Source organism: Megalobrama amblycephala, linkage group LG10 (assembly GCF_018812025.1).
Source record: "Megalobrama amblycephala isolate DHTTF-2021 linkage group LG10, ASM1881202v1, whole genome shotgun sequence".
Taxonomy (NCBI): domain Eukaryota; kingdom Metazoa; phylum Chordata; class Actinopteri; order Cypriniformes; family Xenocyprididae; genus Megalobrama; species Megalobrama amblycephala.
In genome coordinates this window covers 3,703,918-3,848,096 of record NC_063053.1, presented here as the reverse complement: position 1 = coordinate 3,848,096, position 144,179 = coordinate 3,703,918, and the positions used below count along the sequence as shown (strand labels likewise).

Below are 144,179 nucleotides of genomic sequence, written 5' to 3'. Positions count from 1 at the left end.
ACAGGACAGCGGCCAGATACCATCCCACTTCACTTCTCTCGGGACGTTATCTCACTGTGCCACGCTGACGAGGACTTAGTACTTGAGCTGCACGATATCTGAAAAAAACTGACGATATTTTGTTGTTCTGTGATATTGAGATATTAAAACATGCAGGTATAATGACTTGAATGGCTCTATTATCAAAGAATGCAGCATTTTGGGGTGATTTTGTTGGAGTTCATTTGCATAGAAAATTAAAATAAAAAAAAATACTAATAAAATAAAATAAGTTTTTACTTTGAAGACATTTTTTAATGGCAAAATCCTTTTAGGGCTGAGCGTCACTGTAAAAAAAAATCCTCGAAGTTGAAAATAAAACAGATTATTGGTGTACATTTTACAAGAAAATACTATTTTATGTGTTACTTGCTGTTGAGAAATTTACTTGCATTTACCATTTTACTTAAAAAATGTACTACTCACTTTTTTTTTTTTTTTGCACCAGTGCATTATGTATTAAACTACCTAAACTTTGAGTTCTGAATATTACAGTGTTTCATAATTTCATAATTTCATAAAGGAAATTTAATTTCTCATCACAAATGTTGCAAGACAAATTGCTTTACCGGGTTTAATTCTAGGGTTAGTCATAGTTTAATACCTAAAGCACTTAAAAAAAAGAGTAAATTTAACAAAAAAAAACAGTACATTGAAATGTGAAATTTTGAAGTAGAAAACTGAAATAGAAATTTTCATGGGAAATGTACTCCATGTTAAGCACAGGAAATCTAAATAGTGTTTTTTCCTTAAATGTTTTTTACTTATTGTGGTTCTGAAAGCTTCGTTCTGTCCAGCGCTGTTTAAATCCGAGCTTCTCACATCTCTTGTATTTCACCGTGGACAGCGGTTTGCTAATAAATTGTGTTTAAATGCTGATTGTTTTTGCTCTGAATAATCAGTTCTGACTAAACTGCTTACCATTCATTTGATCCATTGCCTATTTTCCGCCAACCATCGCTGTAGTCAGCAGATTGATCGTGTTCGAGCACCTTTCTCCTGACAAAACGTGGATACGTATGTTCGTCTTCTACCAATTACATTACTTCAACCTTTTGTCATTCGAATAAATGATGCATCCCTGCTGAGAATCTCACATATTAACGCGCTAGTCGGTTTAATGTCTGCTTGACTTGTTTGTTAAACGTGTGAGAGACTGAAAGAAGGGAGTTTGTTTCTAATGATTGGGTTTTTAGGTATTTGTTGTGGATTTTGCTGAACCTTCAAACTGATGTTTGTGATGCTTTCAGTCTTCAGATACATTCTGCTGTGTCACTTTTAATGTTTAGGATCACTTTGAGTGTCATTGACCACTTTATTTAATTTCTGATGTTTTATTGTTTATTTTATATTAGTAATTTTTTTGTATTTTATTTTATGATACTTTGACGCATCAGTTTAATGTTTAGGTACACGTTACGTTTCATTGACTACCTATTTCTATTTTGTATTCTTTTATTTTATTTGTATTTATTTTGATGTTAGTGTATATAATAATTTTTGGTTTGACTGTATATTTAGTGTATATATATATATATATATATATATATATAATCTTTATTTTATATTAATTTATATTTATATTAAGAGTCCTTTTATTTATTTATTTCTATTTTTTATTCTTTTATTTTATTTTTATTTATTTTGATGTTAGTGTATATAATAATTTTTGGTATGACTGTATATTTAGTATATATATATATATATATATATATATATATATATCTTTATTTTATATTAGGTTTTTTTTGTATTTTATTTTATTTTCAGATACTTTGACAGTCAGTTTAATATTTAGTATCAAGTTGTTAGGAGTTTGACGACCTAAAGAGTCCTTTATTTTATTATGTTTTATTTTATTTAGCATTTAAATATGGATCGCTTTTTCATTGACTACCTAAAGATTACTTTTTCTCTATTTTATTTCCACATACTTTCCGGTATGTCAGATTAACATTTAGGGTCACTTTGAGTAAGTCGTTGGTGGTTTGACTACCTAAAGAGTCATTTGTTACAAAATAAACTCATTGAGGGTGAAATAAGACCCCTCTACACCCTCTCAGGGTTTATTTTGCACTAATGACCGACAGTCAAACTGAATTAATCACCAATGACAGTAAGGAAGTCATTTTAGGCAGATGTCGCTATATATCATTGAAATAGCCCTCTCACTGCTCTGATGGGATGGGAAATGTTTTTCTGCTCAGTGTGAACCACAGTGGTTTTGACCTATTGACCTCTGAGCTGCTGACCTTTTGACCCTATTTTGTTAAATTTCCTCCGACTCGGTCACAACCGGTTCTAGGGTTCATAGATATTCAGGTTTTAGCACAGACATTATTTTGTAGTTCGTAGCATGCTGTACACTCAATGTCTTTGACATGCCGGGTGTTTAATTTTGCTTTGAAATCATCATGCCATCACAATATGTGCTTGTGCTTCAGTTTGCAATGACCTTGTTACATCAATTTTATTTGTGTAGCATTTTTCACAATACATATTGTTTCAAACAGTTTAACATGTTAATGTTTATAATACCTTAATGTGAGTTTAGAGCTGGGCGATAATATAGTTTACATTTGGCAGCAATATAAAATATTTGCTCTGTAGTAAATATTGATTTGTGAGTCTACTGCATGCATTTATTTATATGTACTTTATTTTATTCCATTTATCTTTATTTTTATACAATATAATATTATTTTATTTACATTTTAAATATTATTTTTACATATTTAAACATGTTTAGACATTTTTAAAAAATAATGTAAAGTGTTGTTATTATTATTATTATTAATATTATTATTATATTTTATCTGCATTTTTATATCATTTTATATTTTTTATTTACATATTTGTTTTTATATATATATATTTTTTTTAACATATTTTTAAAAAACACATGTAAAGCATTATTATATTTTATTTCATCTATATTTTTATTTACATATACAATTTTATATAATTTAACATTTTTTCTAAAAAACAGTGTAAAGCATTTATTGTTGTTGTTGTCCACACACAGCTTTGGCTAATTTCTTTAGTTTTCTGCACAACAGAGTTTAATTAAGCTTTCACACTCTTGCTGAATAAAACACATTATACATCAGACTTGATGCCAATAGTCCAATATCTTGCTTGTTAGAGAGACTAGAATAGTCTGTACAGAGCAGAAACACAGTTTAAAGTAATTAAATTTCATTATAGTGACTCAAATTACCAGGCACATGGAAAAGACCAGCTGATGAAAAACTCATGGCCTCAGTGTTTGTGTACTCGTGTGTATCTGAGAGGCTTTTCTTATGGACTGTTGCATAATTAGGAGCCGTAAAACTGATGGATTGTTGCTCTTTGTATTCTCTTATGGTTGATAAGGATTCTGGGTAAATGACTACTGTGTAATTTTGTTACAAAACAAAAAGCAGCACCCAGAGTCCTTCTTTTTTGGGTGTTTCATTTGCATCATGCCATTTTTCTTCTTGGTAAAGCAAGTGTTGGTTCATTTGTGAAGCCGATAATGTTGGGAGTTTGGAGGCCAGTCCCTTCTCTATGAGCCGGTCTCAGGATGAAGGGTTTGGGATCATTAAAAGACACTCTGCAGGCGGGTCGTTTAAGGGCAAATTTCACAAAAACCTGTCTCGGTTGTTGATTTTGTGGTAGCAGCCTATTTGTGGCAAAGCCTTTAATTTATGCTGTTTTAAAGAAGAAAAACAGTAATGAGAATCTAATGAGAATCATCATTGAGAATAATTAAAAGAAGGGTGTTTTCACACCTGTAGATCGATAGCATTGTTCTGAAACAGGGACTTAATTTGTTACAATGTTGCATTTTCTTGGTTCGGTTTGCTTTCACAAGGCAATATTTCAAAGCGTACCAAAATGTGTTTATGCAAGTCATATGCGTGTACAACTGACCTCTTATTGGTCAGAGTTTCCTCTGCATCATCCATTAAAATGATTGACAAGTTCGCTTCATGAGCTGAGCATATTGTGGCTTGTTTAGTACCTACTGTCGAGACACATGCAAACACTATACGAATGTAGCCGTCATTCCCACTGTTAAATTATGTAATCTCTCTGTATCTCCCAAAGCTGTATAATAGATTTGTCAAGACACATGCAAACACTATATGAATGTTATAATGCAGCTAGAGCGGGAATAAAGGCTTCGTCGGGACAGCGTTCTTGCATGGAGAAGCGCAATTACACATATTAAGATGAAGAGGCGCTCTTGGTTTTTAACTGCAGTAACTAATGTGCTCACTCACAGAATCAAACACTGCTGCATTTCATATAACACATTTCCGTTAAAAAAATTGATATTGTTTGGTCTGTTGGGTTGGATTGCTTTCACACCATAAGCGAACTGCCCCAGAGTTTGTTTGCAGTCGGGCCCGAGACCACCTGGTTCAGGCGATCTCGGAGCGATTGTTTTGGTGCAGGTCTGAGCACGATTGCCGTGTTCACATATACCTAAACGAACCGAGCCAAAGGAGAAAACGCACCAGGTTCCGAAACAAATGCTCTAACACCCTAAGGGGGGGAAATCTCAAATACAGTGAAAAAGAAAAGTAAAAAAAAAAAAAGGTGATCATTTGATAATTTTTGACCGAAAATATTACGTTTTGGTTTTTTAGATTTTTTTTTTTTTTTACTTCATCGGAATGGTACAAATCTTGGTAAAGGTTTTGGCACTTGCTATGCGTACACAAATATAATCATGGACATGATTCGAAAAGGTTAAATGGTCCTGAATTGTGCTCCTCGCAGTCAAAAAAGGAGTGCATTGGAAACTAATGGGAGATGAATCTCATCTAGTGGATGGCTCTGATTTTCTCATAGTTTTAGAGTAAAACAGGTTTTTGTGTGTTACAGTAGTATAGAAGGATTGTGTGTGTTAGTAGTATAGCACTACTGTGTGTTACAGTAGTATAGCAGGACTATTTGTGTTACTGTAGTATAGCAGGTCTGTGTGTGTTACAGTAGTATAGCATGTCTGTGTGTGTTACAGGAGTATAGCAGGACTGTGTGTGTTACTGTAGTATAGCAGCAATAATCACCAAACTTCAGTCTGTTGCTCCAAAGCATTCAAAATTTACCACAGTTTACGTTGGAAATTTCATTTTCAGCTTTAAAGTGATTAACAGGTAATAAATGGATCATAACTATTACATAAATATAATTTAGTATGTAAAATCCCCTAAAAATACAAAATATTAAATAAAAAACATGGTCAAACTAAAATATAGTATATTCATTTCAATGAAATAGAAAAATTTGGCCATTTTGGCTACCATATGAGCAGCACCATAAGGTTAAAATAGGCTTTACATTTTTATATATTTATAACATTTTATTTAATTTTTTTTTAAAACATTTTATTTCTTTGTCATTTCTTCACTCTGTGTGTGTGTTACAGTAGTGTGGTAGGTCTGTGTGCGTTACAGTAGTATAGCAGATCTGTGTGTGTTACAGTAGTATATCAGGTCTGTGTGTGTTACAGTAGTATAGCAGGTCTGTGTGTGTTACAGTAGTATAGCAGGACTGTTTGTGTTACTGTAGTATAGCAGGTCTGTGTGTGTTACAGTACTGTGGCATATCTGTGTGTGTAACAGTAGTATATCAGGTCTGTGTGTGTTACAGTTGTATAGAAGGACTGTGTGTGTTACAGTACTGTGGCAGGTCTGTGTGTGTTACAGTAGTATAGCAGGACTGTGTGTGTTACAGTAGTATAGCAGGACTGTGTGTGTTACAGTAATGTGGCAGGTCTGTGTGTGTTACAGTAGTATAGCAGGACTGTGTGTGTTACAGTATGGCAGGTCTGTGTGTGTGTTACAGTACTGTGGCCGGTCTGTGTGTGTTACAGTAGTATAGCAGGACTGTGTGTGTTACAGTTGTATAGAAGGACTGTGTGTGTTACAGTACTGTGGCAGGTCTGTGTGTGTTACAGTAGTATAGCAGGACTGTGTGTGTTACAGTAGTATAGCAGGACTGTGTGTGTTACAGTATGGCAGGTCTGTGTGTGTTACAGTAATGTGGCAGGTCTGTGTGTGTTACAGTAGTATATCAGGTCTGTATGTGTTACAGTTGTATAGAAGGACTGTGTGTTACAGTACTGTGGCAGGTCTGTGTGTGTTACAGTAGTATAGCAGGACTGTGTGTGTTACAGTAGTATAGCAGGACTGTGTGTGTTACAGTATGGCAGGTCTGTGTGTGTTACATTAATGTGGCAGGTCTGTGTGTGTTGCAGTAGTATAGCAGGACTGTGTGTGTTACAGTATGGCAGGTCTGTGTGTGTGTGTTACAGTACTATGGCCGGTCTGTGTGTGTTACAGTAGTATAGCAGGACTGCGTGTGTTACAGTATGGCAGGTCTGTGTGTGTTACAGTAATGTGGCAGGTCTGTGTGTTTCTTTGTTTGTGTGTTACAGTATGGCATGTCTGTGTGTGTTACAGTACTGTGTCAGGTCTGTGTGTGTTACAGTAGTATAGCAGGACTGTGTGTGTTACAGTATGGCAGGTCTGTGTGTGTTACAGTACTGTGGCAGGTCTGTTTGTTTGTTTCTTTGTTTGTGTGTTACAGTATGGCAGGTCTCTGTGTGTTACAGTACTGTGGCAGGTCTGTGTGTGTTACAGTAGTATAGCAGGACTGTGTGTGTTACAGTACTGTGGCAGGTCTATGTGTTTCTTTGTGTGTGTGTTACAGTAGTATAGCAGATCTGTGTGTTACAGTAGTATGGCAGGTCTGTGTGTGTTACAGTAGTATAGCAGGTCTGTGTGTGTTACAGTACTGTGGCAGGTCTGTGTGTTTCTTTGTGTGTGTGTGTGTTACAGTAGTATAGCAGGACTGTGTGTTACAGTACTGTTGTAGGTCTGTGTGTGTTACAGTAGTATAGCAGGACTGTGTGTGTTACAGTAGTATAGCAGATCTGTGTGTGTTACAGTAGTATAGCAGATCTGTGTGTTACAGTAGTATGGCAGGTCTGTGTGTGTTACAGTAGTATAGCAGATCTGTGTGTTACAGTACTGTATCAGGTCTGTGTGTTTCTTTGTTTGTGTGTTACAGTATGACATGTATGTGTGTGTTACAGTACTGTTGTAGGTCTGTGTGTGTTACAATAGTATAGCAGGACTGTGTGTGTTACAGTATGACAGGTCTGTGTGTTACAGAACTGTGGCAGGTCTGTGTGTTTCTTTGTTTGTGTGTTACAGTATGGCAGGTCTGTGTGTGTTACACTACTGTGGCAGGTCTGTGTGTGTTACAGTAGTATATCAGGTCTGTGTGTGTTACAGTACTGTGGCAGGTCTGTGTGTGTTACAGTAGTATAGCAGGTCTGTGTGTGTTACAGTAGTATAGCAGGTCTGTGTGTGTTACAGTACTGTGGCAGGTCTGTTTGTTTCTTTGCGTGTGTGTTACAGTATGGCAGGTCTGTGTGTGTGTTACAGTAGTGTGACAGGTCTGTGTGTTTCTTTGTGTGTGTGTGTGTGTGTGTGTGTGTGTGTGTGTGTGTGTGTGTGTGTGTGTGTGTGTGTGTGTGTGTGTTACAGTAGTGTGACAGGTTTGCAGTTGGGCAGTTTGAGAGAAGAGAGGCATTGTGGCAGGAGGTGTCTTGGTCACACAGTCACTTCAGTCTTCAAACAGCACAAAGCAGCTGCTGTGACATGTATTACTGGAGATCAGAGCTGCTGAACACACTTGTGTTTGTCTCAACACCATCAGGGTTTTCAGATGCAGGCTCTCTGCAGAATATTCATTAGGCCTCAAAGAATAGTTCACCCAAAAATGACCACTTTCTCATAATTTCAGTATTCAGTTTTTATTTAGTCAATTAAAAAAATACATTTATTTAATCAGTATATAAATTATTTTTTATACTGATTTAAATCTGATTAAATTTACTTTTAAATATTTATTTATTTATTTTTATTTTGAACATTTTAAATTATTGTGCATATTTTTTAATTTTTTATTTAGTTATTTTTTCAAATGATTTCAAAATAATTCCACCTAAACATCTCATTTTGTGGTCAGAGTTGTAGGTGAATTACTATTTGAAGGAAGAATTACCTCCTGCTCTTTATAATACTTTGTTTGTACGCACAGATTGATGTCCGTTAGTGACTCATCATGTGCATGTGTGTCGATCTGTTGCGTCGTCGAGTTTCAACACCCACATCGGTCTGATGGTAACACCCGCGGGGCAGATGAGCGATGCGCCGGACTATCAAAGCTGAAATCTAATCTGTGTGCTGAGATTAGCCCGTGACACAGCAGCACCAGGCCACACAAACGTCCTAATGAGCGGCCCACATGTAAATGGCTTTGGGACGGGCTGAGACGCCACTTACGGCCAGATAGAAGAGCTGTCAGTGTGTGAGATTGGACCGTCATGCACGACATAATCAAAGAGCGGAGAGAGACTGCGCAGAGATGGAAGAGTAGAAAGCGGCTTACATAAGACCATGCTCAAATGATGATGGATTCTGGTGCGCAGAATCGTGTCTTTATAAATGTTTTTGTTTTTTGCTACACACACAGCCGGGAAGGGGAAATGTGCTTACTTAATGTCATGATGTGAAAAATCTAATGTTTTTTCCTTTAGTAATCTCTTGAAAATATGTCCAGGTCACATTTCAACCAAAAATAAAAAGCAAAAAAAAAATAAATAAAAAATTGTTGAGGGGTAAAATGAAGACTAAATCTTTTTTCCACATTGTGACATTATTTTCATGATAATTAAACACATTATCCACTCCAATTGTCATGACTTTAATGCCTGTCTATGTTTTAATTTTTAGTTTTTCTCATTTTCATCAAATAATAAAAAATAATAAAATGACTGTGATACAATTAATTTGTATGCTGATTAAATCAGGCAAGACAATAAATACTACCATTTTTTTAGTTATATATTAATTTATTTGCATTGTAGTGATGATAATTTGAAGGGAGAATGTGCTTAATTGTCAATAAAAATAATGTCACATTGTGAAAAACCTTGTTCCTAATTGTCTGTTTTTTCCCCTAAGTTTTAATGAATTTATTTTCAGGACAATTATGCACATTTTCCACCCCTGTTGTCATTACTGTAATGCATCTTTACTGTAATGCAACTGCAGTCTGTGCATGTTCTCAATGAAATTACAGAATGGATAGTAGTTGGTCCAGGATGTCGATTGGTCAGTCCAGTGTTTCAGCGCTTCAGTAACAGCTCTTTCACTGTTGCGCACTAAAAAGAGCCGGTTTGATAAATATTAATTTGCACATCAGCCTCCCTGGAAATGTCCCTGTCTCAAAGCCTCAGACATATTAATATCGGCACACTGGCGCTCGGATGCACAGCGGTGTGTTTTCAGTATTCTCAGAAGCTGCCGCTGCTTTACTTTGGCAAATGGAGTGTTTGTGCCGAAGAGACGTGGAAACACTGCGGCTTCTCAATGGACGCATCCACCGTATGTGATTTCCACTCTCTGTGCCTGCTGTAAAGCCTCTCAAAGGGTAAAGATAGACAGATTCAGAAAAGATAGAATAATCTCATGAAAACATGTCATTTCAGCCCAAAATTAAGATATTTTGAAGATAAAATAGAGGTTAGATTAAGATATCCTTAACCTAACCACAGGCTCTACTGTTCACCACGATGGTAATCCTACAAAATCCCAATATAACACAACATTAAACACTAACTTATGTCTTCCTATGTAAATCTTGTGCAAAAACACAAAATAACACTAAATTTCAACATTTATTTTCCTTATGCAGTCTGACAAAAAGCATGCTGGGAATGAGAAATCTGCTGCAACTCAATCATATTAAGTTCACACAACGTTGTTCTTTTAAGTACAATAAACTTTTATTATTATTTGTGTGTAACAAACTCATTTCATTAATTTCACTGTTCGGTTTTGCATTGTGTAATACAGTGCATTTTTAGGCTGATTAAATTATGCAGGACACTAAATACTACTTTTATTTATTTATTTACATTTTAGCATTTTGTTTTAGTGTTGGAAATATTTTAAAATATTTTGCTTTGAAGATGATGCCTATTTTAAGGCTATTAAGTTTTTGTTTATGAATTTATTTTCATGGCAATTAAGCACATTTTCCACCCCAATTCTCATTGCTGTAATGCATCTGTATAGTTTAATTATTAGGTTTTATTAATACAGTACATGATAAAATGACTAATACAAGGCATGTTTATGCTGATTAAAAAAATCGAATCATATCACTTTATGGATTTTATTGCCTTTAAATCAGCTTAAAGGCAAATACAACAAACACTACTATATAAAAAAAACATTATTCCATATATAAAGTTAAATATTTAAATAATCAGTATATGCATTTATGCATTTAATTAATAAGTATATAAATGTATTATATACTGAACAGCAAATACTGCCATGATTTATGAATAATTTATGTATGTTTCGATTTTAATGTAAAACGTGTTCTTAAAGGGGTCATGAACTGTGTTGTTTTATTGTTTTATATTGTTTCCTGGGGTGTACTTCTAATGTTAGGATGCTTTTTACATGAAAAATTGTCATAATTTAGAAATAAATTTCCTACCCTGATTTTATCCCTCTGATTTGAACGCTCTGTTTTAATGGGCGTGTCTGGTGTGAGACTTAAGTGTAAACCCCCACTGCTGTGATTGGGTAACATCTTTGTGATATGAAATAGCTAAGTATTACTCTCTCGAAAACTTTTAGCACATTCTTACAGCTCTTGAGGTTAACTAATCATGAAAAATGTTGCATTACATTTAGATCCATGCCATTATATTTCGATCGTGGCATGAAAGGTTGCAGTGATGAACATTGTAGTCGATCACAGACGTGTTGTTGAGTGCATGAAAGCAGCGATCTCGTCATTGTAACTCAATTTCTGCACACAAACTTATGCTTTCATCATAACTAACTGTGCAAACTCAATGAAACTAAGAGATTCATTGAATTCAGTCATAAACTCACACTGTTTGATTGACAGCTCCAGTGATTGGAAACGGAGCGTTCTTTGATCATTTTTTATATATAATTTAATCACCATTTAAATAACAGATTATTTTCAGCCTACAAAGAGAAACAACGTGAAGTTGAGTGTTTAGTCACTGGTTTGATTTACTGACACACAGACAAAGATCATCTGACTGTACATGAATCATTAATATCAGATCAGGCATTAGAATGAACACAGTTACTGACATGTTGTTGCATTACTGTCGAGTCCACATCGTAAAAGCCTGAGCCAAAATGCGATTGATTTACCAAAGAATCCACAGTGAAATGTACCGAATACAAATTATTTTCACATTGTTGAAAATAAATAACCATATTCCTAGCATTAGGATCCTTTGAAAGATAATGTTATTTTAGTCCTGTATCGCTGCTCTTTCCTCCTCATCTCACTAACGAACCAGTGGGCGGGGCTAACGTTGCAATGATGAAGTAGGCATTGATTTCTTCTGTAGAGGCGGAGTTTCACCTATCTATGATAGGCACATTCTGGAACGAGTCTTTAGCTGTTCCTGGTGTCAATAAAAGCTTTTATCGGATTAACAAGGAAGTTTTCCTTTCTGAAATGTACAGGATATTCTTATAGTGCGATGACTTATATATCAAAAGCTCAAGGAAAAGTTGATTTCTCAATTCATGACCCCTTTAAGAGGTTTTGTGAGATTCCCCCGGCCAGTCTTATACCGTAAAGGTGTTTCTTAACAGCAGCAGTTGTGAGGAATGTCTGGTGTTTATGGCTGATAATGTCTCATAATTGCACTGCTAAAATATATTCTTCTGGCAGCTGCACAGCTGATGTTCATTCTGATCGGCTGACAGATGCTCATCATGGCGTTCGTTCACTCGTCTGTGCTGTTGTTACTCTGAACCCGGACGCACCTGTGCATGCAGCTGCCGGGACGTTTGCTCCTGTCACCAGAGGATATTTGTGTGCATTTGAGAAAACAAAACTACAGTAGTAGGCCAATTAAAGAATTAGTTTAAAGTGTTTAAGACTCACAGCTGTATCTAAGCAGAAGATGACTCAGACTTGAGGATCCAGGACTCTTTTGGCACACAAAACACCCTAAAACCATTTGACGTCCTTTAATCTCTCAACAGCATCACATGCATCTTGACAGTGCTTTTCTGAAAGCAGCTTGATAATTTCAGTGTTTGTTACCCACAGTTCCTCTTGGTGGGGATGATTGAGGGAGAGCATCATCCTGGCCAGCGACGTTCAATTGAAATGCACATGAAAGCAGTCAGCAGGTGATCATCAAGGTCTCGTAAGGCTCTGATCTGTCTGTATTAATGGCATCTTGCTTGTGTAAATGATTAAAGTTAATCAGCTGCCTGGAGATGTTTATATCGGATCCCTTTCCCGTTTCCATCAGAGACGCGCTTTCATTATGCGCAAACAAATAGAGCAGCTTTACTGTGTGTTCAGCTAATGTATTTCAAAACATGCCTTCTGCTCTGATCAAACCCTCAAATTAATCAGATGTAGAGGTGAATCTCACATTTGTCGCATTTCAACCCTCAATGAATAAATACAAAATTCGTGAAGAAAAATGTGCCTGTTTTTAGGACAATTATCATAATGTTTTGCATTGTGATATTAATTTCTTATTAAAATAAAGCACATTTTCCCCAAAATTTTCTTGACCATAATTTAGACATTATGTATTATTATTACTGGTGAGTCACATTAAATTCTCATTACTGTAATAGTGTCTGTACTGTTTATTATGCTTCTTAATATATATATATATATATATATATATATATATATATATATATATATATATATATATATATATTAAGTAACACATATTTTGTAACACATATTTTGATTAGATAATCAATTTTTCTAAAATAGAGCCAAATAATGTGTGAAAGTATACATATAATAGACCCATGCTATGCCTTTGTGTGTAAAGATGGTAATTTTTAAGCATGACTGTTTGGATTTATATGAAATAGTAACATTTTACAATAAGAGTACATTTGTAACATTAAATAAGGTTAATAAAAGTATTGTTCATTGTTAATTTCGACATTTACATTTTAACATTTTAAAGTTGTCTCTTACATTAGTTATAGTGCACTATGAATTAACATGAACGATCAATGTATAATTAATATATTAGTATTTTTTATGTATAAAAATTACAATAAACATTTAGCCATTTTTTTAATTTAAAGAAACAATGTAAGAGAGTTAAAACTGAACACAATCTTGCTGCTCAAACTGTGTACAGAACAATTTTTAATAATATTTTTTGCTCCTTTTGTATTTTACATTTACTTGTACTTTTACTTTCAATACTTAAGTACATTTAATATAAAAAAAATACTTATTGTACTTAAGAAGAAAAAATATCACATGGTAAGATATCTATACTTTTACTCAAGTATGGTTTTCGAGTACTTTATACACCATTGATGCACATACAATGAGCGCATTCAGCTAAGGGTGCTCTGATCAAGATTTTTGGGGCCGTAATGGTCGAAACGATCATCGATACCGATGACCAAAATAAATAATACTACTTATTTTAAGTATAAAAAAAAATAAGATATGAAAAATTATCATGAATTGACAACTCTTTATTTATTGGCAAGCAATATGTGCAACATATTCAGTTTCCTTTCTTTTAGGTGATTAGGAATAACTTAGAGCTTAACAAATATAGCATTTCTGTGAAATAAAAAAAAAAAAAAACAGAACAGTCTTTATCAACAGAAAGTAATGAAATGTAAAACACTGTATAAATTACAGATGAATCCTGCTAAATTTACTAAAGAGCAGTGAGTGATTTTCTTTTTGTCTTTTCTTGTTTGATTAACATTAATGACACAGACGGCAGCAGGTTTATTAGGCTGCTGTCACTTTAAGACCGAATCCCAATATTCTGTTACACATGCAACTTATGTTTAAGTGAATACTCACCAAACCGGGCATTTTGACATATTTCGGTGTGTATTTGACCGTTTAGGCGCGGACTTTGCTTGTCCGTGTTCCACTCTGTCTCGGAGCGCACAGAAAGCCGCTTGGAGAACAGTATCGCTTTCGTGGCTTAATGCAGTTTTATTAAATCTTTTTATTATTGAACACGCCCTGAAGATTAGCAACTGTATTTTACGACAATTGTTGATCTAGTTGGTTTGGATGTTAAGATTGGGCTTTTAAGGAGGAAAGAAAGCGCACACTGTGAAGGAAAGAAATGCATTAAAATATCACAGCCCTCGTTTCTTGCTGTCATTGCTGTCGTTGTGATATCTCCGCTCTCCTTTTCAGAACTGTTGAAAATACAAAAATTGTCTTGCTAGCTTTGCGTCATCTGATCGGCCTTTATAGAGACCACCGATCAAACTATAAAAAAACGATTATCGGCTGATAACGATCAATCAGAGCACCCCTACATTTTGGATGCTTGGTAAGTTTGTTGTTTGGATGTTTGTTTGTTTTGTTTTGTATCTTTAGGTGTATCATTTCTCCAAAAGAAACAAGAGAACCGAACACAACCCCAATACAGTATCTATTTCTCTCTGTTTTTCATTACAGTCATGAGAAAAAGAGATGCAGATATGCTTATATTGTCATGAAAATTAGTGTGGGCGAAAAACCAATGGTCCTAAAAAAAGGCTTTATTTTCTTTCTGGAAATTCCAAATCATTATTTATTCTTCAGAGGTTTTGTGAGCTTCGCCCGTGGGCTGTTTTCTGTCTTCAGCGTGTTCTACAGACAATCTAAGATTTCTCGTTGTCACGCTTAAGCAATGCTGGAACATTAAAAAGATTCTTAAAGGACTTTCTCCCCTGTTAAATACAGCAGCACCTCCTTCACCCTCTTCATGCCACCATTTGGTTAATAGCTTCTGAAGGACACGCGTGTAGTAAAACGCACGTGAAGGACGGGGACGTGTTAGTGCTGAATGTTAATGTGGAGGTGGGCGTTCACGCGCTCCTCACACCTCCTCTCATCCGCTCCGCAGTCACTCCCCTGCCTCCCTTTGTAACGCTCATTGTTGCGTAACCTCGCCAGTAATTTGTTCAAGTGTGAATTGGACGAGTGTTGAAACCATACTCTTATGCAACCGAGCTGCTGTTAATCGTCTTCAATATTATTTGAGGTCAATGCTACATGTTTTTCAGACGAATCGAATCACTGTTTCTCGTTGTAACGTGAGTGTTGTTGTGGTGGGAATCAACCGAGTCTCTTGCAAACTGAAATCTGATCGTCTCAGATTAATGCCTGATGGTATAATGTGCCACGGTAGAGATTGTGATACAGTGTTTATGTGCCGTGATAGATGATGTCTCATGCAGTACACTCGCGCTTTCAATGCAGACATCTGTTGGATCTCTTACACAGACTCTCCCGCTGCTCACTGTGTCCTGTCTCTCCCTCTATATGCACTTACATAAGAATAAACCATCTGAAATGCTTTGAATCATCATACTATTAAACACAATATGTTGATTTAAATGATGTCTGTGCTTTCACTTTGAGGAGAGCAACTCTAGTGTGCTTCGGATTTCTAAAGCATGTCAAAATGACTATTCCCAAACGTCTTCATTTACTCACCCTCACATGTCCATTTTAAAGTCCAGTATGTGCATTGATCATTGAATCTGATCATCATATAAAGCTAGCATGTCTCTTCAGAAGACTTGGGTTAAACCGCTTATTTTTACGATGCATTTATGACCTTTTTTAGGATCTTGTAAGTTTTTTGGGAATGAACTTTAAATGGAGGGACAGAAATCTCTCAATATGTTCATTTGTGTTTGGAAGATGAAAGAAATTTTTATAGACCCCTTAATCGCCTACGTCATTGTGACATCACCGCTCTAGCTGGAGGCAAAACATAAGGAAGAACTCATAGCAGGCGCGCTAAAAGTTTGAGATTTTTACTTTAAAATGTCGTCATCTTGTGTTTTTGGCTGCCAGAATAGAAGGAACAGCACTTTTGGTTCAAAACTAAAGTTTTACCAGATCCCGGCAGACATTCCTTCACAGAAATCAAGAAGACAATTGTGGTTGAAAGCAATACGGCGTACAGACTGGACGGAGGCGATCATAAATAATGCTTGTGTTTGCAGTGCACACTTCATATCAGGTAAAATAATCGATGCATATGTAATGGTGTGTTGGTTTTATCTAGTACAAATCAGCAAGTTTCTGTTTTATAGGTGAAAAGTCGCCAACTTTCAGCGCACTAGCTAGCTTAAATGTTAAACAAACATACAGCGATAGATGTGTGTGCCATCCTTTGAATGGGCTCTTAAAATAATCCACATTGCTAGCCATAATCATAGTTAGCCCAGCGTTAGGTTATAAGCCTTGACAAAATTCCCCGAACCACCCAAAAGTAATTCATATTTTGTCTAGGAAATATCCAAAACTTAAGTTAATTTACAAAAATAGCTGTCACGGTCCCGCAGAGTCAGTGACTGTACATATTCGGACAGTTCTGAACCTTCTTCTGCATCCATGTTTAATAAATCCCTCCTAAAACATGCTAGCTTATGCTTGTCAACATTGCGTCCAGCGTCTCTTTTTGCCTCCAGCTAAGCCCCGCCCACCAGGAAACGTTGCAATGTTTACAAACTTTTAAGGGGTCTATAGGCTTGAAACGACATGAGGGTGAGTGTATGACTGAATTTTAATTTTTGTGTGAACTATACCTTATAAATACAGTAAGCTGAGTCTCGGATAAAACTAACTCTATATCACGATTCATCACCAATACATATTGTCACATTTTTATATCTCAATATAATAAAATACAAATGTACAAATGTACAAAAGTACAAATTTAGGGTACATTTGCACGACAATGAAAGATTTTTCAAGTACAGACAACAATGTTGTCAAAATGATCCCCATTCACACAGATCTGCGAAAACGACTAAAAATTATTCATGCTAGGCCAGTAGATGGTGATGTCACTGTAAAAATTATGTGTTTTTGTAGTTTACATGTACAGGTGCTGGTCATATAATTAGAATATCGTGAAAAAGTTCATTTTTTTATTGTAAATTATTTTTAACAATAAAACTTTCATATATTCTAGATTCCCTACATGTAAAGTAAAACATTTCAAAAGTTTTTTAAATTTTTTTAATTTTGATGATTAGAGCGTACAGCTCATGAAAGCCCAAAATCCAGGATCTCAAAATATTAGAATATTTCCTAAGATCAATCAAAAAATGGATTTTCAAAACAGAAAAGTTCAAGTTCTTTAAAGTATGTTCATTTGTGCACTCAATACTTGGTCGGCAGCACATATTACAGCAAATGACTTGCTCCTAGCACAAATTACAGCATCAGTGAAGTGTGGCATGGAAGTGATCAGCCTGTGGCACTGCTGAGGCACTATTGAGCCTTCAGATCATCTGTATGTTGTTGGATCGACTGTTTCTCATCTTTCTCTTGAAAATATCCCATAGATTCAGGGGTCAGCCATGTTGGCTGGCCAATAAAGCACAGTAATATCATGGTCAGCAAACCACTTGGAAGTGGTTTTTGCACTGTGGGCAGGTGCTAAAGTCCTGCTGGAAAAGGAAATCAGCATCTCCATAAAGCTTGTCAGCAGATGGAAGCATAAAGTGCTCCAAAATCTCCTGGAAGATGGCTGCATTGACTTTGCACTTGATAAAACACAATGGACCAACACCAGCAGATGTCACAGCCCCCCAAATCATTACTAACTTCAGAAACTTCACACTAGACTTCAAGCAGCTTGGATTCTGTGCCTCTCCAGTCTTCCTTCAGATTCTGGGACCATGATTTCAACATGAAATGCAAAATTGACTTTTATCTGAAAAGAGGACTTTCGACCACTGTTCACTGTCCAGTTCTTTTTCTCCTTAGCCCAGGTAAGATGCTTCTGACGTTGTTTCTGTTTCAGAAGTGGCTTGGTAGTCCTTTTCCTGAAGATGTCTGAGTGTGGTGACTCTTGATGCGCTGACTCCGGCTTCATTCGACTCATTGTGAAGCTCTCCCAAGTGTTTGAATCGGCTTTACTTGACAGTATTCTCAAGCTTGCGGTCATCCACCTTTGCCTACCCAATTTCTTCCTTCTAGTCAACTTTGCATTTAATATGCTTTGATACATCACTCTGTAAACAGCCACCCCATTCAGTAATGACCATCTGTGACTTACTCTCTTTGTGGAGGGTGTCAATGATTGTCTCCTGGACCATTGCCAAGTCAGCAGTCTTCCCCATTAGTGTGGTTTCAAAGAACAAGAGATACCCGGAATTTATACTGTAGGGATGGTCATTTAACGAAACTCAAATGTAAATATTCTAATATTTTGAGATACTGGATTTTGGACTTTCATTTGCTGTATGCTCTAATCAACAAATAAAAAAAAAAAAAAAAAAAAATTGAAATGTTTTACTTTACATGTAGGGAATCTAGTATAAATGAAAGTTTCATTTTTTTAAATAATTTACAATAAAAAAATGAACTTTTTCACGATATTCTAATTATATGACCAGCACCTGTATACAATAACAGTATAGTTTTCAAAAACTTGCACACTGAATCCCGTTTTCAAAAGTTTGCATTTTTTAGGCCCCTAAAATGCAGTTGTTGTGTAAATGAATGGCCAAAACACATAAAAAGTTTTCCATTTTTAGTTGAAAATGGTGTCGTGTAAACGGCCCTGTTAATTTACTAGTTACTTGACAAAAGTAATCTGATTACGTAACTCGTGTTACTTGTAATGCGTTACCCCCAACCCTGATTGTCACACCCCTGTAGTGTTTTAATGATGGTACTAGTAAAATTGCAGAGGGAACATGTTCTTGTAAATCCTGCTATTTCCAGCATTGCTGGGATATATACAGCCGACTTCTGACCTGCTGACAATTCAGATCTCCTCAATATCCTTCATGTGTGATATAAATATGTCAGTGAACATGCAGTGGGTTATTTCAGGTCAGATGTGCTGTGTAATCCTCTAGTTATCCTGGTCGTTTTACAGTCATATCTTCCTATGTAGATAGTTGAACTTTCTGAACTGTTGTTAAATGAATTGCAGCCCTTGGGATGTTGTGAGATCAGTTGTGCCATTTTCTGCTATATGAATACGCCTACTGTATCATATTTGATACTCATATTTCTAAGGCCTCTAAATGATCAAACTTTGCTGAAGAACTGTTGGGCACATTCTACATCCATTCTGTCGTCTGATTGATAGTTTAGACTGTTTTATCTAGTAAAAATCTTTTAGTGTAATTGTACAAACGTCCTCCTTCAGCTCGTGTCTTTCTGCTGTGAAATCTGCACTGATTTTTATCAAGTAAACTTCAGAATAACTTTGATATTGTTAGTAATATTTCAACTGGGCTAAAGCATCTTCGGTTTACTTGATTATCCAGACGTCATTTATTAGAAAAATCATGAGTATCAAATATGATCATCAGGCTTTTGAGGAAGGTTTATTTGTTTATCTCTCAATCATCATTGTATTGCATTATATGTTTTAAAACTACAGAGCTTTGATCAATAAAACTAAGCATTTAAATATCATCTTACTAAAACATTATTGGCAGATATTGACATTTATATGCATTTTGTGCTGTTAAAGATTTCATTGATGTACATTACAAGCATCAGAATTTCATCATATAAATATCAGCATCTGCACTAAATTGCATATTTTTGCTCAGTTTGTCTCTGAATAAAACTCATCTGTTTTTTCCTCCATATTCTCACTGTGTCATTTATGAGCCATAAAAGCCTGATGTATCAAATATGATACTCAACAAAAAGTTTTTTTAGTATTATTTTATGTCAGGTTTCCATTATTAAAAGATAATCTCACTTTCAATTGTGAATGAGTAAAAATTCAGGGTATTTTTAATGTTTTTATGCACAAATTATATATTTGAGGCAGTGCCAGATTGTAGTGTGTAATTATTCAATCATTTGTCCTGTTTTAACAGCAGAACATCATGATTTCCATGTCTGTCCTGATAGAAACAGATTGAATGTTTACTGGAAATGTTTCATTTATCAGTTATCTGTATTAAACCACACACCAGTTGAACTTACTATCTTTATATCAGATCAGTGTCCTCCAGAGAATAAGATTTTAGTCATTTTATTACAATTTTTTATTTTATTTATTTTATTTTTTTGCAATGCATTATGCAAACAACAAACGTTACATGATTCATTTAGAATAATAACATTAATTTATATAATATTCACAGTACTGATCAAAATTACTTGTAATGAAGGTCTGTTGTCTTTGATATTAAGTTCCTCATTTGATCTGATGAGGTTAATAATCTCAGTATTGATGTGTTATCAGTGCTGCCGTGTCGTTTTCTTGTGCTGGTCTGATCTCAGTTTTAGTTTAGATGCTTTTTCTAAGTTTTCATAGCAGCCTGTTTCATAAGAGGATCAAGCCTGTGAATGTTCAGACCGCCAGCCAGATGATTTGTGTGTGTGTGTATTAATCCCTCGCCTAGTTTATGGAGATGAATATTTACAAGTCTTAGTACTCGTGTATTTCTCGCACTCAGCCTTAATAAGCAATGCGTACATCGTCTCTTTCTCTCCTGAATTTTTTTTTACTTTTGCCATTGCTGGTTGATTCCAGATCCAGACGGGTGCAGGTCAAAGGTCAGAAGATATTCAGGTCTCAGCACAGACATCAATGAATGTCCTTTGATGAAATATTGGAAAATGATTCACTTTAAAATAAAGATTGAAATGGTATACCCTTCTTTAATCTTAATATTGCTGGAAATAAACCCAAAAGGCCGCCTGAGTGGTGTGATATAGTTAATGATGAAGCTGATGTGAATATATCGAGTTAGTGTTTTAGTCTCGCGTGAGCAACTAACAGTGCAAACGTGATGCAACTAAGAGATTCGTTGAATAAAATGTGAGTCAAGAGTCCAGAGCTCAGTCACTGAATAACTCGTACTGTTTGATTGACAGCTCCAGGGATTGTAAAGGGAGCGTTCTTTGATCTCTTTCAATATATAATTTAATCACCATTTAAATAACAGATTATTTTCATCCTACTAAGTAGGGGTGCGCGATATATTGCGATTAAACCACACGCGATTTGCCAAAGGCTGTGATTATTTTATGCGCAGCTTGTCAGAGCTGTACGGCTCTGTGATCAATAGTAAATGCTTCTCCATCTGAAAGCCAGAGGGCGCTCCTGCACAGAAACAAATATGCCCTGCAGTAGAAGTAGATAACAAATGTACATTATAAGCGACTTGCAGTGCGTTCAGATGGATTAGCATTTGGAGCCATAGTTTGTTGACAAGCTGTGCATAAAAAAAAGATCGCAGCCTTTGCGATTTCATAATTGCACCAATTATCGTGTTTAAGCGATAATCGCTTTTAAGTTCAATGTTAAAGTTCAATCGTGCAATAAGTAGTGCAGCCCTGCTACTAAGAGAAACAATGTGAAGTTGAGTGTTTAGTCACTGGTTTGATTTACTGACACATAGACAAAGATCATCTGACTGTACATGAATCATTAATATCAGATCAGGCATTAGAATGAACAGAGTTACTGACATGTTGGATGTGAGCCAAAATGAGATTGATTCACCAAAGAATCCACAATAAATAAAATAAAGCTTAATTGAGACATTCACATTGTTGAAAATAATAACCATATTCCTGCATTAGGATCCTTTGAAAGGTAATGTTATTTTAGTCCTGTGTCGCTCTTCTCTCCTCCTCATCTCACTAACACACCAGTGGGCGGGGCTAACGTTGCAATGATGAAGTAGGCGTTGATTTCTTCTGTGGAGGCGGAGTTTCACCTATAGATAGGCACATTCCAGGATCAGTTGTTCATTGGGCCTGGTGTCAATAAAAACTTTTATTGGACTAACAAGGAAGTTTTCAGTTCTGAAACTTCCAGGATATTCTTATAGTACGATGACCTCTTATATATCAAAAGCACAAGTTGATTTCTCAATTCATGACCCCTTTAAGGATTGCTGGTCTGGGCTTGGTCTCAGATTAGGTGGTCTTGATTACAACACTAGTAGGCAGTCAAGTACCCTGACCTTTTCTTCGGACTCATTGTTTCTTCCTGCATCTTTTATTGGTCGTGTCTCAGTTTGTCCTTGTGCACGAGTGCTTATAACCAAAGACTATAGAATAACACAAGACGTGTCACTCGTATTGTTTTGAATGGGAGAAAGTGTAACGCACAATATGACGGAACAAGTCCCGCCTTCTAAATAAGAGCCAATCGCCGACTGGTAAAGTCATCGCGTCACTTCAGCGGCCGTTAGAATCACCGGTTTCTATAGAAACAGTCAGATCTCCGAAGAGACGCGCATTTAGGTCTGCGCATGCGCATTAGCTTGATCCAGCCTGAAAAATCGTTTTTTTTTTTTTTCGTCATGATTCGAGCGTTTAGAAAAATTCATGAGCCGATTGTTGTTAGATTTCATTGGTGATTTCAAATATGAAATTTAATCGTAAGGTTGGCAAACGGTTTTGGAGAATTTGATGTTTGCATGATGCCCAGGATGCCCGAGAGGCGTTTCAAAGATGGCCGCCGAGTGAAATGACTTGTCTTAAAGGGACTTTGTTATAACCTTCACATGTGTCGCGCTTTCTCGCTGTCTGTCATTCATCTGACTTCCTCTCTTTCTGTATCTGCTCCTTCACTAAACTCGGGGTCAAGGAGGACACAATTAAATGCTGCAGTCTGTGAAAAGCCTTGTACCGCTGCCGGCCCTTGAGTCCTTTAAAACACCCACACACACACACACGCACTATTACTGTATTACTGCTTCAGCAGAGTCTTTATGCGTTTGTATGTGACCTCTGGTGTGGTTGTGATGGTTATTGTCTAGTAAACAGGTCACAGCATCTTTACACACTCACTGGCACGTTCCACAAATAGGCCTGTTTAGTCATTATTTTATGGAAAGTTTGCTATTTTTGAAACCAAAATTTGGGGCATTATTTCTATATACTATGTGCTATGTATAGGTATACAAATAAATCCTAAAAACATTTAACCCTATATAAATATATATTTCTCAATATCACCACATAACGAATGAATAACTCCAACCTACAACTACTAAATATCTAACCTTTTCAGCATACATACGGTACGCTCACATAAAGTGATATATAATATATAGCAAATCTAAACTGCTTGATTGTTTATAACTGCTAAATGTAACTGTAAACTATATAATCACCCAGCTCTATAAAGTTGTATATATAAGTATAACCAGCTTTATCTGTATACATACAGATGTATATGTATATACATATACATAGTGTATGAAATGATGTAATTTCCTGGATGTTACAATTATGGAATTTTCTCTTCTTTTAAATGGGAAAGATCATGCATTGACAGGATGTTAAATGTATCCATGTTCATTTTACTTTCACTTAAATCTTATTATGAAAACTATTTGATATTTATTCCTTTAAGGCTTTAAACAAGGAATAAGACACTGATTGTGTGGAAAGTGCTCACTTTTCTGAGTCATGAGTCTGTGTTGTCATGGTAACGCAGCATCTGTGTATCTGATGCTCCTGCCGGAAACTGATTCTCTCTCTCTCTTTCTGTCTGTCTGTCTGTCTGTCTCTCAGGATCTGAAGAAGGTGCTGTCGTTCCCTCCATACCCGGGAGAGTTCCTGCACCCGGTGGTTTACGCCTGCACGGCTGTCATGCTCCTCTGTCTGTTTGCCTCCATCATCACCTACATAGTGCACCACAGGTAGGGCATTTAATTGCTCCTATTATGATATTTTTAAGGTTCCTAATTTTGTTCCTAAGTTCTCCTATAATAGGATTACATGCATTCAATATCGAAAAATTTTTATTATTTTAGATATTATTTTCTCATAATATCTATTGAAGCATCAGCTCTTTTCTCACAGTGTCTGCAACAGTTCAATTAAGGATTCAGTCTCTCTAAACCCCGCCTTTCTGAGAGCCTGCTCTGCTCTGATTGGTCAGATGGCCCAGTCTGTTGTGATTCGTCAGAAACCCAAACGCTCATTAGCATATCTGAATTTCAGCTCTTCCTCGGCACTTGATGCACAGTGAAACGAACAGTAACTATGGCGACGGTTTTACCGAATCAATCTCATCAAAGTGGATTTGCTTTGGCAGCAGAAAACAGCGTCTTCTCGACATGAACAGCACAAACTAAACTCTTCCAGATATGATCACAATAAATGGCTCACGACAACGATAATATCGCGAGTCAGCGATTCTGCGATAATCGATATATCGCTAGACAATCCTATAATGATACATCACGATATCGGTCTTAATATGAAAACAAAATGAACGTGAAAAGGTTAAGTGCAGGATAACGGATCTCATTACTTTTAATCAAGATAATTGTGTGTTACGCGTCTGCGACTTACTTTCACTTTCATATGAGGCAGTTTGCGCATCAGCTTGCTGAAGAGATCTGCGGTGATGCGTGATGCAGTAGCGCTGTCATATCTGACTCTCACATGTTTCAGTTTTAGTATTTTAGGGAGAAGTAAAATTTACATATGTAGTTTCAACAACCAGATGCATTTAGACTGATGCATAGACTGTTTTGACTGGAATGTGTCCCAGACCATCTCCTGAAGTGGTTTGAGCGATCGGATTTAAATCCATCTCAAATGCGTTTCGGAGGGCATTTAGACCTGGTCTTTTCACGATCGGATAGCTATCCGATCAGAGAAAATGCATGAAGTGACCAGGTGCAAACAGACCCTTTGACGTTCTTCACCGAGCGCTTACACAGATATACACAGGCGTTCGAAAGCAGGCATCTATCAGCGGATCCCTAATATATGCTTCCAAACACTCCCGTGTATATCTAAGCGCTCGGTGAAGAACGTCAAAGATGTCTAGTTAGTCACATCAGTGGTATAAAAGTGCGTCAAGATATAATAACCTCTTTCTCTTAGGCTAGTTAACGTATGTACGTAATGAGGGAATGTTCACGTTTCCCTCATTCATGTGTTGAGCGGCGCCTTGAAGGAGTAACGCTTTGAGCAGAGAAATCTATTTATAGCGCTTTTTTTATTATTATTAAAATATCGATATTTGGTGCAGCGATACGATTCTCGTATCACACAGAATAGGACGACGATATATCGCCATATCGATATTTTGTCCCACCTCTAGTCATGACTGTTTACGTTGCTTTTTTCATTTATACAGTACAGTCCAAAAGTTTGGAACCACTAAGATTTTTAATGTTTTTAAGAGAAGTTTCGTCTGCTCACCAAGGCTACATTTATTTAATTAAAAATACAGTAAAAAACAGTAATATTGTGAAATATTATTACAATTTAAAATAACTGTTTTCTATTTGAATATATTTCACAAAGTAATTTATTCCTGTGATGCAAAGCTGAATTTTCAGCATCGTTACTCCAGTCTTCAGTGTCACATGATCCTTCAGAAATCATTCTAATATGCTGATCTGCTGCTCAAGAAACATTTAATGTGTACAATTGTACAAAATATTTGTGTACAATATTTTTTTTCAGGATTATTTGATGAATAGAAAGTTCAAAAGAACAGTGTTTATCTGAAATCTAATCTTTTGTAACATTATAAATGTCTTTACTGCCACTTTTGATTGATTTAATGCATCCTTGCTGAATAAAAGTATTCATTTCTTTAATTTCTTTTCAAAAAAATAAAAATACAAATTCTTACTGACCCCAAACTTTTGAACGGTAGTGTATAATGCTACAGAAGCTTTGTATTTCAGATAAATGCTGTTCTTTTGAACTTTCTATTCATCAAGGAATCCTGAAAAAAAAAGTACACAACTGTTTTCAACATTGAACATAATCATAAATGTTTATTGAGCAGCAGATCAGCATATTAGAATGATTTCTGAAGGATCATGTGACACTGAAGACTGGAGTAATGATGCTGAAAATTCAGCTTTGCATCACAGGAATAAATTACTTTGTCAAATATATTTAAATAGTACACAGTTATTTTAAATTGTAATAATATTTCACAATATTTTTACTGTATTTTTAATTAAATAAATGTAGCCTTGGTGAGCAGACGAAACTTCTTTTAAAAACATTAAAAATCTTAGTGGTTCCAAACTTTTGGACTGTACTGTATATTTATTTTTTACTAGCTTGATTTATGGTCATTGAATGGCTTTTCTGAGATAAATGTGACGTTGCGTGGTATTGTTTTCAAGCTGATTTATTGACGTCCTTCTACAGTTGAAACAGTGATTGATCGATTACATGAGACGTGATTCATTTCAGTAAGTCGTATTGTATCTTTCAACATTCCTCCTGATGTTCATTCATGTTTATTTGGTGCTGTAACTAAAGAAGAAGAGATCACTTCACGAAGTGGCTTTTTTCCATCTTCATCTGTCTTTAGTGTGTAATGTTGCTGTTTGAGCATGAAAAATGTTTCCAAAGTCCCTCCAGCAGGAGTTATTCTCTATATCAGTGTCACTGTTTCTGAACTCCCTGAAACGCCTCCATTGTAGTCTTGAGTTTTCTTCCGGGAATGAACACGTCACAATATTCCTCATTTAAATAATTCATATTTAGAATAAAGGGGCGGGGCCTGGTTGAGTTAGTTAGTAGTGTGTTGAAACTGGCGGTTATAGTAAGAGGCGGGACATTTCCCAAACACGCTCAAAGCGCTTAATCAATCACAACACACTGTTCCAGCCGACCAATCAGAGCACATTGTGCTTTTCAGAAGGAGGGGCTTCATAGAAACAGGAACTAAAAAGAGTGTTACTGACAGACTGGGAAGAGAGGGGGAAAAAAAGGGGAAAAAATTGTTTTGTTTTTTTTTACATGAAAACCTATTGTAGTAGAGCCCAGAACAAAATTCAGACTTTGAAAAAGGGCATAATAGGTCCTCTTTCAGTTTGTTGTAGATGTGCTGGTGAAGGTTGCAGCTGTGACTTACACTTCAATAGTTCAGCTTTATTGATCTTCCATCATGAAGACACTCATGAGTCAGAAGTGGACGGCTTTAAACGCTCCGTCTGTCAGATTTCACATACTGTCACACTTCTGCTCCGCAGCTTTCATCTCAGTTTGCTGTTTGTTTTTCTTCTGACTGTTCGGCTGTGAGTCAGGCGTATCTCGTCTGTGTTTGTGAGCTGTAGACTTAGATTCCTTCATTTACAAGCCAGACACTTGAGATGAAATCAGTCCATCATCAGGGCTTTGGGGAAATCACACTCCAGCCACAGAATCGTCTGAACTTCGTGTCATCTTATCTTCGGCTATCCGCAAATGAATCTTTATTGAGTTCTCTAGTAAACATCTGGGGCTAATGTGTCTCTTTAAGAGATTTAATCTTGATGTTATGGCCTGAAGTTCACCACAGACATCCAGAACGCACTATGAAGTCTACTTGACTGTGTTAGACTGGATTGCTTGTGAATAAGATGTTTAAGTGTATTTGAGCTGAAATGAAGAATGTAAAAATGGTGTTTTTGTTTAGTGAATTCAGCCCTCAGTTTCTGCATGTACTTGAATCAGTCTGATCCTGTGTAAAAAGGACCTTTTTTGTCTTTGAAATATTAAATTATTAAACACCAGTGTTTAAAAGTTTGGGGAGAGTACCTTTTTTTTTTAAGAAATTAAAATTAATAGCATATTAGAATGATTTCTAAAGGATCATGTGACACTGAAGACTGAAGTAATGATGCTGAAAATTCAGCTTTGATCACAGAAATAAATTACATTTTAACATATATTCACATAGAAAACAGCTATTTTAAATTCTAATAATATTTCACAATTTGTACTGTATTTTTGATCAAATAAATGCAGCCTTGATGAGCAAAAGAGTCTTCTTTCAAAAACATTACAAAATCGTACTGACTCCAAACTTTTTAAACCATAGTGTATATTAAATATATGATAAGTTAAATATATGGTCAATGAAATAAGTCAGCTAGTCAGTCTATAAAAGGAAGTGCCACTTCAGTGTTGATGTCACAGTTGTGAGTCTGACAGGCGTATCCATCACAGCATGATTGTATTTGGCTGCTGATCCTGCCAACTTTATCAAGAGTGTAAATGGAAATGCTGTGAGACCTATTTAAAGTCCATCAGATCGTTTTTTCCTGCAGGCTGTGAGACATGCTTGAGTCTCTCTTTCTCACTCACTCTCTCAAACACACACACACAAACACACACACACACACTGGTAGGGCTGTATGGAGTGATGCCAGGTTAAAGCTCCTGACCCAGAGAGACGCCTCACCTGCTCATTCAGCCAAGCAGAGTGCATGATTTATGGGCTCTCAGAGAGGAAATCTGTTCCAGAACTTACAAAGACTGTGGTTTAAGGCGTCATGGGCAGTGGGTTCATGTGATTTTTGTAATGACTTTTAATTTAAGCTAAGCTATTAAGAAACTGGCCGTCTGGATCTACTCACTCTGAGAGGAAATAAAAAGGAGAGCAAGTGATTTCAGGTTGTAAAATTTGATAGTTTGGATCGAGATGTTGTGCTCATGTTGACATCCACTGTATACACAAAAAATATTTTTATATATATATATATATATATTATAGTTTTGTTTTTCTTAAGGAAAAAAACTCTCCCAAATAATGTTGCAAACTATACAGGGAACCCTCTCATTTCGTATACTACAACTAACAACAGAGGTATTATATTCAGCTGCTGTTTACTTTCAGATATAATAATTACACTCAAATAAAAACTGAAATGTTTGTATTAGTATCACAAAAGGTAGTTTTCATAAGCACTTGTTGTCTTCATGGCAAATTTACACAAACATATAATTAACAGTAAATAAGCTTCTCTCTATAAGCATGTTTTTCAAGGTATAACTTGTATTGAAGAGGAAGAAAAGACTTGCAATCTGCTAGTCTTCCTGAACTGAGGCATTACAGCGATCTGATGTCACATTTAAGAGGGTCAAAACGCCATTTATTGTTTGAATTTAATGATAAAATGGACATAATTTGAAAACTGAAACATTTATTCTTATCAGAAGTAACAAAGCACAAAGCTTTTTGCTATTATCGGATGGGAGGCGCTACAAATAATATTTGATGTAGGAAAAAAACACAGACCTGGCAACCCTGGCTTGAACTGCGGGTGATTCATAGGATCAAAAAGAGCCTGCTTTAACGTCACTATTTTTAAGCTGTTAATGTGTTAAAATTCAAAACAAGAGTGATTTTCTTCACACATAGTATGTATGTGTTGCAGTATGAACATGTTTTTCCGCACCCTTTTGATTGACAGGATATAATCGGCCCTGATTATATATATATATATATATATATATATATATATATATATTTTACATACACACACACACAATACAAATAAAATTCTATAAAAAAATTAAATTATATTATTTACAAATGTTTATAAATAAATATTTGATGTATTTTTAGTTTTACATTTTTTATATTTTTATTTTAAAAATAAAATAAACACTATTTCACTGTTTCACTGTATTTTGATATATTTTAATATATATATTATATATATATATTTTTTTTTTTAAATAAAATAAATTATATTATATAATTTCAGTTTATATTTTATTTTATATTTAATTTAAAAAATAAAATAAACATACTAAAACATAAACAAAAAAATGTATTTAATATTTTAATATTATCTTTTTATTTTATAATATATTTTATTTATAATACAAAAATATAAACATATGTACTAAAATATTTTTTAAAACATTAAAATATTTTAATTTATTGTATTTTATGACATATTGTATTTTCTAATATATATTTTATAATTTTTATTTTTAAAAAAGCATATATACTATAATATAAAAGACAAATAAAAGTAAAAATGTATACTCAGACCTCTTCTGTTGTCAGTAATATCTTTATAACCCTCCTCTGATGTCACGTGTCTGCAGTATTTCTGCTCTGTTGTGGTGTGTTATGATGACCTGTACGTCTCTCTTATGTACTCAGAGGCACATTTAGGGATTTAATCCGGTTTACACATGTTGACCATATGTTGTGTGTGTCTGTTTTATCCTGCTTTTCCAGTACAATCCGGATCAGTCGGAAGGGATGGCACATGCTTCTCAACTTCTGCTTCCACACGGCCCTGACGTTCGCCGTGTTCGCCGGAGGCATCAACCGAATCAAATACCCCATCATCTGCCAGGCCGTGAGTCTCGTGCCTTTTCATCTGCGCTCTCTTTATCTCCCCCTCTCAGATAGTCTCTTTCAATACATTGCCGCCCCTAAAAATCGATTATTCATGTTTAGCGGTGTGTACGGAGCGTGTTTCTGGTTGCCTCATGCATACGGCCTCTGACCTTAATGAAAATGCTCTACGGACTTGAAGTCATCTATTTAGATCATCATATATTTGCACTTTAGACGCTGTTGTGCCTTCAGGTGCTTTCAGTGGCGCTTTTGTCCCTTCAGATGGATGTGGACGTGTGACGCGACTCTATTCTCGTGTGCAGCGCTAAAGGGCTTCAGTCATTGTGTAGCACGACTGCATTTCATCCCACATTATGGACTAAAGATAAAGATGATGTTAAAGTTGGGGTCAGCGGGACGCTGTACATTTATATAAGTGCAGTGGGTTTGTCAGTGTGATATCTTGGTGTGTCTTGATTCGACTCTGAACCCTGCAGGCTTCACATGAATCTCCGCTGTAGTATATAAGAGCTTTTTAAACATATTCAGACATAGAAGGCAAAAATTAAATGCAATATTGAAAACTACACTTATATGAATTTCATTACTTTTTAATTCTACTTCCTTGAATGTGAATTTGAATCCTGTTTGCTACCTTGACTCATAATCAAATCATATTCAGTAATTTACTAACAATTTAATAACTTTATATAGCGTTTGCATGCTTTTGAGAGTGCTAAATTCACTAGAGATGCACTGATATTACAATTCTGACTGATATAATAAGCCAATTATGATTTTTACTTCATGCCTATAGTAGATTTGCATTAGAGCTGTCAAATGATTAATTGTGATTAATCGCATCCAAAATAAAAGTTTGTGTGTACATTATACATGTGTGTTTACTGTGCATATTTATTATGTATATATATATGTATATATATACAGTACAGTCCAAAAGTTTGGAACCACTAAGATTTTTAATGTTTTTAAAAGAAGTTTCGTCTGCTCACCAAGGCTACATTTATTTAATTAAAAATACAGTAAAAAACAGTAATATTGTGAAATATTATTACAATTTAAAATAACTGTTTTCTATTTGAATATATTTCACAAAGTAATTTATTCCTGTGATGCAAAGCTGAATTTTCAGCATCGTTACTCCAGTCTTCAGTGTCACATGATCCTTCAGAAATCATTCTAATATGCTGATCTGCTGCTCAAGAAACATTTAATGTGTACAATTGTACAAAATATTTGTGTACAATATTTTTTTTCAGGATTATTTGATGAATAGAAAGTTCAAAAGAACAGTGTTTATCTGAAATCTAATCTTTTGTAACATTATAAATGTCTTTACTGCCACTTTTGATTGATTTAATGCATCCTTGCTGAATAAAAGTATTAATTTCTTTAATTTCTTTTCAAAAAAATAAAAATAAAAATTCTTTCTATTCATCAAGGAATCCTGAAAAAAAAGTACACAACCGTTTTCAACATTGAAAATAATCATAAATGTTTATTGAGCAGCAAATCAGCATATTACAATGATTTCTGAAGGATCATGTGACACTGAAGACTGGAGTAACGATGCTGAAAATTCAGCTTTGCATCACAGGAATAAATTACTTTGTCAAATATATTTAAATAGTACACAGTTATTTTAAATTGTAATAATATTTCACAATATTACTGTTTTTTACTGTATTTTTAATTAAATAAATGTAGCCTTGGTGAGCAGACGAAACTTCTTTTAAAAACATTAAAAATCTTAGTGGTTCCAAACTTTTGGACTGTACTTATATAAAATATTTATGTGTAATTAAAACTTTATATAAATATATATGTATACATATTTCTTAAATAAATGCAGGTATGTGTGTGTATTTATATATACATGTAAGTAATTTATTCCTGTGATCAAATCTGAATTTTCAGCATCATTACTCCAGTCTTCAGTGTCACATGATCCTTCAGAAATCATTCTAATATGCTGATTTGCTGCTCAATAAACAGTTCTGAAGGATCATGTGACACTGAAGACTGGAGTAATGATGCTGAAAATTCAGCTTTGATCACAGGAATAAATTACATTTTAACATATATTCACATAGAAAACAGCTGTTTTAAATTGTAATAATATTTCAAATTTTTTACTGTATTTTCAAATAAATGCAGCCTTGGTGAGCAGAAAAGTTATTTGGAGCAGGAATGAAATGAAAGAAAATAAAGATCAAGCATCTTGCTCATCACCTGTCAAGGTCACTGCAGATTTACATGCGGTTGATCACGTTGTACTGGTTGGAACACGTTGTTAAGCTCTGGACGAATGGCTCCGGGTTTGTCAGGGATTTTCTGTCGGGTTCAGTGTCGCGGCTCAAGGTCGTTCTCAGATTTATATTTATTCATCTTCATGTGTTTCATCTCAGAGAGCCGCCTGTAGAGACGCTGGATTTGATTGGCCTTGGCTGCGTGATGGATGACATGGGAAAGTGTAATCTGTGTAATGGGAATCCGTTGTCAATCATTGTCTCCTGATGATATGGATCTTTGGAGTTTTGCCTTTTATCTTTCTCTTCTGGATAATTTCACACGAGTGTTTGTGAACATATATGTTGTTTTCACAGCCCACGCGGCTCCCCAGACAAACGCTGAGACGAGAACGCAGGGCAAATGTGATTATTTTATTCGCAGCGCATTATTATGACAGCGCAGCATTTCATTTAGATTACAGATGAACAAAATAACGCGACGACAGAGAGAGTTACATGTTCAGCTTAACGTTGATCTGTGTGTGTGTGTTGCGGTGTTATTGTAGTATCATTAAGATACTATTAGAGTTTTTTTATTTTTATTTAGATAGACTAGCCTGGCTGATTAATTGACCTTGAGATTATTAAGATCAGTCACTAATCATTTCAGTTGTTTTATGGGATTCATTATCAGGTTTAATGGTGATAAGACACACATGACATTTGATGTTACTGTCATCCAACCTGATGCGTTTAATGTGTTTGATTTGATAGATGACAACCAAAGGCAAAATTATCACTGAACGAAGCTGTTAAAGAGGCAATTATGTTTGTCTCATTTGCTTTTGCTAAATTGTTTCATATATCTACTGTTATAAGTTTGGGGTGGGTAAGATTTTTGTTTTTAACATATTTATTTTATGTTTTAGAAATAAGTCTCTTCTGCTCAGCAGAGCTGCATTTATTTGATCAAAAATACAGTAAAAATTGTGAAAGATTATTACAATTTAAAGTAGCTGTTTTCTATGTGAATATATGTTAAAATGTAATTTATTTCTGTGATCAAAGCTGAATTTTCAGCATCATTACTCCAGTCTTCAGTGTCACATGATCCTTCAGAAATCATTCTAATATGCTGCTAATATTTGCTGCTCAAGAAACATTTCTGATTATTATCAATGTTGAAAACAGTCATATTTTTGTGGAAACAGTGATTCATTTGATTTTTTTCAGGATTCTTTGATGGATAGAAAATGTAAAAGAACAGCATTTATTTGAAGCAAAAATCTTTTGCAACATTTTAAGTCACTTTTGATCAATTTAATGCATCCTTTCCAAATAAAAGTATTTTTTGTTTTACCATATTCATGTACCATGGTATTAACATGGTACTTAATATGCTGCTAAAAATAGCATGATCAAAAAAACATCTAATTTTGTTTTATCTGGAACTGTTTTGCGCCTCAAGCACTCAGCTGTGTGTGTGTCTGTGTGTGTTTCAGGTCGGGATCGTGTTGCATTACTCTTCTCTGTCCACTATGCTCTGGTTGGGCGTAACGGCACGAAACATCTACAGACAGGTGACCAAAAAACCACAGCAAGCACAGGACGGAGACCACACGCCTCCTCACCCCGCCAGATCACCCATGCTGAGGTACGAACCATTGCAAACGCACATATGCTCGTCTCCAGGTTTCATTGAGATGTCGTGTTGTTCTCGGGTTATGACACTTGCAGAGTTAATTTGAACAAATTAGCCACTTGGTGCTTGACATTAGTCTGAAGAGCAAATGGTCCGTCAAGATGAACCTCTTACAGTGAAGATCCAGTCAGTAAACACGAGACAGACAGATGCAGCGTCGGGATGTTGATTGTAACCTTCATGTTAACCTTCTGTCAGTGTCAGGCTAATAAGCCCAATCAATTTGTGTTCAGGGGAAATTCAACATGTGAATTAACCACCCGTAGAGAGAATAAGAGTCAGATCGCAGAGCAGCGTGTGTCTGAATCAGTGTGTGATGAATTTATCTTCACCCTTGGGCTGGTCAGTTTGGTAGTTACCATTTATTCCGCGGTATGTCTGTCTATAGGTAGGACTACTTTGTTTTATAGTTTGTTAATTGTTGAGTTCTGTTTTTGGTTGTTTAACACACAATTTTGTACATTTAATAACAATTTAGAGGAATGTATTGTGCGTATATATATATATATATATATATATATATATATATATATATATATATATATATATATATATATATATATAACACAGCTTTTCTGCTTGTTCTCTGATGACTGGTGCTTCACAGTTTTTAATCTGGGATTTTTAGTACTTCTGAGTGGAATGTTTGGGTTTTATTGTGTTGAAAGTAGGTCACATAGTGTTCTCTCCGCGGCAAGCGTTCAGAAACGGTCTGGCCTGTAAGACGTGAGTCAGACGCTGTAAACCAGACTGACAGAACAATCTTCAGCTCTCTGACGTGGAGCACTTCAGCACGATGCTCAGTTTACACTTCAGTTCTGCCTCTTTTCTACAATTAATTTGGTTCTTAATTAACAGAGAACATGAAAATGGTTCAATACTAGTGTACTGCACAGTATACATGTAGTCTAATGTTTCTTTAAATGTAATTGCAAGCATTCATATGTGTGTGCTATGGCTACAGTGTACAGCAGATAATAGTATAAGAATAGTGTGCTATTCTGAAAGTATCCATGAAATGGATCAATAGCTCAGTAATGTTTTTCCTCGTCTGTGATGTGCACTTCCACGAGTTTGATTGAAACTTGTTTCTTTCCAGAGTGATTCTGCTGTACGACTGCAAGCGGAGCGATTGTTTTTTCGTTTATCTGTCTTCAGAATAATTCTCTCATGCTTCAAACCTCCTGCTGTTCATTTTATTTCTTGATTGTTGGTTGGATCAGCACATCTATTTTACACTCTCACATCTTCTCTCTCTCTCTCTCTCTCTCTCTCTCTCTCTCTCTCAGAAGCAGTTTCTCTTTTAGTCGAGCGTAAGTTCATGTTGCAGCCTCATTTGAACATGTTTTCTGTGCTTAAAGGCTTATAGAACATCACTTACCTTTTACACTAACATGCTATTAATTACGTCCAAGTCATGTCAGGTTTGATTTAAGGCTAGACACCCCAAGTAAATAGGGTAAACAATAATCAGTTAAATAATTACATTAAGAAATGCAAAAAAAAAAAGTATATTTACAAGTTTTCTGAAATGTTATATTTAAATATGCAAATCATGCATTCACTAATTAAATATGCACTAATTTGCATACATTTCCAAAACTGAAATCTGAACACTTGATAAAGCCAGTTTTGGATATCCATTTTTATCACTCCAGAAATCAGAAAATACTTTCAAAAACAACCAGAAAAAAACATGCATTTTCACCATGTTTTTAGGAATAAAATGTTCTATAAATCAGGCAAATTATATATGAACAAACATTCAGAATATAGATATGAATAAAGTTTGGAGTGCATAAAGCTGCTGAAGTGGAGATTTCTGACACAAACTCACCGGCTTTAAAAAAAAAAAAAAATGTATTGTAACTGTTCAATAAAATAAACACTTAAATATGTATTTTGCATGTTTTCTTTCCACTAGTCTGAAAGAAGTTATGGAAGCAAAATAGACCAAAACTGACCGGTGCATGAGAAAACAATGGTTTTGTCTGAAGTGTCTTGCTTAAAATACTTTAAAAAGTTAATACAATAATACAGTAAAAAGCATTATAGCATTGTTTGTTATGACTGTTGTTCTGCTATTATGGTTAATTGTCAGCATGTTTTCAGCCCATTAGTCAGCAGATCCTCTGTAAACACTGCAGGTGTGATGAAGGTCGCAGACGCAGCGGTTCAGCTGAGAGAGAGGTCGCAGCGCAATGATCGCTTTGATTCAGCATGACCGGAAGTGCTGATATCCGACTGCATGAGTTGTTTGTTCTGTATGGAATAGTTTGACCCATCCATGCCACTTGTGGACTAGTTGTGATCATAATCAAGTGACTTTTTGCCTGTAATGCAACATTTCCACCCACACATCGCGTACATTAGGAGCCCAATGAAGAATTATTTACGCTTATATTAATTCTTAATATTAGAATGATTTCTGAAGGATCATGTGACACTGAAGACTGGAGTAATGATGCTGAAAATTCAGATTTGATCACAGGAATAAATTACATTTTAACATATTTTCACATAAAAAACAGCTATTTTATATTGTAATAATATTTCAAAATTTTTGCGTTTTTTTACTGTATTTTTTTGTCAAAAAATGCAGCCTTGGTGAGGAGAAGAGACTTCTTCAAAAAACATTTAAAAATCTTACCGACTCCAAACTGTTCAATGGTATCTAGATAGATAGATAGATAGATAGATAGATAGATAGATAGATAGATAGATAGATAGATAGATAGATAGATAGATAGATGCATCTATTTGATCAAAAATACAGTAAAAATTGTGAAATATTATTAGAATTTAAAACAGCTGTTTTCTATGTGAATATATGTTAAACTGTCATTTATTCCTGTGATCAAAGCTGAATTTTCAGCATCATTACTCCAGTCTTCAGTGTCACATGATCCTTCAGAAATCATTCTAATATGATGATTTGCTGCTCAAGAAACATTTATGATTATCTATTCTTTGATTAATAGAAAGTTCAGTAGAACAGCATTCGAAATAGAATCTTTTATAACATTGTAAATGTCTTTAATGTCACTTTTGATCAGTTTAATGCATCCTTGATGAATAAAAGTATTAATTTCCTTTAAAAAAATCTTATTTACCCCAAACTTTTGAATGGTACTGTATTGCAGTTTCCACGAAAATCTGAAGCAGCGCAACTGTTTTCAACATTGATAATTATAATAAATGTTTCTTGAGCAGCAAATCATCATATTAGAATGATTTCTGAAGGATCATGTGACACTGAAGACTGGAGTAATGATGCTGAAAATTCAGCTTTGATCACAGGAATAAATTACAGTTTACTATATATTCACATAGAAAACAGCTATTTTAAATTCTAATAATATTTCACATTTTTACTGTATTTTTTTTATTTTAAAAAAGCAGGTGAGCAGAAGAGACTTCTTTCAAAAGCACAAGTCTTCTTTGATGATTCCAAGGATTTGGTGATTTTAGTTTAATAAACGGCTTCATACTGTATCACAGGGCAAACAGCTTTTGCTGAAAATGTTGGATAATTTCATGAATTATGCAGCGTGTTTGGACGACACCCGCATGTCTGCACACAGAGGGTGGCTGTTTTAATCTCGGCCGAACCCCGAAGAGACGCACTGGGATGCTATTGAGATGTCAAAACAACCCTGAATCACAGCCTGAAATTACAGTCATTTGCTTGTATGTTATTCTGCGAGGAGCACGTGTATAGTTCAGTCCCTTTGGGGAATGTGTGTGTGTGTGTGTGTGTGTGGCGTTTTTAAAGCAGATAATGTGCTGACGCTGGTGTATCATTGCTTGCCGGGCCGATCTCATGTGATTGACTTTAATGCCGTCTGTCACAGGAGCCGATGGAGAGAAATCAATTTCCCCCACACACGCGCTGAATCACATCAGTGCCGGCGTCCTATCAAAGCGACCTTCCACCAGGTCATAGTCTTCCTCCATTTCTCAATGTCTTCAGTTGTGATTCATGAGGATGTGATTCTGAAGCTGTGCATGAAGAGAGGCATCATGGGAGAGTCTGTCCTCATTCACACAGTTATTGAACCGAACTGAATCAACACTGAACTGACTGTGAAGAATCAAATCTGAAACAATCTGTATTGTATAAAGCGCTATAGAAATAAAGCTGACATGACAGTCAGAGCACCACGAGCCGAATACCTTCACATGAAAATCAAGAAAGAAAGTCATGCAGGTTTGAAGCGACATTACTAAATGAAACTTTACGACAATGTTAACCCTTATTATTGTTTAGATGAAGTAATCCTGGAGTCTCGTGGAGGTTGTGCTTTGAAACACCCATGTTAAATGTCATGTGTTCTGCTCTGTAATGTTTTGTTGTGTTCGTGTCGCGGCTGAAGGAGGTCCATTTATAACTGATGATTGTTGTGCTTGAACTTCAGCGTCTTCAGTCTGCCATTTTGTAGCTCAGTGAATGTGGGCGGTAAACAGCAGGGCGAGAAGATTAAGTCTGAAAACGGTAAAAAGAGGAGAAGAGGTCATGAAACTGTGTGTGTGTGTGTGTGTGTGTGTGTGTGTGTGTGTGTGTGTGTGTGTGTGTGTGTGTGTGCAGAATGATGGCTACATTAGGAGACATACGGTCCCATGAAAGAAGCACCTCTATCAGGATGTGACAGCACTTTAACACACCCTCCCTCTCTCTTCCCTCTCTTTTTTACCTTTTGAAGATGTTTGATATATTCATTTATTTGCTCTTAAATAGTTTAAATTTTAACCAAACAGTCGCTGCAGTCTGATAGATTTAAAATGTTTAAGAAAAGTAGTAAAATATAGTTAAAATCTGAATAAAAAAAATCAAATGCCTGTTTTTCACACTTTTTCCTTAAACACATTGAAGAGCGATATTTAAATATGTTCATTTATATGCATCTGTGTTATTTTCGTAGTTATTATTATTATAGTTTATTAGTATTTCAAATTAGCTTTTGCTTTTATATTTCAGGTTTTATTTGAGTTTAATTTTTAGTAATTTTGTTATATGATTTTATCATTTTTCCTTAGTTTAAAAAAAAATAAAAAATAAAAAAATTCTAAATATTTAACTATGATATTTAATTTATGTTCATTTAAACGCATCAGTGTTATTTTAGCAATTATTATTATTTTCGCTTATTAATATTTCAAATTAGCTTTTGCTTTTATATTTCAGGTTTCATTTCAGTTTAATTTTTAGTAATTTTGTATGTGATTTTGTCCTTTTTCCTTATTTATTTAATATTTCTAAATATTTAACTATGACATTTAATTACGTTAATTTAAACATATCAGTGTTATTTTAGTAATTATTATTATTTTAGTTTATTCATATATTTTAAATTAACTTTTTCTTTTATATTTCAGGTTTCATTTGTTTAATTTTTTAGTAATTTTGTTATGTGATTTTATCATTTTTCCTTAGTTTAAAAAAAAAAAAAAAAAAAAAATTCTAAATATTTAACTATGATATTTAATTATGTTCATTTAAACGCATCAGTGTTATTTTAGCAATTATTATTATTTTCGCTTATTAATATTTCAAATTAGCTTTTGCTTTTATATTTCAGGTTTCATTTCAGTTTAATTTTTAGTAATTTTGTATGTGATTTTGTCCTTTTTCCTTATTTATTTAATATTTCTAAATATTTAACTATGACATTTAATTACGTTAATTTAAACGCATCAGTGTTATTTTAGTAATTATTATTATTTTAGTTTATTAATATATTTTAAATTAACTTTTTCTTTTATATTTCAGGTTTCATTTGTTTAATTTTTTAGTAATTTTGTTATGTGATTTTATCATTTTTCCTTAGTTTAAAAAAAAAAAAACATTTCTAAATATTTAACTATGATATTTAATTATGTTCATTTAAATGCTTCAGTGTTATTTTAGCAATTATTATTATTTTAGCTTATTAATATTTCAAATTACCTTTTGCTTTTATATTTCAGGTTTCATTTCAGTTTAATTTTTAGTAATTTTGTATGTGATTTTGTCCTTTTTCCTTATTTATTTAATATTTCTAAATATTTAACTATGACATTTAATTACGTTAATTTAAACGTATCAGTGTTATTTTAGTAATTATTATTATTTTAGTTTATTAATATTTCAAATTAGCTTTTGCTTTTATATTTCAGGTTTCATTTGTTTAATTTTTAGTAATTTTATTATGTGATTTTTCCTTTTTTATATATATTTCTAAAAATGTAACTACAGTATTTAATTACATTCATTTAAATGCATACATCAGTGTTATTTTAGTAATTATTAATATTGTTATTATTATTATTATTATAGTTCATTAATATTTTAAATTAGCTTTTGCTTTTATATTTCAAGTTTCATTTCAGTTTAATTTTTAATAATGTGATTTTGTCATTTTTCATTAGTATTTTTTAATATTTCTAAATAGTCATTTTTATTTCAGTTTTTGTTTAATTTCAGTTAGTATTGTAGTACTTGAACTTCTAATTTTCGTTCAGTTTCATTTTCATCTAATTTCATATTTTATACTAGTATGTCAGCTTTGTTATTTTTATAGTTTTAGTTAATGATAACGCTGATGCATCAAAAGCAGATGCAGATATTTTTACTAAAACATCTTAATGAAAAACTAACATCATGGAGGATGCACAGTTTGAAGAGAAATCTGCAGAGCAAGTTAAAGTTAGTTAACACTATAAACATGTTAACACTGTAGACATTTGAAGGAAACTCTAGCACCCCCTTGAGTCGTGGAGTTTAATATCACCACAGTACATTCACGTCTGTATACTTGTGTCGAGTTTGTCTTTCTGGAGTGTATATTGTGCACGTTTTCTTGTCTGTTTCTCATTTTGCCTTTCCTCTAGGTTGGTTTTGGGTTCCCACATCACTCTTATCCTGATTTTCCTTTGTGTTTAATGCTTCCCTCAAACAGTCCTGACAGTTCAAATATATCACTCATAAAACACTCTCTTCACTGTTGAAATCAGATGCTGTATTTTTAGCTTCAACATTGTGAAGCCACATCAAGAACGAGTGAATATGATCATTTGTTTGTGTGTTTTGTGTCTGCAGGTTTTATTTAATCAGTGGAGGAGTTCCCTTCATCATATGTGGCATCACAGCAGCCATCAACATCGAGAACTACGGCAGTGGAGAGCAGACGCCGGTGTAAGTAGCAACTAAATCAATCTTATATGTTCTTTTACAAGTTTGAGTGACACTCTGTCATATACTTGAGTCGCTCAGAGTAACATACTCCATACTAAATATGGAGTTCATCAGTTAGATAGTATATCTGAGTGAAACGGCTTCTGGAACAAGAACAAATGTAGGGCGGGGCTTGATTTTGTCTGTGGGGAATTGATTGGATGGTTGTGGTTTGCTATTGGTGGATTTCATGTGAGTGACAGGTTGCCCCTATTACTCTAGGGCGGAGGTCGGCAACCCGCGGCTCTTTAGCACTCCTCTAGTGGCTCCCTGGAGCTTTTTCAAAAATGTATGAAAATGGAAAAATATTTTTTGTTTTCATATGGTTTCTGTAGGAGGACAAACATGACACATTCTTAACGTTTTCCAATGCTGTAAAAATGTGTATAATATTAAATTTCAACATTTCTGTCAACGAAGATTTGCGTCATAGCCTGCGACACACGTTTCAGCGTGGCGCGAGGGTATGCATTGACGTCACTTTCCCGCCGAAAGCGCGCTCTCTCAGCTGGACTGAGTGGCAAAAGAACCTGCTGCGTGACTGGATTTAATAAGGGAAACTGAGAAAACGCGAGTAAAACAAACGATTACACTAAAGGTTGGACTCGAAAGTGTTTCTTACAACTTGTCAAATAAACCTAATCCATGGATATTGACATACAGCCAGGAGTCGTGTTTCCTGACATTTATATGTGCCTGATTTCGACGCCGGGGAAATACATAAAGCAAATCTGCCTGTGAATATTTTATATAACTACAATATAGGTAGGTTTAAATCCGCGTAATCACTTATATCAATGTTATATATATTGTCATAATGCCCAGCCCTAAAATATATATAGTTTTATAGTATAGTTTTTGTCAGTGTTTATTTTAAAACACAATTATGCAGAATATAAGATGGAAAAATTTTAATTGATGATTTGTCAACATAATATATAACAATACAATATATATGGAATGATTTTACCTCAAAATCCAACAATTTGATACAAAATGATAACTGCAAATCCATGTTTCTCTCCCTGGAGTCCAGCTGTTTCTGTGAATTGCACCAATCCATTTGCTTTTTTCTGTAGTTTTTAAATATATACCTCGAGAATACCTCATTATGTATTTGTAGCCTACTCATTTTGATAGTAGGCTAATATAGCTAATATACACTTACAGCCTGTGTTGCCTTCATATAAGGGTTATATAAGGCTTTTAATTTTTTTGCGGCTCCAGACAGATTTGTTTTTTGTTTTTTTTGGTCCAATATGGCTCTTTGAACATTTTGGGTTGCCGACCCCTGCTCTAGGGCATGAAAGGTTGCAGTGATGAACGTTGTAGTCGATCACAGACATGTTGTTGAGCTCATGAAAGCAGTGATCTCGTCATTGCAACTCAATTTCTGCACACTTAGCGAATGCTTTCATCTTCACTAATAGTGCAAACACGATGTAACTAAGAGATTTGTTGACTAAAACGGGAGTTTTGGTGCGATTCCAGAACTCAGTCACTAATAAACTCACGCTGTTTGATTGACAGCTCCAGTGATTGTAAAGGGAGCGTGCTTTGATCACTTTCTATGTATAATTTAATCACAGTTTAAATAACAGATCATTTTCATCCTACTAAGAGAAATAACGTGAAGTTGAGCGTTTAGTCACTGGTTTGATTTACTGACACACAGACAAAGATCATCTGACTGTACATGAATCATTAATATCAGATCAGGCATTAGAATGAACACAGTTACTGACATGTTGTTGCATTACTGTCGAGTCCACATCGTAAAAGTCTGTTTGCAAAGCCTGAGCCAAAATGTGATTGATTTACCAAAGAATCCACAGTGAAATGTACCGAATACAAATAAATAAAGCTCAACTGAGACATTCACATTGTTGAAAATAATAACCATATTCCTGCATTAGGATCCTTTGAAAGGTAATGTTATTTTAGTCCTGTGTCGCTCTTCTCTCCTCCTCATCTCACTAACACACCAGTGGGCGGGGCTAATGATGTAATGATGAAGTAGGCATTGATTTCTTCTGTGGAGGCGGAGTTTCACCTATTTATAGACACATTCCAGGATCAGTCATTCACTGGGTCTGGTGTCAATAAAAGCTTTTATTGGACTAACAAGGAAGTTTTCAGTTCTGAAACTTACAGGATATTCTTATAGTACAATGACCTGTTATATATCAAAAGCTCATGTTGATTTCTCAATTCATGACCCCTTTAAAACAATAATGATGTTCACAGATAAATCATTTATAATGAATACTGCGAATATTGTCCATTGAATTGTCCTTCATTGTCTTTGCAGCTGTTGGATGGCGTGGGAGCCCAGTCTAGGTGCGTTCTATGGGCCCGTGGCCTTCATCGTCCTGGTGACCTGCATCTACTTCCTGTGCACCTTCATCCAGCTGCGCAAACACCCCGAGAGGAAGTACGAGCTGAAGGCCATGAGCGAGGAGCAGCAGAGGCTGGCTGACGTCCACCAGGGCGAGCCGGGGACTGACGGCGGCCAGTGCCACGGCGGCTGCCCGGGTCTGATCAACCCCTCTATGCTGGCTAACGAGCACTCGTTCAAGGCTCAGCTGCGGACCGCTGCCTTCACGCTGTTTTTGTTTGTCACCACGTGGACGTTCGGCGCTCTGGCGGTAACGCAGGGTCACTTTCTGGATATGATCTTCAGCTGCCTTTACGGGGCGTTTTCCGTCACGCTCGGGTTGTTCGTACTCATTCACCACTGTGCAAAACGCGACGACGTGTGGCACTGCTGGTGCGCGTGCTGTCCCGGACGACGCCCGAATAATAAGGCTTGTCACGCACACGGCCGGCCCAAAGTCAACGTCAATGGCGACACGCACAGCCACTGCCATTCGGATGCGCTTTGTCCGGGGAAATCGATTCTGAGCCACTCGCACTGTGCGTGCCAGAATCACGTGACCTGCCTGACGCCGGTTTCGCCGTGCTGCGCCGCCCTGCACACGCAGCAGCTTCTGGAGGACGAAACCACCCCGCGTGTGCTGCTCCACGCCGACCCCGAAGGATACAGACCTGCCGTGCATCTGCACCGCTGCTTGAAGCCCGTCAGGACTAAAGCGAGACGGCATCGGGAAAGGGAACTGGCCTTTCGGATTCCCTCCGGTGCTGACGGCGCGAGCGCGCACAGCTCGCGCACCAACAGCCCGCACAGCCACATCTGCCACCTCGCTCACGAAGCGCACCACGTTTGCCACCACGAAGCGCTCGCGCTTTGCCACCACCACGTGTGCTGCGCCAAGGACGAGCTTCTGAATCCGCCGGACACGGGCGAGACCTTTCTGTGCGGGTGCGGGAAGACGGCGGAGGACGATCTCCATCACACCCACATCGAGTTGCATGCTCGCAGACAATCGCTGCCCAATCAGAACGGCATTCTCAAGGGAAGCGCGCTCTACCCCTCCGACAGCACGGGGAATATACGCACGGGACCCTGGAGAAACGAAACTACCGTGTAGTTCAAGGGCTCGACCGAACTCCAACCCTAGGATTTAAGAAAGGAACTTTTTTAGTACCATCCCAAGATTCATTAGCTCTTTCCTGCATTGTTCATTGTACAGGATGTTTGCATTTGCTCCTCGGATCGTACAAACGCAAGAACGAAATAACCTGGGGCCTCATTTATAAAGACGTGCATAGAATGATCCTAAACGTGAATGCTTGCAAAAGTTACGACAGTTTACAAAATATTTCTATAGATGATTTATCAAGTTCCGTATGCACAAAAAATGTTCGGAAATATATACATACACAAAATGTACTGTATATACGTACATACAATTATGTTAAATAAATTCAGTGATGTAATTAGCACAAAGCCGTTAAAATTTTTATGGAAATCATATGTGCGGTGGGCATTGCCTGGTTTCTGTACTGTGTGTGTGTGTGTGTGTGTGTGTGTGTGTGTGTGTATATATATATATATATATATATATATATATATATATATATATATATATATATATGTATGTATGTGTGTGTGTGTGTGTGTGTGTGTGTGTGTGTGTGTGTATACACACTCACACACAGTATATTAGTGGTGTCAAATGATTAATTGTGATTAATCGCATCCAAAATAAAAGTTTGTTTACATAATATGTGTGTACTGTGTATAATTATTATGTATATATAAATACACACACATACGTGTATATATTTAAGAAATATTTGCATGTATAATATTATATTATAATTATTATATTATATTATATTATATTATATTATATTATATTATAATATTATATTTATATATATATATATATATATATATATATATATATATATATATAAATATGTTTTTTTTAAATATATTCATGCGTGTGTGTGTGTGTATATATATATATACACAGTACAATGAAAACAAACTTTTATTTTGGATGCGATTAATTGCAATTAATCGTTTGACACCACTAATATGTGTGTGTGAGTGTGTGTATATATATATATATGTATATATATATATATATATATATATATATATATATATATATATATGTGTGTGTGTGTGTGTGTGTTTGTGTGTTTTAGTTTTAGTTTTTCAGGTAATAATAAATTAATTACACCGAAATGTGAGCATACAACAGTTTATTTTTATATTTTCATGTATATACATGTATATGTATGTGTAAAAACATATAAATATTATTTTTTCAGGAAATAATAATTAATTCATTATCAAAATGTTGCTCATTTGTGCATATAATAATATAAATGCTCATCATTATTGCCTATTTATTTTTACATTTTCATATTGTTGTATAATTGAATTACTGGTCAGTTCCTGCCTTTATAAATCCTGATTTGTTCCTCTCTTTTGGCATAGGATAAAATCCATGGAATTTAAGTGCGTTTGATAAATGAGGCCCCTGGTTTTACTTTTGCAGCATCAGAGTTGGAGCACATGTTTATTGGCCACGTTCACACTGCAGTTCAATCTGGTGTCACTTCTCTTATGGGAGTTTATGTGTTTCTTATAAACAGAAGTGGCAAACAAATGTATTTCTGTGCAACCTGTACAGATCCGAACTGGTCGTCAGTCCCAAAACTGCATTGTGTACGTGAACATTGTGTTCGTACCTTTACCAAACTGGTACATTTATCTCTACAGGTAACAAACATTGCCATAATTGGTGTGTGTGTGTGTGGGGGGGGGGGTGCGTGTGCGTGTTACGTTGTGCAAGTGTGTTTGAGTGTATGCAAACGCAATCAAGTTTATGTGATGAAAAGAAGCATTTCAAAGGATTTTGCCATATATTTATTTTCATAGATGTATTGAGGGTCCCTCAAATGTCTGAATCATTTCTGAGAAAAACTTCTAAATACATGAAAGTTCACCAGCAATTTTAAACCATCCATAGTCCATTATCTCAACATGCTTAATATATACTGTGAATATCAACTAGCGAAAACTTAGTAATACACAAAAAAAGGCCTGCTTCTGTCTAACTTCTGTTCTGCCGTTGAAATGTGCAATGTAAACAGACAAAGAAGCTCTGTTCCGAATCCTAGTGAGCGACAGCATTTTAAGGCGTCACATGTGAGGTTCAGCAACTGCGTGATTCTGCTGCCTTATAAGAAACCTAATTGTAACGCAGCACTGTATGTATACTGTACATCGTAGAGAAGTCCGTTCCAGAATGCATTGCTCTAAGCATCAAATAATGTATCCAATATGTCCAACCATTTAATAGAAATGTGGGTTCTAAATTTATTTCTTTCAAGACTAAAAAGTATTGATATAAAATAATCCAGACTATTTTACCCATTGTTTGTGTGTGATGTGTATTTTTATGATTATTACAGTACTGTGTCAGCTTAGAAACTTGCTAATTCAGACTCTATTTTGTGAAAAATATTTAAGCCTAAATTTAAGATTCAAGTATTTGAATTGCATATAAAATTTCCATGCGTATTTTAACCGTTCATACTTTTTATCTGAAGAAATTTAATTTTAATTTAATTTATGCTAATGACAAAAATGCATCATATTAAGTTTATTAATTTATGTCAAAACTGTGGGTAACACTGTACTTAAAGTCTTTATATATAATGAGTTATTCGTAATGTATGTTAAAATGCATTCTATCTAATTGTAACCAAAGTTCAAATGCATTATAGTATTTGCAGGTTCCTTGGTACATCTGAAATTGGTTGTTTGTCTTGTGTTTTAATGCATTATACTTTCTAAGTGTGTTCAGTGAATAGATATTATATCTGTGGTTACAATTCTTGATAATTGAGATCATACAATGAATTATAAGGTGCATTACAAGGCATAATTAGTGCATTGAAAATCTTTGATAATGCATTATATATAAAGGCTTTAAGTAAAGTGTTATCAAACTGTGTAATCCAAATGAATGCAATTTTCATATGCAATTCAAATACATAAATGCTGAATTTCTGAGTGTCAAGCATGAGGTTTTAGAGGGTGAAGCGGCTCACTAGGTTCTGGAACGGAGCGAGAGCGTCTCTCTAGTTGTTCTATAACAGATCTGTACTGATTCTTTACTGTTTCTATGGTGAATCACTGTTCTGTCGTCAAGGAGACGTTGTTTGTGCAAGAACATCATCATTGTGGTACTAGAAGGAAAAATGACAATAATTTGATGCTTCATTGGTGAACAGTCGTTGTAGCAGCCAGGTCTGCTTAATATCACAAACTGTGGAAGAAAAACTAGTAATGCTCTTCACCATACTAGTCTAGCTGAAGGAAACGAGCGACTGTGACCTGCTGCAATCTGGTGCTCAGACGGCTCATTCATTTACATACAAACATCGCGCCGAGTTCACGCCTCATGTTTTTCCAAAAAATTACATCTGGAAATGAGAGTAAATCTCAGTAAATCTGTCAAGAACATATCCTGGTCATATTTCTATGGAAGCTTGTTTATGCCACTGTATTAAAAAATAAAAAAAAAGGTAACTTTAAGGTGGAATTTTTCTCGCAATTGCAAGTTTATAATTGCGAGTTTTATCTTGTAAATGTGAGTTTCTCACAATTCTGACTTTTTTCCTCATAATTGAGTTTTTATATCACAATTCACAATTTTTTTTCCTTGCAATTGTGAGTTTATTTTCTTGCATATGCAAATTTATATCTTACAATTCAGACTTTTTTGCAATTGCGAGTTTCTCACAATTAGGACTTTTTCTCACAATTGCAAAATTATATATCACAATTCATACTTTTTTTTTTTTTTTTGCAATTACGAGTTTTTCACAATTCAGACTATTATAATGGACGTAGGCCAGTAGTCGCTGTGCGTGTAAACCTCACTCCCCTGATCTCGCTCTAGCGACTGATGCTAGAGACTGCAGTCTTTAGCCTCCTTGTTAGAGCGCCCGCCTCCCATGTGGGGGACCTGGGTTTGAGTCCCGCTTAGAGCGGGCAGTTTGAACACTAGGGGTTACATGTTGTTTTCTCACAATTATTATCTTTAAATTTTCTCGAGTTTTTAATCTCAATTCTGCCTTTTTTTTCCCCTCATAATTGCAAGTTTCTCTCAATTCTGCCTTTTTTTTTCTCATAATTGTGAATTTCTCACAAATCTGACTGTCATAATTGAGAGTTTTTATATTACAATAAAGACTTTTTTCATGCAATTGTCAGTTTCTCACAATATAGATTTTTTTTTTCTCATAATTGCACATTTCTCACAATTCTGACTTTGTTTTCTCTCAATTTTGAGTTTTTCTCTCACAATCCGGACTTTTTTTTTTTGCAATTGCGAGTTTATATCAGAATTCTGAGAATAAAATCAATTGGAGTATGTAGATTCTTAGTTGCAAGAAAGTCAGAATTGCGAGATATCAATGCAATTCTGAGAAAAATGTCCAAACTCGCAAAAAACTCGCAATAACCTTTATTTTTTTATTTTATTTTTTTTTTTATTCCTTGGTGAAAACAAGCTTGCATGTATTTCCCACTAAAATCAAAAAAATAATAAGAAAGTTAAAGTTATTATATTATATTTTTAAAAAAATATTTGAAAAATATATTTTCATTAAAGTAAATTAAGCCTATTTTAGGAATATTTTAAGATGTATACTTTTTATTTATTATTCTTATTTATTTTTATTTTATTTTATTATCATTGTTCTTTTGTTTTTTTCATTGTGATGGGGTCAATGTGTTTAATTGCCATGACATGACTTTGTTTTTTCATTATGAATTTAAATGTGACCTGGACATGTTTTTTGAGATTCTCCATTTTACATTTAAATTTGACTTTCAGAGTATCAAATGGAAAGGTTTCCTCCCGAGGAAAAAAAAAAAACAGGTTTTGCAGTATTTAATGCACCGTTTGACAGAAAAGCAGAAAAGAGGGATTAATTTCACGCCTTCCTGTTTCCTCTGAAGTGCTGCGCTCTGATTGGCTGTCCTGGTTTTGGCCGGTTAATGCCACCCATCAGCTGTTTTATTTTCTGTCCATGTGTTTCCATGCACCACAGATTGAGATAATAAATAATGAAAGATATTTAAATGAAGAGATGTGTGTGGATGTGGAAGATTCATATGATAGAGGGGGAAATCTGTCTCTTGTTTATTGCTCAGTATCTGAGTTCAGATGTTGATTTGTACAGTATGTTTGTTTTAATGCATCTGTCCATCTTTGTTACCGCAGGATTGTGGATTTACACTGTGAGATTTGCTGTCAGTGCTGGAGAGTGAATTCAGAAGGTGCTGTATGTTGTTATGAGAGAGAAACTACAATTATAACTCAATCCTGTAGAACTGTATGTCTGCACTGCTTTTATTTTTAATGGTTCAAATTTTTACAAAAAAAAAAAAAAGTCAATCTTACCTTGAATATCAAATTATGGACCTTATTCAGGTCAAGGCGTTGTACTCTCTTAAAGTTATAGTTTATGCCAACGCATTTCCACAAAATGTCCAATATTTCATCAGCTGAACATTTGACATTTCTGTCCTTCAAATTAAACTTGGTGTCTACCATGAATAATGCCTATAATTAAGAGTTAAATTATGCTCTATGATGTCTAACTTGTGGCCAGAATATAGTTTGATCTGCTCTGAAGCAAGAAAATAATCCATTTCTGTCATGACAGCTCTCGGAGTGTTTGGTATGGTAATGGGTATGACAATGTAGATATGTTTGGTCTTGGTGGAATAGATCTGCTACGCTGCTGCTGCTGTTGATTATTGCTGCTGCTGCTGCAGAGCAAGTACGGGACTTGCTACTGCCAATACATACACAACACGCTGCTGTGAGCAAGTAAGACATGCTGCTGCTGTACAATATAGCGTACATGAATAACCGTAGCAGATCTATACAGGTGGAGCTGGCGCTACTAAGCAAGTGCTAACTTATGTATTTAAAGATTAAGCACGCAGCTCATTGGCTACTAATACAGCAGGAACCAATCATCTGTGACCTATAGATAATGATGTGGTTATTAGCAGGTTGAGTTAAGGACTTATTAGCCTGCCCATTAGAGTTTCATGCCAGAACTTTGTATATCTATTAAGCAGCGTGACAGATTAACTGCTTCTTACTTTTGTGGAAACCATGATACACTACATTCAAAAGTCTGGGATTAATAAATAAATAGGAATGCAATAAATTAATCAAAAGTGACAGTAAACATTGATAATGTTACAAAATATTTCTGTTTCAATTAAATGCTGTTCTTTTTAACTTTATATTCATCAGATAATGAGTGAGTGAGTGAGTCATTGAGTGAGTGAGTGAGTGAGTCAGTGAATGTGTGAGTTAGTGTGTGTGTGAGTCAGTGAGTGAGTGAGTGAGTTAGTCAGTGAGTGAGTGAGTGAGTGAGTCAGTGAATGTGTGAGTCAGTGAGTGAGTGAGTGAGTTAGTGAGTGAGTGAGTGAGTGAGTGAGTCAGTGAATGTGTGAGTTAGTGTGTGTGTGTGTGTGAGTCAGTGAGTGAGTGAGTGAGTGAGTCATTGAGTGAGTGAGTGAGTGAGTGAGTCAGTGAGTGAGTGAGTGAGTCAGTGAATGTGTGAGTTAGTGTGTGTGTGAGTCAGTGAGTGAGTGAGTGAGTTAGTCAGTGAGTGAGTGAGTGAGTCAGTGAATGTGTGAGTTAGTGTGTGTGTGAGTCAGTGAGTGAGTGAGTGAGTTAGTGAGTGAGTGAGTGAGTCAGTGAATGTGTGAGTTTGTGTGTGTGTGTGAGTCAGTGAGTGAGTGAGTGAGTGAGTCATTGAGTGAGTGAGTGAGTGAGTGAGTGAGTGAGTGAGTGAGTGAGTGAGTGAGTGAGTGAGTTAGTGAGTGAGTGAGTGAGTGAGTCAGTGAATGTGTGAGTTAGTGTGTGTGTGAGTCAGTGAGTGAGTGAGTGAGTTAGTCAGTGAGTGAGTGAGTGAGTCAGTGAATGTGTGAGTTAGTGTGTGTGTGAGTCAGTGAGTGAGTGAGTGAGTTAGTGAGTGAGTGAGTGAGTCAGTGAATGTGTGAGTTAGTATGTGTGTGTGAGTCAGTGAGTGAGTGAGTGAGTCATTGAGTGAGTGAGTGAGTGAGTGAGTGAGTTAGTGTGTGTGTGTGAGTCAGTGAGTGAGTGAGTGAGTGAGTCATTGAGTGAGTGAGTGAGTGAGTGAGTGAGTGAGTGAGTCAGTGAATGTGTGAGTTAGTGTGTGTGTGAGTCAGTGAGTGAGTGAGTGAGTGAGTGAGTTAGTGAGTCATTGAGTGAGTGAGTCAGTGAATGTGTGAGTTAGTGTGTGTGTGAGTCAGTGAGTGAGTGAGTGAGTGAGTGAGTTAGTCAGTGAGTGAGTGAGTGAGTCAGTGAATGTGTGAGTCAGTGAGTGAGTGAGTGAGTTAGTGAGTGAGTGAGTGAGTGAGTCAGTGAATGTGTGAGTTAGTGTGTGTGTGAGTCAGTGAGTGAGTGAGTGAGTGAGTTAGTCAGTGAGTGAGTGAGTGAGTGAGTCAGTGAATGTATGAGTTAGTGTGTGTGTGAGTCAGTGAGTGAGTGAGTTAGTCAGTGAGTGAGTGAGTGAGTCAGTGAATGTGTGAGTCAGTGAGTGAGTCAGTGAGTGAGTGAGTGAGTGAGTGAGTGAGTGAGTGAGTCAGTGAATGTGTGAGTTAGTGTGTGTGTGAGTCAGTGAGTGAGTGAGTGAGTTAGTCAGTGAGTGAGTGAGTGAGTCAGTGAATGTGTGAGTTAGTGTGTGTGTGAGTCAGTGAGTGAGTGAGTGAGTTAGTGAGTGAGTGAGTGAGTGAGTGAGTTAGTGAGTGAGTGAGTGAGTGAGTGAGTGAGTCAGTGAATGTGTGAGTTAGTATGTGTGTGTGAGTCAGTGAGTGAGTGAGTGAGTCATTGAGTGAGTGAGTGAGTGAGTGAGTTAGTGTGTGTGTGTGAGTCAGTGAGTGAGTGAGTGAGTGAGTCATTGAGTGAGTGAGTGAGTGAGTGAGTGAGTGAGTCAGTGAATGTGTGAGTTAGTGTGTGTGTGAGTCAGTGAGTGAGTGAGTGAGTGAGTTAGTGAGTCATTGAGTGAGTGAGTCAGTGAATGTGTGAGTTAGTGTGTGTGTGAGTCAGTGAGTGAGTGAGTGAGTGAGTGAGTTAGTCAGTGAGTGAGTGAGTGAGTCAGTGAATGTGTGAGTCAGTGAGTGAGTGAGTGAGTTAGTGAGTGAGTGAGTGAGTGAGTCAGTGAATGTGTGAGTTAGTGTGTGTGTGAGTCAGTGAGTGAGTGAGTGAGTGAGTTAGTCAGTGAGTGAGTGAGTGAGTGAGTCAGTGAATGTATGAGTTAGTGTGTGTGTGAGTCAGTGAGTGAGTGAGTTAGTCAGTGAGTGAGTGAGTGAGTCAGTGAATGTGTGAGTCAGTGAGTGAGTCAGTGAGTGAGTAGGTGAGTTAGTGAGTCATTGAGTGAGTGAGTGAGTGAGTGAGTCAGTGAATGTGTGAGTTAGTGTGTGTGTGAGTCAGTGAGTGAGTCATTGAGTGAGTGAGTGAGTCAGTGAATGTGTGAGTTAGTGTGTGTGTGAGTGCGAGAAAAAGTGAGTGAGTGAGTGAGTAATTGTGTCAGTGAATGAGTGAGTCAGTGAGTGAATGGGTGAGTTAGTGTGTGTGTGAGTGAGTGAGTCAGTGAATGTGTGAGTTAGTGAGTGAGTGAGTCAGTGAGTGAGTTAGTGAGTCTGTGAGTGCGAGAAAAAGTGAGTCAGTGTGTGAGCCAGTGAGTGAGTCAGTGAATGTGTGACTTAGTGTGTGAGTCAGTGAGTGAGTCAGTGAATGTGTGAGTTAGTGAGTGAGTCAGTGAGTGAATGACTGAGTTAGTGAATCAATGAGTCCATGAGTGAGAGAACGAGTGAGTCAGTGTTTGCGTTAGTGAGTCAGTGTGTGAGAGAGAGAGAGTGACTAAGTGAGATAAAAATAAATGTATCATGATTTCCACAAAAATCTGAAACAGCACAACTGTTTTCAACATTGATCATAGTCAGAAATTTTTCTTGTGCATCAAATCAGCATATTAGAATGATTTCTGAAGGATCATGTGATACTAAAGACTGGAGTAATGATGCTAAAAATTCAGCTTTGATCACAGGAATAAATTATATTTCACAATATATTCACATAGAAAACAGCTATTTTAAATTGTAATAATATTTCACTTTTTTTTTAACTTTTTTTTTTGATCAATAAATGCAGCTTTGATGAGCAGAAAAGACTTTTAAAAAACATAAAAAATAATTATTCCAAATTTTTGACCAGTAGTATATTCACAAAAAAAAAAACATTAGACATCAGCCAAAAAGTGTATTTTAATCAGGTTTGTGGAGATGCAAGTGAGAGATGCAATGGAGGAGAAATAACAACATTTCAACCTATTCCTCTCGTGTGACAGATGTGTTTCAGGAAGAATCTGTATTCTGAAACCAAACTTGACTCCTTTTTCTGCATCACCATAAATGTGCTTTCCACTATATAATGCAAGTATTTAGTTGTTTTGTGTGTTTTCAGAGTCGCTCCAGGAGATCATGCTCATGTGTCGGTTCTCAAATCTCACTCTGTTTGACAGGCGTGAAATCCCTGAATACCTTTAATATATTCAGGGGTCTGAACACGAACCCCGAAAATAGATCAGTGCAGAATCTCCTGCCAAATACAAACTTTTCCAGGCAGAGACAGGGAGAGAGAGACGCAGGTTGAGGGTGGTGTCTCTCTGAGTCAGTGTTGTGTGTAATTAACTCTTATTTAATTAAAAAGGCCTTGTAAGAGTTGATTGTGTGTCAGAGACCCTAGAGCTCATGAAGGTGAGTGTGAAGAGCTGAGGAAAGTGTTTAGAGCCGCTGACCAATATACTGCTGCTGCTGATGATGATGATGTCATTTCCTCTTCATGGGTCGATATTTCATTCAGTAACATTAGACAGTATGTGTGTCAGCAATGCTTCTGTCATTTGTTTCTGCTTCTTCTTCGCCTGTGTTTTGATCAGGAGATTCTGTACTCTTTCAAAAGATGCTTAATAGCGCCCCCTACCATATAACAGTGAAAATTGGGGAAAGAGTTAATATTTATTTTCTTAACTGTCTAAATGTGTGCATCCATATTCATACATACAGTCTTTTAATGAAGTGTTGTAAATGTGCAGGTGGATCTGTGATGGAGGTCAAATCACTGTTCATGATGGTGTTACTGTGGATTTGTCTCACATTCATATTCAAGTCTTTCAAGTGTCCTTTATGTGACATTAACTAATGAAACGATATTTCTATGTATTATGTACATATCCATTATCTGTCTCACATTCACACACAGTCTCTCCTGATAATGAACACGTGACATACTGTAAACTGTGATTAATATGCTAATTTTGCCCTCTGTCCGTGTTCAGACAGGATATAGAGGGAGGAAAACAGACGGATTGAAGGTGACAGAAGAGCGATAGAGAGATTGTGACACAGCAAAACACAGACTGATCTGATTTAACAGACACTCAAGGTGTGAAAGACATCAGAGCATCTCACAGCAGCTTCAGTTACACTGCAAACAATGATGTTCTTCCTCAGTATTTTTGTCTTGTTTTCCAGTACTAGATTCTAAACATTCTTATATCAAGAAAAACTTCTCCAGTAAATGTATCTTGATTTAAGAATGTTTAGATATCTGTAATGGAAAACAAGACAGAAATACATGATTTTTTTTGCAGTGTGTTGGTCTTTATCTTGAAGGGAACTTAAAGTCTTCTGAAGTCTTTTAACTTTTTGTGAGCAACATAATTGAAGTTCAGATTCAACTGATTCAGATTCAAGTTGAAATTGGAGTGATGGAAATGAATCTTCTCCTTTATTGCAGCTCTCAAATCAGCCATCAGGTTTGATGTCAGTGATGTTTGTTCACGAGACATGACATCTGAGGTTATTTATGTCCAATGTGAATCATATTTCATTTGAGAGCTTCAGTGGAGGGAAATTCATCTGCCATAATTTCATAACAATGCATGCATCGTATGGATTAAAGTTATGCTACTTTTATGATGCTTTTTATTCATATAGATTAAATGTTTGGAATTAGCTTTGTAGAGAAAAACTCTTAAAAATAAATGTTTTTATTGGCATCAATGTTTCCATGAAGAACCTTTAACATCCACAGAATCTTTCCATTGCAGAAGGTTCTTTATTGTGGAAAAATGTTCTTTAGATTATTCAAATGTTCTTCACACTAAGAAAAAATGGTTCTTTTAAGAACTGATCACTGAAAGGTTCTTTGAGGAAAACAAAAATGGGTTTTCATGGCTGCGAAAAATCCTATTTTGGAACCTTTATTTTTAAAAGTGTATATGACTGTCTTTACAAAAACTGATATTTGAATGGGGAAACAATTTCCATTAGTGTTCCTCTTTCACTAGTGTTTAAAAGCATACATGAGTGAGTGAGTGAGTGAGTGAGTCTGATTGTGTGTGTGTGTGTGTGTGTGTGTGTGTGTGTGTGTGTGTGTGTGTGTGTGTGTGTGTGTGTGTGTGTGTGTGTGTGTGACATGGGTGTGACATAGGTATTATAAGGAAAGGGTGACTTATGAGGACATTACTCCATGTCCCCATTTTTCAAAAGGCTTATAAATCATACAGAATGAGTTTTTGTGAGAAAGTAAAAGTGTGCACAGTTTCCTGTGATGGGTAGGTTTAGGTGTAGGGGGAGAGAAAATACAGTTTGTACAGTATAAAAACCATTACGCCTATGGAATGTCCCCACAATTCACAAAAACAAACCTGTGTGTGTGTGTGTGTGTGTGTGTGTGTGTGTGTATTTGCGTGTTTGCTGGGGTTTCTAAGGATGCCAGTAATGAACATGGTTATATAATATCTTTACATTTATGAAGAATAATCTTCTTTTTCCATTTTAGCCAGAAGGCAAAAGCTGATGGATGAAGTATGAAGACACATACGGGTACAAATCATTAATGGTCTTTTAAGTGAAGTGTCTTGCCTGCATTGTGCTGCTACTCGAGGTGCTTGTGCAGACAAACAACACTCATATTTCATTTACAGAAACATAATCATCTGATTCCAACGTTTTCTATTGTGTTCAGATTTAGAGAAACTATACAAATCTGTGGTCTGATCAGCTATTGCCACTCCAAATGAATTATACTTCACTCGCAGCTCATTAGTCATTATTCGTCTTGTCCAGTTGGTGAAGCTGGTAAAATGCCCATGGCTCACACAGATTATATTGAATATGTGAATACATGTGATATGGAAAGAGTCTCATAACCACTGGAAATGTATCTGAACATAAAAACATTCAGTGTTTTATAAGATATGGAGAGTCAGTGTTTGATTCTCCTCAGTGATGTTCTGCCATCTAGTGGCTGATTTATTCAATAGCCTGACTAACCTAGTTTACATGACAGCACTAGATCTACTAGTGGAAGTATGACACCATTCCGTTTAATTCACAAAATAATATTTAATGAAATATGAGTCCTAAATATATTCATGTAGTTTAATAAATCAATAAGGCACAGAAAGTCATGCTATATTGTAAGTCTCTGTTATTTTAGTATTATTTTTATGCTGTTTGTTTCTATTTGTTAATATGTTAAATTAACTTTTTATATTTTCAGTTTTCAGTCTAATTTTAATATTTCTGGTATTTTTATTGTTAGTCATTTCATGAAATGGTTTAATGGTTTTTGTTTAATATTTCTGTTTAGCTTTCATTTCTTTTTATTTCAGTTTTAGTCATTTTAGTGCTTCAACCTAAACTTTCTTTTTAAGTGTTCTGTCTAATATTTTATTTTAAAAATATTAAAAAATTACAAATTTGAATAGTTTTATTTTAAGTTTTAGACAACAATAACGACACAATTGTGAATGCACTGTTTTAGTAATTTTGTTACATGCTTTTGTAATTTTATTTTTGAAAAGAATATTTCTATTTATTTTTATTTCAGTTTTAGATTTTATAGTACATCAACTAAAATTACTCACTATTTCTAATTTTCCTTTTAACTTGTTCAAGTTTTTCCATTTTATATTCATATTTTATTTCAGCTGTATTTCCAATTTTGAATAGTTATATTTTTATTTTTTTAATTACGATCAGTGCTGTTATGTATATACTAGTCATTTTGTTACATGTTTTTATATTTTTAAAAGAATATTTCTATTTAGCCATCATTTATTTTTATTTCCATTTTAGTAATGATAGTACTTGAGCTAAACCATTTCTGATTTTCCTTTAAGTTGTTTCAATGACCAGAATTTAAAAAATATTTAAAACGACCTATTTTTACTCCTGTTATTTTTAGTTGTTGTTAACAGCATGACCTCTTTGCTTCACTGAACCCTGAACATATCCTTAAACACCCAGAGAAGAGTTTCATCTGATTAAACTGGTCCGGCAGTAAATCATCTTTAGATTCTCAGTAATCGTAGCTTATGTTGTTCATCTGCTCTTGGTAAACGTGTTTGTCATGGTGTAACTGCTGTTTATGTAGTGAAGGTCAGCAGACAATAATGCGGTATCAGCAGAGGGCATGACTCCAGCTCGCTGAATTACTGTTGCATTATGTTCGGATGGCTCGGGTCCAGTGCTGTAATTCAGCGTGAGATTAGCTGACCGGAGGCTCGGGAAGCAGAAACCACATGATCTTCTGATGCCGCTGTAGCTCACGCTTCTGTGGGCTCGTCTTCTCAATGCGGCGATGCTTTTTGTAGGTGTTTATTTCTGTGGCTCATGTCTCGAGGATGAATATTTTGGGAGAATTTGATTCACGTCCAATTTGCATTCTAAATCTGTGAGGCGCCTTAAGGGAGACGAACGAAAATGTGTTTATTTGTTGATGGAAATTTCTGCTAGAGCTGCGATGAGAATGTGAATATGATACAGGGTCGGTAGCAGCTCATCAGGCTTTTTCTATGAGCACCTCGACTTTAATATCTGCAGGATATTATCTAAAATTCTGCTTGAACTTGTTGGCCGTTCATTCCCGGAGTATGAAGAAGTGTTGTTCATTTCACCGGCATCTGGAGGAGATTCATTAAAGGGATAGTTTACCCAAAAATGAAAATTACCCCATGATTTACTCACCCTCAAGTCATCCTAAGTGTATATGACTATCTTCTTTCAAAATCTCATCCTCAAATCACTCCCATTATAAAGCATGGAAGAGCCAGGATATTTATAATATAACTCGGATAGTGTTTGGCTGAAAGAAGAAAGTGGATGGCTTGAGGGTGAGTAGGCTAAAGTATGGGGTAATTTTCTTTTTTGGGTGAACTATCCCTTTAAGCAGCTCGTATACTTTACTTCGAGAAAAAAAAAAACTGTTAAACCTGAAAGTATTATGCAATCATTTTCTCCTTATAGATCCATTTTGGCATAAAGAGTTCTTTAAAACTGAGTCAAGAACCCTAGAGTTCTATATAGAACCCCATTTAACCTTTTTTTCCCTAAGATGTCATAATCGCCGGCCCCCTTTAGTTGCTATGTCCGACAAGCCATGTCGCTCTCGCACCACATATCATGTTCTCACACAGTGAAAAAAAGTAGGACACTGATAATGCATTGACAGACAAGACAGAGCAGGTTACTTCTGATATGAAACAAAGTCTCAAATGTCAACTTTTGTCATTTTTAATGAAATTTAAACAATATTTTGTGTCTCTTTAATGTGTCGTGACAGATCTCTGTAGCGCCTCAGCTCAAGCGGCTCGTGAACCGATCATCTCTTCTTACTATTTCATTTATAACATCAAATAACCATGAATGAACATCACAAGGAATGTTGTTTCAACCGCAGAAAGACGTCAGTACACACCATTTTTCAAGTTCAAGTCCACCGACGTCAATCTAATAGGCTCGGATTTTAACAGCAGATTCAGCGCTATGATTGGTTAGATCGCCTGTCAATCAAACTCCCTGCGAAGGGTCAATTACCAAAGTTGCTGATTATCAGTTCTCAGCATGACTTGTTTGAATTAGTTTCCTGTTTCTTGTTCCAGAAGCAGTTTCACTCGGATATACTATTCCGAACTGTCTCCTCTCTTGTTGTGTTAATCTGAAGGCCAGATGCAGGTCAGCATTTTCGGTATTTGTTAACACTCATCTTCAGCCTCGGGGCGAGTCAGAGAATGTTCACGCGTGTCTTTGCAGGCTTGACCTGTCAGAGCTGGACACATCTGCTGCTGTCACGAAGCTCTGGGGCAGATGAATCTGTGAAACCAAAACACCCAGATGGCCACGAGAGAGAGAAAAGTGCTCTGTCACAGTGAGTCGCTGTCTAAATGAGTGCTACATCACCTCTGTAAGAGACACCGTGTGTATGCTCAGTTTGTGTGTGGATACACTGACTGGTGGTCAAACGTTTAGAATAATTCAGAGTTTTGCTCACCAAGGTGTGTATTTGATCAAAAATACAGTAAAAATTGTGTGATATTATTACAATTTAAAACAGCTGTTTTCTATGTGAATATATTGTAAGATGTAATTTATTCCTGTGATCAAAGCTGAATTTTCAGCATCATTACTCCAGTCTTCAGTGTCACATGATCCTTCGGAAATCATTCTAATATGATGATTTGATGCTCAAGAAACATTTCTGATTATTACCAATGTTGAAAACAGTTGTGCTGCTTCTGATTTTTGTGGAAACTATGATACACTTCAAAAGTAAAAAAAAAGAGAAAAAATAATCATACTTTCATCCAGCAAGGTTACATTAAATTGATAAAAAAGTGACAGTAAAGACATTTGGAATGTTACAAAGATTCTATTTCAAATAATTACTGTTCTTTTGAGCTTTCTGTCCATCAAAGAATCTTGAAAAAAATAAAATCCATCACAGTTTCCTCACAAATCTCCTTATATAGAACCTTTTTGGAACAAAGAGTTCTTTGGAGTTGAGTAAAGAACTGTAGAGTTCTATATAGAACCCCAATGAACCTTTTAGAATGTTAAGTTGTTAATGCAAATGATATTGAAAGAGCGTTTACATTTCAATCCAATAAAAATGTAATGTTTGGACAACATTTTAGACCATAAATGTACTATTTCTCAAGGTGGTTTTACTTTAGAACTAAATTGTCAAATTGTGAGCTTTCTGTCTGTGAGAGAAATATCAAATATGCTAGTAGTATTTACGTATGTAAATGTATTATAGGCTATTTTATAGCTTTTTGGCTAAATGAAACTGTACATATGAAGCTAAACAGTTAATGTAAAAAGGTAAGATTAAAAATGACACATAAAATTGGCCATGTGACAACTTGCCCCGATATTAATGTGACAATACATTGAGGATTTGACAGACGCAAGCGGCGTAAAAGACCTTTCAGAAACTAATGTTGCTGGTGTTTTATAGGAAAACGTCAACTGACGCAGATGCGAGTCATGATGACCAGTAGCCTAAATAAAAATAATGTAGCGTCTGCGCGCAGCTGATCGAAGGTGGAGCGCGTCTCTCTGCGCACGCGCGGTGCTTCAGATTTCGGACGCTCGCAGCTGATGTAGTAGTCGCGTGCACGCGCGTGTCGTTACCATGACAGCATAGTTAGTAAACTCCCCTGTTGCCATCGGTTATCGACCAGCGGCTGATCAGCAGAAGAAACACTTGCGCGTTATCGATCTGATGGAATCCGCGCTCTTTCTCCGCAGTGCAGAAGAATGTTCGGAAAACTCGCGATCTGTGACGTCGCCTTAGAGTGGAATGAGCGTTACTAGGAGACCGAGAGAGAATCAGAAGCTCCAGCTGATCTAGAATCCATCAGGATCCAGAAGCACCATGGGAACATTCGGCTCTGCTGCGGTTTGCCTGGATGAGGAAGAGGGCGAGGAAGAGGAGAAGAGGCGCCGGGAAGTTGAGCGACTTCCTCCGCTGCTCGAGGACGAGGTGAGATTGATGGATTGACAGGTGGCTGACAATCTCCTTATGATTAACACTGTAATTATTTTTTATAATAGCCTAGAGCTTATATCAATGCAATATACACAGATACACATATAGCAATAATATATTTTTATATAGGTATAGGCTATTTTATATTTTCAAATATTGTTACTAGCTATATATGCCTGCATGTAATACCATGTTTCTTTTTTGAACTTTGAACATGGTACCATGTAAATGCCATGGTAAATGAATATTATAGTCTTTCAGTATTATGGTATTTCCATCTGACCATCACTATACTATAGTACCACTGGGTTAAAACATGATGCAGTAGTTATTTGGAATATATGAGAAATAATAGTGAATATTTCAACTCCTCCTGAGAATGTAACCAGAGAGATCGCACTGAAGATCCTCGCTTTAATTCTCACGACCCGCTTATAAACACACTTAAGATGTAACTGTGTTGTAATTGCAGCTGTTCAGAGTTTGTTTAATGCTTTTGTAGCAAAAAGACTGCAGACTTTTCTTTGTACGAGTGTTGTCAACTTCCAGAGGTTCAGGGACAAGCGTATCTGGGCCAGTGTGTGTGTGTGTGTGTGTGTGTGTGTGTGGAGGGAGGTTGATGAGAAAGTCTGTTTCCCTTCTCTGTTCTCAGGGGAGATTGTCTATTTACAGGCTCGGGCCCTTACAGCTGCATGAGATGGCAACTTTATGCCCCATAAATTCAGATCTAGTGATGAGCTTTATTCTTTATTGATGAATAAACATGTTTTTCTCTGAGAGTTTTTTTGGTCATGTGGTATGTTGTGTTAGTCTGTTGTGTCACACATACATTAGCTTCGTCCCATCAGGTTTGTGTTTGAGAACATGTAACTAAAAGTGACACATGAAAAATGCAAAAAGCATCTAAAACAATGTAACCGTATATTTTATTTATATCGCATTCGCATTGCACACTGGAAGCCTAAGTAGCAGCATAAAAATATGAATATTGCATTATTACAGTTAAAACTGCTTTGAGTTATTTTCTGTGCCACTGTAATGTAAATACAATGCAATGATAATGACTGTTCTCAGACAGGTCTTAAAGGCATCTAAACACTCTAAAGATTGACTGTAAAAAACAAATTTACACAGTAAAATACCGTTTTCCACTGAAACAGCAATATATCATAAAAACAATGCATTCTAGGTAATATTTGTCATTTTAAGAAAAGAGGCCTATAAGCTACTTTATAGAAAACAGCAAATACTATTACCTAGAATGCATTGTAATATACAGAAGTAATATATTGAAAAAAACAATGCATTCTGGGTAATATTTGTCATTTCTTTAGGTTATAGGTAACCTATAACCTAATAATATTACCTAGAATGCATTGTTTTTACAGTATAGTACTGTTTCAAAGGAAAACGGTATTTTACTGTGTAAATTTACGTTTTTTTTACAGTTATTTATTTGTATAGCGACCCACTTTATACTGTAAAAAATGAATATTATAAATGTCTTAAAATATTATTTGAAAAATATTCAATTTATATTAAGTTGCGTTTTTTCCTACTCATTATAGTACTGTTTAGTACTCTATTTATTTGTTTTATAAAATATATTAATTATTTATTTGTTTGTTTATTTTAATCTGTTTGTTTATTTATTTATTTATTTACTATTTAAAATAAAATTTTTGATGATTTATTTTTTTTAATCTTAAACTTTTTTTCTGTAAAGAGTTCTACAAATCCCAGTTTGTCTTAGGATATTTGGGATGTTCACTGCAAAGTTCAGTGGAAAATCCAAATGTGCCTTTTCCATGGTGATAAATATTAAAAGAGGCACAAAAGACATTTGTTAAGCCATCTGAAGGCTCTCTTTACAGACTATGACATCATCACTTAGATGGGCTTGTTTTTGGATCCCGCCATTTATGACGCAGATCATGCAGCGACCCAGAAGTCTACTTAAGACTCCCATCTGTTGAAAGCACGCCTTGTTATATAGTCATGTTTGATTATTTCCTTATGAAGGACAGAACACAAAAATGCATGTATGGAGTTTTGTTTGCGAAACACATTAGCAACTGCATAACAATGTCCTAACATCATGAGAGTGAGGCAAACAGCACTGATGTTATCTTCAATGGAGAGGAAAACACACAGTAAACATACAGCTGTCCTTCACACATCTGCCAATCACACATTCCCATGGAAGTGCAGTTAGGAAATTGAGCACAATGATGTAGAGATTCTATAGTGACATCATAGTGGAACTTAGTAGAGAGTGTTACAATCTGTCTTTTGTAATCTGCAGAATATTCCATCGGAATGAATGGGTCACTATGGAGACCTTGGAGTTTTGCACTGTGTGTGTGTGTGTGTGTGTGTGTGTGTATTTACACTACCGGTCAAAAGTTTGGAATAATTACGATTTTTCTTTTAGAAGTCTCTTCTGCTCAACAAGGCTGCATTTATTTGATCAAAAGTATGGTAAAAACATTAATATTATTAGAATTTAAAATAACTGTTTTCTATGTGAATATATGTAATTTATTCCTGTGAATTTATTCCACAAAAATCTGAAGCAGCACAGCTGTTTTCAACATTGATAATAATCAGAAATGTTTCTTGAGCAGCAAATCAGCATATTAGAATGATTTCTGAAGGATCATGTGACACTGAAGACTGGAGTAACGATGCTGAAAATTCAGATTTGATTACAGGAATAAATTACAGTTTACTATATATTCACATTTAGTATAGCTGTTTTAAATTGTAATAATATTTCACAATTTTTACAGTATTTTTATTACATAAATGCAGCCTTGGTAAGCAGAAAAGACTCCTTTCAAAAATATTAAAACTTAATTATTCCTGTATGTGAGTGTGTGTTTATGTGTTTGTGCGCATGTGTGACTTTTACTGTTATGCTGGTAATATAATTTGTAATGATGCATTTGGAAAAACACTAGTTTTAACCCCGCTGCACTGCACGTGTATCTATATCATGCATCATCCGTGCGATTAATCACTCAATATTTCCTCTCCGTCCTCAGGAGAATGTTTCTCTGGCTGATATTCTGTGTCTGAGGGACAGCGGGCTGTCGGAGCAGGAGTTGTGGGCGGTGTGCGTGGAGTGTGTGCGTTCTCTACAGAGCATCGCCCTCTCTCCGCTCTTTCACACCCTCTGCGTAACGCCCGACACGCTGGCCTTCAACGCTCACGGCAACGTGTGTTTCATGGAACAGCTCAACGGTGAGTCATCAGCTTCATGAGTCAAACTAACACTCACAGTGTTTGTCTGGCTTTCTTGAAATACTGCTTTTAACGTGCATCTCTACAAATGGATGGTTTTGACAGACGTGCTCTTTTGAAAGTGAGAGCGCTCTGTCTTCATAAAGCTGGGAGAGTGTGATTTATTTCATGTGCATCTCACATGTGTTGGTGTGTTTCAGTGCTATTGTGCAGTCGGATAATGGGGGCATTCGTTTGCATAATTATTAACGTACGACACCCTCCCACGAATGTGCAATTTCTGTGGTAAAGCATTATTAATGTAAATCTTGTGACAGCCTGTAACCTCTGAGATAAACATTTGGAAATTAACTGAGAGTCAGGATCATGTTAAGATAAGACTGGTACAGCGTAAAAAAAATGGCTGTAAATGTAAAAATGCTGTTAAATTCTTACTTTAACATACATTGTGTAAAATTGTAAATGGTTTAACATAGCATTATATGAAATTTGGTAATATTTTACAATAAGGTTCCATTTGTTAACATTATTTAACTACTAATGGGACCTTATTGTAAAGTGATACCTGTAATTTTACTGTAAAATACTGTCAAATGTATGGTTTTGGCTAGGTAAAACTATAAATTACTATATAATTTATTGTGAAAAGTCCCTGCAAACAAATGTACTGCTCAATGCTAGTTATTGTTAATTAATGCATTAACTAATGGGAATTTAGAATAAAGTGTTAACTGTAATTTTACTGTAAAATACCATCAAATGTATGGTTTTTGCAAGTAAAAGACTTACCATATAATTTACTGTGAAAAACAGTAAAAGGACATTCCCAGAAGTCCCTGCAAACAAATGTACTGCTCATTGCTAGTTAATTTTAATGAATGCATTAACTAATGGGACCTTAGAATAAAATGTTAACTGTACTTTTACTGTAAAATACTGTCAATTGTATGGTTTTGGCAAGTAAAAACTATGAATTACCATATAATTTATTGTGAAAAGCAGCAAAGGACATTCCCAGAAGTCCCTACAAACAAATGTACTGCTTATTGCTAGTTTGTTAATTAACGCATTAACTAATGTGACCTTGGAGTTAAGTGTTAACTGTAATTTTACTGTAAAATACTGTGTGCATTCTCTGCAGAAATACTGTCAAATTTATGTTTTTTGCAAGTAAAAGAGTCACCATATAATTTACTGTGAAAAACAGTAAAATGACATTCCCTGTGTGACAGATCACATATGATTATAGTTTTGTTTCTTCTTATTTTTGTTATTTATCAGTACATTATGGTGTTTTCTGTTAAACCGGCACAAATATGCCATCCCGTAATACCTGTAACATCAGGTCTCGGGATACTGGAGGAGAAGATTCAAATGAGAACTACATAAAAACTACCAATGGTTTTATCCTCTAGTCCTGTTAGCAGCTGCCCATTTCATAGACACTGAATGTCATTCTCAAAGGCCACAACGTATACTTTCTAAATATACTGGTGCGTTCCTCTGCTCGTGTAGTTTCTGGAGGATCTGACATATTCAGGAGGAGAAAGCCTGACCTATTTAACGGATCCAAACTCTGCAAAAGTGTCTGGAGGAGAGTGTCTCTTCTGCCCGTGCCCTAGTTAGACAGCGAGACGCTGCAGCAGAAGCTCCTCTGTGGACTTGCACACTTATTCACAGAGAAAAAGCCACTACATAATTACACATCACAGCCGGAGCTTTCATACTGTGGGTTTATCCCATTTCAAGCCATAGATATTATGACTTCTCTTTTTGAGATTGTTTTATTGGTTAAGAGAATAATATATATATATCAGATCAATCACCTAACACTAAGGGCCCTATTTTAACGATCTAAACGCAAAGTGTAAAGCGCACGGAGCAGGTGCACTCGGGGCGTGTCCAAATCCACTTTTGCTATTTTAACGACGGAAAAACGGTCCGTGCGCCGGGGCGCATTTTTGAAATGGGTTGTCCCTATTCTCTTAATGAGTAATGGGCGTAACGTTCAATAAACCAATCAGAGTGTCATCTCCCATTCCCTTTAAAAGCGAGATGCGCTCGCGCCATGGCGGATTGCTATTTACATGGCGGAATTTGTTGGCGGAAAAGCTGAACGCTTTTCAAACGAAGAAACCGATCTGCTCGTGCGCGAAGTTAAAGCGCGCGAGCAGATCATCTACGGGACAAGCAGGATATAACATTATATATATTATATATTATATAACATATAACATTATAAAATACACTGACTTATTAAACACACCGATTCAACTGAGGAGTTCAACGAGTGATGTTTTGCTGAAATTACCTGTTAAGTGGCCAGTCAATCTTTCAGTCGTCTGCGTTGGATGCAGGCTTTCAAATAGCTCCGCGCGATGAGTCAGTTAATATATATGTGTGTGTATTGGCACGATTGTTCAATTAATTAGCCAATTTCGTTCATCATTATAAGTAGTAATAGGCTGAATTGAAAATAGGGAGCCTAATTCTAATACACGCAATGACTATTCACCATTACATTTTTATATTTATGTAGCCTACACAATAATATTCTTTTACACTGTAATCCTTTTGTTTTTAATATTTGGCATGTTTGTGTGATGCGCATCCCTGTGTGTAATAAGCAAAGTCAACGCGCAGTTTCTACCAACGCGCTCTAACAAAAAAATATTGCGCCATTGACTTTAGACTTTAGACCAGGTTTGAGTTGGTCTATGGCGCAGTCTATTTTCAGCTTCATAAAATAGTAATGTGCCGGCAATGCGCCTGAACACACCTCTTTTTTAGACCAGCACGCCCATGGGCGCACTAACTGGCGCAAATGCATTTACTAATTTAAGGACGTGGCGCTGAACGGGAAAACGCGAACGGCGCCGGACGCAAACTAGCAAACACACTTGCGCTGCGCCTTGCGTCGCATTGCGCCGGGTGTATTATAGGGCCCTAAGTGTTAAACACCAGTGTGTGTCGTCATGCAGGATTTGTGCTGAAAACATGAATAATTCCTCAAATCATCTGTATTTTTGAGGAGAGTGTGCTGTTACTTTAAAGTGCCCCTATTATGCTTTTTTGGATATGAACTTTCATGTAGTGTGTAATACAGATCTGCAAAGTTTCAAAGATCAAATGCAGATAAATGTAGTTATTGTCTCCTAAAAGAAAGAAGTGATTCTGAACTGCCCGAAATGAGGCGTGCATAAACCTATGTAGGTTTATAACAAATTTGCATAATGCCCCCCATTGGCTGTCAGCGAACAGTGTCTCCTTTGCCCCGCCCTCAAACACTGTAGTTGTAGCTGAGACTGGAAAGTCAGAATCAATGTTTGCTGCGTATATATTGAAAACAACAGAGGGCCGAACACAGATCCTTGCGGCACTCATTAATTCACTGATATTTTTTTTAATTTTTAAAAAAAATTTTTTTTTACATATTTATAAATACAAAAATATTGGTTCATGTTGTTCATGTCGAGAAGACGCTGTTTTCTGCTGCCAAAGCAAATCCACTTTGATGAGATTGATACGGTAAAACCGACGCCATCGTTACTGTTCGTATCACTGTGAATTAAGTACTGCGGAAGATATGCAAATAAGCATTTGGTTTCCCACCAATCACAACAGACTGGGCCGTCTAACCAATCAGAGCAGAGGAGGCTCTCAGAAAGGAGGGGTTTAGAGCAGGGCTGGATTTACTTACCTCATATTGTGACAAAATAATTTTTTTGGGCCCCCCAACAAATAGAGTTATGCAGTTTTTGACCACGTTTGTGTTTTGTCTGTCATTAGAATGTCTTCATCTAAGGCAGTATGTGAGTATCGCATTACATTTGCATCAACTCATAGGTTTATTTGTAAGTTTATTGTAGCTTTTTCTGTCATTTGGCTATAATCTCATGTTATATAAGGCTAGTTAAGACAGTATTGACTATGACTCGACGACAAATGCTAAACTAAGACACCCTTCTCCGCTTATCAAATACGTTAGCCTTTAAATATATAGTGTTTCTTGAGAAAAGAAAATATTTATTCAAACAACCAGTTCTTAATTAACCATTGCATTGCAAACAAGCAGAGATGCTCCAAAATGTGTGCAGCAGGTTAAATATTTGCAAAACCAACAGACAGATGTAAAGGGTGACCAGTAGTAATGATTTATGGAAAAAAATTACAAAATATGGAGATGGAAATATGGTTTCTGCCCGAAATTTAAAATTTTGTTATTGCATAATGCATAAATCCAGCCCTGGTTTAGAGAGACCAAATCCTTGATCAAACAGTTTGAGACACTGTGAGAAAGTCTGTGGATATTATGAGAAAATTTAAATGTTTTTGAAGCATGTATTGTAGGAGACTCCATAACAAAATTAGGAGCCTTTAAAATAGCAGAATAGGGGCACTTTAAGTGATTACGAATGTGCGTCATTTTTAGCTAGTGAATATAGAAGTTGCATTTAATATTCAAGGTTGCATCAGCTTGTGTGTTGTATTGAACCCATAACCTTGGTGTTTTTAGCTCCCAGTTTTTTACATGTGGCTTTTGCATGGACAAGCACCACCCGCATTTGAAGTGTAAAAATGTAGTTTGATTTCTCTTCTGTCATGTGCCTTTTCTCAGATGATCCTGAAGGCTGTTTCGTTCCTCCAGAGTTGGATAAGACCGGAAGCACGTTTGAGGTGAGGATGAATCCTGGAACTGCTTGAGCTTGTTATGAGTATTATAATGCTGATGCTTGAAAGACCAACACAAAGGGCACATAAAAAAAAATGCATTTGCATTAAACACAATTTTTTCCAGATGGAGGCCAGTTTTTTTTTTTTTTTTTTTTTTTTTTTTGCATGATCATATAATAATTTTAAGAATATATTTTTTGCCTGTTCATAACATAATTTTAATAATGTTTTTTTCCATAGTCATTCACATAATTTTAATAATTTTAATTTTATACTTGGTTTTAGGGTAACTTTGTTACATTCTGTCCTGGGCCTACAGATAAAACATATCCTTTATTTCTTAAACTAATAAATAAAATAAAAAATACCTCATATATATATATATATATATACCAGAGTAATACCATGGTATTTCATTGGAGTACCATATAAATGCCATTCCTGTATTTCCAGCAGTAGATCATGACACAAGCAACGCTGATAAGGTGGTAGGTTTGATTCCCAAGGGAATGTCACTTTGGATAAAAGCATCTGCCAAATGCATTAATGTAAATGTAAAATACCATGCAAGATATTATAATATTTTCATTGCACCATGGTAGTTTTGTTTGTATCAATCATGTTGGGCGTGTAAAATATGTACATCAAGTTGCACATTTTGTGTTGCCACTTTGGTAAACTTTAGAAAAAATGTTTAGAGAATATTATAGATCATAAAATATATCTGGATTGAGTGTCACACATATGATTCATAAGCCCTGGAGACTGTGGTTCGTGAGCCAAAACCTGAACTTCCAGCTTATTACGCACAGTAACACGAAGACTTGCCATAATACCATATGCAAACAACCTACTAGCTTCTGATATCTGGATATATATAATCCATAAGGCTTTACTGTCCTGAACATCAGAAGTATAAAAACCACAAGCCAGAATTGCTGTAGGCGGTTTGCGTTTCTGAAATGAAAACACCTTATGTAATGCTCTTTTCAGCTGGGAATGAACAACCTTTTATTTTAAACACACCTTAATCATAATCATGATATTCTCTACGAGATTCTTTTTGATGAGTCTTATCTGTTTGAGATTCTGTTGTTTGCAGCATTTCTGATCATCTTTTCATGGAAAGGCTCATTCATTTTTTGAGGCTGAACAATGAGCCGTCAGGTTTGATGGACATCAGCTGCTTCAGAGTCGAGGCTGCTGACCAAATGAGAAGAAAATATAGTCTGAATGGAACTCTTATTGTAAAAACTGAAACATTATTTTAATATTTTTTTTTTACATGTTCCTAAAATAATTTTCATAATTTTGTCATTTTATATTTCATAGTGACAGCGTATATATTGAAAACAACAGAGGTCCTAACACTGATCCTTGTGGCGCTCCATAATTCGCTGATGTTATCTTAGATTTTATTCATAGAATAATTTTAATAATATTATTGCAAGTTCATAACATAATTTTAATAGTTGTGTAATAATAATGTTATACTTCATTTTTATACTTCATATACTTTTTAGATGGAGGTGAATCATGTTCATGACATAATTTTAATAATATTCTTGTAGCTTCAAAACATACTTTTAATAATTGTGTTACAATAATTTCATACTTCATATATTCATATGTTTTTTTTTTCCAGATGGAGGCCACATTTTTTTTTTACATATTTCTAACAATTTTATTAATATTTTGTAATTTTAATTTTATACTTCATTTTTATACTTCATTTACACTTTTTCAGATTCTTTTTTTGCATTTTCATGACATTTCAATAATGTTTTTGCAGATTCATAATTTAATCATAATAATTTTGTAATTTTAATTTTATGCTACATTTTTATACTTCATATACACTTCATTTTTTCAGATGGAATCAAGTTTTTTGTTGCTTTTTTGCATGTTCATAACATAATTTTAATAATTTTGCAATTTTAATTTTATACTTCATATACACTTCATTTTTTTACAGATGGAGGCAAGTTTTATTTATCTATTTATTTATTTTGTTGCTTTTTTTTGCATTTTCATAACATAATTTTAATAATATTCTTGTAGCTTCATAACATACTTTTAATAATTGTGTTACAATAATTTCATACTTCATATATTCATATGTTTTTTTTCCAGATGGAGGCCACGTTTTTTTTTTTTTTTTTTACATATTTCTAACAATTTTATTAATATTTTGTAATTTTAATTTTATACTTCATTTTTATACTTAATTTACACTTTTTTCAGATTGAAAGACAGTTTTTTTTTTGCATTTTCATGACATTTCAATAATGTTTTTGCAGATTCATAATTTAATCATAATAATTTTGTCATTTTAATTTTATACTACATTTTTATACTTCATATACACTTCGTTTTTTCAGATGGAAGCAAGTTTTTTTGTTGCTTTTTTGCATATTCATAACATAATTTTAATACTTTTGCAAATTTAATTTTATACTTTATTTTAAGGGTGACTTTGTTGCATCCTGTCCTGAGACATCAGATACAAATTAGTCTTTGTTTTATTTAAGAAACTAATAAATAAAATAAAAAACTAAATAAATGTGCATTTTCTTTTGTACAAAAGACAGACTCGTATGTCATAATGCATGAAATGATGCATTACAACTTCATATTACAGATTTCATCTCGTGCACCAAACACAGGTTTACAAACTGAAAATATTATGCAAATGTTTGTGGTGGTCTTTGTAATATCAGTTTCCACTTGTCTGAGGATCAGGTTTTTAAAAGCATATTTGATCCCTTAGATATGTTTAAGATGTACAGTTTCTTTACATGGTTTAATTAGCATCATTCTCTCCTTCAGGGTCACATGTTCTCATTAGGCTCCACCCTCTCAGCCGCACTGGATTTCGTCACGGATGTGGAGCTGCAGGTGGAGCTGAGTGAAGAGAGCAGGTGTTTGCTGAAGCAGATGCAGCGAGAGAAACCTGACGATCGACCACGACTCCAGGTTCACCAGTCTTGTGTTCATGACAGTGTGAAGTTTACAGAGGAGTCTCAAAGTCTGAAACCACTAGTGAAAACACTTCTGCTTTTATTTTTAAATAATAAAAGAAAAAAATTAGAGTTGATGGCTGCATGCATTTGGTTTTGCTGACCAATGAAGTGCCAGATAAAAATAAAAAAACTGAAACATTTTAATGATTATATTTGCATGTTCATAATATAATTGTAATATTTTTTTAAATATATATATATAAATTGTAATTTCTAAAAAAAAAAATTATCTAAAAGTCTGAGACCACTATTCCAAATACTTCTGCTTTTATTTTTGTAATTATAAACCTTTTTTTAATTATAAACATATTACTTTTTATTAAAGGGTTAGTTCACCCAAAAATGAAAATAATGTCATTTATTACTCACCCTCATGTCGTTCCACACCTGTTAGACCTTCATTCATTTTCAGAACACAAATTAAGATATTGTTGATGAATAATAATATTATAAATATTATTAATATTATAAAGTGACGAGAATACTTTTTGTGCGCCAAAAAAACAAAATAACGACTTTTCAACAATATCTTGTGATGACCGATTTCAAAACACTGCTTCAGAGCTTTACGAATCGAATCAGTGGTTCGGAGCACCAAAGTCACGTGATTTCAGCAGTTTAGCCGGAGATCTGAATCACTGATTCGAAACAAAAGATTCATAAAGCTCCGAAGCAGTGTTTTGAAATCGGCCATCATGAGATATTGTTGAATATTTTAACAGCATAAGAATTTGATGGACATCAGTTGTAAAGGCTGCATATTAAAACATAATTGTAATAATTATTGCATGTTATTTGCATAACTTTATTAATTTAGTCATTTCAATCTAAAAGTCTGAGACCACTAAAATACTTCTGCTTTTATTTTTTACGTTAACGGCATAACTGTAATTTGATTGCAACATAAACGTGCACAAACAAGCACTGGATTTGATGTGAATAAATCCTGATGATCATGTTTGTTGACCTTTGCTAATGGCATGGCTCTTGAGCGCCGTCTTGTGGTTATTCAGAGCTAGTGCTTTGAAATAAAAGTAGTTGCTCTGAAACACAACAGCCACCCCCATAGACTCAGATTAGTCATGGATCTACACTACAGTGCCAACTGCACTCTTTACCAGTCCATTTCTCCAGTGTGACAGATGCTGATGTGCAGCCAGATCTCTGCTTCAAAGCCCTCCATCTGACAGCTGTGAACAATCACAAGAGCGAAGCTTTACTGAGCTGAAGCTCACGCTGACGGCTGAGACTGACCACAGCTGACAGGGGTAGAGAATGTTACAGAAAACAAAACTGTGATGATATGTGAAAACATCGTCTGTTTTACAAGTAGTAGCTATAAATGTTTAATGGAACTCACGCTGACCTTCCAGGAATTATAAAATATCCAATAGATTTGTTCTGGATTCTATAAAACTTTTTTTGTCAGCTGAACCTCTGAGATTTTAAGTTAATACTTTTAGTTTAACAACACATTTACTCAAGTTCACATGATATGCACGAAAAAAAAAAAGTAAAAAGTGTAAGATTGACTCTTTATGAACTTCTATGACTTTCTGTGGAGAATTAAATACTTAAAATGTATGATATAAACCGTTTAAGGGTCTTTGGTCTTAAGGAGGCAGATTTCCCTCTTTTTCTAATGATATGTGTGAATAACATCACCTCTTATTTTGACAGGATATTTTCTCTCAGGCGGAGGCTGTACTCGGTGACGTCTCGCCCACAACCGTCTGCCGGAAACTCTCTGCTATTGGCCGAAGAGTTCTGTCCATAGAGTCCGTCGCTAATTTCCAAGGTTTGATTCAACAGTTGTCTCATAATGTGGCAGCCCTGATGGTTTGTGAGGGAACTGCAGGGGGTTGATCATTTATCCAAAAATCTAAAATTAAAATAAATAAATGATTTTAAAATTAAATTACATTTTTTTAATTATTATTTTTTTCAAATGATTAAAATAAAACACTTAAAAATAATAAATAATAAAAAATAGAATAAATTAAAAAAAAATTATTTTATTTGTTTATTTGCATGTCATGTGATCTTTAATTGACATCAGAGAACAATAAATAACAAAAATAAATGAAATAATAAAAAATAATACGAATATGTGACCATTAACTGACATCAGAGAATAAATAACAATTATTTTTTAATTATTTTTTTCAAACACTTAAAATAAAACACTTAAAAATAATAAATAATTTTTTTTTTATTTGTTTAATTGCATGTTATGTGGCCATTAACTGATATTAGAGAATAATAAATAATAAAAAATAATAAATAATACAAACATTTACCTGCATGTCATGTGATCATTAAATGACATCAGAGAATAATAAATAACAAAAATATATTCAATAATTTTAAAATTAAACTGTTTTAAACTATTATTTTTTAATTGTTTTTTTTTTCAAAAATTAAAATAAAACACTTAAAAGTAATAAATAACATGAATTGAATAAATAAAAAATTATTTTATTTGTTTACTTGCATGTCATATGACTGATATCAGAGAATAATAAAAAATAATAAATAATACAAAAATGTACCTGCATGTCATGTGATCATTATTTGACATAAGAGAATAATAAATAATAATAAAATATAAAAAATGATTTAAAAAATAAAACACATATTTTATTCGTTTACCTGCATGTCATGTGACCATAACTGACATCAGACAATAAAAAATAATAAAAGATCTAATCAATAATTAAATAATAAAAATATATAGTATTTGTTTAGCTGCATGTTGTTACTATTAACTGACATCAGAAAAATATAAAAATTGTGTGTGTTATATATATATATATATATATATATATATATATATATATATATATATATATATAATACCTGCGTGACGTGAACATTAACTGAAATCAGTGAACCGTGAACATGTGAACTGTTCGTTGTTTAATTATTGAAATATTCAAATAAAAATCTCAGGTGGATTTCAAGTAAATATTTAGCTTAAAGTAGTTTGGCTGATAAAAAAAGTTTGGGAATCGCTGCTTTGTTATCTCACGTAGTCAGATCTTTCTATTTGTTCACAGATGGATCCAATTTCCATTTTCTGGATTACAAAGCTTTAAGATCAAACTCCATGGAGAATCACACCAGCGATCGTACCATGATCAGAAACTACTCGGCCGATTCATGCGACGGGGAGGAGCTGCTGCTGAAGCGCAGAGGTCTGGTCTGTAACGGATCGCCTTGGTCCGGAGCTTCGGTTGGACTCAGGGAAGACGAGCCTTCGCCGGACAGCAGGTCTCAGAACAGTTCTCCGGTGCACAGGAGGAGTCAGGAGAGGAGGCCTGGGAGAGCGAAGAGAGCCCTCAACCGCTCCTGCTCCGTCCCGGACTCCAACAACCCTCCGACGTTCAGTCCTCCCTCGCACGCACCCATCAGCATGCTGGTGGCCGACCTCTCCGAGATCACAGAGGACGAGAGCGTGCCGGCCGGCTGGAGCGGGAGACTGCGTCGGGCCAAACCAGAACAGGCCACGAGGAGTTTAGACTCGGGCGGAGAGGAGTTATGTGTCCCGTCTGTGGATGCAACAGTCGAACCTGATGCACATGAGACAGATCAGAGCGGCACTGGAGATGCTCAAACCCCGACGCCTCTGGAAGACGGACAAACTTATGCAGAAGCTGATCTGTGCAGCTCTAACCACATGAACAAATCTATATTGTGCCTGAATGAGGAATATCAGAATGAGGTTTGTTTGTTGATACAGAACGGCCAAAATATGACTTCTGTTTTATTTAAGGCAAAACAGTACAGGAATTTTTTTTTTCATGCACTGGTCAGTATTGAGATTTTAGTCTATTTTACTTCCATAACTTGTGTTCTTTCAGACTAGTGGAAAGAAAACATCCAAAAAATACACATTTAATTGTTTTAACATATTTTAAAGGGGACCTATTATGCCCCTTTTTCACAAGATGCAATATAAGTCTCTGGTGTCACCAGAATTTGTCTGTGAAGTTTCAGCTCAAAATCCCCCACAGATCATTTATTAAAGCTTGTCAAATTTGCCCCTATTTGGGTGTGAGCAAAAACACGCCGTTTTTGTGTGTGTCCCTTTAAATGCAAATGAGCTGCTGCTCCCGCCCCCTTTCCAGAAGAGGGCGGAGCTTTAACAGCTCAACAACAACAAAGCTGGAGAATCTCACGCAGCCAAAATGACGAAAGTGTTCAGCCTTACATTGTTCAAACCGGAGTCGACACTGATGGAGAGACTCAGGAAGAAGTTACAACTTTTAGACGTTTCTGAATGGTTAGTGGATAAATTGATGTAGTTGCTGTGGAGTTGATTCAAGTCATCCACTAGCATGTGCCGTCATGTTCATCTTTTGTGTTGAATTGAATGAAAAATGACGGCATGACAACAACACTCTACTACAACAACTCTTCCTCTTCTCTAAAGCAGCCCAACATGGCCCCGCCCACTTTGTTGTGTGTTCTCAGGGGCGGGGTTTATGTAAATTTTAGGGTTTGTGATGTCACAAACCCGGGAAGAAGCTCATTGTAGTCCCTACCAGCTGTTTGTTGTAGTCCTTAAAAAGTGATTTCTGTAAAAGAAAATATCTCCCTTTGCATTGAACTTTGAGCGTTGATGTAAAATGAATGAGAAATATTGTTGATATTGTTTTTTGTTTGTTTCCCAGTGGATGTCCTTGCGGGAGCTGCTGTCGCTCTCTGCTCGGCCTTTCTCAGTGAATGAGCTCTGGGCTTTATGCTACACGTGTCTCTCCACGCTGCAGACATACATCGACCTTCCAGGTCAGTCGAGTGCATCAAAGAGTCTTTACTTTGTCTTTATGTCCATATAGTAACTTTAGAATGAACCTATATGTTAAAGCAACATTATTCAGTGCTTTACAGATGCAATGCTTTTCTATAATGCACATATGCAGTTGACATTCCTATAAATTTTAACCTAAAATCTTGAATGTTGAAGCTAGAAATGTTATACCAATAATCCCAATTTAACAAAAACGAATGGCGATATTTAATTGATCTGTGGTACGTGTTTGAGAAAAATAACTGTTGTCTGTTACGTTAGACTATCTGTGTCTGGAGTCTGTGTATGTGGGCTGTGAAGGAGAGATGCTGTTTTTGAGGCCAAAAACCTCAGGTACGAGCTCTAACATCTCATTTACAACGCATAATGTTAAATGCAAAATAAAACAGCTTAAGTAAACGCAATTCATATAATTGATATCAGTTCATTCATTTTGTTCCGGTTGTTCTTCTCAGTCTCCTGTGATGCATTTTTCTTGGCTCCTGAATTTCAAGAACATGGAATTGTAACGGAAAAGGTTTGTTACTATTGCAACCAGTTTCTAGTAGTTCCACAGTGTTGTGTATTTAAATGGATGTGATTTTGCAGTGTGTTTTTGCTGGTCTCTAGGCATGTGTGTATGGGGTAGCAGCAGTCCTCTGGGCTACAGCCAAGTTTAATTTATCTCCTAATCAAAAGTTGGCCATGCCGAGAAAACTCAAGAGACTTCTGCTTGAGATGGCCAAAAGAACTCCGATCGAAAGACCTTCTATTGAAATGGCCAAAAAGGTACTTGAATGATCATTCATTATTTATTCATTTAAAACGTATTTTCTAGAGTCATATTTCACTCCAAATCCTAGGATAAGATTATGTAAGAGAATGTATTAATTAACATGAACCAACAGTGAGCAATATATTTTTTTACATTTAATAGTATTTGTCAGTGTTAATTAATTAAAATACAGTTCTTCATTGTTTTTAACCAATTAACTAATGTTAAGAAATGATTTTAATAATTCATGATTTTTTGCATTATAGTCATGTGAATTTGGGGCAGAATTGTCCTGAAAATAATGTCACAATGTAATTAAAGTCTTAATGGACGTACAATAGGCTTCATTTTCTTTTTGCATTGAATGCATTTCTTGTTTTTTTCATCTAAACACACATTCTGTTTTCTCTCATAACTCGGGCACTCAGGCTGTTTACGTGTGGTAATGTGGTTTATGTCTGCTGATATATTTCAGTGTTGCTGTGACTATCTCTACCGCCAGGGGACCGATGCAGAGAGTGTGTGGACGCAGCTCATCAGCCGAGTTCACCAGGTGAAGCGTCACTCTTCATTTCACTGGAGGATCTGTGCAAATGCAGATCTGATGAGAACGGGTCACGCACGGGCAGGATTTGTTCAGTCCTGTGATTCCTTTTTTAGTTTTATAGGGTCTCTGTTCTTTGTGCGTTTTACTATGGAAACTTGTTTCCACCATGCAAGGTAACTTTTTATCTCACTATTCTGACTTTTTTCCTCAGAATCAAATGCAATTACGAGTTATAAAGTCAGAATTGCCAGAAATAAAGTCAGAATTGCCAGTAATAAACTTGGAATTGCAAGAAATTAAGTCAGAATTTCCAGTAATAATCTTGTAATTGTGAGAAATAAACTTGGAATTGCGAGACAAATAAAGTCAGAATTTCCAGTAATAAACTTGGAATTGTGAGAAATAAAGTCGGAATTGCCAGTAATAAACTTGGAATTGTGAGAAATAAAATCAGAATGGCCAGTAATAAACGTAAAATTGTGAGAAATAAAGTCGGAATGGCCAGTAATAAACGTAGAATTGTGAGAAATAAAGTCGGAATGGCCAGTAATAAACGTAGAATTGTGAGAAATAAAGTCGGAATTGCCAGTAATAAACTTGGAATTGTGAGAAATAAAGTCAGAATTGGCAGTAATAAACTAGGAATTGTGAGAAATAAAGTCGGAATTGCCAGTAATAAACTTGGAATTGTGAGACCAATAAAGTCATAATTGCGAGTAATAAATGTGGAATTGCGAGAAATGAACTTGGAATTGTCAGAAATAAACTTAGAATTGCGAGACAAATAAGGTCAGGTTTTCCAGTAATAAACTTGGAATTGCGAGAAATAAACTTGTAATTGCGAGACAAATAAAGTCAGAATTTCCAGTAATAAACTCCTAATTGCAAGACAAATAAAGTCAGAATTTCAAGAAATAAACTTGGAATTGTGAGAAATAAAGTCGGAATTGCTAGTAATAAACTAGGAATTGTGAGACCAATAAAGTCATAACTGCGAGTAATAAATGTGGAATTGCGAGAAATGAACTTGGAATTGTCAGAAATAAACTTGGAATTGCGAGACAAATAAGGTCAGAATTTCCAGTAATAAACTTGGAATTGCGAGAAATAAACTTGTAATTGCGAGACAAATAAAGTCAGAATTTCCAGTAATAAACTCCTAATTGCGAGACAAATAAAGTCAGAATTGCGAGTAATAAACCTGGAATTGTGAGAAATAAAGTCGGAATTACCAGTAATAAACTTGGAATTGTGAGAAATAAAGTCGGAATTGCCAGTAATAAACTCATAATTGCGAGACAAATAAAGTCAGAATTTCAAGAAATAAACTTGGAATTGTGAGAAATAAAGTCGGAATTGCCAGTAATAAACTTGGCATTGTGAGAAATAAAGTTGGAATTGCCAGTAAAAAACTTGGAATTGCGAGACAAATAAAGCAAGAATTGCGAGTAATAAACTTGGAATTGTGAGAAATAAAGTCGGAATTGCCAGTAATAAACTTGGAATTGTGAGAAGTAAAGTCAGAATTTCCAGTAATAAACTCCTAATTGCGAGACAAATAAAGTCAGAATTGCGAGTAATAAACTCATAATTGCGAGACAGACAAAGTCAGAATTTCAAGAAATAAACTTGGAATTGTGAGAAATAAAGTCGGAATTGCCAGTAATAAACTTGGAATTGTGAGAAGTAAAGTCAGAATTTCCAGTAATAAACTCCTAATTGCGAGACAAATAAAGTCAGAATTGCGAGTAATAAACTCATAATTGCGAGACAGACAAAGTCAGAATTTCAAGAAATAAACTTGGAATTGTGAGAAATAAAGTCGGAATTGCCAGTAATAAACTAGGAATTGTGAGAAATAAAGTCGGAATTGCCAGTAATAAACTTGGAATTGTGAGAAATAAAGTCAGAATTTCCAGTAATAAACTCCTAATTGCGAGACAAATAAAGTCAGAATTGCGAGTAATAAACTCATAATTGCGAGACAGACAAAGTCAGAATTTCAAGAATAAACTTGGAATTGTGAGAAATAAAGTCGGAATTGCCAGTAATAAACTAGGAATTGTGAGAAATAAAGTCGGAATTGCCAGTAAAAAACTTGGAATTGTGAGAAATAAAGTCGGAATTGCCAGTAAAAAACTTGGAATTGTGAGAAATAAAGTCGGAATTGCCCGTAAAAAACTTGGAATTGTGAGAAATAAAGTCGGAATTGCCAGTAAAAAAACTTGGAATTGTGAGACCAATAAAGTCATAATTGCGAGTAATAAATGTGGAATTGCGAGAAATTAACTTGGAAATGTGAGAAATAAAGTCGGAATTGCAAGTAATAAACTTGGAATTGTCAGAAATAAACTTGGAATTGCGAGACAAATAAGGTCAGAATTTCCAGTAATAAACTTGAATTTGCCAGAAATAAAGTCAGAATTGCCAGTAATAAACTCGTAATTGCGAGACAAATAAAGTCATAATTGTGAGTAATAAACGTGGAATTGTGAGAAATAAACTTTGGATTGCGAGAAATAAACTTGGAATTGTGAGAAATAAAGTCAGAATTGTGAAATAAAATGTCGCAATTACCTTTTCAGTTTTTTATTCCATGGCGGAAACAAGCTTCCATATTTTATCAACTGTCTGTGTCACAGAAACATTGTCTCTGCCTGAATCTGCCCATCCTTCTGCTGCATTAAACATGCCAGTCCAGTGATATCAGCGGCAAACAGACGCCCCTGTAGGCGCCAGCCCATCTAAAGTCATTTCTGTCCAGTTTGCACTTTTTTTTTTTTTGACTCCAGTTTCCAGATAGTCGTGAATTGATTCTTCATGAGACTTCCCAGAGGAATGCTATTGCTCAGAGGTTGATCTTTCATATCTCAGGAGACTCTGTTTAAGTAACTTTCCCTCAAATGTTTCTTCTGAAATTCTGTAGACAAAATACAAACAGAAAAAAATGAAGAGTAAATCCCAGCTACTCTCATAAACGTCCAAACACTCTTCTGTAACTCTTTCCTGTCTTAATGCATGAACTTCAGTAAACAAGTTTCTCATAACAAGTACCGTTTTCATTGAAGGCATTCGATGGGAATAGAGGTACAGAGGAATCATCTTCTCCTGAGTGTGCTGAAAACCCCTCTGACCCACACTTGGGAGAAGTTAAGACAGGTGCGAGTCATTCTGTCAATCTACATTTTTAACATTTCAGATTAAATAGATTAAACTCTCACAAAACCTGTCAAGAATATTTTCAGGTCATATTTCACCCTAAAATCAGGAGAAAGAAATTCTACTGCTCATAAAGAAAGCCTGTATTATCTTTATAACAATTAAGCACATTTACCCACATATTTTTTAATCATAATCTGAAAAGAATCTCATATTATTGTAATTAAAAAAAAAAAAAAAAAAAAAAAAAAAAGATTTTATATATATATATATATATATATATATATAAATGCACTATTGTTCAAAAGTTTGGGGTGGGTTCTGCTCACCAAGACTGAATTTATTTGATAAAAAATACAGTAAAAACTATAAAAAAATATTATTAGAATTTAAAATAGCTATTTTCTATGTGAATATATATTAAGCTGTAATTTATTCCTGAGATCAAAGCTGAATTTTCAGCATCATTACTCCAGTCTTCAGTGTCACATGATCCTTCAGAAATCATTCTAATATGCTGATCTGCTGCTCAAGAAACATTTCTGATTATTATCAGTGTTGAAAACAGTTGTGCTGCTTCATATTTTTGTGGAAACCATATTATAATTATTATTTTATTTAAAATAGAAATCTTTTGCAACATAAAAGTCTTACAGAATCTGCAAAATGTTAATTATTTTAACAAAATAAGAGGGATTGTAAAAAAAAAAAAATGCATGTCATTTTTTATTTAGTACTGTCCTGAATAATATTACACATGACAGATTACATGTAGTCCACAAGACCAACTAATAACTGAATTTGAAGATCAGGGTAATATTAAAATAAAATCATATAGCAAAAAAGTGCATTAGTAGTCATAAAATAGGATTCCTTTTCATTATGTAAAATTTATTATTTTTAAAATTCTTATTTTCTATTTTTTTTACAATGTATTATTATATTTAGTATTACTTAAATTAGTTTTATTTTTTACATTTATTATTTTTACGTTTAACATTTTTTTACATTTTACTATTTTTGCATTATTTTGCATTATTTAAATGTTTTTTTTTTTTTTTTAACATTATATTTTGCTTTATTTTTTTTATGTTTTTTTTAAATGTATTATTATTTTTAGTATTGTTTTAGTTCTTTTATTTTTTGTTTTTACATTTTTGCACTTTTTTACATTTTACTGTTTTTTTTATTAATTTAATGTATTTATTTTTTTCATTTTTTACATTTTATTTTGTGCTATTATTTTTACATTTTATTGTTATTTTAACAATATTTAGTTTTATTATATTTACATTTTTTATTTTACATTTTATTATTATTTTATTTTAAAATGGATGCATTACAGTATATGAGGAGAATATGAGGGGAAATGTGCTTTTGCTGTTAAATTAAAGTCATATTGCAAAAAAGTGCATTAGTGGCCCTAAAATAGGATTCCTTTTCATTTTATAAACGTTCTTATTTATTTTATGTTGGGGTGAAATGTGATCCACTTGTTTTCATGATATCCACCCTGTTTTGTAATAACTGTTCAAGCGTGTGTGTCGGCCGAATATGAAGATACTGTACATTTGTGTGGCATTAATCTGCAGGTCTGTGTGCTTGTGCTGTTTTTCTCTCAGGTTTTGTGCCGTTGGCCTGCGAGGGCAGGTTGGACCCTGTAATTGGCCCTGTTCCTCATAATTACCCAGTATCCTCCACCACCATCAGTCTGCCCGAGGCCTTCACCTCTCCTGCTACACACTTCAGCCCTATAGTACTGACCCAGGAGGAGGTCATTCATCAAAACACCCCGACTCACCCTCAGTCCGAGCTGTAGGTCTATTGGTGCACTTTTTTTATTGCCTTTCCCCCATCGCATTAGTGACGATCCGTTTAAACTTCAATAACTTTTTTACACTTTTATTTTTTGAAGTGCTTTCACAAGTTTAGGATCTAATGTTCTTGTTTATTTTTAAGGATTGTCAGTGGACGCATCACAGATGAAACTATGGTTCCAGAGCCAGAAGAACAGGAAGAGAACGACACTGAGGATGATGGGATTGGGGGAGTTTTCTCTAAGGCGGATGTGGCCGGTTATTCATCATCATCCAGTTGTAAGACTCTTGTGATTTCACCGCCTCCAGTGATTCCACAAATAACCAATGAAGAAACGGACAAACAGCCAAACTACCTCGCCCTACCATGTGATAATGGGATTTGTAACAACTTTCTGCTTCAGCAAGACCCACAGACAGGACATCTGACCCTACTTCCTGTTCAGATCGCCGAGCTTCAGCCAATCACAGGCGTGGATCACTTCAGTGCAGAACCACTAAACATGAAACTACTAAATCCTTTATGTTCTGTAAAATCAGACGACACTATCAGGAATGAAAGAGGCTGTGTTTCCCACAGAGATAATGACTCTACAGTGTCTCCTGAAAGGGCTCTAAATATTACAGTTCAAGCCAGCACTGTTCCTCACTGTAGGAGTCACACGTTGACCCTGTCAAGCTCATGTCAGAGATGCCCGTGCCTGCAGCGTCTCATTGACCTGCTCAGAGAAGAGTTTGCATTTGACGGCTACATGGAGAATGGAGTCGAAGATCTGGCTATGGGTAACTATTTACATAAATCATTTTTGAACTTTTTATTTTTATAACATTTTAACTTGTCTATCAATTTTTCCCTTATTATTACTTATTGAAACATTTTTAAATATTTTTTGTTTGTTTTATTTGCATTTTATTATCTTATTTAGTTTTTTATATTTATTATTATTACGTTTTATTTTTAGTATTATTTTAATTGTTTTATTTGTACATTTTTCTTTACATTTTATTGTTGTTTTACTATTTTTTAGATTTGTTTTACTATTTTGTATTAACGTTTTTTTTCTTTCATTTTTAACATTTTATTTTATTATTTTTTACACTTAATTTGATTATTTTTCATGCTTTTTTTACAATTAATATAATTATAGTTTTACATTTGTTTTGTTTTATTATTCATATATTTTATTATTATTATTACTGTTTTTTTTACAATTAATTATTATTTTTTAGTATTATTTTACTTGTTTTATTTTGACAGTTTTACATTGTATTGTTTTATTATTTTTACATTTAACATTTTTTACATTTTACTATTTTTTGTATTTACATTTTATAATTTTTTCATTGTTAACTTTATATTATGTTTTATTATTTTTACATTTTTTATTTTATTTATTTATTTATTTTAATATGCTTTACTTGCCTGTGTTAAAAATCACCCCCAACTCAATCTTTAATTTACAGATTTTTCTGTTAAATAAGTCTAGGGGAGCTCAATCAAGAAAAACTTAAGCAATGTTCCTCAGAGTTTGTTTATGTAAGAATAGGCCACATGTTTTCACAGGGATTTTGCCTTTGTTTGAATTTTCTTAATCGGGTCTTTGTCGCTGGAAGAGACTTCAAGGACTCCCTCATGACTTTTCTCTTTCTAGGAGAATACATCTTGTCCTTAAAAAACCTCCAGTTTGACACTTTTTGCCGAGCAGTAAGGGAGAAATTCTGCGATCTGTACTGGGAGCAGAAGCTGCTGTGTGACCTGCACCGTCTGATCAACCACCGTTCGTGTCATCTGTGAGTATGAAGATCTCTTTCATTCCCTTCCACACCTTATTTACATCTGGAGCATTTGGTTCTAGATAAAACTGAAGAAACAGTCTCTGTGATCTCTCTAGGAATGGCTCCTGTGCCTCCTTTAGTTTAACTCTGATTTTCTTCACCCATTTCATCGTCTGCCAAACAAAAATCATGCATCTGATCACTTAGTAAAATGCACTGCAAAAAAAGGATTTTCTTTTTTGCATGGGGTCAAAAAATAACCTTAATTGAACAGGAAAACAAGTTTATTTTTCTTACTGCATGGACAGATATTTTTTCTTCTTGCAAGCATAAATTCACTTAATTTTAAGCATAAACTCATTATCTTCAGTCATTTTGCTTTTCAAGTAAATGTATCTTGATTTAAGGATAATTAGATATTGGAAAACAAGACAAAAATACTAAGAAAATCATTTAATTTTTTGATTATTTCATCAGCAGTCTATATCTGTAAGATAATATATCTTGTAATATCATTATTATTAATTCATTGGCAGATTTTAGTTAGTTGTTATTTAGTTAGCTGTATCTGTAAGATAATATATCTTCTAATTTTTTTATTAATTCATTGGCAAACTTTAGTTAGTTAAGTAGTTGTTAGTTGGTTAGTTAGTTGCTAGTTAGTTAGCTGTTTCTGTAAGATAATAAATCTTCTAATTTTATTATTAATTCATTGGCAGGTTTTAGTTAGTTAATTTGTTAGTTGTTAGTTGGTTAGTTAGTTGCTAGTTTGTTAGTTAGTTTCTAATATTATTATTAATTCATTGGCAGATTTTAGTTAGTTGTTAGTTACTTAGTTGGTTAGGTAGTTAGTTAGCTATATCTGTAAGATAATATATCTTCTAATTGTATTAATTCATTGGCAGGATTTAGTTAGTTAGTTGTTTGTTTGTTTGTTTGTTTGTTTGTTTGTTTGTTAGTTGCTAGTTTGTTAACTATATCTGAAAGATAATATATCTTCTAATTTTATTAATTCATTGGCAGCATTTAGTTTGTTTGTTTGTTTGTTAGTTAGTTAGTTAGCTATATCTTTAAGATAATATATCTTCTAATTTTATTAATTCATTGGCAGGATTTAGTTAGTTAGTTGTTTGTTTGCTTGTTTGTTAGTTAGTTAGTTAGTTAGCTATATCTGTAAGATAATATATCTTCTAATTTGATTAATTCATTGGCAGGATTTAGTTAGTTAGTTAGTTGTTTGTTAGTTAGTTAGTTGGTTAGTTAGTTGCTAGTTTGTTAACTATATCTGAAAGATAATATATCTTCTAATTTTATTATTAATTCATTGGCAGGATTTAGTTAGTTAGTTAGTTTGTTGTTAGTTAGTTAGTTAGTTAAATAGTTAGTTGTTAGTTGGTTAGTTAGTTGCTAGTTTGTTAACTATATCTGAAAGATAATATATCTTCTAATTTTATTATTAATTCATTGGCAGGATTTAGTTAGTCAGTTAGTTAGTTAAATAGTTAGTTGTTAGTTGGTTAGTTAGTTGCTAGTTTGTAAGCTGTATCTGAAAGATAATATATCTTCTAATTTTATTATTGATTCATTGGCAGATTTAACTCCCTGAGGTCTGAAAACGCGCCGGCGCGTTTTTGCAGGTTTTTTTTCACATTGCAGCAAAACAGACTTAAAATACTCCGTCATTTCTTGTCATAGAGACATAAGTAATATATCAATTGAAACTATAGAATATCTTCTTTCATTTGTATACACTCAGAGTAAAAACACAATGTTGTGCTTTTTGTAAAATAAAGAAAACTAACATGATGCGTGATCTCTCGTCTCCCTCTGAACGAAGTCCAATCTGATAGTTCTCAGAAAATGAACTGTAACTTATGAATACTAATGACAAAAAAAATGACACTTACGTCTGAAGAAATGTTGAAATGTTTTAAATCGTGCAAGTCAAATCGAAAACAAACATTCTGTGTTTATGTAATCTTTATGAAAAGAGAGCCATGTCAGAAGTCTGTGATTCAGCTCATTATCCGCTAATGCGGCCACGCCCACGGAGCCAGCGCTATTCAGACGCAAATTCAGAGGCAATACATGCATTCATCGTCTCAATCGTGTATTTATTGTCTTGAAAAGTGTTTATTTGGATGTTAAAGCAATGGTTAGCGATCTCTAGAAGACATGCAGTTAGTTCCTAGTTCCTTTTCTTCTTTATATTATGAATTTGTGGACTAAAGGTGTAAAGAGCGCCCTCCGGCTGCAAGTATGAATTAAAAACACAGTATCCAGCACTCATAGTGATGACAATAAATATTATTTCTCAGTATAGAAAATTGACATAAATATATAAGAATCCATCAATATTTCTCCAAATGTGCATGCTTTTAAGCTAAAAGCCTATATGAAATCTATTTATATATATATAAATATATATAATCTATTTTTAATCTCTAGAATAAAAATGTATAATTCAGATTTTGATCTCCATATCCATTTACATATATTATATATATCTTCCAAGGGGTTTTTTCCCTCCTAGGACTTTTTTCCCAGTGTTAACACGCTGGGTTTTTCTCCTAGGGGGTTTTTTCCACCCCTGGGAGTCAGCCGACATTGGCTTAATGTAGCACCATCTTGTATATGTTACATATTACCACGCTTGTTTGTACAGCTTATTTTTAACCACTTCCCTTTTTTCTGTGCTTCTAATATGTAAAGGTGCTTTGAAACAATTACCAATTGTAAAAGCGCTATATAAATAAATTTGACTTGACTTGACTTGACATGAAATGCCATAGAGGTAACATAATTGTTCAGACACTTTGCACCACAGAAATACATTATATTTTAAAGAATATAATAGAATACCATTATTTTAAATTGTAATAATATTTCACAGTATTGCTGTTTATGATGAGCTGAGACATTATTACAGAGGGTTTTTTTCACAGCCTACCTGACTGAAATGCCTCATTAATATGCAAGTCATTTCAGATCATTACTATGTGATTCCTTTGTCTTCTCAGGTGTAAATGGCCCATTATTCATGCAGATTCACGCCCCCATGCATACTGTGTTTCTTGACAAAAAGTGTCTTACAAAAACTAAATCAATATATTGTTTTATATGAAGGAGTAGGCAGCATAATTTTTATATAATTCTGAAGCAAAAACTCTAGTCTACAACCTCCAATACCCAGAAGTCTTGTGAACACAGATTTAATATACTTTTTTTGGCCTTATTTCAGTGACTTAAGTTTTTGTTTTTTCAATAACCACGCATAAACATTATTCCTTCAAAAATACAAACATGTACATACATGTTCCTCACATATTATGGTAGCCTAGTTTGTGCTGAATACAGTGTAATGACACTTTTGTCATTTATATGTTTATGAACAACTGAAAAAAGCACAAATGTCAGGGCATGTCAAAACTTCTCCAAGCCCCAAATCAGCCTCAGACTCCAGAGGGTTAAGCTAGTTAATTAGTTAGTTTTTAGTTAATTAGTTGGTTAGTTAGTTTCTAGTTTGTTAGTTAGTTAATTAGTTAGTTTGTTAGTTTGTTAGCTATATCTGTAAGGTAATATCTTCAAATATTATTATTAAATATTTGGCAGATTTTAGTTAGTTGTTAGTTAATTAGTTAGCTGGTTAGTTGCTAGTTTGTTAGTTGTTAGTTAGTCAACTAGTTAGTTAGCTAGCTGTACCTGTAAGATAATATATCTTCTAATATTATTATTAATTCATTGGCAGATTTTAGTTAGTTAATTAGTTGTTAGTTAAAAACAAGATAACGGAATCATTTATGTCTGGAGCACAAATGCTGCACAGCGAGGTTAATCATTTAGGTTTAGCATTGAAACCCTAAATATGACAGAAATAGTGATGCTTATTGAACAGATCATATTCAGGTTTGTTTTTCTGAAGGCTGAAATGAAAAACAGCCTGTGGCTTTGAATCTCAGTCACATGAGAGCTTCTCAGTAAACCCTCAAGACACACACATACATCCACTTCTGCTCCACTTATCATCAGTAATCAAGCCAGAATAATTTCAGAAAACCAGTTTTCCAGAAAGGTCCCTATGGAAACAGATAGTCCTGAAGTGGACATTGAGAGTCCTCATTGCTCGGCTCTGGTTCATCTGCGCCTGAATCCATCAGGTCAGAGGGCGTCACATGAAGGCAGAGAGAGCTGTGATGTTGGGAGACACAATAGTCTCTTTCTCATAGCCGGATCACATGCTGCCTGTGAGGGGAACAGACTGAAAAGGCTGTGGATGTTACAGACTCTCCCTGCACATGGCGTGAGGTGTGAGGGGTTAAACAGTGATGCAGGTATTGTGAGAGGGGTGTGGACGTCACAGCAGGTGCTGGAGGTTTAGTCACGTCACTGCGCTTCAGATGAGCTAGAGCAAGCCTCGCATCAAAAGACACGTTCTTAAAACTCTGCTAAAGCATGACGTTCTCTGGTAGGTGGTTTGGAATAGAAACAGGTTTAGTTGACACTTCATTCAATTATTTATTTATGTATTTATGATAAATGTTTAGTTGACTATTATTTATTTAACATATTTGTTTGTTTATGATAAATGGTTTAGTTGACTATTAATTATTTATTTATTGATGATAAATGGTTTGGTTTATTTATTTATTTATGATAAATAGTTTATTTGACTAATATGTATGTATTTATGATAAATGGTTCAGTTGACTATATTTATTTATTTATTTAGTTTCAGTTTCAAGTTTATTTATCATATGTACAATGTCAGTGACATTTTGCACATTGAAATGCTTAGGTTGAGGCTCAGGCAATCTACATTAGTGCAATACAATATAAGTGCAATATAATACAGACAAATACAATTTAGAGAGAGAAAAATGTATTTATGATAAATGGTTTAGTTGATTTATTTATTTATTTATGAGGGTTATGATTGACTATTATTTATTTTTATTAAGATGTTTAACTGACTATTATTTATTTATTTATTTATTTATTTATAATAAATGGTTTAGTTGGTTAATATTTATTTATGATAAATGATTTAGTTGACTTTTATTTATTTATTATTTACTATAAATGGTTTAGTTGGTTATTATTTATTTATTTATGATAAATGGTTTAGTTGGCTAATATTTATTTATTTATGATAAATGATTTAGTTTACATTTATTTATTATAAATGGTTTAGTTGACTACTATTTATTTATTTATGATAAATGTTTAATTGACTCTTATTTATTTATTTATTATTTATGATAAATGTTTAGTTGCCTATTATTTATTTATTTACTTATTTATTTATGATAAATGGATTATTTGACTAATATTTATTTATGATAAATGGTTTAGTTGACTAATATTTATTTATTTATTTATTTATGATAAATGATTTAGTTGTCATTTATTTATTTATTATAAATTGTTTAGATGACTATTATTTATTTATGATAAATGTTTAGTTGACTCTTATTTATTTATTTTTTTCATTTATGATAAATGTTTAGCTATTATTTATTTATTCATATTTTTATTTATATTATTTATTTATAATAAATGGTTTAGTTGAGCATTATTTATTTATTTATGATAATTTTTAGTTTACTCTAATTTATTTTATTTTTTTTCATTTATGATAAATGTTTAGCTATTATTTATTTATTCATATTTTTATTTATATTATTTATTTATAATAAATGGTTTAGTTGAGCATTATTTATTTATTTATGATAATTTTTAGTTGACTCTTATTTCTTTATTTTTTCATTTATGATAAATGTTTAGCTATTATTTATTTATTCATATTTTTATTTATATTATTTATTTATAATAAATGGTTTAGTTGAGCATTATTTATTTATTTATTTATGATAAATGTTTAGTTGACTCTTATTTATTTATTTTTTTCATTTATGATAAATGTTTAGCTATTAATTATTTATTCATATTTTTATTTATATTATTTATTTATAATAAATGGTTTAGTTGGGCATTATTTATTTATTTATGATAAATGTTTAGTTGCCTAATATTTATTTATTTGTTTATTTTGTGTCTTGCAGTCTGTATCTGAATCTGTTTTCTCATGTTTTTATAACCATCCTTAAAACAAGATACATCTGCTGAAGAAACAAATCTGTATAAAATAATATATCTTGAATTTAATGTTTTTTTAATTAATTGGCAGATTTGATTTAGTTAATTAGTAGACCTTGCTTTCTGTATCTGTTTAATGCAAAATTATTTTTAATCTATATGTTTGCCGTGTTTTCTAACTGTAATATTTAATATATTACATGTGCTGAATTAAGTGGAAAACAAGACAAAATACTGGTTGATTAATTTTCAATTTAAGTATTTTAGTCATGTTTTCCAGTCAAAAACAAACAAGGCACATTTACTTAAAAGGCAAAATTGTGCAAAATAATATTTTTTTAATATCCATTGGTATATTTTATGATTTAAGCATAAACCTCTGTAAATTGTGTTAGCTTTATATGTTTAGATATTACACTGGAAAACAAGACGAGATTTTGTTGTTGTTTTTTGGTGTGTTATTTGCTCTTGTGCTTTTTTTGTCCATCAGTTGGCTGATCTTAGATGTTGAACTGTTTAATGTCTTACAGACCCTTTTGTTGTTTCTCTCTCTCTCTCTCTCTCTCTCTCTCTCTCTCAGAGTCTCTGATGAACAACCCTCCTCAAAAGCAGTGAAAAGGGCACCAGTATCACTCCAGAGCGCCAGACTGTGTTTTTCCAGCGAGGAAAACGGTCATCTTGACCACAATGCAAATCTCTGCTCGGCCCAGCCTTCAGAACGACACACATTAGAGGAGCAGAACCAGATAAAGAAAGAACTGAAATGCAAACTGGATGAATTAAAATGCAGAGAAACAGCAGACGGATTTGAGCCAGAGGAGATTGAGACCAGGACTACATGTTGGAGAGAAGACACACAGGAAGTGACATCACAGGATGACAGCAAAGGTAGGACCAATATGAAATAAATAGTAACTGACACTGAAATTTACTTTAATTACATGCTCCTGGTATTATCATGAATATTATGAAGAACAATAATCAAATAACTATGTTAGGTTGATACAAGCTTTGTAATATGTTTTTCACATAGTACAATACATTTGTACAATACAAGGCTATTGCAACAACCGCAAACAAAGAAACATTTAAAAACATTTAGTTTCACTCTGATATACATCACATTATAGTAATTTAATGAGCTGTGAATGCTGTTTTATGTGGCCTTTATTATATCTCTTCAGATGTTATCGTCTGATTAGTGTCAAGGAGTAATTTTGTTAGTTTGATTGACTGTTGAAAGCGAATATAAAAGACGGAGTGTTTTTCAGCGCTGCCAGACACACAGAGAGCTCTTGGTGCTTGTTAGAGGGAACGAGTTGCCAGGAAACTAAAGTGGATGATGGGAATTTTCATCCCCTTCTGTCACCCACTACTCTCCATTCTGCTTGTTCCAAACACACGCAGTGATGTTTTCCTTCGTCTTTTATGCTCTTTGTGGCCTTCTCATGAAACACACACACAAAAGCAAACACTCACATACTCAAAAACACTTAAAGCACAATACATGAGTAAATCGCAAAAATAAGAAAAATACAAAAGTAGAATATGACAGTTTGCCAGTCGACAGACAGATAGACAAACAGGCCAATCAGGCATAACATTATGACCCCTTCCTAATATTGCGTTGGTCCCCCTGACCCGTCAAGGCATGGACTCCACTAGAAGGTGTGTTGTGATATCTGACACCAAGATGTTAGAAGCAAGTCCTGTAAGTTGCAAGGTGGACCCTTCATGGATCGGACTTGTTTGTTCAGCACATCCCACAGATGCTCGATTGGATTGAGATCTGGGGAATTTGGAGGCCAAGTCAACACCTCAAACTCGTTGTTGTGCTCCTCAAACCATTCCTGAACCATTTCTGCTTTGTGTCAGGAGCATTATCCTGCTGAAAGAGGCCACAGCCACCAGGGAATACTGTTTCCATGAAAGGGTGTACATGGTCTGCAACAATGCTTAAGTAGGTGGTACGTGTCAAAGTAACATCCACATGGATGACAGGACCCGAGGTTTCCCAGCAGAACATTGCCCAAAGCATCACACTGCCTCCGCCGGCTTGCCTTCTTCCCATAGTGCATCCTGGTGCCATGTGTTCCCCAGGTAAGCGACGCACACGCACCCGGCCATCCACGTGATTCATCAGACCAGGCCACCTTCTTCCATTGCTCCGTGGTCCAGTTCTGATGCTCACGTGTCCGCTGTTGGCTCTTTCGGCGGTGGACAGGGGTCAGCATGGGCACCCTGACTGGTCTGCAGCTATGCAGCTCCATACGCAACAAACTGATGCACTGTGTATTCTGACACCTTTCTATCAGAACCAGCATTAACTTCTTGAGCAATTTGAGCTACAGCAGCTCGTCTGTTGGATCGGACCACACGGGCCAGCCTTCGATCACTGAGCCTCGGCCGCCCATGACCCTGTCGCAGGTTCACCACTGTTCCTTCCTTGGAGCACTTTTGATAGATACTGACCACTGCAGACCGGGAACACCCACAAGAGCTGCAGTTTTGGAGATGCTCTGACCCAGTCGTCTAGCCATCACAATTTGGCTCTTGTCAAACTCACTCAAATCCTTACGCTTGCCCATTTTTCCTGCTTCTAACACATCACTGAATGTTCACTTGCTGCCTCATATATCCCACCCACTAACAGGTGCCGTGATGAAGAGATCATCAGTGTTATTCACTTCATCTGTAGGTGCTTATAATGTTATGCCTGATCGGTGTAGACACACAGACAGAAAGACAGATAGATATGAATTTTGGAAAGAATTGTGTAAAATGATCCTGAATACAGTCATAATGCAAAAAAATAACTTAATGTATGTATATTGTTTGTTTTGGGCGAAATACGATGTGGACATCAGCTTTTGTTAGATTAACTCCACACTCTCTCTCTCTGTGACTCTAGAGGTGATTGAGCGCGTCTCGTCTGTCCTGATGGAGGCGCAGTGCAGCACAGCTGCAGGAGGAGGCGCTGCTGAGTGTGTTTGTGGAGCTGAAGCCCTGTGGCACAGCAGCGATCTGGAGGAGAGTGGGGGCGATCAACTCACTCCTGACTGCTCCGAGGTGGACATGGATGATTCTGAGTCTCTGATCTCTGACCGGACCCTCTCCGTCTGCAGTGACCCTCAGCGGCCCCCGCGCACCTCCTCCTGGGCTCTGGCTCTGTATGGAGACGACTGCTTCGGTCAGGACGTGCTGAAGTACGCTCAGAATCTCAGCCGTCACAGTGAATCACCCACACTAGAGGACAAGTCACAGGTGAGCTTCATTCATGAGTGTGTGAAGGCATTTGAACTGAAAGCTTCAAATCTGTTCATGTACGATTAAGACAAGTCTGGGTCATATTCTTCAATCTAAAGGAAATAAGAAAACTTTGGGGTTTTTTTGGTAAAATGAGGCATGTTCTTTAAACCCTAAAGTTTTTTGTACACTCTAAAAATGCTGGGTTAAAAACAACCCAAGTTGGGTTGAATATAGACAAACGCAGCCAATGGGTTGTTTTAACCCAGCGGTTGGGTTAAATGTTTGACCCAACCTGCTGGGTAGTTTTATTTAACTCAGCTATTCTTTAAAAATGACTGTATTGCTGCTTAAAATGAACCCAAAATATGTCTAATAAATTAACATTAATTAATAAGTTTAATGAATAATAATTAAACAATAAACATTTATTAATAAATGTCCACCTTTTGATTATTATTGTTGCCTCTAGTAATTATGTGTCTGATTTTTAATTTCCAACATATTTTGGGTTCATTTTAAACAAACAATACAGTAATTTTTAAACAATAGTTGGGTTGAATAAAACTACCCAGCAGGTTGATCAAACTTTTAAACCAAACAACTGGGTTTGTCCATTTTCAACCCAACTTGTGTTGTTTTTAACCCAGCATTTTTTTTTTGTAATTGTTATTTTCAAAGGTGATTTTGTTTTATTCCCACGGTATATTTTACTATTACAGTAAAACAGACTGCAGTTCTATTTTTTAAAATTATAATTAGCAAAATATTAAGGGCTGTACAATGACGCATGTAATTTTAGTAGCATTGATAAAATATTATAGTTTTTGTTAATATTTTAAAATATTTTCACTTTTATTTTTAGTAAAAAATGTGTAATTTTGTTGTTTATTTTTGGTGTTTTTTTAACAAAACTTTTTTTTTTTTTTAAATGTCTATATATTTTTTATTAATTTTTATTTATTAGTTTTAGTTTTAATTATTTTATTTCTTCTTTTTATTTCAAGTCAGTTCTTTTGTTTTGTTTTTTTTCAGTGGTTTTAGTTTTATTTAACAATAATAACCCTCTAATATATATATATATATATATATATATATATAATTATGTTAAAACAATTTTGGGAGGAAATTCATGAAAATAATGTCACAATGCAAAACATTATAATCTGCCCAAAAAATAGAATTATCCAAAAAATAGAATTTTCTTTTTGCAATATTATTTCCATTTATTTCTTTAGATTCCCCCCATTTTGACATGTCTTTGCCTTGTTGTCTGCTCTGTCTTTTGTCCTAATGCTGATTTCCTGGTGTTTATTTAATGCTAACTGTACTGAAAGGACCTACATTACGTAGAGCCAGAATTTCACCAGGTACAGTATCCTGAACAATCTTCATTTTCATTGGAAGAGCTTTAGTGGATAAAGAGCTTCCATCATTCATATTTTGAATGAGCCACATGCATCAGACATTCAGAACAAGACATATGTGCATTATAATTTGATTCAGTTGCAGTTGTCACAAAAATAGGTTGTTAGATATTAACACAATAATAGCAAAGAGAGTGTGCGTTATGATTTATATCAGAATAGAAATGGCCAGTGTGTGTGATTGCTTTGATGGTGGTGGAGGGCTGTTTTATGACCGGAGGTTAGACGCAGGAGGAACGGAGGTGCAGTTGGACTCCTCTTACTCTCCTCCCACTTCAAAGCGCCGACCATCGATCTCTGTTACCATAGTGAGAAATACAGAGAGTTCATAGTGCAGTACAAACACTGGACACACAGGAGGAGATTCAACACACAAATGTTTGGGGTCCGGAAGATTAATACCTTTATTAAGCAAGAATGCATTAAATTGATTTAAAGTGACAGTAAAAACAATTATAATATTACAAAAGATTTATGTGTGAAATAAATGCTGTTCTTTTGAATCACGGTTTCCACAAAAATCTGAAGCAGCATGACTGTTTTCAACATTGATAATAATCAGAAATGTTTCTTGAGCAGCAAATCATCATATTAGAATGATTTCTGAAGGATCTTGTGACACTGAAGACTGGAGTAATGATGCTGAAAATTCAGCTTTGATCACAGGAATAAATTACATTTTAACATATATTCACATAGAAAATATGTTATTTTAAATTATAATAATATTTCACAATTTTTGTGTATTTTTAATCAAATAAACACAGCCTTGGTGAGCAGAAGAGACTTCTTTCAAAAATATACGACCCCAAATGTTTGAACAGTAGTTTACACTCCAATCATCATCATCCTCTTCAACACATTGGGTCGAATCACACAAAGACATGCTGCGTCTGAAATCATATACTATATAGTAGGCAATACATTTGGTTTGAAACTTCACTCTACAAAATGCTGGGTTAAAAACAACCCAAGTTGGGTTGAAAATGGACAAACCCAGCAGTTGGGTTGAATGTTTGACCAACCTGCTGGGTAGTTTTATTTAACTCAACTATTGTTTAAAAATGCTGTATTTCTTGCTTAAAATGAACAATTAACATTTATTAGTATGTTTAATAAATGAACATTTATTAATAAGTTTAATGAATAATAATTAAACAATAAATATTTATTTAATTGCTTATTAATAAATGTTCACCTTTTGATTATTATTGTTGCCTCTAGTAATTATGTCTGATTTTTAATTTCCAACCTATTTTGGGTTCATTTTATACCAGCCATATAGTAATTTTTATAAACAATAGTTGGGTTAAATAAAACTACCCAGCAGGTTGATCAAACATTTAACCCAACCGCTGAGTTTGTCCATTTTCAACCCAACTTGTGTTGTTTTTAACCCAGCATTAACCCAGAGTGTTGCTTCACAACCATAAAAAGTGTGTTCTACTGTATATAGTATGAATGTGTACTATGAAAGTAATCCGGACGTACTACATCTGCCATGTTGTCATTATCATGTGACCTACGGCGTCAGTTGCGTCGCTTCACTGCCATTCATTAATGCTCTCTCCCGTGGCCTCATGGGATAGTAAAGTGTCCATCAGATGCACACTTCAGAATCTTGGCAGAAGTAGTAGGTCTTTTCAGGTACTTTTCACCTGATGTTTTATGAAAACTGTGAATTCAGGCTCACATACTGTTTTTCTCCTACTAGAAATATTCAGATGCAGCAATACAGTTTATCTTAGACTTTGAGACTCACCAGTTCTGAAAAGTCCATCTTGCTGGATAATGCAGCTAAAACCATCTTATGACAGATTTACAGGGTTTCTATAAGCCGTCATTTATAGCCATTATGTGATAAAAGCTGGACTAGATAGATGGTTAATCAGTTGAACTACTCAAACTGGTTAGAGTTTAAAGACCTGCAATAAACCAGATGCCGAAACCCAGATTGACAGGAAAGCTGTTTTGTTCCATCAGGAAAATTGTCAAAGCATTACATGGTTAGTTGTAGGTGTTTCCTGGTTCAGTTTGGGCATCGAGATCCATTATTTTTTTATCTTTGCTCTTAAACAGGAGCTTCACCAACAGCTGATAATTGAGAGCAGAAATCTGAAAAAGACCAGAACTTTCTACCACAAGCTGATCCAGCAAGAGAGGAAAAACAAAGGTACTTCAACTGCAATAGAAAATCTGACGCCTGTCCATTAATTATGCAATACAGATGTTCCTCAGTCACCGTGTGTGTTTGTGTGTGTGCGTGTGTGTGTGATGGTTGTCTGTCTTTGTAGGTTCAGACACAAAGGTGATGGTGTCTAAAGTCAAGCTGCAGTTTGACGAGCTCAGAGATAAAGTTGAGTTTCTACATACTGTGAAGAAATATCTCCAGGTTCGTGCCAGTGCACACGCTTCCATTTCTCTGCTGTGTTTTAAAGACATTTATGAGCAATAATATTCTGCTTTTACATTTATTGACTTGGCAAAGACGCAGATTAGTGTATTCAAGGTTTACATTTATCAGAGCGCTGGGAATCAATAAAATACTAAAAACTAGAGATCTGACTGTGAAGTAATCTGATTGGATAAGCCAAATAGCCATTGTAAAAATAAATAAATAAATAAATAAATAAAATGATTTTTTTTTTGTGATTTATTATAATTACTATTATTATTAATGTTAGTGATCATGATGATAATAATAATAACATATAATTATTAGCTTATTATTTTTGTAGTAAAATATTAATGTTATTTATAATAATAGATTATTATTATTAATAATAATATTATTAATAATAATAATAATAATAATAATAATAAAAATACATGTTATTATTATATTATATTAGCTTATTGTTTTTAAAAATTAAAATGATTATTTTTTGTGATGATTATTATTAATGATAATGATTATGATGATGATAATAATAACAGATTATTATTATTATTTGCTTCTTATTAGTTTTGTTGTATTATTAATAATAACGGTGATAATTATGAAAATAATAAAATATTAATGTTATTATTATTATTATTATATTATTTTAGCTTGTTTTTATTGTTGTAGTTATTATTATATTAATAATAGGCTGTTATTATTGTTTTTGTTGTTATTAATAATAATAATACAAGGTTGTTGTTACTATTTATATTATTTGTATTATTAATAATATTAATGATAATGATGATGATGATGTTAAAAGATTCGTGGTGTAATAATAATAGGTTATTATTGTTATTGTTGTTATTAATAATACTATTATAATTACTATTATTATTTGTATTATTATTATTATTATTATTATTATTAGTTTATAAAAAAATCAATTGCTATCTAATTTATTATAAATTATCATTATAATAATACTATTAATAATGATAAAATAATTACAATAAACTATTATTTTAATACTTAAATCTATTTTACACTAGCTTTGAATTTGGCTCATCCAATTAAATATTACTTCACAGTTTTAGTATTACTAGATAAATACTAACAATTATAAAGTAAAATGTAATTCTAGTATTTAGAAGTTCCTAAAATCACCAAGATTATGGACTTGATTCCCAATGTACTGATAAATGTAAGCCTTGAATACACTGTAAAATGAAAACGAAGTAAAAAGTTTTTGCAAAGTAAATAAATGTAATTGAATTATTCGTTATTCATTGAAAGTTGTTGTCTTTGTCATATTGTTGCCTCGAGCATTTTGTAAAAGCCATTAGAGGCCATGTGTGGTAATTTGTACCAATTTTAATACGAGTGTTATATTATTTTGTGTTTGATATTACCGAAGTCTCCTTAAGGCAAGCCTCCAGGCTAATCTTCTACATGTTTACCATTAAACATTCATTTTGGATTGATCTATTTTTAGAGTTTACACTGTAAAAAATGCTGTTTCATATGAGAATTCGCAGGCAAATTAGCAACAGGTATGATTCATGATTCAGCACCTCTTATTAATTTCTATGGTATCTGCAAACAGTGATTGACTGTCACAAAACTCTGACAGGAATTCAGTGATGTGATTGCTTATCAAGTCACACATGATCCAAGTTGGCCGTTACGCTTTCTCCAGTTGTAGAGCCTCGGACCCTGCTATCTCCCAATAATAAGACAGTCTCTGATACTGCTGTTGCAGGTGTTATCCGTGGATCAGTGGGGTTTGGCGCTCTCTCTGCTGCCCTCTCTGGCTGTGGGTGGAGCTGCACCTCTGGAGCTGCAGCACTCTGAGGATCCTGCAGTGCTGCACTTCCTGTGTGAGCGGCGCAGGGGGAATGGCTGCCCACTAGTGGCCGCAACTGCCAGAGGTCTAATGGCTTACCTGTATGCCAGGTAATGTGAGCCCTTAACGAATGTCTAAGAATTAAATGAATATTTTTAAAATGACTCTGCTCCTATCCCTCATCACACCTGTCGTTTACAGGAACGCTCACTCTGAGGGATTTATTCAGCAGTTTTTCTACACGTATCGTTACTTTTGCACCCCCGAGGAGCTTCTGCAGTTTCTAATGGACAAATATAACAGCACACTGGGGTATGACTCAAATAAATATGACCACTGTAACAGAATAAACTAGAATAGGAACTGATCAAGAAAAGCTTGGATATTAACCTAAAAATATAGTTTCATGGTTAGTTTGCATGTTATACAGGCACCTAGTTTGAATACTTTGATAGTTTGATGTTGATGATGATAGTTCATGAGCTTTAAAAGAGGTTTGAAGGCTGAAGGGATAGATAGATAGATAGATAGATAGATAGATAGATAGATAGATAGATAGATAGATAGATAGATAGATAGATAGATAGACATGGTGGATGGATGGATGGATGGATGGATGGATGGATGGATGGATGGACGGACAATAGATAGATAGATAGATAGATAGATAGATAGATAGATAGATAGATAGATAGATAGATAGACATGATGGATGGATGGATGGACGGACGATAGATAGATAGATAGATAGATAGATAGATAGATAGATAGATAGACATGGTGGATGGATGGATGGATGGATGGATGGATGGATGGACGGACAATAGATAGATAGATAGATAGATAGATAGATAGACATGATGGATGGATGGATGGATGGACGATAGATAGATAGATAGATAGATGATAGATAGATAGATAGATAGATAGATAGATAGATAGATAGATAGATAGATAGATAGATAGATAGATAGATAGATAGACATGATGGATGGATGGATGGATGGACGGACGATAGATAGATAGATAGATAGATAGATAGATAGACATGATGGATGGATGGATGGACGGACGATAGATAGATAGATAGATAGACAGACAGACATGATGGATGGATGGACGGACGATAGATAGATAGATAGATAGATAGATAGATAGATAGATAGATAGATAGATAGATAGATAGATAGATAGATAGATTTTAAGCCCACATAATTAAGGTTTACAGAAAGAGTCAATCATCCACAGTCTAATCCTAATTAAATAATCATCTCCAAGAAGTTAATTTAAATGAAGTGTAATTATGTTCTCCATTAATTGTCAAACTGCAGAGCGAGTGAAGATCCCTCATCAGACAGCACAAAAGTGTTTCTGCGCACTCTGGATTTATTACACTTCTGGATTGGAGACGGACAGTCAGTGGACTTCAGCTCCGGCTCCTGCCTTCTCCACACACTGGAATCTTTCCTGACCTCTGAGGTATTAACTGCGAGTTCAGACGGAATACTTGAATGTGTTTATGTATCTGTGTGAGATAACTGCAGTACGCGTCTTCAGGTATCACCCGTCGACAGTCGCGGAGAGAGTTTGCTCGTAATGCTCCAAGCCACACCCAGGAAGAGGCGTGTCTGCGGCCTGTCATGTGCCGGCGACGCCTCCATCAGCAGTCCAGAAGATGAGGAGATGCGGTCAGCTCCCTCCTTATGTCGGAAATCATCCATCGAAGATGCTGCTCGAAAGGTGAACGATATAGATAAGATTAAAACTGTAAATCAAACAAATGTTTGTCTGCAGCTTCCATCCATCGTCTGACTGCCGGTGTATCGTGTTCTTGATTTGATCACGATGTGTGTAGAGTTTCCAGTGGCGTGTGTCACGTGTGGTGGAGCCGCAGACGGCCGCGTCTAAAGAGAAATCCTTCTCCATCGCTGCGGCCCTCCCGCGGCCGTGTTACGCCTCGCTGATGAGTCAGCTGTCCAACACGAGTCTGAGATCGGAGGAGAGACTTGCCTTCAGTGAGACTGAACACACGCCGCTACACATCGCACAGCAGCTCACCTTACTGGAGCAGGTGCCGGAAACACCACAGTTCATCTCTGTGTCTCTGCAAAAGTATTTGGACGCTTACACTACTGGAAACCAAAAGTTTGGAATAATTACAATATTTTAATATTTTTGAAAGAAGTCTCTTCTGCTCACCAAGGCTGTATTTATTTGAAAATACAGTACAAAGTGTGAAATATTATTACAATTTAAAATAGTTGTTTTCTATGTGAATATATAGTAAACTGTAATTTATTCCTGTGATCAAAGCTGAATTTTCAGCATCATTACTCCAGTCTTCAGTGTCACATGATCCTTCAGAAATCCTTCTGATTTGCTGGTTCGCTGCTTCACATATTTTTGCTCCATTCATACAATTTGAATATTTAATATTTTATATATATAATATATTAATAAATTATCATAAATATCACATATCACAAAATATCATAAATTAATAGTTTTATTCAGCAAGGACACATTAAATTGATCAAAAGTGACAGTAAAGACATTTATAATGTTACAAAAAATGTAAATATAAATACTGTCCTTTTGAATTTTATGTTCATTAAAAAATCCTGAACTAAATGTATCACAGTTTCCACAAATATATTAAGCAGAAAAAAATATCTTCAACATTAATAATGGTTCTTATTATTATCAATAATTGAGCATAAATAATAATTAAGCAGCAAAAAGTAATGATGCTGAAAATTAAGCTTTGATCGCAAAAATAAATTACAGTTTACTATCTATTCACATAAAAAACAGCTATTTATATTGTAATAATATTTCACAATTTTACTGTTTTTACTTTATTTATTTTTATTATTTTTATCAAATAAATGCAGCCTTGGTGAGCAGAAGAGACTTTTATTAAGTTAAAAATCTTAATTATTCAAAACATTTTACTAGTAGTGTACATCAAAATATATGAATGTCCTCAGTTTTTTAATTTTCATCTTGTTTCATGTTTGTTTTGTTTTTGTTTTTTGACATGATCACCCTATTTTTCCTGGTTTCTTTTTTTCTGCTCTGTTCTCACACTGTTATTTCCTGTTCCACCTCTAGGTGGAGACACATGATCATTGTATTATTTTCATGCATACCTTGATACTGGATCTGAAACAGAGTTTGTCAAAGGACGGAGTCCCCTCTTATATGTCAAATAACGGTTTTGATTCAGCATTTGTATTCATGTCTCATTGTCTGTCATTTATGTAGGAAATTTTTCAGGACTGTCATCCAGTTCACTTTCTGAACTCGAGATCACATGGGGTGGCAGAAAACTCCAGAAACATTTCCAGGTGAGTTTCCACTATGCACTTTTGAAACTAAAGATCAGATCTTTGGAAATGTGCATAAAAGGATAATTAACACAGTGTCCTTTTGTATTATCTCACATTTTTTTCTGATTCTTCATTAACAATTCATTTGACTTCATTTAACACACTGCATGACTATTTAAATTACCTGTAATAATAACAAAAGGTGGTATAAATTGTGAAAAACCAAAATCTTGATGTTCACTGCACTGTTTTTGTCTTGTTTTCCAGTACAAATATCTAAACATTCTGAAAGCAAGATACATTAACTGGAGAAGCAAAATGACTGTAGATATTAAGTCTTGTTTAATGTAAAATTTATTAAAATAAAAATTGTGTTTAAAACAAGAACAAATATCTGCCAATGGGGTCAGAACTATAAACTTAATTCAAAGGCAAAACAAGATTATTTTCCTGACTCCATTGGCAGATATTTTTCTTGTTTTAAGCACAAGTCACTTAATTTTTAAATGTTTCTTGATTTAAGAATGTTTTACGGAGCCCCACACATGATATTCTGGACGTGTCTATTAAAGGATTAGTTCACTTCAGAATTAAAATTTCCTGATAATTTTCTCACCCCCATGTCATCCAAGATGTTTTTGTCTTTCTTTCTTCAGTCGAAAAGAATTTAAGGTTTTTTTTAGGAAAACATTCCAGGATTTTTCTCCTTATTGTGGACGTCACTGGGGTTCAACAGGTACAACGTCACGCGTGACCTTTCCAACGTGATTACGTAATGCGTGGCACATCTCAGAGCAGTCAAGATGAGCATTTGTGGTTAAAAAGTATACAATTTTTTTTTTTCTTAGAAAATGACTGATGGTTTCTCTAGATAAGACTCTTATTCCTCATCTGGGATCATGTAGAGCTCTTTGAAGCTGCACTGAAACTGACATTTGGACCTTCAACCCGTTGAACCCCAGTGAAGTCCACTATATGCTCCTCTGTGTTGGTCAGGTGTGTGTCTCTAGAGGGCAGCAGTCTGTTCCTGAGGGACGTGTCGGGGCCCGAGGGGCCGCTGCAGAGACTCATCACATACGCAGACTGGGTCACCAACTGGGTTTCTGCTGAACTAGTCATCTGTGACTCGGTCAAGGTGATTCCTCAGATTTCATTGAACATTTGCAAATCATGCAAATGTTTATGAATAAAACTGAATGTTCAGAACAGAATAGTTTTTCAAAGCAGGGTTATTATCATTAACTAAAGCTAACTTTTCATAATGTCAGGTGTGTTTGAATATTTCATTGTATTTGTGTTTTATTTTCAGGCACAGACGGCTTTACTTACTCGGTTTCTTGCTGTTGGCAAGTACTGCTACGAGACAAGAAACTTTGCCACCGCCATGCAGATTTTGTCGGGGCTGGAGAATGTGATTGTAAGGCAATTACCGGTAAGAAACGAAACCGCACATAATCCCTTTTTCCGAATCGTGCCACAGTTCCCTCTAAGTGATAAATTATCCCGCACTGAGAGAGTCGTAACCTCATAAGCTCGACTGTATTTGGCATTTTTACTTTATCTTATCTACCAGCTCCAGCAGCTGAAATGTTAATTGCATGTTCCTTTAAACTGATTAAACACTAACTCTATTTTGCAGCCCATTTAAAAGCATGAAAGGGTTCTAATCGACATACATTCAGCATTTTGTGCAGAAACAAAACCGTATTCATCATATTTGGTGTGAAATGAAATTGCATGATAAATGGATCTCATAAGCCATGCTTATTCCCATCTTAATTAGTTTTACAGCATTTCTCCTTCTTTTGTTGGGTTTGTATGTCGAACGGCAGGCGTGGAAGCAGCTGTCGGTGAAGGTGTGCGAGGTTCTGGAGGAGCTCAGGGCTGTGCAGGTGAGACGCTCACATACAGAAGAGCTTATCATACTCACACACTGACCTCGACACACAAGTTGCGTTTCAAATGATGCTGTATACACTATGTAGTTATGCACTATGCAGTTATGTACTATGCACTATGTACTTATGCACTATGTACTTATGCACTATGTGCTTATGTACTGCACTTATACACTATGCACTTATGCACTGCACTTATGCACTATGCTCTTATGCACTATGTACTTATGCACTGCACTTATGCACTATGCACTTATGCACTGCACTTATGCATTATGCACTTATGCACTATGTACTTATGCACTGCACTTATGCATTATGCACTTATGCACTATGTACTTATGCACTGCACTTATGCACTATGCGCTTATGCACTGCACTTATGCACTATGTGCTTATGCAATGTGTACTTATGCAATGCACTTATGCACTATGCGCTTATGCACTATGTACTTATGCACTGCACTTATGCACTATGCACTTATGCACTATGTACTTATGCACTGCACTTATGCACTATGCACTTATGCACTGCACTTATGCATTATGCACTTATGCACTATGTACTTATGCACTGCACTTATGCATTATGCACTTATGCACTATGTACTTATGCACTGCACTTATGCACTATGCGCTTATGCACTGCACTTATGCACTATGTGCTTATGCAATGTGTACTTATGCAATGCACTTATGCACTATGCGCTTATGCACTATGTACTTATGCACTGCACTTATGCACTATGTACTTATGCACTGCACTTATGCACTATGTACTTATGCACTGCACTTATGCACTATGCACTTATGCACTATGCACTTATGCACTATGCACTTATGCATTATGCACTTATGCACTATGTACTTATGCACTGCACTTATGCACTATGCGCTTATGCACTATGTGCTTATGCACTGTGTACTTATGCAATGCACTTATGCACTATGCGCTTATGCACTATGTACTTATGCACTGCACTTATGCACTATGCACTTATGCACTATGTACTTATGAACTGCACTTATGCACTATGCACTATGCACTTATGCACTATGTACTTATGCACTGCACTTATGCACTATGCACTTATGCATTATGCACTTATGCACTATGTACTTATGCACTATGCACTTATGCATTATGCACTTATGCACTGCACTTATGCATTATGCACTTATGCACTATGTACTTATGCACTGCACTTATGCACTATGCGCTTATGCACTGCACTTATGCACTATGTGCTTATGCACTGTGTACTTATGCAATGCACTTATGCACTATGCGCTTATGCACTATGTACTTATGCACTGCACTTATGCACTATGCACTTATGCACTATGTACTTATACACTGCACTTATGCACTATGCGCTTATGCACTGCACTTATGCACTATGCGCTTATGCACTGTTTACTTATGCAATGCACTTATGCACTATGCGCTTATGCACTATGTACTTATGCACTGCACTTATGCACTATGCGCTTATGTACTGCACTTATGCACTATGCGCTTATGCACTATGTACTTATGCACTGCACTTATTCACTATGTACTTATGCACTATGCGCTTATGCACTGCACTTATGCACTATGTACTCACAGATGCTCACATACAAAAGAGCTTATCATACTCACACACTGACCTCGACATATAAGTTGCGTTTCAAATGATGCTGTACACACTATGTAGTTATGCACTATGCAGTTATGTACTATGAATTATGTACTTATGCACTATACACTTATGAATTATGTACTTATGCACTATGCACTTATGAATTATGTACTTATTTACTTATGCTCTATCCACTTATGCACTATGTGCTTATGCACTATCCACTTATGCACTATGCACTTATGAATTATGTATTTATTTACTTATGCACTATGTGCTTATGCATTATGCACTTATGCACTATGTTCTTATGCACATTCTATATTATTTTGTCATTCACCATTAGAGTCTGATGCCCCTCCCCCTCTGCTACATAATTAATGCTGCAACAGTTTAGTGCATGAAGTGCATCATCCGGGTATTTGAAGCGCAGTTTTTACCTTTTTTCAAGGTTGCTAAACTATTTAATTTTTTCCAAAAAAAATATCTGCCTTTTGATGAGACTTTTTTTTAAATTATTATTTCTTATAATCTCCAGACAGTTACACCACCTAAACATTATTTACTTTATGTCCTACTAAATATTAGCTAAATTAATTTTAAAACAGAAACATACTTATCATTACAGAGGTATATTGAAGCCATTGTTTGTGTGAATTGTATTTTTAATGTTGTTTGGAATAAATTATACATTTATGAACTTGTCTGATGCTTTTATCCAAAGTGACTTGCATTGCATTCAAGATTTGTGTTTGATCAGCTCATGCATTCTCTGGGAATCAAACCCATGACTTTGGTGTTGCTAGCCCCATGCTGTACTTTTTTGAGCTACAGAACTAAGTCCCATAAATCCTAAAATTTCTGAGAATAGTGAGGACTGTTAATGATAAGTTCGGCTCTTGTTTCAGGTCTTTCTGAAGAGTGATAATCTGTGTCTGATGGAGGGAGAGAAGCGTCGAGGACGGCCGACTCTCCCAGACGCTCACATCCTGGCCATGCACATACAGCAGCTGGAGATTGGCGCGTTCACCATGACCAGCGGATCATACAAGTGGCCCAAACTGAGGTCTCATCAGTGCACTTACATTTACAGACGCTTGTGTCCAAACTGACATCACAACTTGATGCAACTTCTTTTAAGGCCCCGATATACTTCTAGCATAGACATTTCGATCAAAATCAGGCCAAAACGAAGTTCATTTTGAGAGTTCGAAACAAATTGCCAAAGTGAACTTTCTGGAAGGCTGGTAAACACCTTCAAACTGCCATTGGTCTGTATGGCGATGACATAATAGGTGGGTGTGGCTCTGAGGCTAATTCTGATTGTATTCGTCTGAAAGAAGATAGTCATATACACCTAGGATGGCTTGAGGGTGAGTAAATCATGGGAAAATTTTACTTTATGCATTCGCCTTACTATAGTACCAACACAACTCAGCTTCTGCTCACGCACACATACACTGCAGGTGAGACAGCTGCTAAGGGCAAAGGTCATGGACAGTCAGATGTGGCGGTAATGACGCAGCTGGTGATGCTGCATGCTGGTATGTTGCTCTCCAGGTGTATGTGTGTGTGTTATGAGTTTGTGAAGCAGATGGTGTATGATTGGAAATGCTATGCCCGGGGACATGAGTCCATGCCAGGTGCCCGTAGGGCTGTGTTTGTCGGCAGATTCGGAGGTGGACACACAGCTGGTTGTTGTACATCTGTAGCTCACGGCGCACAGAATCAGGTCACTTGCATACACACATTTAAATGTGCTCTGCTGAAAAAAATTATTTTGTCTGGACTTAAACTCACTGCAATGATTTATGAATTGAGTTGATTCTTAAAGGCCCCGATATACTCACAGCGAAGTTCATTTTCGTTCTTCTCTTAGGGGTAAAAAGAAGATTAAAATACAAACCCGATTCCAAAAAAGTTGGGACACTGTACAAATTGTGAATAAAAAAGGAATGCAATAATTTACAAATCTCATAAACTTATATTTTATTCACAATAGAATATAGATAACATATCAAATGTTGAAAGTGAGACATTTTGAAATGTCATGCCAAATATTGGCTCATTTTGGATTTCATGAGAGCTACACATTCCAAAAAAGTTGGGACAGGTAGCAATAAGAGGCCGGAAAAGTTAAATGTACAGATAAGGAACAGCTGGAGGACCAATTTGCAACTTATTAGGTCAATTGGCAACATGATTGGGTATAAAAAGAGCCTCTCAGAGTGGCAGTGTCTCTCAGAAGTCAAGATGGGCAGAGGATCACCAATTCCCCCAATGCTGCAGCCAAAAATAGTGGAGCAATATCAGAAAGGAGTTTCTCAGAGAAAAATTGCAAAGGCACAGACGTTATCATCATCTACAGTGCATAATATCATCCAAAGATTCAGAGAATCTGGAACAATCTCTGTGCGTAAGGGTCAAGGCCGGAAAACCATACTGGATGCCCGTGATCTTCGGGCCTTTAGACGGCACTGCATCACATACAGGAATGCTACTGTAATGGAAATCACAACATGGGCTCAGGAATACTTCCAGAAAACATTGTCGGTGAACACAATCCACCGTGCCATTCGCCGTTGCCGGCTAAAACTCTGTAGGTCAAAAAAGAAGCCATATCTAAACATGATCCAGAAGCGCAGGCGTTTTCTCTGGGCCAAGGCTCATTTAAAATGGACTGTGGCAAAGTGGAAAACTGTTCTGTGGTCAGATGAATCAAAATTTGAAGTTCTTTTCGGAAAACTGGGACGCCATGTCATCCGGACTAAAGAGGACAAGGACAACCCAAGTTGTTATCAGCGCTCAGTTCAGAAGCTTGCATCTCTGATGGTATGGGGTTGCATGAGTGCGTGTGGCATGGGCAGCTTACACATCTGGAAAGGCACCATCAATGCTGAAAGGTATATCAAAGTTCTAGAACAACATATGCTCCCATCCAGACGTCGTCTCTTTCAGGGAAGACCTTGCATTTTCCAGCATGACAATGCCAGACCACATACTGCATCAATTACAACATCATGGCTGCGTAGAAGAAGGATCCGGGTACTGAAATGGCCAGCCTGCAGTCCAGATCTTTCACCCATAGAAAACATTTGGTGCATCATAAAGAGGAAGATGCGACAAAGAAGACCTAAGACAGTTGAGCAACTAGAAGCCTGTATTAGACAAGAATGGGACAACATTCCTATTCCTAAACTTGAGCAACTTGTCTCCTCAGTCCCCAGACGTGTGCAGACTGTTATAAAAAGAAGAGGGGATGCCACACAGTGGTAAACATGGCCTTGTCCCAACTTTTTTGAGATGTTTTGATGCCATGAAATTTAAACTCAACTTATTTTTCCCTTAAAATGATACATTTTCTCAGTTTAAACATTTGATATGTCATCTATGTTGTATTCTGAATAAAATATTGAAATTTGAAACTTTCACATCATTGCATTCTGTTTTTATTCACAATTTGTACAGTGTCCCAACTTTTTTGGAATCGGGTTTGTACGTGACCGGCGAACATCCCAATGCCGCCCACATTTAGATGAAAATGTAAATATGTGCTGCACACTTTCCTCTCAATAACCAAATAAACACAACAAAAATGACAACTTTGAGAAACAGTGTCTGATCACAGCGATGTGGATGTGTTGTATGGCCTTTAGTCACGTCATGATTATTTATATAGCACTTATAGATATAGCACAATAGAAACATGAAAAAACAGTCTGTGCCACTTTGAGTTAGAATTACATCTTCAATATCTACTACAAAGCTATTCGCGTATGACCTCGACGGACTGAACAGAAAAAATGAACCGGAGAAGATTAACACCTCAAAGAGGTGGAGTTTCATAGCCACACCTACATATTACATCATAGCCATACGGACCAAAGGTGTGGTTTCAAAGGTGTTTACTAGTCAGAACAAACTTTTTTGGAAAGTTCCTTATTATTATTATTGCTATTATTATTATTATTATTATTATTATTATTATTATTAAATAAAAATATTAAAAAAATCACACACACAAAAAAATTTAATATTTCACTGTAAAATAAAAGAATGAGTATTTAAGAAAAGTAATATAATAAGAAAGTTATTTAATTACTATATTACTATTATTATTGCTAATATTATTAATTTACTAAGTAAAAAATATCAAAATTACTGAATAAAAACAAAAATAAAATAATTTTCCCTGAAAATTAAAAAAAAAAAAGTATTTAAGAAAAGTAATATAATAATAATAATAATAATAATAATAATAATAATTTTACTGTACATTACTAATTTAAATTACAATTATAATATGTATGGCTGTCTATATATAAAAAGTGCTAAATAAAATCAAATAAAATAATTTTCCCTGAAAGTAACAAAATAATAACAAAAATAATAATTTTATTTTACATTACAACTTTAAAATTACAATTATAATATTTATGGCTGCCTATATATAAAAATTACTAAATAAAATCAATTAAAATCATTATCCTTGAAAATTAAAAAACTGAGAATTTAAGGAAATTAATATAATAATAATAATAATAATAATTTAATTTTACATTGCAACTTTAAAATTACAATTATAATATTTATGGCTGTCTTCATTTCTCGAGATTTTATTTTGTCAGGGAGCCCTTGAAGCTTCTCTTTTGTAAACAATTGGTGGTTTCTTCTTACTCCAAATTTGTGAAGATAAATGATGCATGTTGCTTTTCAAATGCACACTTATTGTTTTATTTTGCTTGTGTTGCTCTGAGATCATGAGCTGCTCGTATGTAAATGAACACAAATCAGCGCTTCACTCTGAAACACACAGAGCTTGTATTTATTTAATTAAATGCAGCCTTTGCCCTTTCATAATCGCACTATAAGCCCTATCGTGATTTCAGTTTTAGTTTGATTAATCGTACAGCCCTACAAAACACCACTCAGATTTTCTGTCAAATGTAAAAATATGATTCTTTTATTAGACCTTTCCCTCTGGCATCTATAAAGGAGGTGATGTGTCGAGTCTGTCTTGTTTGTGACACGCTCTGCTTCTCTCCTGTCAGGAACATTGCTCGTGTGGTCAGTCAGATCCATGCGTTTCAGGAGCATCTCTATTCCTACCCTCCTGACCTTGAGCTGCAGTCGTACCTGCGTGGGCGAATCGCACGATTCAGCAAGTGTGACGTCCCCCTCCTCGCCTCCGACAACGATGCCAACTTCAACCAGACGGCCAGCGATCGCTATGCACACAGGATCCAGGACACACTGCGCAGGGTCAAAGCCTCGTTTCAGTGAGCGAACGAGCGCTGTCCTAAAGCGAGATGGCACAGATGTGGACGCAAACCACCCGTGAAACACAAGCCGTATCATGTCCAGACTCTTTACGGATACTGATGAGGAATTCTGTGCCAGAAAGCATAGATACTGGGATTGCACAGGACATAGGTGTGTTAACTGATGAATTTCCTCGTTAATAGGACTTGGGTACGCATCTTTACCAGCCTTCGCTTCAGTATAACATGCTCATACAAACCAGTTTCCATTTGATGAATGGATGGTTCACTTTAAAGGACAAAGACTCATCAAGTTTTTTGACAGCTACACAACCAAATAATTTAGTCTGGTTATTTATAGGTTTATTGATGATAATTATTGAGAAATTATTAATTATATTAATACATTTGAGTTAAGATTCAACCTTTTGAAATCGAGGCGCTTGAAACTCCTCCAGAGAATAGAGAAAAGTATTATACTTTTAAAAATAGACTATATTTCTACACCGTGGTAAAGTAATCTTAGAAAACATAAATTTGGGTATAATTTAACTTGTTGCATTTGCGTCTCTCCGTTTTGTAATGTTCTTTAAATTGGGACACTTTTGTCATTTCCCTGTTTTAAAGTTCACATGCACATTATTATGCATCTTTCTCATTAGAATTGAACTTAACATGGTCCCTCTGAGTGAAAATTATTTCTGCCTGATTTGTTCCCTGTGGTAACAGCCCTGTATTTTAAAGAGGACCTATTATGCCCTTTTTTGATTCTACTAGAACAGGTTTTCATGCTTGAATGTTCATTATTTTCCTCATATTCTCCATTGTTGCAGCTCCTCTCTTCCCAGTCTGTCAGTAACGCTCTGTTTCTATGAAGCCCCTCCTTCTGAAAAGCACAGTGTGCTCTGATTGGTCGGCTGGAACAGTGTGTTGTGATTGGTCGAGCGCTTCGAGCGTGTTTGGGAAATGTCCCGCCCCTTACCATAACCGCCAGTTTCAACACACTACTAACTCAACCAGGCCCCGCCCCTTTATTCTGCGTATGAATTATTTAAATGAGAAATATTGTGTTCGTTCCCGGAAGAAAACTCAAGACTACAATGGAGGCGTTTCAGGGAGTTCAGAAACAGTGACACTGATATAGAGAATAACTCCTGCTGGAGGGATTTTGGAAACCTTTTTCATGCTCAAACAGCAACATTACACACTAAAGACAGATGAAAAAGCATACTAGGTCCTCTTTAAGAAAACCTTTGGTTTGAATTGTAAGCATATTATCAATAAGGGTTTTCTTAACTTAAGGCGTTTGTTGTAACTGGCTCCTGATCTTTTGTTAATGTAGTCACTCTGGATAAAAGCGTGGCTAAACCAATAAATGTAAATATAACCTGATGTCTCCAGGTTTCAGTCTACAAATAATATTTTAGACTTGAACAAACCCAGCTGATTTAGACAAGAAGCACATTGTTTACAGTGCAGGATTAAGTGTTAAAGGGTTAGTTCACCCAAAAATGAAAATTCTGTCATTTATTACTCACCCTCATGTCGTTCCACACCTGTAAGAGCTTCGTTCATCTTCAGAACACAAATTAAGATATTTTTGATAATCTGATGGCTCAGTGAGGCCTTCATTGCCAGCAAGATAATTAACACTTTCAAACATCCAGAAAGCTACTAAAGACGTATTTAAAGCAGTTCATGTGAGTACAGTGGTTCAACCTTAATGTTATGAAGCGACAAGAATACTTTTTGTGTGCCAAAAAAACAAAATAACGACTTTTCAACAATATCTAGTGATGGGCGATTTCAAAACACTGCTTCATGAAGCTTCGAAGCTTTACGAATTGTAACGTAACGAAGCCTCGTTTACTGAAATCATGTGACTTTCACGCTCCAAACCACTGTTTGATTGTCCTTTTGCTAGCTAGATGTCAAGAAATCTACATATCAGCCTGTTAGTATTGTTTGAAAATATCGCCATTCGGTATAACCAAAAGTGTCATTCGGTGTAACTGAAAGTTTGGTTAAACCAAATGACTTTTTTGGTGACAAATTTTGTCCATCTTTTAAAAAATTACAAAAGCAGTGTTAATTGATTATAAAAACCACATGATCTCATTGTTAACACTTAAAGGGTTAGTTCACCCAAAAATTAAAAATCTGTCATTTATTACTCACCCTCATGTCGTTCCACACCCGTAAGACCTTTGTTAATCTTCGGAACACAAATTAAGATATTTTTGATGAAATCCGATGGCTCCGTGAGGCCTCCATAGGGAGCAATAACATTTCCTCTCTCAAGATCCATTAATGTACTAAAAACATATTTAAATCAGTTCATGTGAGTACAGTGGATTGCGTGTCAAATGGCCAAACTACTGAAATCACATGATTTTGGTGCTCCGAACTGCTGATTCGACACAAAAGATTCATAATGCTCCGAAGCGCCAAAGTCACGTGATTTCAGCAGTTTGACACGCGATCCGAATCATGATCCGACACAGAAGAATCATAACGCACCGAAGCTTTATGAAGCAGTGTTTTGAAATTGGCCATCACTAAATAAGTTATTTTGTTTTTTTTGGTGCACCAAAAATATTCTCACCGCTTTATAATATTAATATTGAACCACTGTACTCACATGAACTGATTTAAATATGTTTTTAGTACATTAATGGATCTTGAAAGAGGAAATGTCATTGCTACGAAAAATGTGATTTCAACAAAAATATCTTAATTTGTGTTCCGAAGATTAATGAAGGTCTTACGGGTGTGGAACGGCATGAGGGTGAGTAATAAATGACAGCATTTTCATTTTTGGGTGAACTAACCCTTTAATAAAACTTCAAAATTGATTATATCTCCATTATGTTTTTTTACACTGTTAAAAACCTTATACATCAATAACCCAAATAACATAACATGGTCTCTAGTTTATTTTACGTAACAACAAACACATACAACCAAAACAGGCATAGCCTAGGCCTAATTATCATTAACAAAATTTAAAAAAAAAAAAAAAACTTGAACAAACTTTAGGCTAGATTCAACCTTGAGTCACAATTCATGAATGTGCTGTGAACTGCAGTTAAATACGTTTAAGACCATTTGGCCTAATATTTTCAATTTTACCAAACAACAAACACAAAATCATTCTGTTATTGCATAACATCACTAAAACCCTGTAAATAAGCATTTTTGTCCCACAAACCATGCCCCACCACACATTTTCACTGACTGAAGTACCGTCCCACTTTTTGAAACCACATTTCCTAAAGTGGGTCACTGGGAAATTTGTTAAAAAAATATAAAATATGTAGTTTATACATACAAAGTTATAATATTTTTTGATGGGCAAACATTTCATAATCACATTGGGTCAAAAAGTACCAGGATTGTTTTGTTTAAAATGAACTTATTCTCCTTAACATTGAACTTTGGGTGGATTTCAAGGTGCTCCACCTTCAGAAATGACTGGACATTTGAGAGGTTATGTGATTTTGATCACATGCCACCACAGCTTTGTCTAACCCATAGTTTCACTGGTGTATTTACACATGTCCCACTTTAAAGCAATTCACCCTGTGTATTACTGAACTGTAAACAAAATAGCTCTCAGTTACCTTCTTGTTTATGCAAAAAGCATCATCACACTCACAATCCTTCATATTTTATTCAGTAACACCGATTTTTTTGCTGAAATGTTTTTGTTTTTTGAGCCTCTGATGTGAGACTGTCGCGGAGGCGAGGAAACGCGCGCCCCCGGAGGCGCAGTGGCGCGCGGCGGATCCTCCTCATTGTTCTGTGACGGATCAAAGCGCTTCAGATAAAGGCTTTAATTGCGAGTCAAAGAGCTCGAGCCTCCTGCACTATAGATCATTGATAAAGGAAACAGTCAACATGCCGTTATCGTCATTGTCCAGTTAAACGATGCTTTCAAAGGCTCCTTCTCTCATTCACAGACATTCTAATACAGTCAGATAACGCCGAAGCCCTGATTAACTGCAGACCTCTGTTGCAAAGCTGCTTCACATGCCATTATTTCTGATTATCGCGAATATTATTGAATCACAATCTGTGCTCTTTTGTTTGATCATGAAACCTCAAATAAACATTATTAGGCCTATATATGAAGACTTTTGAATTGAGTTGTTGAATATATAGATATTCGGATTGCCTTATTGCGTGGTGAACTTAAGATTTAGGCTACATTGTTGCAACATTAAATATGCATAGGCACACATGCACATTTATGCATACACATAATTAAAATTTAGTCCATTATAAAGAAATAAATGCAAGTGTTGCACAGTTGTAGGTTATTGGTGCAAGTAGATATTTTCACTGTGCCTGAGTAGTTGAGTTGAGTCAGTGGATCAGGCCTTAAGCTTGTCCGGGTGTGAATTTGCATTTGAACTGCTGGTCAATCAAAGTTAATTGTGTTGCTACTGTAATCCCTTTGATCCGTGATGTTTGCCAATGTCACCAAACGCTGTGACGGTGGCGCCAGAGACTCCACGGGACATCAGCATGTGTTAATGCAGGGCCATTTGAACCGCGGTGACGTCACACCTCTGTTTCCACTGTACTGAAACACAGACACATAGCAGAAACTACATAGGCTATACAAAGAGAAACTATATTTTTATGTTTTTCCCCCCATATTCGACTTTTTCTTTTTCTTTCTTTTTTTTTTTTAAATCTCGAAGCAACACATAGTTGTTTTTATTTTTCAACTGATGTCACAACAGAATAAGCATAAAACCCCTAAAATATTTAGAGGCTGATTTATAAGCAAAGTTTGTCAAATGCCAGAATGTAGGAGCAGATATGTTGAAAAGTCATAGGAAAAATAATAGTCTTTAATTAAAAAAAAAAAAATATTAGAATCACAGTATTAATATTTTCCAATGATGTCACAGAACAGAATAAGTCCTAAATATTATTTAGAGGCTGATATATAAGCAAAATTCATCAAATGCTAAAATTTAGGAACAGAAAGGCCTAAAAAAGTGTTGAAAAAATAACATTTTATTGGTCTTACTTTTTTTATTTCTTTAAAGTTCTGACCATTTAACTGTTTTGGAATTTTTTTTCTTCTATTTTCTATTGTTTTGTTCTATTTTACTATAAAGGTATATTTTTTAAATATACATTTATAGTAAAATATAAAATATATATTTATATATATATATATATATATATATATATATATATATTTAATAATACAGAGGTCTGTATATACATAAGTATAAAAATTATATATATATATATATATATATATATATATATATATATATATATATATAACAAAATGATTATATAGGGTGGTTTGAGATGAAGTGGAATAAGTGTCCCAATCAACCTCAAAGGCAAAAAGTGTCCCAATCACCCTGAATTCACCCTATATATTATAATTTTGTTTATTTTATTTGGTAGGTTAATAATATAGAGGTCTGAAGGGAAATTACGTCAAATACCGTGATTAATTATTAATTAAAAATTTGTATAAAATTAAAAAGTATTAAAATCGTTTTCCGGCCGTTTCAGCTTGTTTTTTCTCCCGTTAAAGCTTCAAGTTTCCATTCTCACCGCTGCAGTTTTCCACATAAACGCGGCACTCTGGATCCAGTTGTTCTGACACTCATCTCTGTTTGAAGAGGATGCAGACAGCTGGATGAGCCAGAGGTTCTCACAGACAAGCTGGCGCCAGGCTTTCACACAATCACAGGATATGTAAAGACTTCAATAACGAGCCATTAGGCCTAATGATTGAGAATCGATCAGGCGTTAACTCCTCCATGCATATGTTAATGTGATCCCGGGACGCGCTATATATACCGAGGCCGCTTCTGGAGGCCTGGCAAACAGTCTTGGATTGTACTCGGATAGATTCACTTCCTTTGCTCGGAGAAAAGACACACAGCAATCATGGTGAAGAAGTTTTCTGTGGACTGGCTCGCTCAAAGCTTTCATGATTCGGCGCCTCAAGCGGTTCTGGAGCCGGAGAAAAAGACGCACAGGCCTCACGTGCCGTGTGTGGTTCAGCCGAGACCACCGACATCTTATGACAAGGTTTATTTGCAGCCAAAACCAAAGGTCACCAAAGCTGAACAGAAACCAGAATCCACGAAAGAAGCCATAACCCAGGCTGCACCAAGAAATTGCTCGTCTCCAAGCTGTAAGTACTCATTGACTTCACAAATTGATTTCGATTAATTTCTATTGATAGTATAAATGATAATTGAGCGTGTTTTAATGGTATGCATCATTCAGTTTCAGAAAACAGCGGTTATTCATCCGGTTATGAGAGTGAAGCGGCCGCGTCTGAATGCGCATCCGTCGAAGATGGAAACGACGTGGAGAAAGATGGTGCGACGCGCAGAATCAGAACCAAATTCACACCGGAACAGATCGACAAACTTGAAAAAATCTTCAACAAGCACAAATATCTGGATGCGGGAGAGAGAGTGAAAACAGCCCTGAAGCTCAATCTGTCAGAAACACAGGTGAGACGCGTTTATCAAACTTCATAATCTTCAGTTGGTACTTTATTTACATTCAGCAAACGCTTTCTCCAAAGCTTTGAACAATAGAACATGTTTTTAAATACGCATGCGCTTTGCTCTTCAGGTCAGAACCTGGTTCCAGAACCGCAGGATGAAGCTGAAGCGCGAGGTGCAGGAGATGCGCGCGGACTATCTGCTGCCACCGATGGTTCTGCCGCACGTGCACCCGGTTCAGTACCACTGCTACGACAGACAGCGACTTCCGTTTCCTCCTCAAGGCCCTCTGATGCATCAGATCCCGTCGCAGCAGCACATGATGCCACATCTTCCTCATCATCACCTCATGATGCCGAGGCAACATTACTACTGAAGACGCGTTTAAAGACTCTCTCCTTTGAAACACTTAAATCACATTCTGTGTGCAATATCTGTACAGTTTGTAAAGAATTATAGCGAGGTAAATGTTTAAGTAAAAAGAAGAGTTTATTTATGATCAGAAATAAAGTATGTTTTATGCCAAAGTTTGCTTGCTGGTTTGTTCGAACTCTACAAGATTAAAGTTCACATTTGATAGAGTGATTAGATCTGAGTTTCTTAGTTTCGATTGAATGCACTGACTTACACATTATTTAGGAGTTTTCTTGAATCATTCCGCATTCATTACGTAAGTTAAAGTCATTTATTGATCATCACAAGCACATTTCATGGCTCAGTTGTGGCCTCACCTCGTGCGTAAAACATTAATGCATGGGATGAAAGACAAATCGTCTCTCTTTAAACCCAGTACAAATAGAATGAACGTCAGTAGATTACTGTTGATATTACTGACTGTATATAGGTTTTACATGCATGAAAATGCATAGCATAAATAAACTTCAGAAAATAAAAGTTCAAATTATAACCAGATGGTTTTAGACTCTTTTAGAACTTTTTTTTTATAGAAAACCCACACAGAAACCTACAATGTACATCAAAACTTTTATATGCAAATAACAATATGCATGGTTCTTTTGATGTTGCTAAGGTGCTGCATTAGTCCTTGAAGAATTTAAAGCAAACATGATGCCATTTGTGCACACTGGGATAAGGAGGATCTACAATAATATGAGTGAGATTTATTTAAATCAAATGTAGGCGCCAAAGAAACCCTAAACAAACCAGGCCAGGCTATTGATCCTCAGGAGCCGCTGCGCCACAGCCTCATGCCGCGCTTTCATATGCGTGTCAACTCAGTCTGTTTGTCTCCGCCGCACTTCAAACGAGACCTAACGAGCAGATCATGGTCAACAATTAGTCCTAATTAAGTCGCCTATTGATGAGTTTACACTAGCCACATAATCCCAACAGACTGGCTCCATCATGTCTGGGTTGTGTGTGTGTGTTTTCACGTTACAGTGGAGATGTATTTATTGATCGTCCTGTAATATTAGCCCCGTGATGACATTAAAACTAACGGCCATCGAGGTCAATAACTTCAATCAAATCAATCATAGGTCATAACGCGTGACTAAGTCATTATTTTATACCATCATTGAGGCATATCTCACAACAATGTGATTTTTTCAATCCAACCCAAAACATTCAAAACGATCTCCTAGTACTTCATATCTATAGCATGAGTTTATGTTGTATTTGGCGTACTATTTATACGCTGAAATTACTTTTTGCATGCATATGATACGCAATGGGTAGGATTAGTGGTGTGGGGTAGGGGCATATTACATGTATGCCAAAAGTATGTATCATATGCATGCCAAATGCACGCCGAAAATTGCGTATGCCTATCATATGCATGCCAAAATGGGTATCATACAAGCCGAAAATCGTGTGCATGCTGAAACTGCGTATCATATGCATGCCAACAAATTGCTTCTCACATGAGGCCAAAGCTGCATATCATATGCACACCGAAAATTATGTATCATACGCAGGCCAAAAATTGCATATCATATACACGTCAAATGCACGCTGAAAAGTGCGTATTACATGCACATCAAACACATGCCTATCATCAATGGTCTTTTCAGTGCAAGCCAAATAGAAACAGAAAATAGTGCAACTGATATGCCCTTTCATGTGCACTTTCGGACTCAAATATTTCTATTATGTGTTTATTTAGGTTCAGCAAAGACTTTTGATTGCTTTTTCTTGAAGTTGCATTATGACTATTTAGTTTCTTGATTAATAATGCCATCAATCATCATGATTATTCAAGAGCATTTTACATGAAAATATTTCAGTCTTTCTACTTCAAAATTCACTTCAAAAGTGTTACTTGCCATTTCTTTGTGATTATTTGTGCAATTTACTGGCAAAGATTGTAAATCCTAAACCAGTTTTATTCAATGTATTTTTTGCAACATAAGACTGTATGTTTAATTAAATTGAACCTGCGATATATCTCATTGGTATTGTATCTGATTTATATTCTTAAAATATATGAAACTATCATGGGACTCGCAGAAGTTTGTGAGGCGCCAGAGACGCATTTAAATCTTTGCCATTCGACATCAAACGCTTTTCTCTTTTCCTCTCGATCAGCACCATGTAGTTCTCATTGACAGAAGACAAAGGAGGAGAAACACCCTCTGTAGACACCAGGTTTGGATAGAGAGCCGGTATGCTTCTGCAAAAGGCCAATATTCCACACCCATGATGTCCAAATGAAAACGCGTTTAATGATTTAATGCAATAAACACGCATTTTCTGGATTTCCATAGATTGGAGCTATAGAACTATAATGGGGATCAAGACTTAATCCGACTGTAAGTAAAACAGCGATCCACCCAAAGCCATTCTTTCACTCTTTCATCTTCACATTATCGGCCGATGGATTATGTCTTGTCTTGAGTGGATGACCATTGATTGTATCAATGTGAATCAGCGCTGATGATTATTCATCTGTTCTTCTCAGGTACTTGAGGTGCTCAGACACGGTGGCGCCTGGATATCACAAGTACTCTGAACGTGTGAACAAGCCCATTGCGACATATATTAGCTTCAATTACAACACCCATCAGAGAGTTATAATTCCGCCGAGAGTCTCTTTACGCATGCAAATGAGCGGAGCGGACCTTCATAAAGTCAGGCCTGAGCTGAGGAACTACAGCTGATCAACTTGTGTTTAGATATTGTCAAACTAAGAGGAAACATCATGTCCAAGAAGTTCTCCGTGGAGTGGTTGTCCCAGAGTTTCCATGACCAGGATCATTCGCACAAACCGTGTGCAACAGAAGCGCTCCATCTGATTGGAGAAGTGGCGAACAAGGCCCCGTCTTCCCCTACAAGTGAGTATGACTTTCTCACCGCGCTGTCCAGGTTATTCTGGCTTTTGAAACGCATCTAACAGGTTCTTCCCATCTCTTCAGATAGTTGTGGGTACACATCGGCCTCTGAGAGCGATGTGGGTGAAGACAGTGAAGGAGAATCCGGGCCGCAGCGCCGCGTCAGAACCAAGTTCACCTCCGAGCAGATCTCGAGCCTGGAGAAAACCTTCAGCAAACACAAATACCTCGGAGCGACTCAGAGACGGAAAATAGCAGAAAAGCTGCATCTGTCTGAAACGCAGGTATACATGAGAGGAGCTGACATGTTTTTCTGTAATTCTTGTGATATTTTGTTTTATAATCATTGCATTTTAACAATGCATTTGACTGAACTAATGCAAGATTTTACGTGAATGATTTGAAATATTTTCTATTGTAGGTCCTAAACCTTAGAACAAGCTTCAGTTTAATGTCAGATCAGTTTTCGAAAACATTTTTAGTCTTTAGCTTTTGAATAAGTTTTAAGTTTAGGTTGTGCATTTCTCTAGTTATTTTATTTTATTTGTTTATTTTTATTTTAAAGCATAAACATTAAAAAGATTAGTATTTAATTATTGTTTATTTTTTAATTTTCTACATATCTCTAAAAAGTTTTTGTTTTATTTTATTTAATTATTTTATTTTAAAGCATAAACATTAAAAACATTATTTTTTATTTTAAAAAATATCTAAAATTATTTATTTATTTATTTTGAATTTTCATTTTTAACATCTCATTATAGATACCATGTTTATATATGCAGGTAATACTGGGATGTACATTTCTCTAAAAAGTTAGATTATTTTATTTTATTTTTGTATTTTAAAGCATAAACATAAAAAAATGGTGTTTAATTATTGATTTTTTATACATTTGTTTATTTATTTTTAATTTGTATTTGTTTTTAACATCTCATTATAGATACCATGTTTACCAATATATATATGCAGGTAATACTGGGATGTGCATTTCTCTACAAAGTTTTTAATTTAATTTAATTTAATTTAATTTAATTTAATTTAATTTAATTTAATTTAATTTAATTTAATTTAATTTAATTTATCTTTTTTTCTAAAGCATAAAACATAACATATTAGTTATTGATATTTTATTTTAAAAATTATATTAAATTATTTATTTATTTATTTAGATTTTGCATTTTTAACATCTGCATTTAGGTTGATTTGGATACTTTTCCCCCAGTCATTTCAATGGCAAAAAGTGTTCCAATCAAGCTGAATATATATATATATATATTCTGATTTTTACTTGTATTTATAGAAGAGTATTGTGATTAAATGTGTATTGCCCTTTGGTTTAAGATGTGCCCTTTGAGAATTGAATCCTCACGATGTTGATATTAATTTCAATATGTTTTCTTTATTTTTTTTAGGTGAAAACATGGTTCCAGAACAGACGGATGAAGCTGAAGCGGGAGGTTCAGGACATGCGCGCTGCGGACTTTTTTGTGCCGACTGTTTTGCCGCCAGTGACATCATTTCAGCACCACGCAGTGAGCGGACAGCGCGCGCGCCTCTTTTACCCCGCGCGTGCACTGCAGCGGATTCCTGTGCAACAAATGCCGCAACAGCAGCACCTCCACCCGATGCTGTTTGCTCCTGTTACTTTTAAACATTTTCTTTGATTTGAAATTATCTGTAATCTAGAATCTAGATGTAATATAAAGAGTGCCCCAAAAGGGTTTTTTTGTAAGTAAAATTCAGAAGCACTGTATGTAGTTCTATATAAAAACATCTATATGTATGTACATAATTAAATATTGTCTTTACGCAAAATATGAAGAAAATAAAACAAATAATGCATTGACTCAGGCGTTTTGCAGTTATTTAATGGCTTAATAAAGAATATTATGAATTCAATCAAATGGAGGACACCAATATCAAACCGTTTTATATGTAATATATTTTTATTTACTCATCGAAATGCATAAAACTTTGATAGCCTATACAGAGATGAATTAATTCATGTCCAATTTAATAGTGACTGAAACCTATATTATACTGTAGATTCATATTTACTTAATCACAATGCTCAAAACCTCAATATGTTTTAGTGTTTGGCGTCGGACTGTATCTGCGGCCTCATTCATAAACGTTGCGTAGAAACACTACAAACCATCCTTCCTCAAATATGCGCGCCTGTGATTCAGAGAACAAACGTACGCACACGTCAGAACATGACGTGCACTAAGCACTGTTTCACGTCACAGACCATTGTTCTAAAGAAGGTTGGCGTAGATTTTAGCGTGCGCGCTGCTCTCTCGACTGGTGTCTGTGTTTATGTGCTCGTGTGGGCAGATCCACGCAGCGCGACAGAAGCTCTCGGGCCATTAGCACCTTGAGAAGAACATCAAAGCCACTGTAACGAGCAGATGATTGAGATCCACTGAGATCAGTTGAGTTTGAATGGAGAAGTTCACACCCGCTGCAGAGGCGACAAACTCTGGCGCCACGAAGTCTGTCATGATCCTGATCAGCGGTGAATGTGAGCTGAAGATCAGGTGTTAATAAAGCCAACAAACCTCCAACACACTGAGCACACGTGACGCGCTGCACAGCTGGCTCTCTTTAAACACACAAATACAGTTACAAAACCACAGTTCTTCATTAATTATGGTACTTTGGATTTTATTTTATTCAAAGATTGCAACTAGTGTATTTATACTGCAAAAACAAACAAAAAAGCTCATTATTTCCCTTAATTTATTTTTAATGAGTTTCTTTTCTTTTCTTTTTGTACACTAAAGAACGCTGGGTTAAAAACAACCCAAGTTGAGCTGAAAATGGACAGACCTATAGCAGTTGGGTTGTTTTAACCCAGCGGTTGGGTTAAATGTTTGACCAGCATGCTGGGCAGTTTTATTGAACTCAACTATTGTTTAAAAATGACTGTATGTCTGGCTTAAAATGAACCCAAAATAGGTTGGAAATTAAAAATCAGACACATAATTACTATAGGCGACAATAATAATCAAAAGGTGAACATGAATTATTATTCATTAAACACATTAATAAAAATTAATTTCCAACATATTTTGGGCTCATTTTAAGCAACAATACAGTAATTTTTAAACAATAGTTGAGTTAAATAAAACTACCCAGCCAGTGGGCAAACATTTAACCCAACCGCTGGGTCAAAACAACTCAATAGCTGGGTTTGTCCATTTTTAGAGCGTACATTCTGAACATAATGACATTAGCTTTTAATTACTGATTTTATTTGATTTGCATTTTTACCATTTTGACCAATATATGATGTAGTTTGTGTTTTCAAAGTGTTGCTTGGGAAACCTGGGAAAAGACAATTATTTAAAAATCAGAAAATATTAACAGGATTTTGTTTGTTGAAATGGCATTTTTATTATTCTGCACCTTATATTTACATATTCACAACAAAACATATTGTTCACAAATGTAACTGTTCATATACTCACAGATGGCATGAGGAACTCTTTATTAAGATGTTTTACATTAATGTCATGAGCAAAATGATCAGAGGCTGGGTCAGAGAGCCACAGGGAGGCAGTGCTCTCCTACTGTATGAGTGTGAAATATACATCAGCTTCACTTCTGTGTGCCTTCAACGAAACAAACGTGTGAACTGGATAATTATCAAACCAATCTATATGAGCTGAATAGATCTAATGCTCCATCGCTGGTGATTATTCAGATTAATGAGTGTGTTGATGGTGCTGATCTCAGACCTGTTACTAAATTATCATGCAAAACACTGACTCTACATTTGCCATTGTCATGCAAGTCAGAGACTGTGCATTTGTTGAAACCCTGCACTGTACAACACCAAAAACAACCGTATAAGTGGATGAGATCTCCATTTCCACCAAGTAAGAAACAAAAAATATTGCTTTGGAAAATCGTAATTATGACATAAAAAGTCGAAATTATGACATATTAAGTAATAATTATGTGATGAAAAATGAAATTTACTTACTTTTGACATTAAAATTTCTAAAATGACTGAAAAGTAATTTGTGACAAAAAGTTGAAATAAGTCATAATTGAGATGGAAAAATTAAAATGATGACTTAAAAAATTGAAATTATGACAAGTTAAAATTATGGCTTAAAATGTCATAATTATGACATTAAAATGTCAAAATTGAGATTTAAATTGAAATTATGACATACTAAGTCAATTATGAGATGAAAGTTGAAATTATGACTTAAAAAGTCATAATTATGACAAAAAGTTGAAATTATGACTTAAAAAGTCAATTATGACATTAAAACGTCAAAATTGAGACAAATTGAAATTGACATACTAAGTCATAATTATGAGTTGAAATTTGAAATTATGACTTAAAAAGTCATAATTATGACAAAAAAGTTGTAATTATGACACTAAATAGAAATTATGACATATGTACTAAGTCATAAATATAAGTCGAAATAATGACATTAAAATCGAATTAACGATTTTTTGTTTAATATGACTTTTAAGGTCATAATTTTGACTTTCTAATCTCATAATTTTAGCCTTAAAGTCATAATTTTGATTTGGTGTGTCAATTTAGACTCTTATGTAGTAATTATGACTTACAAAAGCATGATTTTTTTCTTATGTGTCAGAAATGGGCTTCTTAGATATCATTGAAAATCCAACTAGAAAGAGTGTTTACACACAAATGTTTCTGCACAAACACATTTGACTCGATTTTCTCTACAACACAAAAGATTAAGACTGGAGTAGCAGGCGGTGTCTGTGTTTCCTCAGCAGGCCGGTGATGAGGATGAGGAGGATGAGGAGGAGCACAGCTGCTGTAATGAGCGCAGGAGGGAAGGAGCCCATCAGTGGACACTTTCTGTCTTTGATTTGATGTAATGATTTCCTCAGGCCTGTTCCCATGATACCTGTATATGAGCTCTCCATTTATCATCCCTTTACTGTGCTAGACAGACTGATTTTCTAGTTGACTGCATGAAAATCTGCAGAGTCCTTAATTTAGACAGAAAGAAAGAGTGAATGACACGAACAACTGAAGCTCATTCGTGTTTGTAAACATTTATCAGGAGGATCCACAAATTATTGAGTAAATAGAGCTTTTTAATAGTGTGGTAAAAAGATTGACAAAGCATCTCTCACACACACACACACACACACACACACACACACGCACACACACACACGCACGCACGCACGCACGCACGCACACACACACACACACACACACACACACAAATAAAGGTTATGTCATCATATATTTATATTTATATATATGACAACAGTTTTAGTAATGTTTTTTATTTGAATTGCATTTTTTTACCACCTCATTGCTAGATACCATGTTGACCAATTTATGATTTATGTAGTTTGTGTTTTAAAATATAATCCTGGGATAAACCAACAAAACAATTAATGGCATATCAATTTTTTATAAGTGTAGTTAAATTTTATTTTATTTTATTTTATTTTATTTTATTTTATTTTATTTTATTTTATTTTATTTTATTTTATTTTATTTTATTTTATTTTATTTTATTTTATTTTATTTTATTTTATTTTATTTTATTTTATTTTATTTTATTTTATTTTATTTTATTTTATTTTATTTTATTTTATTTTTATTTTATTTTATTTTACACCATGTTGACCAATATATGATGTAGTTTGTGTTTTGAAAGTGTAATAGTCTTATGTTATGTTATTTATCACATTTATTTGATTTTGCATTTTATTGCATGATTAGAAAAAACTGAGAGCAGAAGAAAAATGATCTTTTTATTTAGTCATTATATCAAAAGAAGACAAACCAAACAAGACAGGCAAAGAAAATGAAACCCAAATACACTTGAGAATCCTTCCAATCCACTTTATTCAATTAAACAAGTCAGTGGAACTCACATTGACTTTTATTTTGCATCTAAAACCGAAGATTAAACACATTTTCAGAGGGTGTCAGCATCATTAGTTTTAATGATCCCCGGTGTGCTGAACGCTCCTGCAGGTGACGGTCGGGTGGAATACCTCTGCCGCCCCATTTTCCCATGCCCTATGCCTCTTTAAAGCTACATCTCAAAGAGGTATATGCATAGGAAAAAGGAACAGCGAGTGGAGTCAGACGGGAAGCTGGGAACACCTCGGAAGATTGAGACAATGAGAGACAGATCCGCATTAGTAAAACATAATTATAATGCTCAAAATGAGAAAAACACATCAGTAAAGATATACAGTAGCAGTCAAAAGTTTGGAGGACACTATTAAAAATAAAGGTTCCAAATGGCTTTTTTTTTTTTTTTTTTTGGTCAAGCTACTTGATTGAAACATGTTCTTTCAAAATGTTAAACTGTTCAAGTTGATTTAACATGAAGCAACCATGTTTGAACAAGAAACCTGATACAAAATAAACTGTTGAAATAAAGTGAACAGCATCAAAAAAATCATTTTGGTTCTCCAAAGAACCTTTCAGTGATCAATTCCATTCCATTCCATTTTTGGAACGTTTTAAAATCATTATAAAAATCTAAAGAACTTTCTTCCATTATAAAGAAGATTCCATTGATATTAAAGTTTCTTAATGGAATCATCAATGCCAATAAACAACCTTTTATTGTTGAGTCATAGTAAACTCATGAGCAACATAAATTCAGTCCAAACTTTTGACTAGTTATGCATATGCTTCCTCCCAGTCATTAAGTTTACTGCAAAGTTAAACATGGTTAAACTGAATGCATAATCAACAGAAAGATTTTTGTTGTGCTCATATCGAGACTAAAGAAACGTGGCTTACCGAACTCCGCACCAGGACGATCTCCTCTTGTAAACTGATCCTCTGGGAATTTATTCCTTAGCCAAGACCTTGAAGATGTTTCAGGAAGACACAGTAACTGTTTGCAACACCGAGTCTCGGCCCTCCTCCTCCTCCTCCTCCTCCTCCTGCAATCTTAAATTTAGCACAAAAACAACACATTGTTTAGCGGATGGGATGCTGGCATTGGTTGGCACAGGTGCCCGTCATGGTGCTGTTTTGGGGCAGATGGTCACTATCTTGAGCCTGGACGTCAAAGGCAGGAGGAAAGCAGAGATTTTGGGACACAGCGTTCTCTGATGGCTGCAATGTTTCTTATCTGTCAGGGTCTCCCACTCTCCCAGCGGACAGAGGCTCCGTCTCCCATGATTCAACACACTCAAGGACCCGAGCAAGGCCTCTTGGAGAGGAATGAGGACACACACACACACACACAGACTAAGCGTTCAGGCATGTCAAGGTTAGCACAGAGTCCCACTCAACTGGGAGAAATACGAGCGAGTGTTTGACTGTTTTCCTCCAGGGTCGTCTGACCCGAGTCTCGGCTTTCATACATTATAGCTGATGCTTTTCATAAAGGATCACTGTAAATATTCTCCCAGTGAGATATTTACAGCTGTCGAGGGCACATGCTCACTACAGAGGGATTGAATGTGTGATAGAGTTTGAAAGAGTTTTGAGTAGTTTTAGCGCAGGTGAAGTGAGAGATGTGCTTTAATCAAGATAGTGTGACATCCATGTGTTAAATGTCATTTCAAATCACGAGCTTATAAGTGAATATCACCTAAACATGGCCCCAGCGTCAAAGGAAAAAAATGTGATTGAATTTTGGGAAACGCTTTATAGTTTAGGGTTCAGTTCTCACTATTAACTAGTTGCTTATTAGCATGCATATTCCTAGGATATTGGCTGCTTATTAGTACTTATAAAGCACATATTAATGCCTTATTCATTTATATGTACATATATACATCCCTTAATCCAATACCTAAACTTAATAACTACCTTACTAACTATCAATAAGCAGTAATTAGTTTACTTAGGCAAAAGTCATAGTTAATAGTGAGAATTGGACCTTAAACTAAAGTGTGACTGAATTTTGTATTGTGAATTAAGTAAATGAAGCATTCCAAATGTATGTATGTACAGTATATACACTCTTAAAGGGCTAGTTCACATAAAAATGAAAAATTCTGTCATTTATTACTCACCCTCATGTCGTTCCACAACTGTAAGACCTTTGTACATCTTCAGAACACAAATTAAGATATTTTTGATGAAATCCGATGGCTCAGTGAGGCCTTCATTGACAGCAAGATAATTAACACTTTCAATGTTCAGAAAGCTACTAAAGACGTATTTAAAACAGTTCATGTGACTACAGTGGTTCAACATAATGTTATCAAGCAGCGAGTATACTTTTTGTGCACCAAAAAAACAAAATAACGACTTTATTCAACAATATCTAGTGATGGGCGATTTCAAAACACTGCTTCATGAAGCTTCGAAGCTTTACGAATCTTTTGTTTCGAATCAGAAGTTCAGAGCGTGTATCAAACTGCCAAAGTCACATGATTTTAGTAATCGAGGCTTTATTATGTCATAAGTGTTTCGGAATTTCAATGGTTCACCACTGGGGGGCGTGACTTTGGCAGTTTGATACACGCTCCGAACCACTGATTCGAAACAAAAGATTGTTAACACTTTAGTATGGGGAAAAATTCTCACTATTAACTAGTTGCTTATTATAGTGCATATTACTAATATATTGGCTGTTTATTAGTAGTTATAAAGCACATAGTAAGGCATTATTCTGCAAGACCATAAATGCTACAACTAACTTACTAACTATTACAGTTTTTCTCAGTTGCTTTGATGCATTTCTCACAACTGAAATTCTCAAAACTATTTGTTCAACCTAGTCACTTGTGCACATCATAAAAGCAGTTTCTCATTCTTTTGAAACAAACTGCAAATGCTTTAGTACATTCATGCAATTGATTATATACAATTGTCTGCTGTTTCCTACATTATCATTTGGTTATGTCATGTTGATCAAGATATATTATATGGTCTTACCCCTCAAAACATCTAGGCATTAGTTCCTTGCATAAGTCAATAAATGCAAAATGGTTGAACTAGTTGTCATAAACTGTCAAGCATATTTTCTATACATTTCTATTCTATTGTTTTTTCCTGTTTTTTTGTTGTTGTTTTTTTTGTAAATGTGTCCTGAATTGCGTAGGTGAATTTTGAATTTGTAAAGCATTAGATCAACCAATGATCAATATATATGTATATTTGTCTTTTTCTTTATATCGCAATGACACTGCAATGTGATTTGTTGACAGAACAACTGTAAAAGCATAACTGTGAATCCTGTCGAGTCTCTTGCAATCAATATCAAGAGTAATGTGTAAATTTGTACTGTTGAAATTTACAGCTTTTCTCAGTCGCTTTGGCACATTTCTCACATTAAAACTGAAATTCTCAAAACTTGTTCAACCTCCACATCATCTAGTCACTTTTGCATATCATAAAAGCAGTTTCTCATTCTTTTGAACAAATTGCAAATGCTTTAGTACATTCAGGCAATTGATTATGTACAATGTACAACAATTTCCTACATTATCAATTGCTAATGTCCTCAAAATGTGTTATATGGTTCTCTGTTGAATAATCTTACCCCTCAGAACATCTAGTCATTAGTTCATCGCACAACTCATTAAATGCAAAATGGTTGACCTACTTATCATAATGTCAAGTATATTATCTACAGCCTACATTCCTATTAGACTTTTGTAAATGTGTCCTGAATTGATGAATTTTGCAGGTGAATCCTGAATTACACTAATGTATTCAGGGAAATGTAAAGCATTAGATCAACCAATGACACAACCAGTTCTCTAAAGCAGCTCAAAGATGCATGTCACGAATCTTCAACTGGAAAGCTTATATAGACAGAGCACAACATAAGAGTTTCAATTTCTGATAATGGAAGAACAGGGTCAACAGCTGGGAAGAAGAAGAAGAAGAGTAAGGATGTGTGGTAGAAGGGTAGGGAGGAAAAACAGAGGAAGAGGTAGATAAGGCAAAGGGCCAACATGTTCTCCCACCAATACGACCATATAGGTTGTTTGTCACTTCCCTGAAATACGACCCATAGGAGCATTTACTAAAGTTGCACCCCTATCGACAACAGGACACTTTCATTTTAATTCATGAAACACGACCCATAGGAGCGTTTGCTAAAGTTGCGCCCCTTTTCGACAACAGGACACTTTCATTTTAATGCATTGTTCCCTTTTATCTGCGTCACATTTCGGGTTTCGTGTAGCTCAGTTGGCAGAGCATTGCAATAACAATATGCAATCATGAAAACGCATGTGCTCATAAAGTGTGTATGCACTATAAATCACTAAGGTTAGGTTTAGGGTTGGGGTAGATGTAGTCGTTAATAAAAAAAATAAGTTTTTCTAAATGAAAATAGGAGATATGGTGTAAAATGTCCACACATTGCATTTAAATGAACATGCATTTTGATTGGTAATGACGTAACACAACACTGTCATTATTTTTACGCCCACTAGAGGGCGCATGACTTCAAAACGTAAATATAGGTCGTAATAAGGTGCTTGAAAAACGACCGATAGGATCATTTTTTTGGAGGACAGTAGGCACGTTTCTGGTGAAATGAGGCCCACTATGAGGCCCCACTATTGTGAGCTATGACCTTACAATGGCTTATGCAGGTCTAAAAGTGCAGCCGAACGTTTGGAGAAAAACCTTTTCCTCAATCATTCAAGCATTTCGTAGACATAACAGGTATGTATTTCAGCAATGTGCACTGCACTCTAATATGGTATGCATGCTATAATCTTAATATTACAGTGGCATTTTTACACTTACAGTAGCATATTACACTTGCTTTACACTTACAGTATAGTAGGCTAAATTAACTTTATACAGATGCATACTATATCACACACATACACATGAATACAAATATACAGTGTATGTATATAGTCTTGTCTTTTTTATTTATCACAAGGACATTTTACAGTAATTTGTTCACTGTCATAAAAACCAGTTTAGGCTACATCTGAAATATTCATCACTGTTGAATATTTACAACATGGCTAAGCATTTTGACTATCTTGTTCGAGAACAATGACACAAAGACTGATATGTTCATTGACATAAATACTTACTTTTGAGAGATGAACTTTGGATTTTGATCAAGTTACAGGCTTTTGCAGATAATCTATTGTGTGGTGCTGTTTGTACCAATTATTTTGAGAAATGCACTTACTGGTTTGCAAATCTTAAGGATCATTCAAGAAATGTACCAAACTGTAATAAGCAGTAAATCAGGAGTTTATTGAGGCAAAATTCATAGTTGATAGTGGATATGTGTTCCCCATACTGTGAAGTGTTACCAAAGGTTCTTAAAATGTTCTTCAGACTAAGAAAAAAGTGGTTCTTTTCAGAACTGTTCACTGAAAGGTTCTTTGAAGAACCAAAAATGCTTCTTCTATGGCATCACTGTGAAAACCCCCTTTCGAAACTTTATTTGAAAGAGTATGCTTGTACATATTTATTTCTAATTGCTATAATGAGTTTTTTTTGTTTGTTTGTTACAATTTAAAGTCAGTATGGTGTGTGTGTGTGTGTGTGTGTGTGAGAGTGTGTATATATGGTTTATGAGGACACAAATGTGTATAATGACATGGTATTACAACGTAAACATGGTTTATGAGACACTTCCTGTGTCCGCATAAACCAAATGGCTTAAAAAACATACTAAATTCAAAAAATGCAGACAGTTTTCTGTGTAGGGGTAGTGTAGGGGGAGAGAATATGTACAGTATAAAAGTGTGTGTGTGTGTGTGTGTGTGTTTTGACTCTAATCTCACATTTGTTTCCTCAGGCTTTTCAGAAGAGAACATCTGAGCTCTATTATCTGTATCATTACTTTTGACTTCTTTTTCTGTTTTTTCTCTCTCACTTTTAGGTGAAACATCTGAGGTGAAGATGATGCTTAAAATCATCAACTGAGAACTACAGTAAGACTCGTAAGCTATAAAAGAGCACGATTTGATTAATAGCATTTTTTTGCAGTACATTAGGATATACACTAGTGTTCAAACGTTTGGGGTTGGCACAATTTGTAATGTTTTTGTTTAGTCTCTCCTGCTCAACAACGCTGCATTTATTTGATCAGAAATACAGTAAAAAATCTGAAATATTATTAGAATTTAAAATAGCTGTTTTCTATGTGAATATATTTTAAACTGTAATTTATTCCTGTGATCAAAGCTGAATTTTCAGCATCATTACTCCAGTCTTCAGTGTCACATGATCCTTCAGAAATCATTCTAATATGATGATTTGCTGCTCAAGAAACATTTCTGATTATTATCAATGTTGAAATCAGTTGTGCTGCTTCAGATTTTTGTGGAAACCATCATACATTTATTTCTTTGATGAATAGCAAGTCAAAAGAACAGCATTTATTTGAAATAGAATCTTTTGTAACATTATAAATGTCTTTACTGTCACTTTTGATCAATTTAATGTGTCCTTGCTGTCTGAATAAAAGTATTAATTAAAAAATAAAACATCTTACTGACACCCAAACGTTTGACCGGTAGTGTATTTAACAGATAAAGTGTGCTGTCTAACCAATAACCACCTTCAGATAATCTGTTCACGTATGACATGTTCATTACTGAAACTCTCACACTAACTCAAGTCAGTTTCTCATCTAACCTCAATTTTAGAGCTCTGGGCATTTTTTTTTTATCCCACGTCAGTGTTTTGCCAGATTTCACAACAGAAGTACGAATATGCCGAGTGCAGCAGAAATGTGTTTTTTGCGGCTTTGCGATAAATACTGCCGTCTGAAGTCCACATACACAACCAGCAAAACACTTCACACTCGTACATCAGTAAACTCTTTAAACTGTGTCCAAAAATATCAGCTTCACATTGATCTCTCTTCTGTTTTTCAGTCGCTCAGAGGGAAATGTTGCTCAGATGTTTTCACTCATATAGCTCAGAGACATTTTGCTGATATACAAGTTAAAATGCATTGATGCAAATATATTGGTAACACTTTACAATAAGGTTCCAATGATAAATATTTCTAAAGCATTTATTAATCTTAGTTTCTTATTTAATGCACCTGAGCTGACATGAACTATAACAATGAAAAGTTGAATTTTTAACCAACTCAAATTAACAAAGATTAATAAATACTACAACAAATTCACTGCTCATTGTTAGTTCATGTTAATTAATGCATTAACTAATGGGGCCTTATTGTAAAGATATTTTTCATGGCCATTTTTATTTAAATATATTTGCATAATATGTTCAAAATATATATTAATATTCACCCAGAATGTATTTTAAGATTGTATTTTTTTCCTTATCTCTTTAAGTACATTTATACTGTATTATGGCATTTGAAGGGTTAAATGTACTTTATTTTTTATGTAAAAAAAAATATATATATATATATATAATTTCTTAAGCTGTGCTTTATACAACATATATTTTGGCCTAATAAAAAAATGGCAAGACGACAAATGAGTCAACTACGGAAGAGGATTAGGGCCAAGCAATAATAAAAAAATAAAACCATCTCGAGATTAAAGTTGTTAAATTTCGAGAAAAAAACTTGTTAAATTTCTAGAAAAAAGTCAAGATAAAATGTTGAGAATAAAGTCATTAAATTACGAGAACAAATTCGTTAAATTATGAGAAAAATGTCGTTAAATTTCAAGAAAAAAGTCGAGATAAAATGTTGAGAATAAAGTCATTAAATTAACGAATTTATTCTCATAATTTAACGAATTTGTTCTCATAATTTAACGACTTTTTTCTCGTAATTTAATGAGTTTATTCTCGTAATTTAATGACTTTATTCTCAACATCTTATCTCAACTTTTTTCTCGAAATTTAACGAGTTTGTTCTTGTAATTTAACAACTTTTTTCTTGTAATTTAATGACTTTATTCTCAACATTTTATCTCGACTTTTTTCTCGTAATTTAACGACTTTTTTCTCGTAATTTAATGACTTTATTCTTGTAATTTAATGACTTTATTCTCAACATTTTATCTCGACTTTTTTCTTGAAATTTAACGAGTTTTTTCTCATAATTTAACGAATTTGTTCTCGTAATTTAACAACTTTTTTCTCGAAATTTAACGACTTTTTTCTCGTAATTTAACGACTTTTTTCTTGTAATTTAATGACTTTATTCTCAACATTTTATCTCGACTTTTTTCTCGTAATTTAACGAATTTGTTCTCGTAATTTAACAACTTTTTTCTCGAAATTTAATGAGTTTATTCTCGTAATTTAATGACTTTATTCTCGTAATTTAATGAGTTTATTCTCGTAATTTATTGACTTTATTCTCAACATTTTATCTCGACTTTTTTCTTGAAATTTAACGACATTTTTCTCATAATTTAACGAATTTGTTCTCGTAATTTAACAACTTTTTTCTCGAAATTTAATGAGTTTATTCTCGTAATTTAATGACTTTATTCTCGTAATTTAATGAGTTTATTCTCGTAATTTAATGACTTTATTCTCAACATTTTATCTCGACTTTTTTCTCGTAATTTAACGAATTTGTTCTCGTAATTTAACAACTTTTTTCTCGTAATTTAATGAGTTTATTCTCGTAATTTAATGACTTTATTCTCGTAATTTAATGAGTTTATTCTCGTAATTTATTGACTTTATTCTCAACATTTTATCTCGACTTTTTTCTTGAAATTTAACGACATTTTTCTCATAATTTAACGAATTTGTTCTCGTAATTTAACAACTTTTTTCTCGAAATTTAACAACTTTTTTCTCGTAATTTAACGACTTTTTTCTCGTAATTTAATGAGTTTATTCTCGTAATTTAATGACTTTATGCTCAACATTTTATCTCGACTTTTTTCTCGTAATTTAACGAATTTGTTCTCGTAATTTAACAACTTTTTTCTCGTAATTTAATGAGTTTATTCTCGTAATTTAATGACTTTTTTCTCGTAATTTAATGAGTTTATTCTCGTAATTTAATGACTTTATTCTCAACATTTTATCTCAACTTTTTTCTCGTAATTTAACGAATTTGTTCTCGTAATTTAACAACTTTTTTCTCGTAATTTAATGAGTTTATTCTCGTAATTTAATGACTTTATTCTCGTAATTTAATGAGTTTATTCTCGTAATTTATTGAGTTTATTCTCAACATTTTATCTCGACTTTTTTCTTGAAATTTAACGACATTTTTCTCATAATTTAACGAATTTGTTCTCGTAATTTAACAACTTTTTTCTCGAAATTTAACGACTTTTTTCTCCTAATTTAACGACTTTTTTCTCGTAATTTAATGAGTTTATTCTCGTAATTTAATGACTTTATGCTCAACATTTTATCTCGACTTTTTTCTCGAAATTTAACGAGTTTGTTCTTGTAATTTAACAACTTTTTTCTTGTAATTTAATGACTTTATTCTCAACATTTTATCTCGACTTTTTTCTCGTAATTTAATGAATTTGTTCACGTAATTTAACGACTTTTTTCTCGTAATTTAATGAGTTTATTCTCGTAATTTAATGACTTTATTCTCAACATTTTATCTCGACTTTTTTCTCGAAATTTAACGAGTTTGTTCTTGTAATTTAACAACTTTTTTCTTGCAATTTAATGACTTTATTCTCAACATTTTATCTCGACTTTTTTCTTGAAATTTAACGACATTTTTCTCATAATTTAACGAATTTGTTCTCGTAATTTAACAACTTTTTTCTCGTAATTTAACAAGTTTATTCTCAACATTTTATCTAGACTTTTTTCTCGAAATTTAACGATTTTTTTCTCGTAATTAAACGAGTTTATTCTCAACATTTTATTTCGACTTTTTTCTCGAAATGTAACAACTTTAATCTCGAGATGATTTTATTTTTTTATTATTGCTTGGCCCTAATCCTCTTCCGTAGTCAACAGTTTTCATGCAACTAAAAAAATAACGTGACGATTTCAGATCATTTGATGAGAAATATTCATAATAAGACTTTTTTTGATTTCAGACTTTGATGTCTTGATGAATCTGAGAACATTTTGTGCTATAGTTTCATGCTTTTCTGTAATCATTCTCAAATCAATATTTTGTGTCCATGCATTTATTTGGTATCTTCATGCACTATTTGAGATAATTTCATGATATTGTCGCTCAAATGTCGTTGAGCAGCTCAAGTTGATTGTTTAGTCTATGATTATCTCACTTCCTCAAGGCCGCGTTCCTGTCGGGCATTTTTCAGCTCTTAAAAACATGTTTTTGAAAATGCCTCATTCATTCTGAACACAAGATGTTTTGTTTAGTGAAATGTGCTTTATTTGAGGGCTTGTTGCAGCCACAGATCTTCAGCGTTACGGAAGCGTCCGTGTCTTAATGTTGGCAGACATGCTGGAGCACATTTGGAAGAATAATTCAACTAAAAGCTTTGCCCCTTTAATGATTCATCTGCGTTCTGCTCCAGATAAGCATGGCAGAGCCATCAAACATTTATCAAGCTTCATTAACCACTGATGCTCTTCACCTTTGCTCATTCATATGCTGAGGACTGGAGTTGACAATAACACATAAACAAAGAAAAAACAGACGCAAGATGAAGATGTTTTCATGCTGTACGCCTCCGTAAGCCCTCATTAAGAACATCAGTCTCATCAGTTTTTGAAGCAGAAATGTTACTAAAGTCACATTCACTTATTATAGTAACATTCACACGTTCACATGTTACTTTATAACACTTTTATATGGATTTTTGCATCATGGGGTCATGCAGTTGAAACTTTCTTCTCAAAAATAAAGTCAGAGTTCTCATTAGTATCTATATATTCAGAATCTATATTTGTGGAATACTGTCTGTCCGTACAAAAGGAGAGACCGGGGCTAGTTGTCACAACGTTTACTCCAGTAATTACTCCTGTATTGACTTCTAAACTGCTATCATTACTCTGCTGAAACATAGGATAGAGTTTATGCTGTCTACATGGGGTAAGTTGTCACAATGAAAACATGGCAATTTCATGGTTTTCAGGGTAAAATGTTATTGTTTAAATGCTAATATAAAATATCAAACAAGAAGCAGCACAACTGTTTTCAACATTGATAATTATCAGAAATGTTTCTTGAGCAGCAAATCATCATATTAGAATGATTTCTGAAGGATCATGTGACACTGAAGACTGGAGTAATGATGCTGAAAATTCAGCTTTGATCACAGGAATAAATTGCATTTTACTGTATATGCACATAGAAAACAACTATTTTACATTAGAATAATATTTCACAATTTTTACTGTATTTTTGATCAAATAAATGCAGCCTTGGTGAGAAGAGACTAATTTCAAATAACATTTGTAATGTTTCCAAACGCATTTCTGGGTCACGTTCTCTTCCTTCCTCTGGCTGCATGGGGTGGCGAGTTTGGTTTCACATCCGGATGTGTTTGGCGCATCAGGACTCACAGATGGAGATGAAGAGTCCCAGGACTCGCCTGCTAACAGCCAATCAGCACGCGGCAGTGGGAGGTCTGACAGAACGGGGCCACGGGCTCCACAACTGTGTGTGAGAGAAAGAATCAGTCACAGCGCACCGTAAAACACATGACATCTGTTGAGACAACAAACACCCCGGCTGACAAGAGAGATTGGAAAGATTCACAATGACACCGACACATGATTCCTGATGCTTTCATTAGCAGTACATCAGTGATAGATGTTTTTGACATGTTTCATGAGATTCACCCAAACTGGAAGAATACATTTTGTTTCTTAAAAAAAGAAAAGAAAAAAAAAACCAACATATTTTTAGGAGCATTAAGGGTTTTTATTTTGCATTGGGACATTTTCATGACAGACACTGCACATCCCAGATAAATAAATATATGAAAAAAATATGAAAATTGTAGCAGATATCTATCAGTGATTATATATTAGTTTCTAATTTTCTAAACATGATTTTATATAAATGTATTTAAAAAAAAAAAAAAAAAATTATAAAAAATTGTAAACATAATATATTTAGTTTATAGATCCACAAAAAACACAAAGAAAAGTGAATTAGTGAAGAGAAAAGATGCAGATACTTGATCTGCTGAATCACATTCAAATGCACAGATATTTTTAACGCAGCTGTTGCTGTTCTTCCAGCATTAAAGCATTATTACACCAGCGTCTAGACAATAATCACACGTTCTCTTTAACATCTTCGTGAAGCCGACGTGAGAGACTCTCCCAGTAATTCAGGGTTTGCTCTCGTCATGTGCTGCTTTTGCACACCGATGTTATAAACAAAAAAAATCCAGCATTTCACCAGTTTCTCATGAAAACCTGTCAAAAACAAGTCTGGATCAAATTCCACTCGAAATCATAATAAAAAAGTTGCATAGAGAAAATAAAGCTCATATTTAGAACCATTACAATTCTCAGTTTCCTATTGTAAAGTGAATATATGTAAAATTTAAAGAACATTTGTTAGTATTTGTTGTACTGTTATTCATTTTTGCATCATTTTGCAAACTCTTATAGTGCAAAAAGGCTTCATTTTCTTTGAGAAAAGTACTATGTCTTCTCCTTTAGATTTTAGGGTGAAATATACAGCGGGTATTTCTTCATAAGATTCACATTCTGAGCTTCCACATGATTCTCTGTAGGTTGGAATCATCCAGAGGATCAGAACTGCTGCGTCCTCTCGTGGCCTCTCTTTTCTCTCTGGCTTTCACGTCCATCTCTCTCTCTCTCTCTCTCTCTCTCATTGTACTGTGGATGCGTCTTTGCCCGCAGGTACAGCACAAACCTCTAAACCTGTCAGGCCTTGTCAAAGACATTTCAATTTGAAGTTCTCCCTCAGGTCCTGGACTGAATTACCACTTCAAAGTCAGTGTGGATCCGGGCGTCCCCGTGAGCCGGGCCTCGGGACTCCCTCAGAGAGAGCCTGCGCTCATCAGATAATGAACAACATATTTAGCATATTAATTATGATATTTTTGTGGAGTCAAGCTTTTTTAGCTCTTTAATTTGAGGAACTGGAAAAAGCTGCAGTGTGTGGAAGCGGGTGCAGAAATGATGGACGCGCGGCTGTCAGTCACTGTCGGGATGCTGACATGTCCAAGAATAGACGCTGAAGATAATATAGTGTCGCAGGAAACCTCCTCGGAGTCTTTTTAAATCGGTCACATGGATGTTTCTGTAACATCAGCCATTAGTTTTCAAAGGGAAAAGAGCTCTGGTGGTTGCTAGGGTGTTGCTAGGTCATGATTAGGCCTGTGCACTAATGCATAAATTATGTGAGAATTTAAATCTATGGAGAATATGCAAAGACTTTTCCTCTGACTGAAAGTCACATGTTTGTTTACTGATATTATTATATAAGACGTTGCACTTTATTTTAAGATGACCTTGTTACGGTGTAATTATACAAGTAATAATAATTAACAACATGTAGGCTACTTACTATATAATTAGGGTTAGTGTTTGGCTTAATTATGCATAATGCATAACTTACTGTTATTACATGTAAGATGTGTAACAGAGACACTGTAAAATAAAGTGTTACCACATTTAATTAATTAATATTAGTTAAAAAAATAAAACTTAAAAAAACGTCTCGGTTACGTATGTAACCCTCGTTCCCTGAAGGAGGGAACGGAGACGTACGTCAGTAGTGACCGACGAATTGGGATATCGCTTAGAGAGCCCTATCATCTTCGTGTAAACTAAAACAAGCCAATGGAATTGGCGTGCGATATTTGCATAATGCGCACCGCCCCCGACAGGTGTATATAAATAGGAAGCGGATGCAATCGCACTCTGTTTTTCGCTGAGGAGACAACTGGTGTCCGCACTACAGCGAGGGTACAGAAACTGTGGCGACGGGACGTACGTCTCCGTTCCCTCCTTCAGGGAACGAGGGTTACATACGTAACCGAGACGTTCCCTTTCAGTCGGTCACGTTCGACGTACGTCAGTAGTGACCGACGAATTGGGATCCCAACTAAAACGCCACAGTTACGAAACCCCTTCCAGTGCCCAGCGCAAGCTCAGCCGCCCATAGCACCGGTTGACGGTGAAGGGGGCGAGCTTACACCGAGAGAGTCTACTGCTGTCTAACCAATACCCACTAAAGTAAACTAGACTACACTGGGGAAGCGAACCCGTGAGGGACGCTGCGGAGACCACTACCTACCCAATGGGGGAGGAGTTTACGTGGGAATACACATATGGACTGGCCCGGGGGGCAGTACGCATATGGAGTCCCTGGGATGGCTCCACCTGGTTAGGGGGAGACTCATCTGACAGGTGACAGCAGAGCTGGCTCTGCTAAGGGAAAGACACGGACTCGGCCCGTAGGGAGTTTTAAACCGTGGAAAATACACATATGGGACCGCTCACGTAGAGGGGTCACGACATATGGGCCCCAGCCAACAGACAGCGTCAGCGACGGATGTAGGCCTGGCATCAGACACTCCGCAATGTCCGAGCCGAAGGGGGAGGCGGAGGAGCTCGACAGGGTTCGCCAAGCGGGGAACACGACTGGAGAGAAGTATGCACGTATCCGGCCAGTGGCGGGAATGGCATTGCAAGCCGACACTTAGAGTGGGTACAGCACGTCTACCGACTAGTGGATGCGAGTACACGTGAAGATACCGGCTCTACACGTAGGCTATAAAACCTAGCGAACGTGTTGGGTGTCGCCCAGCCCGCAGCTCTACAATATCTGTCAGCGAGGCGCCATGAGCCAGCGCCCAGGAAGAGGCCACCCCTCTGGTGGAGTGGGCTCTCAACCCGAGCGGGCAAGGCACGCCCTGGGATTCATACGCCAAGGCGATGGCATCCACTATCCAGTGGGCCATCCTCTGCTTGGAGACAGCCTTTCCCTTCTGCTGGCCTCCGTAACAGATGAAGAGCTGATCTGAGGTCCTGAAGCTTCGCGTTCTATCCACGTAAACGCGCAGAGCGCGGACGGGACAGAGCAAAGCTAGGGCTGGGTCTGCCTCCTCCGAGGGCAGCGCTTGCAGGTTCACTACCTGATCTCTGAAGGGAGTGGTAGGAACCTTGGGCACGTATCCAGGCCGGGGTCTCAGAATAACGTGAGAATCACCGGGCCCGAATTCTAGGCACGTTTCGTCGACCGAAAATGCATGCAGATCCCCTACCCTCTTCAGGGAAGCCAATGCAACCAGAAGAACCGTCTTAAGAGACATTAGTTTCAGATCGACTGATTGCAAAGGCTCAAAGGGATGACCCCGGAGAGCTGTGAGAACCAGGGTCAAATCCCAAGAGGGTACGGAGGAAGGGCGAGGAGGATTTAATCTCCTCGCTCCCCTCAGGAATCTGACGATCAGATCGTGTTTCCCCAGGGACTTACCCTCAACTGCGTGGTGATGTGCGGCGATAGCGGCAACATACACCTTGAGGGTGGAGGGAGACAGCCTTCGCTCCAACCCATCTTGCAGAAAGGAAAGCACAGATCCGACCGAGCATGATCGGGGGTCCTCTCGGCGAGAGGCGCACCATTCGACGAACAGGTTCCACTTCAGCGCGTAGAGACTCCTAGTGGAAGGAGCTCTAGCGGAAGTGATGGTGTCTACGACCGCTTGCGGGAGATCACTCAGAACCTCCGCATCCCGTCCAGGGACCACACGTGGAGGTTCCACAGATCGGGACGCGGGTGCCACAGGGTGCCCCGTCTCTGAGTCAGGGGGTCCTTCCTCAGAGGAATCGGCCAGGGAGATGCTGTCGCGAGGAGAATGAGGTCTGAGAACCAGGTCCGAGTGGGCCAGTACGGAGCCACTAACAGAACCTGCTCCCCGTCCTCCCTGACCTTGCACATGAGTTGTGCGAGAAGGCTCACTGGGGGAGA

At 35.3% G+C, this 144,179-nt stretch overlaps 4 protein-coding genes across 5 annotated transcripts in view; all 4 read left to right on the top strand.

Annotated features, from left to right (window-relative positions):
* Positions 1 to 45,317, top strand: part of LOC125276501 (adhesion G protein-coupled receptor A3) — a 160,000-nt gene extending 114,683 nt beyond the window's left edge. Inside the window, exons 15-19 of the mRNA XM_048204028.1 lie at positions 23,677 to 23,804; positions 30,113 to 30,236; positions 33,972 to 34,123; positions 41,250 to 41,345; positions 43,696 to 45,317. Of these exons, the coding sequence (XP_048059985.1) occupies positions 23,677 to 23,804; positions 30,113 to 30,236; positions 33,972 to 34,123; positions 41,250 to 41,345; positions 43,696 to 44,875 (1,680 nt within the window). The 3' untranslated portion in view covers positions 44,876 to 45,317. The remainder of the gene's footprint in view (positions 1 to 23,676; positions 23,805 to 30,112; positions 30,237 to 33,971; positions 34,124 to 41,249; positions 41,346 to 43,695) is intronic.
* A 15,429-nt stretch (positions 45,318 to 60,746) lies between these two features.
* LOC125276500 (kinase non-catalytic C-lobe domain-containing protein 1) lies at positions 60,747 to 113,500 on the top strand. Of its 2 annotated transcripts, XM_048204024.1 has the most exons (31): positions 60,747 to 61,708; positions 64,762 to 64,960; positions 69,579 to 69,637; positions 72,464 to 72,610; positions 74,338 to 74,455; positions 75,717 to 76,381; positions 77,334 to 77,448; positions 77,732 to 77,803; positions 77,926 to 77,987; positions 78,080 to 78,238; positions 78,700 to 78,777; positions 81,840 to 81,930; positions 83,553 to 83,745; positions 83,890 to 84,530; positions 85,400 to 85,538; positions 92,200 to 92,507; positions 94,531 to 94,883; positions 96,203 to 96,235; positions 98,372 to 98,465; positions 98,587 to 98,684; positions 100,438 to 100,631; positions 100,723 to 100,833; positions 101,853 to 102,000; positions 102,079 to 102,261; positions 102,377 to 102,592; positions 103,789 to 103,871; positions 104,850 to 104,988; positions 105,163 to 105,285; positions 105,686 to 105,745; positions 108,285 to 108,442; positions 112,428 to 113,500. In XM_048204024.1, exons 1-31 carry the CDS (start codon positions 61,601 to 61,603, stop codon positions 112,657 to 112,659), a joined length of 5,379 nt encoding a protein of 1,792 aa, XP_048059981.1. In that variant the 5' UTR covers positions 60,747 to 61,600; the 3' UTR covers positions 112,660 to 113,500. The 2 variants fall into 2 exon arrangements, with proteins under 2 accessions (XP_048059981.1, XP_048059984.1); XM_048204027.1 differs by lacking the exon at positions 96,203 to 96,235 and having other exon boundaries at positions 60,959 to 61,708.
* Positions 113,501 to 117,965: 4,465 nt separating this feature from the next.
* Positions 117,966 to 119,560, top strand: vox (ventral homeobox). The gene is made up of 3 exons (XM_048204022.1): positions 117,966 to 118,818; positions 118,914 to 119,146; positions 119,271 to 119,560. The coding sequence occupies exons 1-3, from the start codon at positions 118,569 to 118,571 to the stop codon at positions 119,514 to 119,516; spliced, it is 729 nt and encodes a 242-aa protein (XP_048059979.1). The 5' UTR covers positions 117,966 to 118,568; the 3' UTR covers positions 119,517 to 119,560.
* Positions 119,561 to 122,290: 2,730 nt separating this feature from the next.
* vent (ventral expressed homeobox) lies at positions 122,291 to 124,268 on the top strand. Its single transcript, XM_048204023.1, has 3 exons — positions 122,291 to 122,433; positions 122,515 to 122,714; positions 123,846 to 124,268. Exons 1-3 carry the CDS (start codon positions 122,301 to 122,303, stop codon positions 124,095 to 124,097), a joined length of 585 nt encoding a protein of 194 aa, XP_048059980.1. The 5' UTR covers positions 122,291 to 122,300; the 3' UTR covers positions 124,098 to 124,268.
* The last annotated feature ends 19,911 nt before the right edge of the window (positions 124,269 to 144,179 follow it).

What these genes read in the sequence shown, in the direction of transcription:
- LOC125276500 (XM_048204024.1), top strand. Translation starts at nt 61,601, where the DNA reads ATGGGAACATTCGGCTCTGCTGCGGTTTGCCTGGATGAGGAAGAGGGC. An exon ending in ATGGAATTGTAACGGAAAAG is followed by an intron (nt 77,988 to 78,079) that starts GTTTGTTACTAT and finishes GCTGGTCTCTAG; the next exon opens with GCATGTGTGTATGGGGTAGC. An exon ending in AATCTTTCCTGACCTCTGAG is followed by an intron (nt 102,001 to 102,078) that starts GTATTAACTGCG and finishes ACGCGTCTTCAG; the next exon opens with GTATCACCCGTCGACAGTCG.
- vox (XM_048204022.1), top strand. Translation starts at nt 118,569, where the DNA reads ATGGTGAAGAAGTTTTCTGTGGACTGGCTCGCTCAAAGCTTTCATGAT. An exon ending in AAATTGCTCGTCTCCAAGCT is followed by an intron (nt 118,819 to 118,913) that starts GTAAGTACTCAT and finishes TGCATCATTCAG; the next exon opens with TTTCAGAAAACAGCGGTTAT. An exon ending in TCAATCTGTCAGAAACACAG is followed by an intron (nt 119,147 to 119,270) that starts GTGAGACGCGTT and finishes TTTGCTCTTCAG; the next exon opens with GTCAGAACCTGGTTCCAGAA.
- vent (XM_048204023.1), top strand. Translation starts at nt 122,301, where the DNA reads ATGTCCAAGAAGTTCTCCGTGGAGTGGTTGTCCCAGAGTTTCCATGAC. An exon ending in GGCCCCGTCTTCCCCTACAA is followed by an intron (nt 122,434 to 122,514) that starts GTGAGTATGACT and finishes CCATCTCTTCAG; the next exon opens with ATAGTTGTGGGTACACATCG. An exon ending in TGCATCTGTCTGAAACGCAG is followed by an intron (nt 122,715 to 123,845) that starts GTATACATGAGA and finishes TATTTTTTTTAG; the next exon opens with GTGAAAACATGGTTCCAGAA.